This window comes from Myxine glutinosa, chromosome 1, assembly GCF_964187855.1.
Source record: "Myxine glutinosa chromosome 1, kmMyxGlut1.1, whole genome shotgun sequence".
Taxonomy (NCBI): Eukaryota; Metazoa; Chordata; class Myxini; order Myxiniformes; family Myxinidae; genus Myxine; species Myxine glutinosa.
This window is the reverse complement of record NC_136261.1, coordinates 397,681,482-397,803,377: the sequence shown is the minus strand read 5'-3', so window position 1 is coordinate 397,803,377 and position 121,896 is coordinate 397,681,482. Positions and strand designations below refer to the sequence as shown.

The 121,896-nt window shown below is 43.3% G+C and overlaps 1 pseudogene; it reads right to left on the bottom strand.

The window, feature by feature from the left end:
• Positions 1 to 288: 288 nt before the first annotated feature.
• Positions 289 to 113,637, bottom strand: LOC144893980 (uncharacterized; annotated as a pseudogene).
• Positions 113,638 to 121,896: the final 8,259 nt, after the last annotated feature.

Genomic DNA, 121,896 nt, shown 5'->3' with positions numbered 1-121,896 from the left:
CAGATCCACCTTGTTTGAAATTCCAACTTCTTTCCTGGAAATCCTGGCAGTGTCCATATGTTTATACCTCTCCCACCCCCCCCCCTTTCACATGCCTCCGCCCCAAAGCCCTCTCCCTCCCACAGATCTCTCGATGTCTCCATGTCTCTCGGTCCCTGCTCTCAAATGTTGTTTGTGTCCTTCCCCCTCTCTCCCCATCTTGTCTACCGCTCCCGATGTTATTTGTTTTATGTGTCTGTTTGTCTTTGTGTGATTAATGTTCGCTCTTTCACGAGCCTCAATCTTGTATACAAAAAAAATAATAATAATAAATAAATAAAAATAATAATAATAATTAAAACTCTTTAAAACTTCAACAAAGGAAAAGTTTTCCTGCACTTGTTAACAGCAGCATTTCTGTGAGTTCAGTAATCCCAGTTTAAGAGGTGCAAGTTGTAATGCAGAAAACAAAGTTTCTGTGCACTTTCTCCAGTCAGCCTGTTCCTCTTCTTCTGACAAATGGCTCCAACCTCACGAAAAGCTCTCTCGCTTAGAATGGAGGAGGGTGGGTTTGAACCGTGTGAACTCAGCAGTAATGATCCAGGTGTTGAATTATGCTTCAATTGGGAATTACTTGCTGTACACCTAGAGTCCTTGCCATTAAGCACTTGCGCCACTTCTCAGAGGGATGAGCGACTGCAGACGTGGGAGATGGAGCAATAACAGGTTTGTGATGCTTTTCGATGTCTGGATTCACTCACCAGCTACACTGGACGGGTCTTCGTGTAAACTTAATTTCATTTTCACCCATCCCCTACCATGCGTGTACTTCCTACAACGAGTGGGTCAGATGGTTGCGGTTTGAAGAAAGATTTGGCTCTGAAACTGAATTTCTCGGACATCTTTTCTTCCGCACTAAATTCCTCTTTGGCATCACCAGTGCTCCCAGCAAGATCTCACGAACATTCCCCAGTGGCCACATTGACACAAGGGCAAGCTTGAGCTTCCTCACACCACGAGAAGGATTTTTTTCCCCCGTTTTTAAAATATCAGAAATATCGACGCCATCATCAGCCAATGCCGATAACCTCAAAATGCCAGATATCGGCCGGCCGATACATCCGTCTGCCATGAATCTGAATACGGTTCCAGATCCGTCCTCTCAATGGGATACAAAACAAAATGTTCAGCCTGGCGGAGGTATGTGCTCTACCGAGTGCCATTGTAGTTTTTTTTTCTTTTGACGAGACTGGGATATTGACTTTTTTGTAGATACTAGGCCTGGCATTTAATGGACATATTAAAATAAGGATTTTTAATTTACCACCCCCAGAGGAATTATAGATAGATGCCAGTGCAGGCATTGTTGTCTTCATGTGTACAGGTGTTCTGAGAGGAGGGTTTTACATACTGACAGAAGGTGGTTTATACTTTCTGTTTCTTCCTTGCAGAATCTACATCTGTCTGACTGACTCAATCCCGCCACCTTCTTAAAGCCATCGGTATCGTGTTCATGGTAATGGACGTTTATTTTGACTCATTCTCCATCTCAGTTAAGCTGATCTCGTAGCCAATCCAATGAGCCTCCTTTGTGTATCTCCAATCTGTCCATGTCTTTTCCATCTTCCTGTTACTTTGTCGTTCTCCCATTTGCCTGTGTGAATTTGTTCAAAAAATTTTTTTTTTTTTGGAATCGTGAGGGCTTTATTCGCTGATGTTTCCATTTCATGTGGATCACCTTCTATTCGCGCATGTTCTTGGAAATATTGTAACAAGTTCAGTTTTGTATTCTTTGGTGTTGAGATAAATTTGATGAACGACGAAACGCCTTGCTGCACACAGCACACGTGTCGGGCTTCTCTCTCATATGCAATCTTTGAGGTTGAGACAAATGTGATGAATGACTAAACGCTTTATTACACACCATGCACTTGTCGGGCTTTTCTCCTGTATGCAATATTTGATGTTCATGTAAATGTGCTGACTGCTTGAACATCTTTCACCACGGAACACTTGAAGGGCCTCTCGCCCGTGTGAATTCTTTGATGTTAGGACAAATGTGACGAATGACGAAATGCCTTGTTACACACCAAGCACTGTTAGGGCTTCTCTCCCGTGTGCTATATTTGATGTTCATGTAAATGTGCTGACTGCTTGAACATCTTGCACCATGGAACACTTGAAGGGCCTCTCGCCCATGTGAATTCTTTGATGTTGAGACAAAGGTGACGAATGACTAAAGGCTTTATTACACATCAAGCACTTGTAGGGCTTCTCGCCTGTGTGAATTCTTTGATGTTGAGACAAATTTGATATACGATTAAACACCTTGTCGCACACAGCACACTTGTAGGGTTTCTCCCCGGTGTGTATTTTTTGATGTCGAGGTAAACTTGATGAATGAGAAAAGGCCATGTTACACACCAAGCAATTGTAGGGCTTCTCCCCAGTGTGCAATCTTTGATGTTCATGTAAATGTGATGCCTGCTTGAACATCTTTGGGCACACGGAACACTTGAAGGGTTTCTCACCAGTATGTATCTTTTGATGTCGAAATAAATTTGATGATTGACTAAATGCCTTGGTGCATTGTGAACACTTGTGGGGTTTCTCACCGGTATGTATCATTTTATGTTGAGATAAACATGAAGAGTAAGTAAATCCCTTCTGACACACAGTGCACCTGTGTGGCTTCTCACCTGTGTGTATTTTTACACATTCTTTCAAACATGATGAAGAGGTGAAGTCTTTGTTGGAAAGAGAAAACCTGTGTGGCTTCTCACTTCTTTGGATCTGATGTTGCAGGATCGTTATACACCCGTCACCATTGTTGTTGTTGTTGTTCTTGTTGTTCTTGATGCTGCTTTTACACTCACCATTAAATTTATCAACATCCTGCCAAAAAGTCCGTGTCATGTGATGACTGAGAGAAACTTCTGTGTCGACCAACGGGGGAAACTTTCCCAAATGTTTATCTGGAAAAACAATTCACCAAGTGTCAATAATTTACTTTTGCAATGAAACAAACATAAAAAACGAGTTCATAGAACGTGGTGTGTGTGTGTTTATAGAATGTGTCACGTATTATATGTGTGGATATAATATACAGCACAAGTAGAGCAATATTCAAAGTACATCACTCCCACGCAAAATAAATAACATTCTGCAGTGTGCGACATTGCGGGGGCACATTGGCCGCCCGGCGATGCCGCCATGCAGCACATGGAGGGAGCAGTGCACAGTAATTGCGTCATTAAAATAAATAAATAATACTCGTAAAATAATTAATTTATTAATCAACTAGCGAATAGCATACCTAAACCACCACCGTTTCATCCGAATCTGTAAATATTTAGAAAAGTAATCAATTTAAAAGTTAAATAATCAATCGATCGATTGATTAATCAAGAAATCAAAAATACCCATTGCAGCCAAATTACATATTCACTGTCGTGTCCAAATATCAGCTTCGAAGCTCAAAATGTAACTGAAATATTGCCCAGATGAGAATGAAAATAAATAAGCACTTAATACATGATCATCATCATCATCATTTTACGGTCGTTTCCATGCTTTCATGTGTAATCCGTGATTCACCTCATGGCTGCTTTCCAGGCTGCACGATCCGTTCCTAAATCATACATCAATTAATACATCGATAACCATTAAGTAACATGAAGGGTGGGACTTCCGGTTCCTCGGGCGAGTGAGGCGTGCTTCAAGCTCTCCACGGCATCGAAGTTTGAGTGTTTTCCCATTCTTGTCTTTGTCAAATTTCCACTGGTTATTTTGCTGTGTACGTGTTATTGTGTGTTTCTGGTTGGTATTGGTTTGTGGTTCGTGCAAACTTGTGTGTAGTTAATCGTTTTCTGAGTCGTACCTCGTGCGCGGCCTGGTAACTTGGGGCTTCCCTCCCCTCGTCGGTGTTTTGTCGGTTTGGGTTATTTCCTTCGCTGTATTGCTTGTTTCTTTTATTTTGTTTTCTCCCCCTCACCTCACCTCCCTAGACAAAGAATTCTATATTGATTCTTTCTCTCCTCCCGGACACGTGCTTGTTCGCTCTCCTCCTCATCTCGGCTTGTGCCCCGCCCCCTGTATCTCGTTTTCTTCCGCCTTTGCTCCTTCCTTCTCAAATCCACGTTCTTGCTTGGAGACTTTTCCCAGATTGTTTTTTTTTTTTCATGGTTCTGTTTGGATATTGTTGGAACATGTTTAAACCGCAGCCGTGATGCTGATGCCCCCCCCCCCCAGAATTTACATGTTTTAAGCGTTTCCCAGTGTGTACCCTGGTCAGAATAGGTACACCGTATCCCTGCGTGTCGTAAGAGACGACTAAGAGGGTTGGCGTCAGGAAGGGCATCCGGCCATAAAAACGTTACCTCAAAAAGAGAACCATGACAATCACAAGTACATATGGGCAGGGTACAGCCCGAAGTAGAGATCGGTTTCTGAGGTTTGGGACATGGAATGTAAGGACAATGACAGGGAGATCAGGAGAAGTGGTGGAAGTATTGGTCAGAAGAAGAGTGGACATATGTTGTGTGCAAGAGACTAGATGGAAGGGAAGTGGTGTGAGAATGGTGAAGGGTAGGCAGGGACAGAAATACAAGTTTGTGTGGCAAGGGTGCCCGGAGGGCATGAATGGTGTTGGTGTCCTGTTTTCTGAGGAGTTTGTAGACAGTGTGGTGAGTGACTAGAGCGAGTGATAGGTTGATGATGGTGAAAATGATGATTGGAAAGCTCTTGGTGGACGTCATCTCGGGATATGCTCCGCAGGTTGGTCGAAGCGATGAAGAGAAGGACAAGTTCTGGTGTGCGATAGAGAAGCTGATGGAAAACGTGAAAGATGAGGAAGTTGTTGTGGTGGGCGGAGACCTAAATGGACATGTGGGAAGGAGTATGGACGGTTTTGAGGGAGTTCATGGGGGTTACGGATATGGTGTGAGAAATGGAGAAGGTGAAAGGATTTTGGAGTTTGCTGATGGAGCTGATTTGTTGATTTGTAATACTCAGTTCCAGAAAGAGGACAATAAGCTTGTTACATACACGTCAGGTGGGTCGACGACAACCGTTGACTACCTGATGGTGCGTAGGCGAGATAGGGGGCACCTCCGGGACACAAAGGTGATCCCGGGGGAGGAGGCTGTTTCACAGCACCACTTGGTTGTCTGCGACATAAGGGTGAAAGGTGCGAGGAGAGCTCGGCGGGTGAAGTACCAACCGAGAATGAAGGTGTGGAGGTTGAAAGAGGTGACAGTAAGGGAGGCATTAAAAGAGAGGCTGAGTAGGGTAGAGGATGATGTGGTTGAGCTTGAAAGTGGTTGGATGTCAATGAAAGCTAGTCTGTTGGGAGCCGTTGGTGAGGTATGTGGATGGACAAAAGGACCACCGAGGCACTCGGAAACATGGTGGTGGGATGATGAAGTTGGAAAGAGGATTGACGAGAAGAGGAAGAAGTTCAAAGAGTGGCAGAAGGCGAAGGGTACGGGAGCAGAAACAGCAGAGCATGAAAGTTATAAGGCAGCCAGGAAGGCTGCAAAGAAAGAGGTAGCAAAGGCGCAGGAGGCATGTAGGAAAATGTTCGGAGAACGCTTGGATTCGGAAGAGGGTCAGAAAGCAGTATTCAGGATTGCAAAGCACATAGCAAAAGAGGTGTGATGTGATGGGGGTGAGTTGCTTGAAGGATGAAGTGGGACAAATCGTTGTCGACCCAGATGGAATTAAAGGAAGATGGAAAAGATATATGGAAATGCTGTTGAATACAGAGAATGAATGGGATGGCAACATAGAGAGTAACCCAGTTTTAGGACCGGCAGAGAAGATAACTGAGAAGGAAGTTGAGGAAGCGATAAAAGCAATGAAGAGTGGAAAAGCGGGAGGGCCGACGGGAGTTGTGGGAGATATGTTGAAGGCAGCAGGAAGTTGGGGTGTGAAGAGAATGACAGAGATCTGTAATCTGGTGGTGAAAGAAGGCCGCATTCCAGTGGGTTGGGAACTGAGTACCCTCGTCCCTCTATACAAGGGGAAAGGTGACCCTCTGGAGTGTGGCTCGTACCGAGCGATAAAGTTATTGGAGCATGGAATGAAGGTATTGGAAAGGGTGTTGGAAAGGAGGATAAGGAAGAAAGTGAAGATCGACGAAATGCAGTTTGGATTTATGCCAGGAAGAGGAACGACAGATGCACTTTTCATTGTGAGGCAGTTGCAGGAGAAGTACATGGATAAGAGGAAGAAGTTGTTTTTTGGGTTTGTTGAGCTGGAGAAAGCATTCGATAGGGTTCCACGCAAAGTATTGACATGGGCATTGAGGAAGTTAGGAGTGGAGGAATGGTTGATCAGAGTAGTGATGGCAATGTACAAAAGAGCACGCACAGCTGTAAGGACGAAGGACGGGAACAGTGGTGAGTTTGAGGTGAAGGTGGGAGTGCATCAGGGGTCGGTACTAAGTCCACTACTATTTGTAGCTGTGATGGAGGTGCTGGCTCAGAACGTAAAGGAGGGTTTACCGTGGGAGTTGTTGTATGCAGATGATCTGGTGTTGATTGCGGAAAGTATGGATGGACTGAAGGAAAAGATGAACAAGTGGAAGGAATGTATGGAGACAAAAGGTCTGAAGGTGAATATCGGAAAGACAAAGGTGATGGCAAGTGGTAAAGCATGTGGTGAGGTGGAAAGAACTGGGAAGTGGCCGTGTGCTGTGTGCAGGAAGGGTGTCGGAGTGAACTCCATTCAGTGTACAATGTGCGCTGAGTGGGTTCATCAAAAATGTAGTGGTCTGAGAGGGTCATTAACCAGTGTGGCAGCTACATTCAAATGTAAGGTGTGCGCAGAGGGAGCTGCAGATGGAGGAAATGTTGAGTTGGATCTTGGAGATGGCGTGAGGCTGGAAGGTGTGAAAACATTTTGCTACCTCGGAGACATGCTGAATGGAGAAGGTGGATCAGACTCGGCAACGGTTGCTCGAGAGATGTGCATGGAAGAAGTTTCGGGAACTGAGTGGCGTGCTGATGAGGAGGAGAGTGTCACTGAAGCTGAAGGGAAAGGTGTATGCTGCTGCATGTGTGAGAAGTGTTATGATTTATGGGAGCGAGACATGGGTAATGAACGTAGAGCAGCAACGAAGGCTGGAAAGGGTGGAAATGCGAATGGTTCGATGGATGTGCGGAGTATCGTTGAGAGAGAGGAGGACAAATGATGAATTGCGAAAGATGATGGGAATACTTGCCTGTGATTGATGCTGTGAAGAGGAACAGGTTGAGATGGTTTGGTCATGTATTGAGGAAGTATGAAAGTGACTGGTTGAGAAGAGTGATGGAAGTTAATGTAGAAGGAAGTAGAGGACGGGGAAGACCGAGAAAGACTTGGCTAAAGATGGTGGAAGAAGAAATGCGGGCAAGAGGTTTAACAAGGAGAGGGGGGTTAACAAGGGGGTTAACATTGAAAAACGTCATGACATTGCATTGATGAATGGGCTTACCATTATGCTTCTCCTTTCTGGATAGGTAAGTAGCAAGCTCTGCTGTAGCTACAAAAAAGCACAACAGTTCATATTCTTTGTTGTGTTGCCGTCTCTTTTTGAGCCCAAAAATAAAGGATCGAAAAGTAAATCTGAAATTCATTTTGAACGACACAAAGTCTAACCATTCAAATAAAGGGAAAAGTCTTTTACAACCAATAAAAAAATGAAAAACATCCTCATTTACAGAACAAAAGGGGCAACATGCAGATATTGGGGCAAAAATCCATACATATGTATTGCATGGGATGATCCAGTGGGCAAGGCACCACTGAAGATCACCTGTTCTTTTGTTAATCAGCTTACAGTACATCGATTCCCATACAGGTTCATTGGGGGGCCCGGCAGGGAGTAGCCTCTTCCAACGTGCTACCCCATTTAGCGGAGAAATACCAAGAACTTGAGATAAACACCACCTATACAGGCTCTTGCTGCTCTCAGCATGCAGTTCACTTGTCCCTGTGCTAACAGGTGGAAGTTCCTTGGGAAAGCAGTCAAAAATCAGTTTCGGGAAAGGGGACTCGTTGGGGTATCCAAAAGTATTCCGAGTCCAAAGTTTCTGTAGCTGATAACGTTTTTGAACAACTTTCCTCAAAATCATCCCAATTGTCCTCTTGGATCGAATCGCCGTCATGGTTGAAATTTCCTCCACATTCCTCCACCCGACACCGGGGTTTGGCCGAAGGTGCCATACTTTGTTTATGCCTGCCTCAATAAAGCGTTGGCACAAATGACGACTCTTGAGAACATCAGGGAAGAGAGGATTGAAGAACAGGGGTTCGAACTCGAACATCCCTGGGGAGTAAGTGTCCGCTTTACGGCTCACGGAAAGTCTTTCCCAGGCACTGAGAAGGCTCCGGTAAAATATGGGGAGCATTGATGTATTCACATACTTAAGGTGAGTCAGGAATACTTCGAGACCATAGCCGAGTCTACCCGCCTGCTGTAAAATATGGCAAGCCAAGGCATGGTTTGGCAGGTTTTCACCAAATAGGAGGCATTGAATGGAGCACAGGCGAAAGGCCATGAGCCGGGATCTCACGTGAACAAGGCTCTGACCACCTTCAGATGAAGTATGGCATATTACGTTTGGCCGCAGCCAATGATGGCCTCCCCAAAAAAAGTCCACAAGTTTGGCCTGTATCCTGTCCAGCAGCACTTCTGGTGGTTGCAGGCAAATAAAGCGATGCCACAACGTTGCAGCAACCAAGTTGTTTGCCACTAAGACTCGGCCCTTAAATGAGGTGCGGTAGGGTTCTTTTCCACAGGTTGAGCCTCCGAGTCAGGTTCACTATGTCAATAAATTATATTTCGTTCAAAATCATGGTAGATTAGCAAACCTATACATTTTTGGAAAGGTTATAGCATAAGGAAACTAAAAATCAATGTTTACATTTGGAGAGATACCTGTATGGCGGCCATTTTGGATTTTCAAAATGGCCACTGTAAAATACATATTTTGTTCTATTTCTGCCTCTAATTACCCTAAAAACTTTTTAAAATATACTAAACCTATATTTTCAGGGACAAGGAATCCAATGAAAGTATCAAATTAGTGCTATGGGGAATGGTAAGACACGAATCAAAGGTTTTGAATTGCAAAATACTGTCTTTATATTCGCGATAAGTTGCATAATCAAATACATGTTATCATTTTGTACAGGCAGTTATTAACATCAAAATGTGTCACAATAATTCATATCACCAAACATACACAGTCAGTCAGCAAAATCATATATACACATGCAGTCAGTCAGCAAAATCATATATACACATGCAGTCAGTATAACTTCACATCTACACAGGCAGTCAATGACAAAATATACACAGGCAGTCAATGGCATCAAACATACACGATTACAGAATATGCCATTTAGAGTTCGTCATCACTGTCCTGTGTGTCGTATCCGACAATATAGTCCGCATCGTTTTCACAGTCCGTTCCACACAAGCAAAGGTCGGTCAAATTGATTGGCAAATCGAATTGGTCGAATGGTCGATCGAATAGAATTCGATGAATCGAATCGAATCGAATTGGTCGAATGGAATTGGTCGATTGGTCGAATTGGTCGAATCGAATTGGTCGGAATTGGCAAATGTAAACATTGATTTTCAGATTTTCCATGTAATTACGTTTCCAAAAATGTATAGGTTTGCTAATCCACCATGATTTTGAACGAAAAAATAGTGAACCTGACTATCCTGTCTATTTCTCCAGTCACACCTTCCCAATTCCTTTTCTCAAATTGTGTAGAGCCCAGGGACACACCAAGGTAATCAACACCATCTGCTTTCCACTCTAAGTTTTCTGGAAGAGCAGGCAGATGTGTTGAGACAGGTAGGCAACTATTAAGGTATGGCACCCAAAGAGCTTTGCTTTTCGTCCAATTAACCTTCAGAGATGAAGCCATGAAAAAGGTTATTAAGGACTTTACAAGAGCAACAATGTCTTGGTGGTTTTTTATAATGAAGCAAACATCATCTGCATAGGCCGATATAGTCATGGTGGGCTTCCAGGAAAACAGGTCAGGCCAGAGATATTCTTTCTCAGTGTGCAAAGTAATGGCTCCATTGCTATCGCAAAAAGCAAACCTGAGACTGGGCAACCCTGCCGTACCCCCCTCTGAACCTTTATGGGGGGAACCAGTTCATTGTTCACCTTAATTACACTGGAGATGTCAGTGTACAATAGAGTTATAAAGGCCCTGAAAATTACCCCAAACCCGCATGCTTCAAGAACATGACACAAGAAAACATGGTCAATGCTGTCAAAGGCTTTTTCAAAGTCTAAAAAAAATATTCCAAAATCATTTTGGTCATGGCGAGCATACATTAAATCCCGCAAGAAAAAAATGTTGTCGTAAATCGAACGACTGGGGATGCAGAACGTCTGATCAGGTAAAGTCAGATCACCAATGACTTTTTTCAAACGATTTGCCGCCATTGCTTTCGAAAACAATTTATAGTCGGTGCACATTATTGAAACCGGTCTCCAATTCTCCATCCGCCAGTGATCTCCTGACTTTGGGAGAAGACTCACCACTGCTCTCCTTAGACTTAATGGCATTACACCTTTTCGCAAGGATTCTTGGAATACAATCAATAGTTCCGGGCCCAAAATTCCATGTAAAACTCAGCTGGCAGGCCATCAATTCCTGGAGCCTTTCCAGATTCCATTCCAACCAGGGCACGCTGTAACTCATCAAGGCTTAAAGGCACATCCAGCTCCAGGTGTTGTCTCATTTAGGGTTGGGAGATGGGAGGTAAAACATTTTATTTTATCCTCATATATATATCTTTTTTTGCAAATAGTTCAGAATAGTACTTTCTAATAGTGGTTTTTACCCCCATCAGAATTTGTAATTTCATTCCCACTGGGGTCCTTAACTGATAAAATAAGCCGAGGAGGCTTCGTTTCAGCTTCTAAGTGAAAGAAGGCTTTGCTAGGACTATCTGATACTTTAATGCTTTTTACTCTCAGTCTAACTAGTAGTCTTGCAGCCTTCTCCTGTAATAGTTCCTGGAGTTGGGTCCTTTTTTCAAGGAGCAATTTATAATTTGTCTCATTTTCTTGTTCTGCCATTTTGCTTTGCAGTTTTAGAATTTCGGTTTCCAGCTGAGCCAATGTGATTTGACTTTCATGAGTGATGTGGGAATTAAACTGTTGACAAAACAGTCGTATATGAGTTTTCATATTATCCCACCAAAGGTTAGTGGAAGCAAAGAGGGGCTTTTTTCCAACTATAGCTCTCCATAGAATGCGAAAGGCTTCCTTAAACAGGGTATCATCCAAAAGACTTGTATTGAATTTCCAATAGGCGCTCCTCCGTTTGAATTGAGGGAAAGATAGGCCCATCGTGACCATGTGGTGGTCAGAGAAGATGGAGGGGGTAATAGTTGAGGAGGTTACAATATTCCTTAATTGTGGGGTGATGTACCATCGGTCAAGCCTCGCTAAAGATACTTGGCCATTTGAGCATCGACACCATGTAAACTGCCGGTCATTTGGGTGCATCAATCGCCATACATCAAAAAAAGCCCCACCTGAAAGAAACTGGGAGAAGTCACCATGGGCCTCGGGATGTGGTTCCGGTGAATTTCTGTCTATTTTGGGCTCTAGCGTACAATTGAAATCTCCCCCCATGCATATGCACTGATTGGGGTCAAACAAATTTAAATGGTTTATCACTTCAGTAAAGAAGGCTTTATGGTCAGTACTCTCACTTGGTGCATATACATTTAAAATAATAAGCTTCAGGCTATTGATCACCAATTCTAGGGAGGCAAAACGTCCCCAAATCACCTCCTGAAAGAGGCAAGATTCAGGTGCAAGCCCTGGTTTTAACAAAAAACCAACTCCAGCAGATACAGATGACATATTACTGAAGAAACATTTACCTTTGAACATGCTGCACCAGTCATGTTCAACCTTCTCAATAATATGAGTTTCTTGCAGTAATATTACATCAACTTGTTTCCGTTTGAATAAACTATTCACTTGGATCTGGCGGACGTGAATAGCCCCACCTCCATTTATATTGAGTGTTGCAAGCGACGTCAATTAAGCGTCTTCATCACTCATGAGTAAATTTTGTCTGACGCTGTGAGTACTCACTCTTTGCCTTTGTTTTGATTTTCTTTAGTCGATGAAACTGCGATTTTGTTAGGTTTAGTTCCTCAGATTTTTTTTATGACTAGTTTTGCAGCCTGAATAAAGGGAGCCAAATCAGGGAAATGATCCCCAATGATGACATTTTGCTGTCTATATGTTTCATTGAGGAATGAGAGAACAATATGGGGAGGGGTTGGGGGTTGATCTGCCATTAATTGTGATAACGCTGTTACCTCCACCTCTTCCGATTCTGATAAATCAGAAAGTGGTCCAATGGGGTCTGGGTCAATACCGTTTTCTTCTCCTGCTATGCAACTTAGCCTTCCCTTGTCTGGGGGGTCCGCACAGTGTTGGGTTTGGGAAACATCAGCACATTGATTACTGATTTCCTCAATTGGCATGAAATCATTATTCGCACATTCCTGTGGATTTATGTTTCCACCCTTATCTGCTATATTGGCAGATTTATTATGGATGTCAGCCTGTTCGACGACATTCGTTTGGATCAATGATGCACCATTCACAGCCTCATGGCCTGATTTATTTACACCATTAACGTCGTCTGTGTGAGTAATGGAAGCACGTTGTTTTAGAGGCTGAACCCTGATACTCTTTTCTGGGTTTTCCTCTTTATTTATTTGGTCCACGCTTTGTAGAGAGAATCCAGGTGCCTCCTGAAGAGTTTTTCCACCAACAGCCTGCAAATCGAGCACGACCTTTTTACCTGCTCCAGATGAGTCATTATCATCCGGAGCCCTTCGTTTACTCGTCCCCAATTTAATATCAGTGTCCATTTCAACATTTTGCTGAGGAATAAATACGTTCGTGCTTGGAACACATGATTCAGCCTCATTAGGAATTTTAAGCGGTGGAAATGCGTTAACCTCCCCCCCTCTGGGAATCTCAATTAGTGGAGCAACATTAACCTCCCCCCCCCCACTGGGAGTATTAATTAGTGGAGCAGCGTTAACCTCCCTCCCACTGGGAGTATTAATTAGCGGAGCAACCTCCTCCTTACAAACGATGATGGTGTGACCCGTCTTGCCGCACCTGACACACGAGGCTTTGGGACAAGAACGTTTTAAATATCCATACGCTCCACACTGAAAGCATGTTAAGGTGGTGGACGATGCGTATAGCTGGAAATTTGCCTCTTCAAAATTAATTTTGAAAGTGATGTTGAGGCCTGTGTCGTCCCCACGGTCTGGAAGGACCATATACACCTGTCTGCGGAAGCTCATTACATGCTTAACACGTTCATTCCGACACCCAAGAGGGATTGTTGAAATCCTCGATACTATTTTACCGTACCGTGATAGCACGGTCATTAACTTGTCATTTGGGATAAATGGTGGTACGTTGGAAATAACCACTCTCGTCGCGGGAGTTAATAGCGGCGACGCCATCATAAAGTGACCGCTTTCCGTGGTTATTCCCGCACTTAACACGTCATGGACGAGTTCCTCGTCCGAAACGAACACCACCACTTTCTGGTTCATACGCGAAGCTGCACGTATATTTTCATCCCCAACAATGCTCCCTACTGCGAGGATGATGTCCTCGACAGGGACTCCATCCGGAGGCACGCACACAAACGCATGCTTCCTGGTTAAGCCTTCAAAGTCATCGCGACGAGAGCGTGCATTCGCCATACCGGCGAAAATACCCGCCCCCCTCCCCCGCTTGTCCGAACCGGACAAGAGGGTATCAAACCTAAATAATCGAACTAAAGTAAATAATAAAGATGCATTATAAGCACAGAAATGGCTTACAACGCGCCGTCAACGCCAGTAGGCCGCACCCAAAATGGGCCCGCTCTGAATCCTCTCTCTCTCGAAGACAAAGGTGCAGAACGGATGAAAACAAATGCCAAAGCACACAGGATGGAAAAGGGGAGGGAGGGAGGTGGCAGGGGAGGGGAGGGGCAGGGGAGGGGAGGGGGCAGGGGAGGGGAGGGGGCAGGGGAGGGGGGAAAACTCACGACGGACTCACCAAAACACAGAGCAGTTGCTCACAGCCACCATGACGCTACACCCAACGCACCGGCAGCCGATATGTGGCGACAGAGAGAGAGATAGATCGAGATAGAGAGAGAGATAGATAGAGAGATAGATAGATAGAGAGATATATAGAGAGATAGACAGAGAGATAGAGAGATAGATAGAGAGAGATAGAGATCGAGATAGAGAGATAGAGAGATAGATAGATAGAGAGATAGATAGATCAAGAGATAGATAGATAGAGAGATAGATCGAGATATAGATAGAGAGAGAGAGAGAGAGAGATAGATAGATAGAGAGATAGATAGAAAGATATATAGAGAGATAGATAGAGAGATAGATAGAGAGACAGATAGAGATACAGATAGAGATACAGATAGAGAGATAGATAGAGATAAAGAGATAGAGAGATAGATAGAAAGATATATAGAGAGATAGATAGAGAGATAGACAGATAGATAGATCAGGAGATAGATAGATAGAGAAATAGATAGAGATAGCTAGAGAGATGTATATAGATAGATAGATAGATAGAGAGAGAGATAGAGAGAGAGATAGATTGAGAGATAGATTGAGAGATAGATAGATAGAGAGATAGAGAGATATAGAGATAGATAGATAGATAGAGAGATAGATAAATAGAGAGATCGATAGATAGAAATAGAGAGATAGAGATATCGAGATATAGATGGAGAGATAGAGATGGACATAGAGAGATGGAGAGATAGAGAGATAGAGATATGGAGACATGGAGATATAGAGATATCGAGATATAGATAGAGAGATAGAGACATGGACATAGAGAGATAGAGATATTGAGAGATAGAGATAGAGATAGCGATAGAGATAGCGAGACGGATTCTTCCTCTTTATGGAGAAGAGTCGGTAGAAGACAGAAAGACCACCAACCTGCCTGCGGTGAGCGAGTGAAAGGCCCTCAGAATCAGCTTCATCGTGGGAGATTCCAATGATTCTGAATGCTTTGGTTTCAACTGCGTGAAGCCGAGCTAGGTGTGAGGCAGCACCACCAGCCCAGAGGGGAGAGCAGTATTCCATCAAGCTGCAATATGAAAGCTTTGTATGTGGTGAGAAGCTCAGTCGTGCCAAGAAAGGACTTCAAACGATGGAGGATGCCCAGTCAGAGACTGGCTTTGGAGGTCAGCTTGGAAATGTCGTTTTCCCAGAAAAGATCATGGCAGGTAGAAATTGAGTCTGAACACGTTATGATAAAACTGGATGGTATTCATAGAATACTTACCCTGCACAGTCAACTTGTTGTGACCCAACTCTTCTGTTTTTGAACATTTTTTTTTCTTTGATACAATATGGCTGCCAGACCACGTGAGCGATGACATCATAAATTTATATTTTCCAATATAATCGTTCCATAGATCACGCCCATTAGATTTCAAACTGATCAGACTAAGCGTTGTCCCTATCGAATTATGACATCATAATTATGGCACCAATGAGGTCATCGTTAACAACACCTATTCCCCATATGGAGTTCTTTACAATGAGACATGTGTCAATTTTTTCCATGCAGCGGTTTTGGTGATATCGAGGTGCAACATTTTTAGGTTTTTCCAAGATGGCGCCTGTACTACATGACCAATGACGTCGTGATTATCATTAAAATATTCTACATGAGGAGGCGCTCTTATGGTGAAAATTTCGTGCCCATCAGACCAACAGTTTCTGAGAAAAAAAATTCACAATGATCGGATACGTGTTGTACTTGTCGAATTATAACGTCATAGCGAAGGCACAGATGACATCACAAACAAATCTTATTCCCCAAGGGGAGTAATTGACAATAAGCTATGTTTCAATTTTTTCCATGGAGCGGTTTCAGATATAGAGGTGCAACCTTTTTCGATTTTTTCCAAGATGGCGTCTGTACCACGTGACCTATGACGTTATAATTATCATTTAAAAATTCTGCAGGAGCCGCACATATTCTGAAAAATTATTGTCCATCGGACTAAGAGTTGCAGAGTAATTACTCCCGCTAGGGAGTAATGCATTCGATCGTGTCCGTCCGTGTGTGTGTTTTTTTTGTGTTTGTGAACAAGATATCTGGAAAAGTTCTGAACGGATTTGGATGAAAGTTGGTGGGATGATTGCCCTTGGGAGAAGGAAGAATTGATTAGTTTTTGGTGAAGCTCAGGATATTATTCCGGATCCAGGAATTTTTTGAAGGATATTTTTTACCATTGGAAGATAGGGCTCATTTTTTTTTTACATTATCTTCTATATATTCTATATTTAACATTGTGATATGAAAATAGTTTTCATATTTGTTGTAAATGTAGTTTAAACTCGTGGTTATGTGTTAGAGCGGTGCATTTTATTAGCAGCATCGTCTTCAATGTTCATTTTTCTTTCTTTCTAATAAAGACATATTCTGTCATTTTAAAACCACCAAAGTGTGTATTAGGTTTCCCTGTTTCATAAAATGTATCGTTTGATACGTATAATGCTTTAAAACCTTCTTTTTTTTTAAACCTCAGAAGAGATATCAACATTCACCTCAGCAAATGTCAATGGCGGTGTCAGTATTTGATGAACTTATAAAGACTTAGGTGACTTATGTGTGACAAGCATGTGCACTGGATTCTTCCCAGAAGAATGAGTGGTCGCATTAGCTTGTGCGACTTAAAATGAGCGAGTTTTGTTTTCACGTTTGGGCCAGTTTTACATGTTTTATCCCTAACGAATGAAACGAACGTTTTTCCTGGCTTACAATATTTTATTTTAAGTCACATGCCTCAAAATACTCACCTATATGGAATTGAACGCTGAATCCGAAAATGTAAGTGAAATTACATTGTTTTTTTTTTTTACATTTTCTATATTTTCTATATATATATATATATATATATATATATATATATATATATATATATATATATATATATATATATATATATATATATATATATATATCTGTGCAGTGTCTGTCTTGTGTTGTCTTGTCTTGTGTTGTCACTGAACTACTCCCTCAAACTTTTGTGAAATCGTACTATTCCAACTTGACCCACGGCGGGAGTATGCGCTCTACTGAGTGGCGTTCTAGTTTTTGTTTTATTCATACTGATCAGATCAAGCGTTGTACTTGTCGAATTATGACGTCATAATTAAGGCACCGATGACATCACCATCAACATATCTTATTCCCCATGGTGAGTACTTGACAATGAGCCATGTTTAAATTTTTTCCATTGTGCAGTTTGGGAAATATAGAGGTGTAACGTTTTCCCAAATGGCACCTGTACCACGTGACCTATGACATCATAATAATCATGAAAATATTGTTGCAGTTTTGTGTTTTTACAATAAAAGGTTAATTTCCCCTCCTAGTTTAGTTACACTACAACACGTAGCCTCGTTTAAAGCTCAGTTATTTCATAGTAAATGTAAGCGTAGACCTTTCCTGTGTTTAGTTTTGCGTTGAGTAGAACAATGAGAGTTAGGTCCTATACGATGCTCATGACGCCTCGATGCTTTGGGTTTTGGCGCAAAATACCACGAGGCCGGCCTGAACAAGTCGATCAAGGCCGAAGGAAGGCGGGGCAGAAGGAGTGGGAGTGACCGGTAAGCACGAGCCGCCAATCAGGGCTCGAGGGGAGTGACTTACCACTGTGGCAAAAGGCGGGGTTTGGAACATTCGATGCGGGCTAGGGTGGGGCCAATATAACCCTGTGCCCGGAGCCACCACCTCAGTTATGAGGAGGACATGCGCTGAGTTATGAGCTCGAGTTATGAGATGTGCGCAGTGCAAGCCAGCGAGTTATGAGTTCGGAGCGCTTAGATGTGAGTTGAGCTGGAGGCAGATCCCCGCCTAAGTTGAGTTCTCAGTTGAGCTGGAGTCAGATCCCCGAGAAGTTGGAGGGCAAGTTGCGCTGAGTTCAGTTACGAGAGTGAAAGCGCGCAATTGTATTAATCGCGCTGTGAAGGACAGCCATGCCAGGACAGAGACGCGCATATTTTCCTGCCTGCTTGCTTTTGCTGAGATACGCGCCGTGAGGATTCTCCCGCCTGCCTGCCTGCCTTCGTCGGGATACGTGCGGTGACCGCCAGAGGGCCATGCCAGGTGAGCTGTTCTTGGACGACCAAAGCCGGCGCGTTCAGTGCATGAACAATTCTTCCTTCATCCCCCTGTGAGTGTGAGTGGGCCCATTGTCTGGGAAATAAGTTAGGACTGTTTAAGACTGCCCTGTGTCTCTGCTTCTTCGACCACTGTACATTGTGTAAATAATAATTATATCTGTTTTTCCTTTGATTCGACTGTTTCGTCCCTTCCATCATTGACTTAGCGTGGTACGAATTATATCGCTCTGATCGGATTCCAATAGCAAGGTAACAGCATGGACCACGTGGTACGCCATCCGCTCGGGTGTACTCAATTACGCGTGGTTCGTGCGAGACTCGATCCCCGCTTCCGCGGCGGCGTGGGTACTTAGGTACGTGCGAAAATCGTCCCGAAACCCTTTTCCACGTCTGACTGGAAGTGGCGACTCAGTCTCGTGGTTCGAAGACCCAAGGAGAACAAGGGGCTTAATCTCCCCTTGGTAAGGCTGGTTAAAAAAATTTCCTGTTTATCATCGCCGCCCGCCCCATAAAAGTAATTCGCCCATAAAAAAAAAAATTTGTTTTTATTCTTGCTCGCGAAGTCCCCGCTCAGTGGAAAACAGGTTCGAATTTTGTATGTGCTCGCGTACAAAGCCAAGTCATTGTGTATGTGCTCACGTACAAAGCCAAGTCTGTGTATGTGCTCGCATACAAAGCCAAGTCTGTGTATGTGCTCGCATACAAAGCCAAGTCTTTGTGTATGTGCTCGCGTACAAAGCCAAGTCTTTGTGTATGTGTTCGTGTACAAAGCCAAGTCTGAGCTAAGTTACATGTGCGCGACAGTTTGAAAGAAAATAGCGTTCGTTGTTTGCCAAATTCGGCGAACGTGCAGTGTTCTAAAGGCCTGGGTTGGTGTCAAAGTGCCAGAAAATATCACTCTGGACGAACTGTATTATGAGCTCGTGTCAGGAACGCTTGATGGTAAGAAATGTAACCGTTTTAATGTACGTTGTTGTTGTTGTTGTTGAATATTTTAGTGTGCGGGTTTTCCCCCTCGCTCACCATTTACATGGACCGCTATGAAGACCGCTATGCTGGCTATGAAGATGTGTGCTATTTCTGTGGCTGTGTTGAGGAGCTGAGTACCACAGATGAGTCATATCCGATATGCAGTACCTGCGGTAAGAGTCCTACTGCCGAGAAGAGGCCCACTCGGAAGTTCAAGAAGTAGTTGCAGTTGGTATTCTGAAGGAGAAGCCAAATATCATCGGCAAACGGGAGAGCCTTACATGATAATTATTGCTGTGGATTTCTAGTCAGAAATGAAACGAGCGCTACACTACATGTAGTAGTAGGTGATGATAGATACATGAATAAACGGCAACCAACATTCTCTTGGTGTTGAACTCTACTCAACATGTATGAGTGCTATAATAGCAGTAGCTGTTGATTGATAGGTGTATAAACACGAATGTGGAACGCTGGTCAGTAGCTGCTGATAGATACATCTTTGATTGCTATAATATCAGTAGCTGCTGATAGACATATAAACGCGAATCAGACATTCTTTTGATGTGGTTTATGTCCTCTTCCATGTCTACCAAACTGCTCAATATGCATGTACCGGTACCATGAAGTGATATTTCGTGGCGAGGAATTCTAGTCAAATATGTATGAATGCGATGGCAAGAGCTGCTGATAGATACATGTATGGCAACCGGACGTTATTCTTAAAAGCCGAAGTTTTGGTCTACCATTGTGTTGTATCAGCAAATATTAAAAGTAAACAGAACTCAATGTGACATAGGTTTCTTTATTTGAATCGTATCAGTGCGTACATACGAAGGTTTACTAGTTTAGAAATCATAACATGATTCATCATATATGTCCAATCAAGTATATTTAAGAAAAAAACATATTGTGCGTTGAACAATCCATTAAAATTTCACTCTGGGAAAAAAAAAACAAAAAAAAAAACCCCTCCCTCCCTACCCACGTTTTTGAAAAAAAGTGATGATAAACAGGAATTTTTTTAAAACCAGCCTAAGGGAACGGGCTTCCCCAAAACCTCCAATATTCTTCAGGCAGAGGAGCTCCTATGATAAAAATGTCATGTCAATCGAACCAACGGTTGCCGAGAAAACTAATTTTTTTAATGCAGACACGTACGGCACACGTATATGCACACCTGAATGTTTAACCCCACTTTTTGCTTCGCGAGCGCAGGGTAAATAGGTGGATGAGTTGGTGTAATGTAATGCTGTTCCCACACGTGTTTGGTTCCATGTTTTGGGAAATACTATATCGAGTGGGACCGTGAGATGTCGCGAGAGAATGTCATGCAGCGATGGACTAATTAATAAAGCAGTAGATCTTGCAGTTGGTTACATTTTGTTCAAGGTCCGATTCCAGATCCGGCCCATCAGTGGAGACAAAACTTAAACTGTTCATCCTGGCGGAGGTTTGTGCTCGACCACGTGTCCTTATCAACTCGATTACATCACAAGAGAGTAAACTAGAACAAAACACTTCGATATCGTGACGTCGACCGATACGTTATTACATCATTATACATATCGTTACCAAGTTTGATTTGAATATCTTCAACTGTTCTCAAGAACCACATTTTTACCTCTGACCATGCCTCTGACCTCTGACCTTTGACCCCAAAATGTAATCATTTCATCATAATATAAACTTGTACCAAGTGTGCTCAGAATCCCATCACTTGTTCACATGTTAGCGCATGACAGAATTTCAACCTCAACAAGGGACCTTTGACCCCGTTATGTAATCTATTTATCTTTACATCATTATACATATTTGTACCGAGTTTGAGTTTGATCCCTTCAGCCGTTATTAAGTTATTGCGGCAACGAAAACCTTTCACGGACGGATGGATAACACTAACAGTATTATGCAAAATGGCTTCAACGACATCATCGGCAGAGATATAAAATTTACCTCCGAGTTCCCACGACTCACCATTCCCCAGGTTGTTTTCCTCATTTTCAGCTGAATCCTCCATCTTGATCTGCAGGACTCCACCAGGTCCTCCGGTCTCGTCACCACATCCGAGCACGAAGATCCGTTCCGATCCTCGCCCCGCACGGCATGACTCCATGTACCGACATAGCTCGACGTACATGGTGAAGGTGAACTTCCGTGCGGCTAAAGAACACAGTCGACCCCTCACCGGAGCGGGCTCGGCTCGGGCACAGAGAGCTCCGAAGATCTCGATCCCCAGACCAGTGATGGCGGCTCTGAGAGACTCCTCCGGAAGACCCTGGATCTTTAGCCAGGTCGGGCCAAGACCGAGGCCGCACCGAGCGCTCGGAGAATCCATTGTCGCCCAAGAACACGCGCCTCGAGATTAAAAATAAATGAATCACCTGTTGTTGTTGTTGTTGTTTTTTGGTCTTTCGCTCGAAGTGGATGACAAACAGCAGTGTAGACGACAGAGTACTGTGCTGGCTTTGTCGTTTAATCACTGAAGCGAGCATTCCTGAAACGAAACGATTGGTGTGGTGATCCTACGTAAATATTCATGATAAATGTATTAATACTAATTTATACGGTCCAATAGGTGAACGCTTGTGAGGATTACTTCCGGGTATCAATGACCGTTGCCATGTTAACGTGGTGAAAACAACTCCCTTGCAACGATTTGAACGTCATTCCCTTATTTGAAACATTTCCGAATATAACTATAATTCACCAAATGTCCGTCTGTTCCCAGGTACCGCAAATAAGGCTGAACCGATCGCAAAAAATTTTTGGGTGGGTAATCCGAGGACCCCCTGGAGTAAATATATATAAAACAGATACATTCAAAGTACACCACCCCCATGCCAAATAATTAAATGTCCTACAGCGCGTCTCGTAGAGGCTGCATCAGGAGGGAGAGGTGTACGCTAATTTATAGATTAATTGTATAATTAAAATCAATAAAAGATTATCACAAAATATTTTCTTAAACAATTGGCTAAGAGCATAACTAAATCACTAGTGCTTCATCCGAAGATGTATCTTTGAGAAATTTAATTAAATAAGTCATTAATAAAAAATTAAATAATTCATTGATTAATCAATAAATAATTAATCAATTAATTAATAAATAATTAATCGATTAAATGTTTAATCAATAAATCAAAAATATCCTTGATAGCCACATCACTTGGTCACTGTCATGTCCAAATATTAGCTTCCCAGCTCAAAAGGTGCCTGAGATATTGGCCAAATGAGAAAGAAAATAAATAAATGATTAATCATGAAAATAAATAAATAATAATCATTAAAAAATTAAATTATTAATCAATTCGGTCACAGAACACAAACGACCATTTCATCAGAATATGTAACTGATTTTTATTTATTTATGAGTAATTAATCGAATAATTAAATAATTAATCGATAAATTGATCAATTGATTAATCAATAAATCAAAAATATCCTTGATAGCCACATCCCTTGGTCACTCATGTCCAAATATTAGCTTCCGAGCTCAAAATGTGCCTGAGATATTGGCCAAATGAGAAAGAAAATCCATAAATGATTAATAATGAAAATAAATAAATAATAATCGTAAAAAAAAATAATAATTAATCAATTCGGCCAGAGAACAGATAAACCACCACCATTTCATCAGAATCTGTAACTTAAAATTTTTTTTTAGTCATCAATCAAATAATTAAATAATTAATCGATTAATTGATTAAATGATTAATTAATAAATAAATCAAAAATAGCCTTTGCAGCCAAATCACCTGGTCATTGACATGTCCAAATATCAGCTTCCTAACTCAAAAGGTGCCTGAGTTAATGGTCAGAAGAGAAAGGAAATTTGATTAATTAAATAAGTACTTAATTAATCGCTAATAATTAAATAACTCCACAATTAATGGATTATTCAAAAAACCAAAAATTCGGTTTTTACAAAAAGGACTTGCTCACTATTCTGCCGAAATTTCAGCTTCCTAACTCAAAGGATGGCTGAGATATCGTCCGGACAAACAAACAAGAAACAAAACAAGAAAACAACCAGAGTGAAACTGAGTACTCTCTTTCAGCATGCGTCACTGCCGAGCTCCCTTCGGTGCCCAGCAATGACGATTTGCAATGCCTGGAGATGGCATAGGAAAGGTGTGGTGTACAACAACCTGTATGACCTTTCTCTTCTTCATGTATATTGTTGTGGATATAAGGATTGTGTTTTTTTTATTGTGTTTTTTATTATTAGTGCTTTATTCTCGACCCTCCTTACTCCAGTTATATATAAAGGTCAAAGGGCGTCCCATAATTAGGTCATAAACAATCACGTCAGCCAATCATAGATTTCCCCCTTGTTGATAGTTATATCTTTATTATGTGTATTAGGGTAAGGCCTTGTCTTCCATTAGGATGACACTCCATTGCACCAAGTGAAACAAGATAGATTCCCTTTCATTCCCATTCCCAAAATCTCCATTTCCAGCTACATCCTGGCACCAAGCAACCCGCATTCATTGCTCGGCTTTACGAAGCCGAGCTTTAGAAGTGAATTGGCGCACCGAGAGTCACTAGTGAGAAGACTGATGACGAGGATAGTGTTTTGGCCTCGAAATTAGAAAAACAAAATTTGATGATTGGCAAATAATTGGCAAATTTTTGATTTGTTGAATTTGGACGAGCAAAATTGGTAGTGGAAGATACCCGATGTGGGAGGATGGCAACTCTGCCATCTCTCACAACGGGGGCAAAGGAGCACTAGTCTTATGGGGTTTGGCAGTGAAAACTAGCCCGGGAGGGTTAGGATAAAATGATAGGGACCTAGAAGATGACCTTAGGTAATGTTAAGATGAGGTAGTGACAATGATACCTGTAGTGGGGACGCAGGTAGATTAGAGTGGATGATAATGACGTGGTATGTGCTTAGTTTAAAGGGAAGACGGGGAGCATTAAGTTAGCCGGGCAACAGGTAGATTAGATGATGCCGTGTGAGTGTTGGAGGTGTATTCAGAAGTGTATTGTGAAAAGTGTGTGGTTAAAAGGTGTGATTGCACAGGTGTGCAACTGGACAGGTGGATGGAGCAGTGTATGAGGGAGTGATGGTGATGTGTGTTGTGTTGACAAAATGGTCCAGGAAGGAAGGAGGGTGCAGGTGGCACCAGGTGTGATTGCACAGGTGTGCAACAACAGGTGTATGGAGAATGGTTGTGTGAAATACATGGAGTGTGGAATATATGGAGTATTGGAATGGATGGTCGTGGAGTGAGTATGGGAGAAACTGTGGAGTGGAGTGGATGGTGCGAAGGTGTGAATGGGGGAAGGATGGACCCCCATCACGAATAACCGGGGAGGGTAGTGCAAGTGTTAGGTAGAGGGTATAGGTAAATTGTGGTTGGATATTGGCATCTGTGGTGCAGGTGAATGAATGGTATTTGGATGGGTGCATTAGTGTTGTGGAAATGGCTGGGCGTGTAGCCTGTTATTGTGTGTGGTTGGTTTGGGCACTCCACCACTGTGAGGATGCTGGCCAGGTGAGGCCCCAGGTGGACTCTGGGAGCCGGTAGAGTTGTTGTGGATGGGGCCCGAGGATCCGGAGGACGGACCCGGGTAGCCCAGTGCCAGAGGGCACCGAGGGGTGACAGAGCCAGGAGGGGCCTTCCCCAATTAGATAGGTTAGGGTGAGGAGCTAGGTAAGCTCGGGTGGCAACTGCAGTGGTGGAGGTGTGCAGGTGGGTAGACCTGCTGGGAGAGCTACACGCCCCAGTCCTGAAATTGTGCAAGGGCACAGGGAGATGAATCGGGGGAGTGAGACCCCAAATTGAGAAGCACCACAGTTTGGTCAATGGGAATTGGTTTTTAGAACCCAGAGTGAAATTGGCCAATGGATTGGCAGGGAAAGACCCCGGGTAGTGTAAAGTGCGTTAATGTCATTTAGAGGATAGTTAGGATTAGGAATCTCCTCGCACCATCTACATCCACTCACCTGGGATGACGTACCTCCACACCATGCCATGTTTTATTCTTTTTATGATGCAAATGTTTGGAATGTGAGATGCATCATGACGTGGGTGTGACATTGTGCTTGTTGTTCCATCTCTCCCTCCTTATGAGGATTGATGATGAATTGGGTGATGGCAAATTTTGGTTAGAGGGATGGTGGGAACGAATTTGGAAAAGAAGAAATATGGGGAAGACGTGACAGTAGTGATGGATTTGTAAAGGTGTAGATGTTGTATATATGGGGTAAGGGCAAGGGTGACAGGGGGGGTGACGTACGGTAGGGACGAGCTTTCTCACTTCGCTCTCCGTACGCACTTCACCTTGCATTGCCTGATTGATTGATGTGTACCCTTGTGACCTTACCCCTCGCTCATCTGTCTTTCCCCCCTTTGTCTCCCACATGAGGACCTGTGTGCCACTGGGCGCTGAGGGGAGCGTGCGTGAGTCCGCCATTGTGCGCCCGGAACTCGCAGAACCAGCTGTCTGCATCGATGCACCACATTATGGACCACATGTCTGTGGCCGAGCACCACTTATGGACCCCATGGGTTGGGGCATGGCCCCTCTGCTGGAACCGGCCATGAAGGCCCGAAATCTTGCTGGCGGACCTTGGCCACAGGGCACCGATGCCCCACAGGTGAACCACACTAGTCGGCCCTGTGGGCCATAAATAAAATAAAAATGGACACGTTTTGTGCAAGTTTTATTGCAAACAGGCCGCCAGCAAAGGAAGATGACAACACCAGGAAGAAAGCAAATAGCCAGCAGAGGGAGCCGAAGAGCAAGAGACCACCAGCAGGGTTAGGGGTTGTTGTTTTTATTTTTATTCATGAACTATGATGACTGTGCACCGATTGGTGCTTGAGGGTGTGTTGGTGCGTTTTGGGTGCTTACATGGTGCGTCGATGCAGAGCAGACTGTCTCTCCGCCCCAAAAGAACAATCACAGGTCCTGGGTTGCGTTTTGTAAATAAAGTAGAGCCATTGTAAATAATGCGCCCCCACCGTCAATGTATAGTTTGAAGACAATTCCGCAATTCGGTTAGTTGTGGGCATGCATCTGTTAGGCAGGGTGCAATGGAGCAGCGGGACATATTTATTTATGTTTTAAAACTGTCGCACTCAGGGTCAGGTTAAATGTAGAGGGAACTACACCTACGTGTCACACTAAGTTAAAGTTATAGGCCCGGGACACGTGCCTAAGAGGAGGAGGGTGCAGTGTTGTGGATATGAGGATTGTGTTTTTTTTATTGTGTTTTTTATTATTAGTGCTTTATTCTGGACCCTCCTTACTCCAGTTATGTATGAAGGTCAAAGGTCGTCCCATAATTAGGTCATAAACAATCACGTCAGCCAATCATAGATTTCCCCCTTGTTGATAGTTATATCTTTATTATGTGTATTAGGGTAAGGCCTTGTCTTCCATTAAGATGACACTCCATTGCACCAAGTGAAACAAGATAGATTCCCTTTCATTCCCATTCCCAAAATCTCCATTTCCAGCTACATCCCCTCCAAGTCTCCATTGCCAACCGCACTGGGCAGTTTGCCAGGTTTGTTACAGCGGTGGGTTGCTGATTTCACCCCAAAGCCGCCATTAAGCATGTTCTCAGCTCGGGGAAGAAAGGCGTGCCCGCCCATCGTCATCAAGGGCGGAGCCAGAGGGCCGTGCCGACCAATCAGGGCCGAGGCGAGCTGACCGATGGGCGTGTCCTGAAGGCCGGCGGCTTGATCGCCTGAGGCGCTATAAAAGCGCGTGCGCAAGCAAAGGAGTAGTGTGGTTGTTGAGTTGTTGCGTTGTTGAGTTGTGTGGTTGGACCAGATGAGCTTTGACAAGACGAGAGAGACGAGTCCTAAAAAGAGCACGCGACGTCCACACAGCCGCAGCAGCACCAGCAGCCACAGCAGCAACAACAGCCGCTTGGGGCCTGGACGGCAGTTTTGAGCAGGGCCGCGAAGGAACGGCGGCTGCGAAACGCGCCGATCATGCTGCAGGACCCGTTGGACCTTCCTCTCCCTCCAGCCATCCACCTCCTGCCTTTCCATCCTTTTGTGTACGTGAGTTTGTTCTGTGTGTCTTGTCCCTGGGTTAATTAAGACTGTAGGTAAGCTAGCGATTTTCACTGTCTCTAATATCTTCTGTACATTATTTTATTATCTTTCCTTCTTCCTTGGTTACTTTGAGCGTGTATATAATAGGAATAAATTTAGTAGTATTGCCAACCTTTTTGTCTTCTTCTTCTTCTTCACTCCATGTCGCCTTTGTCTTTTCCCGATTGAATATCTGTGGCGCGATCCGGCCAACGTTCGGGAATTGGGTTAGTCGGGGTAACTGTTTGGCCTCGGTGCCATCCGCTCGGCAAATCAACATCCTTATCCGCGGTGCGTAACAATATCTTCTACCTGAACTCATCTCAGCAAATTTAAAAACCAATATCTTCGGAAGAGTTATTAATTCTTCATTTTCCTCTTCGGTGCGTTGAGATTTATTTATTTGCCATAATACCTTCAATCTTTCATTAATCTCAGGAATGGTCATATTTTTATATTTTTCCTCCCTCTCTCTTTCCTCCTTCTCCTTTTTCTCTCTTTCCTCCCTCTCCTCCTTCTCCTTTTTCTCCCTTTCCTCCCTCTTGTCCTTCTCATTTTTCTCCCTTTCCTCCCTCTCCTTTTTCTCCTTTTTTCCCTCTTCCTTCTCCCTCTCCCCTTTCTCCTATTTCTCCCTTTCCTCCTTCTCCTTTTTCTCCCTTTCCTCCTTCTCCTTTTTCTCTCTTTCCTCCTTCTCTTCTTCAACTCCTTCCTCCTTCTCCTCAACTCCTTCCTCATCCCTTGCTACCCTTGAGTTTGAGCCCCAAATAATATAATATATATACTCATCTGGATTTTGAGATATTCTTGAATCTATAATTATTTTTCTCATAATAAGATACCAATAAGATTTGTTGATGATTTCTAAAAGAGTTTTATATTTCATAACTTTGAGAAGTTCATTTTTATTTCATATTTTAATCAAGTCTCTATTTGTGGGTTTAACAATATCAGTATAAGGCAAGTTTTTTATGACAAAATTTCCATGTATATGCTCCAAATCATAAGGTATGTAATACCGAGCACCCTTTTCTTGTAGGTATCCCTGAATACAAAAATTATAATTCTCTTGTAGTCTTCTTCCTGTCATTTATGTGTCAGAAATATATGTGAGATTAATATTATGACAGGTAATACCACCCCATCTTCCCACTACCAAATTGGTTTGTATTCCTCTGCTTTCTATCCTTATCTCATTACCTTTCTTCTTTGTCATGCTAACAATCGCTATACTATCATATATTTTTTTAATCTTAAAATCATGTATTTGTTGTTTACTAATTGTACTTCCACATAACTCCTTATCCTCACCAAGCAGATAATATTCTTCTTTACGAGACTGATTAAAATCATGTAGGCCTTCTAAGTTAATTGAAAAAAAACTAATTACACCCTAAATCAGGCATATCATACCCCCATTTATTAATTCACATATTAACTACATGTCCTTCTTTATAAAATTCAATTTTAAGCAGATAGTTAAATTGAATGAGGAAAGGTGTATGGTCAGTATAACCAGGTGTTGTGGTTGTAAATTTTACTTGTTTAACAAAGCGTGCTGTTTTATTTAAAGATATATATCGTGATAAATCACTGAATCTAATCAAGTCATTCGCATCTGTAGGGTTTGGATAATTGATTAATTTATAAGTATTTTTCATATTAATATTTTTTGTTATATTATATTTTTGTCGTTCAGCCTGTGCCTTTGTATAATAATTTGATAAATCAATATCCTGAGAGGATTCTCCAAAGATAGAACCATCTTTTCCAACAAAAGTCATTTATATTAGATTAAAAATGACATCAAAAAATTTTCATTATTGTTGAGTTGAAATAATACATATAAGCATAATTGACCACAACATTTAGAATTTATTTCTTGAACTTGAAACGTTTGATAAACACCATTCTGGAAGAATTGTATTACTTCAACAGGTGGTGGCATACCATAACTATCAAAATAATATTTATCCTGACTATTATGAATACAAACCCAATGAGAACCATTCTGTGTGTCTAAATTCATTATAATATTATTTGTATTCTTGGAAAACTTTGTTAATTCATCTCTCATACAAATAACCACATCATCAATTTTTAGTTTTTTACAATGTTTAGCAAGTTCTACGTTTGACGTTGTATTCTTTCCAAATTGTTTAAACCATTTATCCATTTATTTATGAGAAAGATATAACCCATTACCCCTTTTAGTTAGTTTAACACCCGCATGAGCGATAGAGGAAGAGCATATCTCCAACCAACAATCTAGCTTTATCAGGTAGACTTTCAAGTTTTTGAGCAAAATCCACAATTACACCACTTCCACTAATTTGTTTCTCCAGCTCCTTATGTCTTTCCAATTCTTTTTGAGCTTTTAGTTGTGCCTTCCTTTCGTTAGCAGTTTTTACCGCTGCTGAAATACCACCAGTCAATGCTCCCGCCGCACTTATACCAGCAAATAAAGGAATTAGAAACGGGAGAGATCCTCCACTCGTTTCCCTTGTTGAATATTTCTTCAACATAGGTTTTGCCATTTTAATTTTAAGTGATCCAGCATCATTGTGTTTTTACCTGCTCTCTTGTGAGTAAAACATCAATTCTTACTGCTCCTTTTCTTAGAATTGTATTAACATTAACAATACAAGGCTTTTGATTTTGAATACAAGATGTTAATTTCTTAAGATTGATTTGATTAACATATACCGGTTCTTTCCGACTCATTTATTTATGAGAAAAAACCTATGTGATATTAATCATAACACCATTATCTGTATTAATCTGCAATTCTGTTTCTTCCAAAAGCAAACAATATGTATTAACCTCTTCACTCTCCCCTCTTTCAATGTATAGATAAGTATCCACTCTATTAGACTTTATAGTTTATTTTTGAGAACTCAGGTCAATTGCGTAGATCGTACAAAGTTTTTGAAACGCAACCATATCCAAAATGGGATCATTATTACCGTTGCTTTCACACACCTTTTGGTAAGACTTGTAGGCTTCCGCACAATCATTTTTTTCCCAATCAATTTCCAATCTATCTCGCGGATAAAATGTGCCATCAAGAGAAACCCGAAGTTGTTTCACCTTCGCATTATCACTCAGTGCATTATTCTTATCAGTACCGTCCTCTCCATCTGTTTTTTTTTTTTAATGAACCACAGGTATTGTGGCTTTCCTTGAAGAACACCCAAATTCCAAGTGTAGGTAGTGTGTTCCAGTTTAACGTGTTGACATCTTCTTTTAAGGTATGATACATTTAGCGGGGTCTTTGAGTTAAGTCTTCTATTCAACATCTCTTCTGTTTTAAGATTAGGAGTATATTCACTGATATACCAACACAAATCATTAATAACAAATTTATTATCGTCTCCAACAGCATTTTCAGCCCCAAAAAGCAACCTATTTACATTATCATTCCTTTGGAGTTGAAATCTAATTTTAAGCCCATACAAAACTTTGTCATAATCGTAAAATCCAAATATACCTTTCAGAGGTACTGCTACGGTAAAACTATTCTCTGTTTTTGTATCATCATTATACATTGACTTCCTTTGACTATAACCAGGGTCTGCGTTTGTACCCGTTGACATATCAGGAATAAAACCTTCAACAGCTCCCTTACCCATTCTATCACTAAACGAATATCGTGTAAATTTCATCATTTCAGATGTAGCAAAGACATAATCAACCGCTTCAACCTCTTGTGTTCCAATATACAGGCAGACACCATCAAACATTTTCCAGAAGAAATCATTTACGAGTGTAGCATTAGTATTATTCGCAGCCTTAGTGAATTTAAATTTACACAGCAAGAAACTATCAGCTAGATTCAAGTAAGTTTGTTGATTATTTATTTCAAAACTTTTTGTTCCGTTTGAATTCCAGTCTGTTCCTGTTATAGCATTTACCTTAAAATAGTCTTCCTTTTTAGTGGAGTTTGAAATGATAATCGTATCATCCAAATCATAGATACTACCAATTGCTTCCATACTTGTATTTATTTAGTAAAAAAAAAAAAGGTGATAAAACTTTTGAATCCCAGACCCAAGTATTTGAATGATTTTTTGTCGTTCTTGTGAAGATAGTTGAGTTTTGCCTTTTTTAATTTCTTTTATTGCTTGTAATTTATGAGACTCCTTTTGAGCATCTTTTATACTCTTTATAGCACCCGCTACATTTCCCATGGCAGAAGCAGTTGAACCAATTAGGTCTTTATGTTTAAGAATGGTTGAACCAATACCCATTAGAGTATCAATTATCCCAACTCCTTTATTTCTAAATTGATGTCCCACACCCCGTTGTCTCTTTGTTTTATCGTATCCTCTACCAAGAAACATACCTTCACCCTTATAGTATGGTGAAAGGAACATACCATCCCCTGTAATTATTTTATATTTTCCCAACTCATGTTTTCTCACAATAACCATTATTTATTTATTGAAAAACTTCATGTAGGTGAATTCTGATGGATATAATATCTTCATTAAAGGAGGTCAAATGATTATCTTGATCGGTTATCCTAAAATTTACTCTGTATATGGTTTTTCCTGACACAGGTAAATAGACAAGATTTTTTGGTTCCATATTAAATTTATAACCAATCGGGGTTGAGTATGCGCTGAATGAAAATATTGTATTTGTTCTTATTCCATCGTTATAAGCACCATCAATCAAATCACAATGAATTAAAAACGAATTTATACCGGAGGATATTTGAATGACATTATCACTGTAAAACGTCCCGTTAGTTTCAATCTTTTTTGAAAAGAAACCCAATCGCTCTCTGAACGATTTTTCAATCGTGAAATCAACTTTATAATTATTTTAAAGTTTAATAGTTGATTTTGAAGTGTGTTTTTGAATATCTATTGCAATATTTTTTGGTTCATCACCTTGTTCTTTCATAAGGCGAGAGACTTCAGAAGATATTTGAGAAATCTCGTAAGCTTCGGGTGAAACGGTTATAGTTTTATATCCACTTCCTGGATTATAACTCAACTTGTTGTTTTTCTCTGTGATATTAAACAAGGTATGATAAGTTTCCATCGACAATAAAGATGCCTCATATTCTTTTGTGGGGTCAAGTTGTAGTGGGTAAGGGAATGAAGCTGTGTAATCACTCGTTGTGAAATTAAAACGAAGAATTGTGCTTCTCATCTTATTTAATATCTAATAAAATATCTTTGTATTGACATTTATTAATTATTTTCATATTCATCAACTGATCTAAAATGGCGGATGTTTCATTAAAACAATTGTTGTTTCCAGCCTTCTTACTACCTGACAACAATAATAGCCGATTAACTAATTGTGATGGGTCATTTGGAAGAAAACTAGCACCCGAACCAAGCTTACTTAAAGCATCAATAATATGTTTCTCCTTCTCATTCTTCTTACTTTTACCAGCAACAGAAACTCCATAATTAAGTGCATTTAGCAACTCGATATACTCTCTATCTTCCTCTCTTTCCATATCAAGTGGTTCATCAAAATATTTTGAACCGCTGAATCCAGAGTTTGTTCGAAGAAACATTAATCTTGGAGTTAATTCAACATTTGGTTGAGCAGAACTTAAGAACACCAATTTATCATTAAATATCAATACCTTTTCTTTCACAAGATAGAACTGTGCTGGTTCTTCTGTTGGAATGAGACCTGCTCTGGTTTTTGAATCCGCCGAATATTCATTGTTTTGAAGAGCTTCCACAATATAATTAGAGGGTTGATTTACCTCCTCAAGTTTCCGAAATAATCCTTCATCATCATATTCTAATTCTCCAAGTTCTTGCTCTGTCATTTGACTAAAATCTTTGAGCATTTGAAGTTTTTTCGGAGTATATTCTACCATGGGAACTGTAGGTGAAATCATTTGTTGAGTTTTTAAAAGTGGTTTAAAAATTTTCTCTTGTTTTCTTTGAAACGCTTCTTCACCCATCAGTTTCTGTCTCATTTTCTTCTTTACGTCTTCCTGTTGCTTTACAACTTTTGACACCAACTCTTGATGTTCCTTAAACTTTCTTGCTCTTTCTTCGGTATTCATCTTCTGTATTTATTTATTGAAAAATATCATTTAATGAATTGTAAAGGTCAATGGGAAAATTTTCCTTTTCTTCGTCATTATAGTAAATGTGTTGAAATAAATCCTTTTCTTTAAATATTTCATCAAATTCTTTGTTGGTATTAATACGAGTTGTTATTTCTTCTTCACTAATACTTGTATCTCTTCTTTTCATACGTTTGCGTTGAGTCTCCTTATCGATATCAAAACCGAATGATAAAATCTTAACTCCATCACCACGCAAATGTTTAATAATTTGTCTCATTCCTTCAGGATTAGTTTCTAAAATCCCAAGACCATTATATTTTACTTTATTTAACTCACTCTTACAATGTGAATATTTTGTAGAACCAAGAGAGACCTCCTCAAATATTTGACCTTCATTCCTCAATCGCATATGTTCCTCCATTGAAATGTAGTAATAATCTTTCCCTTCTACTTCTCCTGGTCGCATTGCTCTGGTTGTAGTACCTACAAAACGAATCATAGGGTGTTTTCAAAAAAAAACTTACAATCTTTTCATTTTTACTATTCAAGAGTTTAGATTTATGAAAGTTCTTTCCTGAAGCAGATTGACCCACAAGATTAATAATAATAGTTGTCATTTTTGGGTGTAAAATATCAGTTAGTATCTCATCTTGTTTCACAACAATATATTTATATTTTCCAATCGTGTGTTTCATATAATTTTCAAATTCCTTCTTACTACATAATAGTTGTGTATATATTGTCACGCAACCGCGATTAATACCACAGTTGCGGATGGCCAATTGCGAGGCTTTAACTCCCGAGGCGAGAACTCAATAGCGGATTCCAAATCAAACACTTAAAGTTAAACGCGCAGAATGGCGGACACAGCGAAGCTCCCCGCCCCCCCCCCCCCCCACCACCTTATCTATTAAAATCAAACACCCAGGAAACTGCGTTCAGATATATACAGAAAATAATACAAGGATTTATTAATGAAAAGTAAAGACAGTGAAAAAGCCCGCGCCGGTAATAACTCTAATCAGAAGCCTAAATTGGGATCCCATACACAACAGATATCAAACACGATACGAGGGAGATTATGAATTACTAAAGAAACACGTCACATCGTGTACAGTGTACGCGGAGCCCGGGCTTATCTGTCTCTGTCGTCTTCTTGTAACACGGCCGCGCTCAGCCGCCACCAGGCCTTCTCCAAGCTCCGAGCCTCTCGCCGCCCACGAGGTCGGTACACCAATCTCCAAGGCACCCAACGCAGGCCAGCGGCTCCACCCAAGATCGATCCCCACACGAAGCATGAAAAGACAGGAACGGGGAGAACGCAGATGTGACTGCACGTCTCGTCCTTCCAACTCGCTCCGGGACTGGTCTCAACTCAACTCCTCCGGCTCAACTGAAGTGAACTCTCTGCGGGAGTGCTGGCAGCCAACTCTTCTGCAGAACTCTTCTTAACTGCTGCGCAACTAAGAGCATAAACCACAAGAGACCAAAAGCTGCACTGCCAGATGCCAGAGAGGCAAGAGAACAAGACCCAAGAGAGCGTTCGGCGTTCCCTTAAATAACCTCGCTGGTGACGTCACGTCCCTTGGTGCGCCACCCAATCAGTGCCCTCCACCGAATCACAGGCCTGTAGTGTTGTGATAGTGCGTGGCACTCGAGGCCCAGCGGAGGTGTAGCTGGCTGCGGCCATCATCGGCAGTGTCCTAGCCTGGTTTCCTGTCCGTTTGTTCCGAAGTCATTGTCAGGGAAAGGAATTATTTAATGTTGCGCTAGTGACCTATCTCATGTCTATGTGGTTTGCAGTGCCATAATGGACAAAGGTTTGACTACTAGGTGAGACTCACAGGGGCGTTACCTTTAATCCCTCACTACTTAACACTCGAATCTCCAGGTAGATCCACAATCATACATCTTACCCCGACAAACGCCTCAACATCAAGAACTTATTACATGTAGAGTCCCTGTCATGACAGTCGAATACCTACCTATACAGATCTACCTAGGTCTAGATGTTGCTCTACCAAATTCATTACAATATGTTGCTTCTGGGACACTCTCATTTTCCCATTGACTCACATGTTAATTTTCCTCTTAACCTCATTGCCCATTAACACCTCTATTTCTCCCACCCTAATCTTTATGAACCTTTTGTCTATAGTACCTATCCTTAATGTTGTTCATTAGACCACTCAAACACTACAAATATTTGTTTTCCCTTCTAGACCTATAATCCTTCTTCTACATATCATCTGGCAGATTATCTTTGACCCACTCAAACATCGACCCATTCACTTACATGTTAATTTTCCTCTCACCTCTCTACGAACCTTTTAGCCTTTTGACACCTATCCTTAATGTTGTGCATTAGACCACTCAAACAATGATTCTACGAATATTTGCTCCCTCTCACTCTCTTAATATAAATGATCCCGAGTAGACCACTCAAACAATGGTCCTTCTAGACTTGTGGACCTATAATCCTTCTCCCCCTATGAACCTATAATCCTTCTCCCCCTATGAACCTATCTATAATCCTTCTCACCTTATGAACCTATGATTTTTCTTCCTTTATGAATCTATAATCCTTCTCACCTTATGAACCTATGATTTTTCTTCCTTAATGAATCTATGATCCTTCTAGCCTTATGAACCTATGATTTTTCTTCCTTAATGAATCTATGATCCTTCTAGCCTTATGAACCTATGAACCTTCTACTACTATTAAGTAGAATAACCTCTACTACTACTTCTACTCTTTTTTACCCAACTCACCAGTATTTAAATTAATTCTCTTATTTGTTTTGTGAACTTTTTTACCAGTTGCCTTTTCAATAAGTCTTATTTGATATTTTTCACATTCATTAAGGATGCCATACTTAAACCTCGAACTTTTTTTTAATTAATGAAAGAAATGACATGTTGCTTAACTTTACAAGAAATGACGCGTTGGGAATTTCTCATTGTTCTCTTTCCTGCTTTGGACACACATGCCTTGAGATTCCTCGAAATGCTGTCAGCCAGTTCTCTTCCCTGAATACATTTTACATTATAAAAAGCCGTATTCAGTTCAATTTTAAACATTGTGAATCGACGAAGATGAACGACAACTTGTCTTATTCCAGTGATGAAGAATACTCACCAGGGTAAGTTTCATTCAGAATTAAACTGTTAATGAGAGCTTTGTATGTGATTAATTATAGAAATACATTTTTTTTCTTCACTTTATTACAGTTATTCAAATATTGTGAATATCCTGGCTGAATATCAAGTTATTCCTCAAGAGGTGTACAACAAATTGAACACGGGTTGGAACAACCTGCCTGTTACACCATTCTTAGAGGATTCATGTGAAAGGTATGAAACTAAATAAAATACGTTGGTGTTAAATGACGCTGCCTTAGTGTGTGTGTGTGTGTGTGTATGTGTGTATGTGTGTGTGTTCGTGTGTGTGTGTGTGTGTGTGTTCATGTGTGTATGTGTGTGTGACTGTGTGTGTGTGTGTGTGTGTGTGTGTGTGTATGTGTGTATGTATCTGTGAATGTGTGTGTGTGTGTATGTGTATGTGTGTGTGTATGTGTGTATGTGTGTTCGTGTGTGTATGTGTGTGTGTGTGTGTGTGTGTGTGTGTGTGTGTGTGTGTGTGTGTGTGTGTGTGTGTATGTGTGTGTATGTGTATGTGTGTATGTATCTGTGAATGTGTGTGTGTGTGTATGTGTGTGTATGTGTATGTGTGTATATATCTGTGAATGTGTATGTGTGTGTGTGTGTGTGTGTTCGTGTGTGTATGTGTGTGTGTGTGTATGTGTGTGTGTGTGTGTATGTGTGTATGTATCTGTGAATGTGTATGTGTGTGTATGTGTGATGTTTTGTCAGGCTTTCTTCAGTGCAGTAATTTCTCTTTATTTGTTTGCAGTATTAACCTCGAAGACCAAAACTTTGAGTGGTTTGATTTTGATATCCCAAGGAGTGGTTATTTCCTACCAACCTGTGATACTCTACATATTCAACTCAACGATCTTGATGCTAAGCTTGATTTTTTAGAAGTAAGCATGTGTGTGTATGTATTGTATGTGTGTATGTGTGTGTGTCAATGTGTGTGTACACCGTTTCGAATAGGTACACCATATCCCTGCGCATCGTAAGAGGTGATTCAGGGTATATCATTCATATATTTCTCTCCTTGCTTCACCCCCTCTTGTATTTAATAGAAAGAGATTCAAAACCTGAAGACATCTGCTGAACCAACCTTTGACCTATGCTGGGGAGAAGTTGAATGTGTACCTCAAGAAAAATGTTTTAATAATATAAAGATTTTAATGTTTTCAATATTTATATATATATTTGTTTTGTTTACAATTATTTAATTCTTAATTACAAAAAGAGAATAAAGGAAAAAGGACGGGAGGCTGCATTCCCCACCCTCGATCCCCCCCCATCCCACACCTCCCCTCCCCTTGTGTGTGTGGGGAAGGTGGGGGTGGGATGAGGGGGGATCAAGGGTGGGGGATGCACAGTGGGTGGGGGATGATGGGCGGGGTCTGTGTGGGTGTGGTCTGTGTGGGTGTGGTCTGTGTGGGCGTGGTCTGTGTGGGCGTGGCTTATGATTTTTATTTACTTAATTTTTTTTTTATTACCACTAATTAAATTAGCTAATCTGGGTGGGGTGAATATAAATGTTGTTTAATGAATTATTAGCTTTGTTTTTTGTAATTCTTGTGAATAAAATGCCCCTAATATTTCTTCCCCATTCATATCATATAATTTGCAAGTCCAAAGGACTGTATCCATTATATCAACAATTTTAAATAATTCATTAGTCCACCTCTTTGTATAACCTTTTTCAAAATGGCTTTTCCATTTGTATATTCTTACCATATCACCAACTTTGAACTTGGGTTTTCTCAAATTAATCTGCTTTTCATATTCTAATTTTGTAAATGTTTCCGATGGTTTTGATTTTGCTGATGAATGAACTGTATTATTGTAATTATCTACAATATCCTGAATTAAATACACCCATTTTTGAGAACCGAGTTGTATGAATTTTTTATATAGTCTCTCTTTCAAAGTACGATTAAAACGCTCAATAACAACTGCTTTTCCTTCATTAAAGGTGCTGTATAATTTAATACCCTCCCCCTTTAGAAATTTCATAAATATTTTGTTATAGAACTCTGTTCCCTCGTCAGTCCATAACTTCTTTGGTTTTCTATGACTTTTATAAAATATTTGTTAGAAGGCTAACATTAAAGTATCACCCTTTTTATTTTTTAAAGGAACAACCCAAGCAAATCTACTCCTCAAATCAATAACAGTTAAAGCATACCTGTATCCCTTATCATTATTTAGTTCGATTAAATCAGCAGACCATATGTGGTCAGTGTCTTTGGAATAAACCTTCCTTCTTTTAAACTTGGTGATTATAGGTTTGTGTAATTCTTTCGCCAAAAGCTCCTCAGTCTTGATGACATCATTAGAGCCTCATAGTTTTTTGAGGAATAACCAAGACCAAGTTTCAATTTAGCACTTATCATTTTTTTTACAATAAACCTATCAACTTTCTCTCTCAACGTAGGATTTCGTATCAAAGACAAATTATACAACATTTCTCTGTCTGCTTCATGTTTTTCATCCAATGTAGTGGTATTCCCATAAGCAATATCATCCTTCATACACACTTCATACACACTTCATACACACTTCATCAACCCTATCAAGCAAGCCTAGCAAGCCTACCCATCAAGCCTATCAAGCTTTAGACCAAGGTTTAGGATTGTCGGCCTCATCTAATCTTTTATCCAGGTTTGTTCCAGGACCACAGAAAGAATATCCAGGTCGATATCGTTCCCCAGGAATTCCAGTTGTTGTAAATTTACTTCCTGAGAGAAATTTTGTATGTCTCCTCCACTTTTAGGAGAGATGAATTGGCACTTTTTAGAGCCACACACTTGACATATTCCTTTTTGATAAACTCTCTTCTTTTTAGCTTTAACATGAGATATTTTTAGATTTTGTTTTCTTTTTACATTTGAGACAATAACTCATATTTATTTATCAGAAAAAGTCCGACAGAGTATCAAAACCTTTTTGGTTTTCAACATATACATTTCTATCTTAATTTTTAAAACATAAAGAATCCTTAGGAATGCCTTCACTCTCTCCTCCATTTATTTACAAATAAAAACCAACTAAAGTCAATAACACCAACATCATCAACTATATGACCTTTGTCTTCTTCATGTAAATCTCCTCGCTGAACTCATCTCAACCATTTTAAAAATCATTATCTTAGTAAGAGTCGTTAATTCTTTATTTTCCTCTTCGGTGCGTTGAGATTGATTTATTTGCTGTAATACACTCAATCTTTTACGAATCTCACTGATTTCCATCTTTTTATATTTTTCCTCCCTCTCTCTTTGCTCCCTTTCCTCCCTCTCCTCCTTCTCCTTTTTCTCCCTCTCCTCCTTCTCTCTTTCCTCCTTCTCCCTTTTCTCTCTTTCCTCCTTCTCCTTTTTCTCCCTTTCCTCCTTCTCCTTTTTCTCCCTTTCCTCCTTCTCCTTTTTCTCCCTTTCCTCCTTCTCCTTTTTCTCTCTATCCTCCTTCTCTTCTTCAACTCCTTCCTCATCCCTTGCTACCCTTGAGTTTGAGCCCCAAAGAAAATTATACATATACTCATCTGGATTTTGAGATATTCTTGTATCTATAATTATTTTTCTCAAAATAGGATACCAATAAGATTTGTTGATGATTTCTAAAAGAGTTTTACATTTCATAACTTTGAGAAGTTCATTTTTATTTAATATTTTAAACAAGTCTCTATTTGTGGGTTTAGCAATATCAGTATAAGGCCAGTTTTTTATGACAAAATTCCCATGTATATGCTCCAAATCATAAGGTATTGTTATGAATTTGGTAGAGCAACATCTAGAGCTAGGTAGATCTGAATAGGTAGGTATTCGGCTGTCGTGACAGGGACTCTACATGTAATAAGTTATCGATGTTTAGGCGTTTGTCGGGGTAAGATGTATGATTGTGGATCTACCTGGAGATTCGAGTGTTAAATAGTGAGGGGTTAAAGGTAACGCCCCTGTGAGTCTCACCTAGTAGTCAAACCTTTGTCCATTATGGCACTGCAAACCACATAAACATTAGTTAGGTCCTTAGCGCAACATTAAATAATTCCTTTCCCTGACAATGACTTCGTAATAAATGGACACCACCAGGCCAAAAACACCGCCACCGTTTACACCTCCAAGGCCTACAAACCTCGCCTGGCACGTGTTACACAAGGACCGCGGGGGTCGGTGAGCGAGAGTGGAGCATGCCGCAGAGGGCGTGGCCGGGGCGAGCCGGCGAGTTGGGAGGCTGTGATTGGCTGAGGAGTGCGCCAATGTGACGTCATCGGCCACCAATATTAGCGACGGTCGGACGCCATTTCGGGCAGTTGGTGGAGAGTTCGTTCGCACACCGAGCACACAGAGTTGGGAGTTGAGGCAGTTCGTGGAACAGTGGCAGTTCGCAGAGAGAGAGTTCGGTAGCACACAGAGCACACGGGAGTTCGCAACAGTTCGTGAGCAGTTCGAGGTTCGTTGGTCGCAGTTCGTTGGCAGTTGGCACTTGGCTGCCAGCACTCCCAAAAGAGAGTCGAGCCAAGTGGAGTTCGCTTGCTTTGTGCAGCTTACGTCGAACCTTTGGTGCACGGACCTTGTGGAGATCGGCCTCGTGTGGAGCCGCTGGCCTGCGTCGGACGCGTGGTGCTTGGAGGAGGCCTTGTGGAACTTGGAGCGAGGGACCTCGTGGTGTGCGATCGGGCCGAAAGGAGTGGTGTTGGACGGCCGCCACAAAGACGACGAAAGACCGACAAGATAAGCCCGCTCCGCGTTACACTTTACCTGACGAGACGTGTTATTTTCGTATTCATAATCTCCCTCGTATCGTGTTTGGTATCTGTTGTGTGTGGGATCCCAATTTAGGCTTATTCGATTAATTAGTATTACCGGCGCGGGCTTTTTCACTGGCTTTACTTTTCCATAATAAATCCTTATATTATTTTCTGTATATATCTGAACGCAGTTTCCTGGGTGTTTGATTTTAATAGATAAGGCGGCGGAGGGGGAGCTTCGCCGTGCGCCATTCCGCGCGCTTAACTTTGTGTTGAGCTTGAATCCGCCATTGAGTTTTCGCCTCGGGAGTTAAAGTCTCGCAATCGGCCATCCGTAACTGTGGTGTTAATCACAGTTGCGTAACAGTATGTAATATCGAGCACCCTTTTCGTGTAGGTATCCTTGAATACAAAAATTATAATTCTCTTGTAGTCTTCTCCCTGCCATTTATGTATCAGAAATATATGTGAGATTAATATTACTAGGGCGTGCCCGTACTATATATATATCTAAAATTATATCCCCCCCCTCTATTTACATGAAATGGTTTGGTCCATTCGCAAAGCCAAAGCGAACGGCTTGCGAGTACGGTGACAATCCCCCCCCCCCCTCTATTTACATGGAATGGTTTGGTCCAAAGCGAACGGCTTGCGAGTACGGTGACAATCCCCCCCCCCCCCTCTATTTACATGAAATGGTTTGGTCCAAAGCGAACGGCTTGCGAGTACGGTGACAATCCCCCCCCCCCTCTATTTACATGAAATGGTTTGGTCCAAAGCGAACGGCTTGCGGAGTTTGGTAAAGAAATCGCCATAGCGTGCACAAACGCGCAGGAAAGCGAAAGAATCGCAAATTAGTTTTAATTAGTTTTAAAACATAGTTTAACGCCAACATAGCGGCAACATAGTTTGCCAACGTGAAATAAATGAATACGCTCTCAAATGTGCCGTCCGAGGCAGAGTCTGTTCGCCACGTTCGGCACACTTGATAACTCGCTGCTCTCTGATTGGTTGAATCGTTTTTTGGACATAGCTCGGTAACTACTTGTCCGATTAATATGAAACCTTGAAAAGGCACATCGTCAGGTCCCCAGCAATATACCTGGCAAGTTTCAAGTATATCGGACCCGTGGTTGTCGAGAAACAGCGGTCACAGACACACAGACATACAGAGATTACTGGAATTATAGATAGATGACAAGTAATACCACCCCATATTCCCACTACCAAATCGGTTTGTATTCCTCGGCTTTTTATCCTTATCTCATTACCTTCCTTCTTTGTCATGCTAACCATCGCTATACTATCATATATTTTTCTTTTCTTAAAATCACGTATTTGTTGTTTACTAATTGTACTTCCACATAAATCCTTATCCTCGCCAAGCAGATAATATTCTTCTTTACGAGACTGATTCAAATCATGTAGGTCTTCGAAGTTTATTGAAAAATACCAATTATACCCTAAATCAGGCATATCATACCCCCATTTATTAATTCGCATATTAACTATATGTCCTTCTTTATAAAATTCAATTGTAAGCAGGTAGTTCAATTCAATGAGGAAAGGTGTATGGTCAGTATAACCATGTGTTGTGGTTGTAAATTTTACTTGTTTAACAAAACGTGCTGTTTTCTTTAAAAATATATATTGTGATAAATCACTGAATCTAATTAAGTCTCGGCCTGGTGGTGGGGTGGCTATCTTTATCAAAAACTCTCTTCCTCACTCTCCTTGCACTGCCCTCTCTCCTCCTCACCCCCAGGAGTACCTCTGGCTACGGCTTCCTCTCCGCTCCCACCTTTTGTTCATATGTGTTCTGTACCGTCCCCCAAACAGTGATGACTCCATCTACATTTCACTGTCTGACAACATGGACCAACTTCTATCCACTCATCCCAATTCTCTCTTCCTCATATGTGGTGACTTCAATTGTCATCATGCCACCTGGTTGGGTGTGGGTTCCTCTCTCACCAGTCATGGCACCTCAGAAAAGGACTTCTGTGACTCACTGGGATTGACACAATCTGTCAATTTCCCGACCCGGATCTCAGCCAATGGAGTATCTTCTCTTCTAGACTTGGTTATGACTAACTTCCCTGCTAATGTCTGCTGCTCTTCTTCTGCTCCAATCGGTTCTTCTGATCATGTGCTTGTCAAAGTGGACATCTCCCTGGCCATTCTCAGAGAGCCTCCTCAGCATCGACGAGTCTGGCATTTCACTCAGGCCGACTGGGACGGTCTTCAAGCAGCCATCAATCGTCTGGATTGGTCTCCCATCTCCACTGCCTCTGACATCAATTCTTCCTGGGAATTCTTCCAAAGCAAACTGATCTCTCTCATGCACAGATTTATCCCATCTCGCCTTCAGTTGTCTTACCCTTCCTCCCGTCCATGGTACACTGAATCTTGTGGTGAGGCAGTTGCCCTGAAACAACTTGCCTTTGCCTCTTGGAAGGCTAATCCAACTGAAGGAAATCTCAGTTCCTTCCACCAAGTTCGGAACAAGTGTGTGTCTACCCTCAGGAGTGCCAGGAAGCACTATCTCTCCTCACTCAAGAATGAACTCTCAAACCTGTCTCCTTCCTCCAAATCCTGGTGGTGTCTGGTCAAATCCGTTTCTGGTGTTTGTTCCCCCTCCATCCCCTCCCTTACCTCAAATGGCCACACAGTTGACATCGCACGTGACAAAGCCAAATGCCTCAACTCTGTGTTTGCCTCAAAATCCTTAGTCCCAAATCCATCTCTCTCTGTTCCCACCTTTCCCAGTCGAACCAAACTGCTCCTGGACTCTGTGACCTTCTCTCCTGACAAGGTGGAGGAGTTTTTGTCAAACCTCGACTCTGATTCTGCAACTGGACCAGATGGCATCAGCCCACGGGTCCTAAAATCCTGCTCTGCCGCTCTATCTCACCCTCTCTCTGTTCTTTTCACCCTATCCTTTGCTCAAGGTCATCTGCCAGCATCCTGGAAATCAGCAAACATTACCGCTTTACACAAAAAAGGTGCAAAAACAGATCCTTGCAACTACAGACCAATCAGCCTGCTCCTAATTATCAGCAAAGTCATGGAATCCATCATTGCTTCGGATATGAAATCTTTCCTCTTCTCCAATGGCTTGATCTCTGATCATCAATTTGGTTTCAGACCAGGTCACTCTACTCTGGACATGCTGCTTCTGCTGTCTCAACAATGGATGGAGGTCCTCAATGCCAAACAGGAAATCAGAGCTGTCTCTCTTGACATATCACGTGCCTTCAATACGGTCTGGCACCCAGCTCTGCTCACCAAACTCTCCTCCTATGGTATCCATGGAAATCTCCATGCATGGCTTGCGGACTTCCTCTCAGGTCGTAGTCAACGTGTGGCCCTGAATGGATTTCTCTCATCTCCCCTTCCCGTTCAGGCTGGAGTTCCCCAAGACAGTGTGCTGGGCCCTGTGCTTTTTCTGGTCTTTATCAATGATCTCTCCGACTCTCTGGAAAATCCTCTGTATCTCTTTGCTGATGACTCCACTCTCTGCCGCTCCATTCCTCTTCCCTCAGATCGGCAGTCTGCAGCCTCCTCACTCTCTGAAGACCTGGACAAAATCACCGACAGGTCAAACATGTGGAACATGTCTTTCAATCCTGACAAATCTCACACTCTTACTATGTCTCTCCGAAAAGATCGACTGGACAACCCTCCCATCTACTTTCTCAACGATCCTCTCCAAGAAGTTCTGTCGCTCAAGCTTTTGGGTCTCACCATCTGCCATGATCTTTCTTGGGAAAACCACATTTCCAAGCTGGCCTCCAAAGCCAGTCGCCGACTGGGCATCCTCCGTCATGCGAAGTCCTTCCTAGGCACACCTGAGCTCCTCACCACATACAAGGCTTTCATCCACAGCTCAATGGAATACTGTTCTCCCCTATGGGCTGGTGCTCCTGCCTCACACCTGGCTCGGCTTCACGCTGTTGAATCCAAAGCTTTCAGAATCATTGGAATCTCCCGCGATGAAGCTATCTCTGAGGGCCTTTCACTCACTCACCGCAGGCAGGTAGGTGGTCTTTCTGTCTTCTACCGACTCCTCTCCGGCCTTGCTCCCCCAGCTCTCTCTGTGCTCTGTCCCCCAAATATTCCTACAGGTCGCACAAGATCTGCCAGCCACCCTCTGATGGTTAAACTGCCGAAATCTCGGCTCTCTGCTCACCTTCACTCTTTCATTCCTCTTTTCTCCCGCCTCTGGAACAAACTCCCACACTCCCTTCAATCCCACTCCTCCCTCCAGGTCTTTAAAACAGCTGTTCACCACCATCTCTTATCTTCCCCCATCCAAAACCTTGATCTTTTCTACCCCCACTAATTCACCCCAGATCCACCTTGTTTGAAATTCCAACTTCTTTCCTGGAAGTCTTGGCAGTGTCCATATGTTTTATACCTCTCCCACCCCCCCCCCCCTTCCCATGCCTCCGCCCCAAAGCCCTCTCCCTCCCACAGTTCTCTCGATGTCTCCATGTCTCTCGGTCCCTGCTCTCAAATGTTGTGTTTGTGTCCTTCCCCCTCTCTCCCCATCTTGTCTACCGCTCCCGATGTTATTTGTTTTGTGTGTCTGTTTGTCTTTCTGTGTGATTAATGTTCGCTCTTTCACGAGCCTCGATCTTGTATACAAAAAAAAAAAAAAAAAAAAAAAAGGTCATTCGCATCTGTAGGGTTTGGATAATTGATTAATTTATAAGTATTCTTGATATTAATATTTTTACTTATACTATATTTTTGTCGTTCAGCCTGTGCCTTTATATAATAATTTGATAAATCAATATCCTGAGAGGATTCTCCAAAGATAGAATCATCTTTTACAACATGTCATTTATATTAGATTAAAAATGATATCATAAAAATTTTCATTATTGTTGAGTTGAAATAATACATATAAACATAATTGACCACAACATTTAGAATTAATTTCTTGAACTTGAATTGTTTGATAAACACCATTCTGTAAGAATTGTATTACTTCAACAGGTGGTGGCATACCATAACTATCAAAATAATATTTATCCTGACTATTATAATAATAATAATAATAATAATTCATTTATTTTGTATAGCGCTTTTCCAGAAGCCCAAAGGCGCTTTGACAGAGTGGCAAACATAATGCATAACAATACATAAAAACATAATGCATGCATGATGCATAATGCAAACATAATGCATAACAATACATGAAAACAACAATTGCAAAAAGACAAGAATCAATAGGGAAATATTTAAAGCAAAAGGAGGGAGAAGGAGAAGAGATAGTCAGGGGTTAAATGCTGTGGGTTGAATGTTGAATGCAGTGTTGAACAGGTGGGTCTTTAGTGATGTTTTGAATGTGGTGAGTGAGGAGGAGTCTCTGATGGTGTGAGGTAGTGAGTTCCAGAGGGTGGGAGCAGCGATGGAGAAGGCCCTGTCCCCCCAGGATCTGAATTTGGTCCGGATGGAGGGGGTCAGGAGGTTGGTACCAGCAGAGCGGAGGTTGCGGGTGGGAGTGTGTCTGGAGAGGAGGTCAGCCAGGTAGGATGGGGCCAGGTTATAGAGGGCTTTGTATGTCAAGAGGAGGATTTTGTACTGGATTCTCTGGGGGATGGGGAGCCAGTGAAGCTTATAAAGGATGGGGATGATGTGGTCACAGGTCCGGGAATGGGTGAGTAGACGGGCAGCGGAGTTCTGAATGTATTGGAGTTTATTGGTGATTTTTGAGGGTGAACCATAGAGGAGGCTATTGCAGTAGTCCAGACGGGAGGTGATGAAGGCGTGGATGAGGGTTTCTGCAGCCGTGGAGGAGAGGGATGAGCGGAGACGGGCAATGTTTTTCAGGTGAAAGAAGGCTGACTTTGTGATCTGTTTAGTGTATTTGTCGAAGGAAAGGGTTTGGTCAAAGATGACGCCAAGATTCCGGATGTGAGGGGAGGTGGATACTGGGATACCGTCGATGTTGAGGGCAAAGTTATGGGTGGATTTTGTGAGCGTTTTTGGGCCAATGATGATTATTTCAGATTTATCACAGTTAAGCTTGAGGAAGTTGATTTGAAGCCAGGATTTTATTTCAGTGATGCAGTTTGTCAGGATAGAGTGGGTGTCGGTGGAGATGGACTTGGTGGAGATGAAAAGCTGGATGTCATCGGCGAAGCAGTGGAATTGGAGACCATGACGGCGGATTAAGTGACCGAGCGGGGACAGGTAAAGGATGAAGAGGAGGGGGCCAAGAACTGAACCTTGGGGGACACCTTGGGGGAGGGGAGCAGTGGGGGATTTGCAGTTATTGATGGAGATGAACTGGCATCTGTCAGAGATGTATGATTTAATCCAAGAGAGGGCAGTGCCGGTAACGTTAAAGGTGGATTCAAGTCGGGTGAGGAGGATAGTGTGATCGATGGTGTCAAAGGCAGCGCTGAGGTCGAGGAGGACGAGAATGTTGAGGTTGCCAGCGTCAGAGGAGAGGAGAAGGTCATTGGTGATTTTGAGGAGAGCAGTTTCAGTACTGTGGTTGGACCGGAATCCGGATTGGAATGTTTCATACAGGTTATTGGCAGAGAGATGATGTTTGAGTTGAGTGGCTACAGCGCGTTCCAAAACTTTTGACAGAAAGGGTAGGTTGGAGATGGGTCTGAAGTTGTTTAGGGTGTCAGGGTTTAGACCAGGTTTTTTTAGAATGGGGGTAACAGCAGCAATTTTGAGGGAAGGTGGGACGATGCCTGTAGACAGGGAGGAGTTTATTGTTGCAATGATAAGTGGAGGGAGAGCAGGGAGGGAGGCTTTGACAAAGCTGGAGGGGATGGGGTCAAGAGTGCAGGTGGCAGTTTTCATTCCTATGAGGAGTTCAGAGAGGTCAGTAGGGGAGATTGGGGAGAACCGAGACAGGGGATGGCAGGACAAGGGGGGGCAGGTGGTTGGAGGGGGAGCGGGTGCGGCAGTGGTCAAGCTGTTGTAGATGTTGTCAATTTTGCGTTGGAAGAAAGAGAGGAAGGAGATGCAGTTGTCTACTGTGAATGACTGGGTGGTGGGGTTCAGGGGGCGGAGGAGTTTGTTTATTGTCGAGAAGAGTGCTTTTGGGTTTCCGGAGCCAGAGTGGATAATTTGAGAGTAGTAGGCAGAGCGGGCGCGGGAGAGGGCATCTTTGTAGTGTTGTAGGTGGTCCTTGTAGGCTTGGGAGTGAACTGTGAGACCCGTTTTATTGCGGAGTCTTTCAAGTTGGCGAGCACGAGCTTTCATCAGGTGGAGTTCAGGGGTAAACCAGGGAGCAGAATGGGTGAAAGAAACTGTTTTGGTTTTTACAGGCGCAAGCTGGTCAAGGCAGGAGGAGAGAGTGTGGTTGTAGTAGTCAGTGAGGTCGGAAGGGGTGTGGAGGTCAATGAAGGGAGAAGTGGACATTTTTTCAGAGAGGGTGGATGAGAATGAGGTAGGTGAAAGAGCGTTTAGCTTCCGGAAGTTGATTGTGCGATAATGCCTTGGTGTTGGGGCGGGGATGTTGATGGTCAGAGTGATGGCTAAGTGGTCAGAGAGGGTGAGGTCGGAGCCATAGAGATGGTGCAAATTTAATCCAGTGGAGCAGACAAGGTCCAAAATGTGACCACGGATATGGGTAGGAAAGTCGACATGTTGAGTGAGGTTAAAGCAGGTGAGTAAATCAGTGAAGTCAGTGGTTATTGTGGAGTCAGTGGAGTCCATGTGGATATTGAAATCACCAAGGAGGAGGATTGAGGGGGAGAGGGAACATAGCTGGGTCAGAAAGTAGGAGAAGTCAGACAGGAATGATGGGTGTGGTTTGGGAGGGCGGTAGACGACAGCCATGACTGACTGCGTGCGACCATAGAGTTTTAAAGCCAGGTGTTCAAATGGATACAAACCCAATGAGAACCATTCTGTGTGTCTAAATTCATAATAATATTCTTTGTATTCTCATTTATATGTATTAATTCATCTCTCATACAAATAACCACATTATCAATTTTTAGTGTTTTACAATACTGAGCTAGTTCTGTATATGACATTGTATTCTTTCCAAATTGTTTAAACCATTTATCCATTTATTTATGAGAAAGATACAATCCATTACCCCGTTTAGTTAGATTAACACCCGCTTGAGCGATAGAGGAAAGCATATCTCCAACCAACAATCTAGCTTTATCAGGTAGACTTTCAAGTTTTTGAGCAAAATCTACAATTACACCACTTCCACTAATTTGTTTCTCCAACTCCTTGTTATGTCTTTCCAATTCTTTTTGAGCTTTTAGTTGTGTCTTCCTTTCGTTAGCAGTTTTTACCGCTGCTGAAATACCACCAGTCAATGCTCCCGCCGCACTTAAACCAGCAAATAAAGGAATTAGAAACGGGAGAAATCCTCCTCTTGACTCGTCTATTGAATATTTCTTTAACATAGGTTTTGTCATTTTAATTTTAAGTGAACCAGTATCATTCGGTGTTTTTACTTGTGTGTGTGTGTGAGTAAAACATCAATTCTTACAGCTCCTTTTCTAAGAATTGTATAAACATTAATAATACAAGGCTTTTGATTTTAAATACAAGATGTTAATTTATTAAGATTGATTTGATTAACATATACCCCTACCATTTATTTATGAGAAAAAACCGATGTGATATTAATCATAACACCATTATCTGTATTAATCTGTTATTCTGTTTCTTCCAAAAGCAAACAATATGTATTAACCTCTTCACTCTCTCCTCTTTCAATGTATAGAGAAGTGTCCACTCTATTAGACTTTATAGTTTCTTTTTGAGAACTTAGGTCAATTGTGTAGATTGTATAAAGTTTTTGAAACGCAACCATATCCAAAATAGGGTTATTATTACCATTACTTTCACACACCTTTTGGTAAGACTTGTAGGCTTCCGCATCATCATTTTTTTCCCAATCAATTTCCAATCTATCTCGTGGATAAAATGTTCCATCAAGAAAAACCCGAAGTTGTTTCACCTTGGCATTATCACACAGCGCATTATTCTTATTAGTACCGTCCTCTCCATCTGGTTTTTAAAAAATGAGCCAGAGGTATCGTGGCTTTCCTTGACGAACACCTAAATTCCAAGTGTAGGTAGTGTGTTCCAGTTTAACGTGTTGACATCTTCTTTTAAGGTATGATACATTTAGCGGGGTCTTTGAGTTAAGTCTTTTATTTAACATCTCTTCCGTTTTAAGATTAGGAGTATATTCACTGATATACCAACACAAATCATTAATAACAAATTTATTATTGTCGCCAAAAGCATTTTCAGCCCCAAAAAGCAACCTATTTACATTATCATTCCTTTGTAGTTGAAATCTAATTTTAAGACCATACAAAACTTTATCATAATCACAAAATCCAAATATACCTTACAGAGGTACCGCTATGCTAAAACTATTCTCTACTTTTGTTTCATCATTATACATTGACTTCCTTTGATTATAACCAGGGTCAGCATTTGTTCCCGTTGACACATCAGGAATAAAACCTTCAACAGCTCCCTTACCCATTCTATCACTAAACGAATATAGTGTAAATGTCATCATTTCAGATGTAGCAGAGACATAATCAACCGCTTCAACCTCTTGTGTTCCAATATACAGGCGAACACTATCAAACATTTTCCAGAAGAAATCATTTATGAGTGTAGCATTAGTGTTATTCGCAGCCTTAGTGAATTTAAATTTACACAGCAAGAAACTATCAGCGAGATTCAAGTAAGTTTGTTGATTATTTATTTCAAAACTTTTTGTTCCATTTGAATTCCAGTCTGTACCTGTTATAGCATTTACCTTAAAATAGTCTTCCTTTTTCGTGGAGTTTGAAATGATAATTGTATCATCCAAATCATAGATACTATCAATCACTTCCATACTTGATTTATATAGCATTAAAATCGTTGAAACCCTGACCCAAGTATTTTCATGATTTTTTGTCGTTCTTGTGAAGACAGTTGAGTTTTGCCTTTTTTAATTTCTTTGATTGCTTGTAATTTATGAGACTCCTTTTGAGCATCTTTTATACTCTTTATAGCACCCGCTACATTTCCCACAGCAGAAGCAGTTGAACCAATTAGGTCTTTATGTTTAAGAATGGTTGAACCAATACCCATAAGAGTATCAATTATCCCATCTCCTTTATTTCTAAATTGATGTCCCACACCCCGTTGTCTCTTTGGTTTATAGTATCCTTCTACCAAGAAACATACTTTATATATGTACTTATAGAACTTATAGTACTTACCCTTATAGTATGGTGAAAGGAACATCCCATCCCCTGTAATTATTTTATATTTTCCCAACTCGTGTTTTCTCACAATAACCATTATTTATTTATCAAAAAAAACTTCACGAAGGTGAATTCTGATGGATATAATTTCTTCATTAAAGGAGATCATACGATTATCTTGATCGGTTATCCTAAAATTTACTCTGTATATGGTTTTTCCTGACACAGGTAAATAGACAAGATTTTTTGGTTCCATATTGAATTTATAACCAATCGGTGTTGAGTATGCGCTGAATGAAAATATTGTATTCATTCTTATTCCATTGTTATAAGCACCATCAATCAAATCACAATGAATTAATACTGAATTTATACCTGAGGATATTTGAATGACATTATCACTGTAAAACGTCCCGTTACTTTCAATCTTTTTTGAAGAGAAACCCAATAGCTCTCTAAACGATTTTTCAATTGTGAAATCAACTTTATAATTATTTTTAAGTTTAATAGTTGATTTTGAAGTGTGTTTTTGAATATCTATTACAATATTTTTTGGTTCATCACCTTGTTATTTCATAAGGTGAGAGACTTCAGAAGATATTTGAGAAATCTCGTAAGCTCCGGATGAAACGGTTATAGTTTTATATCCACTTCCTGGATTATAACTAAACTTGTTGTTTTTCTCTGTGATATTAAACAAGGTATTATAAGTTTCCATCGACAATAAAGATGCCTCGTATTCTTTTGTGGGGTCAAGTTGTAGTGGGTAAGGGAATGAAGCTGTGTAATCACTCGTTGTGAAATTAAAACTAAGAATTGTGCTTCTCATCTTATTTAATATCTCATAAAATATCTTTGTATTGACATTTATTAATTATTTTCATATTCATCAACTGATCTAAAATGGCGGATGCTTCATTAAAACAATTGTTGTTTCCAGCCTTCTTACTACCTAACAACAATAATAACCTATTAACTAATTGTGATGGGTCATTTGGAAGAAAACTAACACCCGAACCAAGCTTACTTAAAGCATCAATAATATGTTTCTCCTTCTCATTCTTCTTCCTTTTACCAGCAACAGAAACTCCATAATCAAGTGCGTTTAGCAACTCAATATACTCTTTATCTTCCTCTCTTTCCATATCAAGCGGTTCATCAAAATAAGGTGAATTAGCATGTCCATCTTTTGTTAGAAGAAACATTAATCTTGGGGTTAATTCAACATTTGGTTGGTCAGAACTTAAGAACACCAATTTATCATTAAATATCAATAACTTTTCTTTCACAAGATGGAACTGTGCTGGTTCTTCTGTTGGAATGAGACCTGCTCTGGTTTTTGAACCCTTCAAATATTCATTGTTTTGAAGAGCTTCTACAATATAATTGGAAAGTTTATTTACCTTCTCCAGATGCCGAAATAATCCTTCATCATCATATTCTAATTCTCCAAGTTCTTGCTCTGTCATTTGACTAAAATCTTTGAGCATTTGAAGTTTTTTCGGAGTAAATTCTACCATGGGAACTGTAGGTGAAATCGTTTGTTGAATTTTTTTAAGTGGTTTAAAATTTTTCTCTTCTTTTCTTTCAAAGGCTTCTTCACCAGTTAGTTTCTGTCTCCGTTTCTTCTTTATCTCTTCCTGTTGCTTTACAACTTTTGAAACCAACTCTTGATGTTCTTTAAACTTTCTCGCTCTTTCTTTGACATTCATTTTCTGTATTTATTTATTGAAAAATATCAGTTAGTATCTCATCTTGTTTCACAACAATATATTTATATTTTTCAATCGTGTGTTTCATATAATTTTCAAATTCCTTTTTACTACATAACGTAGAGCAATTATCTCTCCAAAAATTATTTACATCTATTGAATTTAACTTAAATAAAATAAAAGTATTAGCATTGTTTCTTATTGAGCGTCGAGGGAGTTGAAAATATGACTGACTAAGATAAATACAATTACAAGAAGAATGTCTCCCTCGTGTATAGTAGCTATCCATTACTGTTTGGTTTCTCTCATTAATACAATCATCAAAGATGACGAGGTTCTTTTTTGATTTATCTAAATCTTGAGGTGAAGATATATCATCCATATTATCACTGAGAATACAAGTTATGGGTTTTGGTTTAGGTTTCTGTGTATCACAAAATAGTTGTATTATATCCTCAATGTTGTAATCATTTAGTTTGTTTTGAAGTTTAAATAAACCGATAATGTCTTCCTTTTTAAGACCCGCATTAAAACCTTGTGATAGTAGTTGATACTCGGGTTGAAAACTTGACTTCGTAAAAATTATTAAATTATCATAATCTAAAAAGTTGGGGGTAAGGAGCATCTTTAAAAGCAAACAGGTTTTTCCACATCCGCTTGATCCGACTATTAGACATCTTAATGAATTTGGAAGATTTTTATGGTTGTTAAATTTTATCTTGTTTTCCCAAACGGGTAAAAAATCATTCATTTATATATTTGGAAAACAAGTCATCTAACTTTTTTTGAGCTATTTTAGAAACTATATTTTATCCTGAGTTCAGGTTTAATTTCAAAATAATTCATTATTTTATTTATATCGTATCTTGTATTAACATTTCCATTAAAATTATTTTGAATAATAAATATCATTAAATAAACCCTTATACATTTCCTCAATACAAAGAGTCTCTTCCCTTGAAAGAAATGGTGTATTATCATCATAATACTTAACATTCATCTCTCTTATTAATCTTGTAAAGTAATTCATTTTTGGTTCTAATTTAAATGAGTTATATATCTTTATATTTTTTTTATTATCATTAATTAGAAGATAATCACAGAAAATACATTGTTTATATGAACCCTCATTATTAAGCCCTATTCTATCACAAGCCGGACAATTCTCTAATTTATCATATGGAGAGTCTGGAAATTCTAAATATCCTTCTATCATATTTATATAGTAAATTTTTACTTAAACTAAACGCAAGTTTCTTAGCTAATAAATACAATGTTTCAAAGCACAAATGACAAATTTCAATCAATCTCTACTTCGGTGGAAGATATAGAAAAATATGTCAAAGATGTTAAATTGAACAAAGATAAATATGGAAATGTTTGGGTAAAACCAGTTATGGAAAATAACATGAGCCCCTCTATTTCATTTAAAGGAAGAGCTTTAACTATACCTGGAAAGACATCCATTAAAGTAAATCCAACAAAAGTTTCTCCTCTACTCCTGGCAATTTATTCAAAGCTTGAAAAAGTGATCGATCGTGATACTTTGAAAAAGAATGATAAGACCATTAATAATTCTAGAGGAGACATTTGTATTTTCTTTAATAATCCAAAGGGTGTAGATCTAAGTAAAATGAATGATGTTAATATTTCTGGTGAAATGTCATTTCGTTCTATAATAGTTAGAGATTATTTAAAGATAACTTTTGATATTAAAAATGTAGAGATTGAATCTGTTAATGAAAGAAAGTATATAGATATTGATGGGAATATTTTTCCTGCTAATTAAATATGAGTCAATACAGCAGTGAAGATTTTACTATTTTATTGAACTCGGACAATAGTGATGATAGTATTTCATTAAACTCGGACGATGGTGATGATAGTATTTCATTGAACTCAGATGATAGTTATGATGCTAATAGTTTGTGCTCAAATGATAGTTATGAGAGTAGCTTTATTGATGACTGATACTTTATATAGTTTCATATATAAAAAGCCTGTAAAAAGGCACTTTCTTCTATAAGTGTTTTACTTTAAGCACAGTTTCATCTTTTAAAAAGCCTCTAAAAAGGTGTTTTACTTTAAGTATAATTTTGCAAAAAAATATGATCAAAGCAACGTATTGCGATGTTTGTGAACAATAATATAAACAATACAAAAGACACCTTAAAACTAACAAACACACATTTAATCTACTTCACCTAATATCTCCTATTCAGAAGGAAACAAAACACTGTTCTGCCTGTAATAAAAAATATCCTCAAGAAAGGCTTCGAAATACATCATAAAACAAATCAACATTTATCAAATTTTATCACAACTAAAAACTCTGATGGCGCATTCAAAGGACAGATTAAAATAAGAGTCTTTAACTTCAAACCTCCTGAACCAGAGTCTATAGTTGATGCTGTAGAAATAGTTAAACCTGCTGTTCAAACGTTGATTGAAAAAACACTAAAAGAAATGAAACCACTTAAATTTTATATGGGAGTAAAATTAGAAATGACAAAGGACGAAGGAGTTATAGATACACCATACATGAGAACTGAGCCACACTTTATATCTTCATATCAAGATTTTAAAACATCAGGAGTCTATGATGAACTTATTAAACAAGAGCAAGATGTGGATAATTCAATCCTAGGAAGTGGATTCAATATAGGAAAAATTATTTACATAGACATTCATATTCTTAAATCAGTTCCTCTAAAAGCTTCTTCTTACATTGATTTACCCAGTGTTATCAAAAATAGAAAAGCAGTTATCAATATCAAAAATAAAGACAATAAATGTTTTCTCTGGTCTATTCTAGCACACTTACATCCTCCACATTTTCATGATGAAAGAGTATCTCATTATAAAAAATATGAGAATAAATTAAATACGAAAGATCTAAAGTTTCCGATGACTTTAAATGATATTCCTAAATTTGAAAAGTTGAATAATTTATCAGTTAATGTTTATGGTCAAACAGAAACAAACAACATTCAGGTTTTAAAGCTTTCTGACAATTGTAAACAAACTCATATTAATCTTCTATATTTTATTTTAGACGAAAATTCACATTATACATACATCAAAGATATTACAAAATTAATAAAACAACAAGTATGTAAAAGAACAAATAAAATATATATTTGTATGCGTTGTCTTAACTTCTTCCATACACAAGAAAGATTAGATAAATATTCAAATTATTGTGGTGAACATAAATCAACGGTAATCAACATGCCTAAAAAAGGCTCAAAGATCACATTCAAAGATGAAAAGAAAACAATAAAACATCCATTTGTTATATATGCTGATTTTGAAAGTATTTTAGAAAAAATTGATACTGCTTCTCCAGATCCAAAAGAATCATACACAAATAAATATTAAAAACATACTCCTTGTGGTTTTTGTTATTATATCAAATCATCCGTTGGGTGATGAATATAACAAGCTAGAGGTGTATAGAGGCTCAAATACCCCAGAGGAGTTTGTGAAACGACTAGAAAAACACTGTGTCCGATTAACCAAGATAATGAGAGAAACCAATAAACCAATGTCCTTAACAAGTAAAGAAAAAAGAGAATTTAGACAGCCAAAGGTTGCCTGTCATATTTGTGAGAAGAAAATTGGTAAAGGTCTAAAGGTTAGAGACCATTGTCATCTCACTGGTAAATATAGAGGTCCGGCTCATCAAAATTGTAATATTAATTATCAACTCCCCTCTTTCATTCCTGTTTTTCTTCATAACAACGCTCATTATGATACGCATCTATTTATCAAGGAACTCTCAAAGACTTCTGGAAGTATCTCAGCAATTCCAAACACGGATCAGAAATATATTTCATTCACAAAAACAATTCACACATCTCCAATTACTCATATCAGATTTCTTGATACATTTAAATTCATGGCAAGTCCATTGGCTAACTTGGTTCAAAATCTAAAAGAGTTTCCATGTCTTTCAGAGTATTTTTTAGATAAAGATTTTTTAACACAAAAGGGTATTTACCCCTATGACTATATGGACTCATTTGAGAGATTCAATGAAACACAACTTCCTTCAAAAGAAAATTTCTATAACAAATTAAACAACAGTCATATATCTGATAAAGATTATGTACACACACAAAATGTTTGGGAAAAATATAACATCAAGAATCTTGGCGAGTATCACGATTTGTATCTCAAAACTGATGTGCTTTTATTGGCCAATGTATTTGGATCTCCCATAAGATCTCCCATTTGCTTGTGAAAAGGAAAGTCCAAAGAAGGAGTGGTTAAGTGATTATCAACAATCATTTAATATAGGTGAATCAACAGAAAAATTACTTACTACATTATATAACAAGAAAAATTCTGTTCTACACCAAATAAATTTGCGACAATATTTATCAAAAGGTCTAAGAGTAGAGAAGATCCATAGGGTTCTAAAGTTCAATCAAAGTCATTGGCTAAAGGAGTACATTGATTTTAATACACAAAGAAGAACAGAGTCAAAAACTGATTTTGAGAAAGACTTTTATAAATTGATGAATAATGCGGTCTTTGGTAAGACCATGGAAAATGTGAGGAAAAGACAAAATATCAGACCATCAACATCTTGGAAACAAGCATCAAAATTAATTAATAGACCGAGTTTTACTAGAGCTGAGGTCTTTACTGAGAACTTTTGTGCGATCCATTTGATTAAAGAGAGTATTGAAATGGACAAACCTATTTATATTGGAACATCAATTCTTGATTTATCAAAGTCATTAATGTATGATTACTTTTATAATAACTTGAGGAAGAAATATCAAAATGATGTTAATCTACTTTATATGGATACAGATTGTTTTATTTTGCAAATTAATACTGATGATGTTTATTCAGACATGAAAAAGGACATTAATATCTATGACACTAGTAATTACAGTCCAGTTCTCTTGTTCTCTTGTTCTTGTTTTTGAACAGTCTTGTTTGTTTGTTTGTTTGTTTGAACAAGAACAGTCTTGTTCTCTTCTAAAAATAAAAAGGTGATTGGAAAGTTTAAGGATGAATTAGGAGGAAATGTCATGAGTGAATTTGTGGGATTGAGGTCTAAGGCTTATGCTTATAAATCCATTGTGAATAACGTTGAAAAGACTGATAAGAAGTTAAAAGGTGTAAATAAAAATGTTATTAAAGAAACAATAAACTTTAAGGATTATTATAACTGTTTAACAACAAAGAAAGAAGAGTTTAGAAAGATTAATGGAATAAGAAGTTATAAACAGAAATTATATTCAGAAGAGGTGAATAAGAAAGCATTGGGGGCTTTTGATGATAAGAGGTTAATTTTAGAAAATGGAATTGATAGTCTCCCTTATGGTTATATAAGTATATAAATGATAAGTTAAAAAGGGGGTTAGGGATTTTAACGGGCTACCGCCGCCTTTTTTTACTATTATATAAATGATAGAACCAAGTACCAACCAGACTAAAGAGTGGAGGTGTAATCAACCTTGGTATATAAATGGTAAACATAACGAATGTGAAAAATATCAAATAGGTATAATTGAAAAGACAACTGGTAAAAAAATTTACAAAACAAATAAGAGAATTAATTTAAATACCGGTGAATTGGGTAAAAAAGATGGAAATATTTTTGAGTGGACAGAAAACTTTGATGGTTGTCAGGAAAATATATACTTTAATTTAAAAATGGTATGTGGCACTGGAGGCGCTCAAACAAGAACATTGAGGGAGGTTTATCATTTTATCTCAGCTCAGTTAAAATATCTTAATAAAGAACCAAACTCAAACATCTTTTTTGTTAATATATTACATGGTGAAGGGAGTGGCAAGATAATTAAATTATTTCCCACACATAAACAAATATTTGTAGGATCGATGTTTGAGTGGTCTACTCGGGATCATTGATAGTAAGAGTACCATAAGACCAAGGGGGAATCATTGTTTGAGTGGTCTAATGCACAACATTAAGGATAGGTGTCAAAAGGCTAAAAGGTTCGTAAAGAGGTGAGAGGAAAATTAACATGTAAGTGAATGGGTCGATGTTTGAGTGGGTCAAAGATAATTATCTGCCAGATGATATGTAGAAGAAGGATTATAGGTCTATAAGGGAAAACAAATATTTGTAGTGTTTGAGTGGTCTAATACACAACATTAAGGATAGGTACATAGACAAAAGGTTCATAAAGATTAGGGTGGGAGAAATAGAGGTGTTAATGGGCAGTGAGGTTAAGAGGAAAATTAACATGTAAGTCAATGGGAAAATGAGAGTGTCCCAGAGGCAACATATATACACTACTCATAATGTAGAACAATTATCTCTCCAAAAATTATTTGTATCTATTGAATTCAACTTAAATAATATAAAAGTATTAGCATTGTTTCTTATTGAGCGCCGAGGGAGTTGAAAATATGACTGACTAAGATAAATACAATTACAAGAAGAATGTCTCCCTCTTGTATAGTAGCTATCCATTACTGTTTGGTTTCTCTCATTAACACAATCATCAAAGATAACGAGGTTCCTTTTTGATTTATCTAAATCTTGGGGTGAAGGTATATCATCCGTATTATCACTGAGGATACAAGTTATGGGTTTTGGTTTCGATTTTCATTTCTGTGTATCACAAAATAATTGTATTATATCTTCAACATTATTATCATTTCGTTTGTTTTGAAGTTTAAATAAACCGATAATGTCTTCCTTTTTAAGACCCGCATTAAAACCCTGTGAGAGTCGTTGATACTCGGGTTGAAAACTTGACTTCGTAAAAATTATTTAATTATCATAATCTAAAAAATTAGGACTGAGGAGCATCTTTAAAAGCAAACAGGTTTTTCCACATCCGCTTGAACCAACTATTAGACATCTCAATGAATTTGGAAGATTTTTATGGTTATTAAATTTTATCTTATTTTCCCAAACGGGTAAAAAATCATTCATTTATATATTTGGAAAACAAGTTATCTAGCTTTTTTTTGAGCTATTTTAGAAACTCTATATTTTATCCTGAGTTCGGGTTTAATTTCAAAATAATTCATTATTTTATTTATATAGTATCTTGTATCAACATTTCCATTAAAATTATTTTGAATAATAAATATCATTGAACCCTTATACATTTCCCCAATACAAATAGTCTCTTCCCTTGAAATAAATGGTGTATTATCATCATAATGCTTAACATTCATCTCTCTTATTAATCTTGTAAAGTAATTCATTTTTGGTTCTAATTTAAAAGAGTTATATATATTTATATATTTTTTATTATCATTAATTAAAATTAAATCACAGAAAATACATTGTTTATATGAACCCTCATTATTAAGCCCTATTCTACCACAACGGCGGCAGATTTCTAAATTATCATATGGAGAGTCTGGAAATTCTAAATCTCATTCAGAATTTATCATATTTAAACAGTAAATTTTTACTTAAACTAAACGCAAGTTTATTAGTTAATAAATACAATGTTTCAAAGCACAAAAGACAAATTTCAATCAATCTCTACTTCGGTGGAAGATATAGAAAAATATGTCAAAGATGTTAAATTGAACAAAGATAAATATGGAAATTTTTGGGTAAAACCAGTTATGGAAAATAACATGAGCCCCTCTATTTCATTTAAAGGAAGAGCTCTAACTATACCTGGAAAGACATCCATTAAAGTAAATCTAACAAAAGTTTCTCCTCTACTCCTGGCAATTTATTCAAAGCTTGAAAAAGTGATCGGACGCGATATGAGTGGGGTTTTTAAAATGAATGATAAGACCATCAACAATACACGTGGAGAAATTTGTATTTTCTTTAATAATCCAAAGGGTGTAGATCTAAGTAAAATGAATGATGTTAATATTGCTGGTGAAATGTCATTTTGTTCTATGATAATTAGAGATTATTTTAAGATAACTTTCGATATTAAAAATGTAGTGATTGAATCTGTTAATGAAAGAAAGTATATTGGTATAGATGGAAAGGTTTTTTCTGCTAATTAAATATGAGTCATTACAGCAGTGAAGACTTTACTATTTCATTGAACTCGGACGATAGTGATGATAGTATTTCATTGAACTCGGATGATGGTAATGATAGTATTTCATTGAACTCAGATGATAGTTATGATACTAATAGTTTGTGCTCAAATGATAGTTGGGCTATTTTCACAAAAAGGGACAAATAACGGAAAAGACACAATCTACTTCTGTTTATGTTTTAAAAGTAAGAAATCAAGTTAAGATGATTTTATAAGTGTGTGATATTGGTTGTTTTGGGGCTTCACTATAAAATAAACCACAACTTAGATAATAGGCCTCCTTTATGTCAGAGTTATCGATTAAATTTACATCATTTGTCTTTACCGTTATCATGGAAAAGTAGAGATGGCTAATCTTCACATCAATTTTATTGTATGACTGAAAGAATATATAGAAGTAACAACCATGTATTTATTTTAACAAACTATAAATCAATTAAAAACTAATATCCGTTTACATAGTTAAATTCTAAATGACAAATTTTCGATGTCTAATGCGATGTCCAACATTAGAAATTGGACATTGTCTTTACCATTATCAACTACCTTTGAATTAAAAGTATAGTTAATTTAATATGGGATAGAGGGAGTTTCTATTGTTTTAAAAAGTCCCAGGATGTAAAGCATCCATTTAGAAAAAGTAGCAGACAGGAAGATCAGCAGATGGTCACAGAAATAGGCAAAGTCTGTTGATGTCACACAAATTGCTTGTCTTTACCGTTGTTAATGAAACTCTAAATAGGGGTAAGTAAATATTAAAAAGAAGAATTTAAACAAATAAACAACCTTATATGAAGATTATGAACAAATTATATTATGCATTTCAGCTATACAGGATCTTGTAGAGGATTTTTTTTTTTTTTTTTTTTTTTTTTTTTTTTGTATACAAGATCGAGGCTCGTGAAAGAGCGAACATTAATCACACAGAAAGACAAACCGACACATAAAACATATAACATCGGGAGCGGTAGACAAGATGGGGAGAGAGGGGGAAGGACACAAACACAACATTTGAGAGCAGGGACCGAGAGACATGGAGACATCGAGAGATCTGAGAGAGGGCGAGGGCTTTGGGGGGGGGGGCATGGGAAGGGGGCGGTGGGAGAGGTATAAAACATATGGACACTGCCAGGACTTCCAGGAAAGAAGTTGGAATTTCAAACAAGGTGGATCTGGGGTGAATTAGCGGGGGTAGAAAAGATCAAGGTTTTGGATGGGGGAAGATAAGAGATGGTGGTGAACAGCTGTTTTAAAGACCTGGAGGGAGGAGTGGGATTGAAGGGAGTGAGGGAGTTTGTTCCAGAGGCGGGAGAAAAGAGGAATGAAAGAGTGAAGGTGAGCAGAGAGCCGAGATTTCGGCAGTTTAACCATCAGAGGGTTGCTGGCAGATCTTGTGCGACCTGTAGGAATATTTGGGGGACAGAGCACAGAGAGAGCTGGGGGTGCAAGGCCGGAGAGGAGTCGGTAGAAGACAGAAAGACCACCTACCTGCCTGCGGTGAGTGAGTGAAAGGCCCTCAGAGATAGCTTCATCGCGGGAGATTCCAATAATTCTGAAAGCTTTGGTTTCAACAGCGTGAAGCCGAGCTAGGTGTGAGGCAGGAGCACCGGCCCATAGGGGAGAACAGTATTCCACTTTGGAACAGTATTCCAAAGACATACTCAATGTAAAGACATTGAGTATGTCTTTACCGTTATCAGAATATGTCTTTGCCGTTATAGAACTGTTATAACGGTAAAGACAAAAATGTAACGGTAAAGACATCAGACACATTTTTCCAATGATTTTACATAAAATAATTTGTTTAACTGTTGTTGAAAGCTGGTCTGGCCTGATGGCATCTAGCTAACAATGGCTGCATGTCTTAATTTCACTCATGAGACCTAACTTTATGTGGTTTTGCCTAAAATGAAATATTTTGCCAAAGGAAAAATTTTGTTTCACTACAGTAGACTCGTACTTCCAATCTAGGAAACTGCATGTTTTAATCTTTTCATATGCAGAATTTCAGACTTTTTTCTTCATTTGCGTGATCAGCCCATAATATATATGGTATACACTATCACCACTAGGCACCTCACGCACCTGTGTTAACATAAAATACAATTCAATCAATATGTTGGATTGTTGGTTCAGCTCATATATAGATGGTTTAATTGTGCTGTTCACAGTAAAATTGTAACAGTTTGATTGAATCTTCTATTCACTTTTTCTAAAACTATTATTTATTTTCTTTTTCAGTAACCTGTGAACTGTAAGAAAACAATATGCCGCCAAAGAAAAAGTCAAATGCTGAAGCCATGAAGCGCATTCGGGCACGCATCAAGGCTGATCCCGTTGCTCACGAAGCATACAAACAACGGGAGCGAGAGCGTTACCAGAGAAGAAAGGAAGCAAAAACATATCCTACCATTAGGGATAAGAGCCCAAGAGTGCAGCGAGCTATGAGAAAAAAGTGGAAACTTGAAAAGCAGGCGCAACGAAAGAAGGGGAATGATTCTGCTGAACAGGAGCTAAATGACATCATGCCTCATCCAAGTCCTTTACCTGAAGCGAGAGATGAATCGCTGCCTCTTTTTGAACCCCGTTCCTCTCATCAGAAACGAGCAGGTCGAAAGAAAGTAAAACGAAAAAACAGACAAGCTTACAGGACAATTGCGAAAAATAAGGCGACAATTGATCGGCTTGAAAAACAGGTTTGCAGTCTCGAGAAGAAACTAACGTGGGCTCAGAAGAAAGAAGAAATAGTCCCAAAAGAACCGATGGACACCCATATGTTTGCTGAGTCTTCTCCAGCCACAAAAGCAAATACCCTTCTTGAGTCTGGTAATGTAAGGAATGTAAGGAAACAGTTAACCTATGGGTTTGCCTTGTCAGCTGAGGTAAGGGAAAAGTTGAAAGCAAGCAAAAAGAGACATAAACCCAAACAGGTAGTGCATAGAATAACATATGGCAAAATCATGAAGAAATATAGGCTGATTGAAAAGGCCAAAAAAGAAATGAATTTATCAGGGAAAAGTATAAGAAAGGTGAATGAAACAGCTTTTGGTTCCTTTCTGGATTTCAAATGAAAAACAAAGGAAAATAAAGAAGTTGCTGAACGCGTGAAGTCATTCTACCTGCAAGATATTAACAGTGCCCCGGCATCTGGCAAGCGAGAAACTATCACACGGAACAAAGATAAGAAGCAAAAGAGATACTTATGTGACAGCCTTCTAACACTTCATGATAAATTCGAGGCAGACCATGATGTGAGGGTTTCCTACACAACATTTACAAGACTTAGGCCTTTTTATGTTGTTGCTCCATCAATCCATGAAAGAGATACTGTGAAGTGCAGGATTCATAGCAATTGTGAATTGAAGTCAAACAAGTTGCATTCTATGGGGCTTTTGGTACATAAGGACCCATATCAACTAATCAAGGGCATTGTATGCTCTGTTCACAATAAGGCATGCATGTACCTGGAATGCAATCAATGCAAAGGTAAATGGGGGGATATGTACACAGGAAAAGAAAAGTCATCAACTGAAAAGACATCTTATTTTGAATGGGAGAATGAAAATGAAGAGCGACAAAGTGCTAAAGGAGAAACTATCATCGTCAAAGTTGTAAACAAAAATGAGAAAAACAACACAATTTCTAACCTTTGTCAATTGTTTGAAAACGATTTGAAAATATTTATGCCACACCAGTTCAGGATTAATCACCAATTCTGAGCCATCAAAAACCTCAAAGCAAATTTGTCCGAAAATGAATGTGTATTGCAAATAGATTTCAGTGAGAACTATGCATGTAAGGCCACAACAGAAGTGCAGTCCATGCACTTTGGTGGAAGTAGAAAACAAATAACATTGCATACCTGCCATGCCACTATGAAAGATAGCATTCAATGCTACTGCACTCTAAGTGAAGATCCATGACACTCAGCAATTTCAATCTGGGCCCACCTCGATCCAGTATTAAATGACCTTTCACAGAAGGGAATAAAGGTTGTTCATTTTGTGTCTGATGGGCCTACTACCCAATACCGAAATAAAAGCAATTTTTATTTATTTTCTACCCTTCCATTTCAGAAGTATAATTTCAAATACATCACTCACAATTTCCTGGAGGCTGGGCATGGAAAAGGCCCAGCTGACGGGATTGGTGCTGCCATAAAATGTACTGCAGACAGAATAGTCACACATGGCCAAGATGTGTTGAACATAAAACAGCTGATGGATTCTTTAGACCTTAAAGTCAAAGTAAAGCTCTATGTGGTGAAAAGTGAAGAAATAAATTTTGTTGAAAAAAACATTCAGAAAGTGGCACTTGCTCCAATCCCAGGAACAATGCAAATCCACCAACTAATTTCATCTAAAGAAGGAACAATTTCCCATCGGAAACTTTCCTGTTTCTGTGGAATTTCCCAAGCAACTGGTTTCCCCACTTGCAGCTGCTATTCTCCTGTTCAAGTAACATTGAAAAAAAAGCCAAACTCTACTGCCTCAAAAATAGAATGTCAACTAAGTGAAAAACAAATAGAAAAGTTTAAAAAACGCCTTGAAGAAGGATATGATGTAACTTTGGAGGATCTTGATGCCTTAGATGTGGAACACAAGCAGGAGTATCTGTTCTGGAAAGTTTGGAAATCTGTGAAATTACAAGAAAGCCCCATGGTGACAGGTGATCAAAGCACTGATGAGGATGAAAATGTGGAAACCTTGGATACATCAGATAATGTCAGTGGTGATGGGGATTTGGATTGGAAACCACCTAAAAATGAAACAAAGTCTAAAAGAGATTCCAAAGAGACCAATGCACAATTTACGGAGACTCTTCCACAAAATATGCTTGAACCTCACGCTTACTACGCTGTCTTTTTTCATCTTCGCAGACAGAAGAAAGGAACATTTTATGTAGGGCGCTTGATACAAACGGATGGAATGAGGGCAGAGTTGAAATTTTTGGAGAAAAAGTGTGGGAGTGATAAACATGAATATGATTGGCCCCGCAGAGATGATGTGTGCACGGTTAAAAACAGCTACATTCTACAAAAAGTTGCATTTTGTGACCCACCACCTTTTATTTTGGACAAGGGTCAATACAAAATAATACAAGAAATTGTTCAGAATTTTGAGGTTCTGTAGATGACTTTCATTAATTCTGAGGGGTTATAGTGTGATGATGGGTTATAGAGTGGTGATGGGTTAAAGTATGGTGATGAGTTAAAGACAAGAGTATCCTAGAATACTTGTACATTAAACCTTAAAAAGCTTTTATCTTTACTGTTTAATAAAAACCATTCATTATGCATTACTGTAACCATCAGTGCTAATTACTGTTTGAATGAGAACATGAATAATAATTCTAATCTATTGATTCCAGATAGCATTAAGCTCTGTAAACACTTATTTTGTGACTTTCCTGAAGGAAAATTATATTGCACAAGCCAGTAAAGTTGAAAGAGGCAATTATGCCCAATTTTATTTTGTGACTTTCTGATTATTCATGTTCTCTGATTATTCATGTTTGATTCTGATTCATGTTTGATTCATTCAATTCTGATTATTCATGTTTGTTTTGTGATTTGATTAAAATTCATTACCGTTTCATCCTTACTATGTAGTGTTTTCTTTTCCATTATGCCAGTGTCTTTACCGTTTCATGGTTAACGGCAAAGACAAATGATAGTGTCTTTACCGTTACATGGTTACAGGTAAAGACAAATTACATTTTTATGAAATCATTTATTTTTGAAACCATCAGTCATCTAGCGTGGCTGCTTGGTCAAATGTGTTATTAACCATGATACTTTAGAATAAATGTACTACAATTGCAATAAAAAAAAAAATTGATACCTTGTCTTTCCCGTTATTTGTCCCTTTTTGTGAAAATAGCCCAGTTATGAGAGTAGCTTTATTGATGACTCTGAATATGATTCTGAGTATTCATGTGATAGTTATGACAGATGATTCTGAGTGAAAAAGTGTTTTAGTTTAAGCACAGTGATATATATAAAACGGAGCTGTAAAGCTCAAAAGTGTTTTATTTTAAGCATAGCGATATATATCAAACACCACGTTTTCTCACGCCATAAATATGGTTTATTGTGATACTTGCGAGAAGGAAGTAAAATATTATAAACAACATATTCTCACCACAAAACATACATACAACATTCTGAACAAACTTTCCCCTCTTCCACCTAAAACAAAATATTGTAAGGTCTGTAAAACAACCATCCTCAAGAAGGGGTGTAAAGCCCATCTTAAAACAAACAAACACTTGTCAAAATTGTTTACTATTAAGAATACTGATGGTGCTTTCAAAAATCATATCAAAATACACATATTTGACTTTCATTCTCCTGGCCCCAACTCAATTGTTGAGGCTGTGGATATCATCAAACCCTCTGTGAAAGATTTTATTGAAAAGACTCTAATCGAGTTGAAATCAATCAAGTTCTATATGGGTATTAAAATGAAAATCTCAAAAGAAGATCCATTCACTGGTGATGTTTTCACTGATACAGCTTACATGAGAACAGACACACACTTTATAACAACATACAATCAGGTCAATCCCATTTATGATCAACTGATCAAGCAAGAACAAGAACTTGAGCATACTATTACTGGAAGTGGTTTCAATATAGATGGGATACTATTTATTGACATTCATATTCTTAAATCAGATCCTCTAAAATCTAAATGCTTCTTCTTACATTGATTTACCAAGTGTTATCAAATATAGAAAAGCAGTTATCAAAATCAAAAATAAAGACAATAAATGTTTTCTCTGGTCTATTCTAGCACATCTACATCCACAAGATAGTCATGTTGAAAGAGTATCTCATTATAAAAAATATGAGAATACGTTGAATACAAAAGATCTAAATTTTCCAATGACTTTAAATGATATTCCTAAATTTGAAAAGATAAATAATTTATCAGTTAATGTTTATGGTCTGATGGAAACAAACAACATTCAGATTTTAAAGCTTTCTGAAAATTATAATCAAACTCATATTAATCTTCTATATTTTAATTCAGAGGAAAATTCACATTATACATACATCAAAGATATTACAAAATTAATAAAACCACAAGTATGTAAAAGAACAAATAAAATATATATTTGTATGTGTTGTCTTAACTTCTTCCATAGACAAGAAAGATTAGATAAACATTCAAATTATTGTGGTGATCATAAATCAACGGTAATCAATATGCCTAAAGAAGGCTCAAAGATCTCATTCAAAGATGAAAAGAAAACAATAAAACATCCATTTGTTATATATGCTGATTTTGAAAGTATTCTAGAAAAAATTGATACTGCTTCTCCAGATCCAAAAGAATCATACACAAATAAATATCAAAAACATACTCCTTGTGGTTTTTGTTATTATATCAAATCATCCGTTGGGTGATGAATATAACAAGTTAGAGGAGTATAGAGGCTCAAATACCCCAGAGGAGTTTGTGAAACGACTAGAAAAAGACTGTGTTCGATTAACCAAGATAATGAGAGAAACCAATAAACCAATGTCCTTGACGAGTGAAGAGAAAGGGGAATTTAGAAAAAACAATGTCTGCCATATTTGTGAGGAGAAAATTGGTGAAGGCCTAAAGGTTAGAGATCATTGTCATCTCACTGGTAAATATAGAGGTCCGGCTCATCAAAGTTGTAATATTAATTATAAACTCCCCTCTTTCATTCCTGTCTTTCTTCATAACAACGCTCATTATGATACACATCTATTTATCAAGGAACTCTCAAAGACCTCTCGAAGTATCTCAGCAATTCCAAAAACACAGATCAGAAATACATTTCATTCACAAAAACAATTCATACATCATCTATAACTCAGATCAGATTTCTTGATACATTTAAATTCATGACAAGTCCATTGGCTAACTTGGTTCAAAATCTAAAAGAGTTTCCATGTCTTTCAGAGTATTTTTCAGACAAAGACTTACTAACACAAAAGGGAATTTATCCCTATGACTATATGGGCTCATTTGAGAGATTCAATGAAACACAACTTCCTTCAAAAGAAAATTTCTATAATAAATTAAATAATAGTCATATATTTGATAAAGATTATGTACACACACAAAATGTTTGGGAAAAATATAACATCAAGAATCTTGGTGAGTATCACGATTTGTATCTCAAAACTGATGTGCTTTTGTTGGCTGATGTGTTTGAGGCTTTCAGAACAATCTGTCATTCTGGATATGGATTGGATCCTGCTCACCATTACACTGCTCCTGGATTGGCTTGGAGTGCTATGTTAAAGATGACTAAGCAAGAGTTGGATCTTATAACAGATGTTGATATGCTCTTGATGATTGAGAAGGCAAAGAGTGGAGGAATTTCACAAGTCTGTTCAAAGAGACATGCTAAAGCAAATAACAAGTACATTCCAAATTATGATCCATCGGTAGAGAGCTCCTACTTTATGTATTATGATGCGAATAACTTGTATGGGTGGGCAATGTCTCAAGCACTTTCTTATGGTGGTTTGAAATGGGTTAAAGAGAAATATCATAAGAAAGTTCTACAAAATCTCTGTATATCAACACAAAAAGAATTGGATGAAACAAAGAAGGGATATTATTTTGAGGTTGATTTGAAATATCCAGAGGAACTCCATAACCTCCACAAAGATCTCCCATTTGCTTGTGAAAAGGAAAGTCCAAAGAAGGAGTGGTTAAGAGATTATCAACTATCATTTAATGTAAAGGGGAAAGCGTCAGAGAAGCTTCTAACAACACTATACAACAAGAAAAATTATGTGCTCCATCAAAGAAATTTGAGACAATGTCTTTCAAAGGGTCTCCGTGTTGAAAAGATACATAGGATTCTCACGTTTAATCAGTCATTGGTTGAGAGTACATTGATTTTAACACACAACGCAGGATTGAATCAAAGAATGATTTTGAGAAAGACTTTTATAAGTTGATGAATAATGCTGTATTTGGAAAAACGATGGAGAATGTTAGAAAGAGGCAAAACATTCGTCTATCAACATCATGGAAACAAGCATCAAAATTGATCAACAGACCAAGCTTCTCGAGAGTAGAAGTTTTTACGGAAAACTTTTGTGCGATACATTTGATGAGAGAAAGCGTTGAGATGGACAAACCTATTTACATTGGTACCTCAATACTTGATTTATCAAAGTCCTTGATGAATGATTACTTTTACAATAACTTGAGGAAGAAATATCAAAATGATGTTAATCTACTTTATATGGACACAGATAGTATTATTTTGAAAATTAATACTGATGATGTTTATTCAGACATGAAAAAGGACATTAATATCTATGATACTAGTAATTACAGTCCAGAGAGTGAGTTGTTCTCTTCTAAAAATAAAAAGGTGATTGGAAAGTTCAAGGATGAATTAGGAGGATATGTTATAAGTGAATTTGTGGGATTGAGGTCAAAGGCCTATGCTTATAAATACATTGTGAATAACGTTGAAAAGACCGATAAGAAGTTAAAAGGTGTAAAGAAAAATGTTATTAAAGAAACAATAAACTTTGAAAATTATTATAATTGTTTAACAACAAAGAAAGAAGAGTTTAGAAAGATTAATTCAATAAGAAGTTATAAACATCAATTACAGACTTGGCATTTAAGATGGAATATTTTTTTCTCTTGACTTGGGTTTACTTTCTGAACTCAGTATATCAATCTGGTGAGTTTCTTTTGCCCTTCGGTGATGTCTTTGCTGAAAGAACCATGTCACTGATTGTCTTTCGCAGCAAGAAGTCAATAACAGGATTATATCACAGGTGGCGTGACAAAATGTAAGGACAGGTACATTTGACGATTGGCTTCACAATCGGGTATATAAGGGTTGTTGCGTTCTGTATGAGTGGAAAACAACTGCTGCACGTCTACAAAAGTTATTGCCGCTTCCTCTGGAGATGGTCCGTGAACTCGACAATGCTGTTTGTCATGGAGTTGTGGCTTTACGAAATTCCGGCATGAAACAGTGTGCTATTGCTCGGCAGTATGGCATCACTCAAGGTCAGGTGTCAAAGATCCTGAAACGAAATGCTCAGAGGGGTGTCCCTCCTCCAATATCGAGGCCCGGACGTCCGCGCAGAACCACAAGGAGGGATGATCGCCAGCTGGACCGGTTAGTCCGCAATGGCCGTACCAAGTCAGCTAATCGGCTTCGGGCTGAGTGGCAGCAACTGACAAATGTGCCTGTGTCCAGAAAGCTAGTCAACCAACGACTGGTTCAAGCAGCCTATCGTGCCAGGCATCCCCTGAGAAAGCCACGCCTGACAAGACAACACCGCCAGCACCGATTGCAGTGGGCCAGAGAGCACCGTCAATGGCAGCCAGGACACTGGAATCACGTGACCTTCAGTGACAAGTCTAGAGTTCTGGTCTATCGTCAAGATGGCCGCGTCTAAGTGCGCAGACAAGTGCATGAAGCCCACAACGAAGATTGTATAGTGCTAAGAGTCCAAGCTGGAGGTGGTGGGGTGACCGTTTTGGCTGCTTTTCATGCAGGGGGCAAAACTGACCTGGTTGTTCTGAATGGAAACCTGAACCAGTTCAAGTACAGGGTCATTCTGGAAGAAACATTGCTTCCATTTGCTCGTGCAGCCTTTCCAGGAAACTTTGTCTTCCAAGATGACAATGCACGGCCTCATCGTGCTCGCATGATACAACACTTTCTTGCTGACCACGATGGAGAGCATATGGAGTGGCCTGCCATGTCCCCGGATATGAATCCGATAGAGAACTTGTGGGCATAATTAACGCGTCAAATCGACAACTTGGACCAGCAGCCTACCTCTGTGCGTGAATTGCAGCAGACTATTGTCACTGCATGGCAAGCGATTCCTGTCCAAACCTTGGCAAATCTCATGAACAGCATGCCTCGACGTGTACGTGCTCTCCTGAATGCTCGTGGGGGTTAAACGAAGTACTGAACTGTCATTTTACTGTCCTAATCCCAGTCATGATTTAGCTTTTGTTTTTGTTGAAATTTTTTTTGGCTAATATGCAAAATAAAGAGATACTTCTGGAAAACGTACAGAAGTTTAACACAGTACTGTCCGTGAATTGAATTCGATATCAGTTTACATCACTTTCAAGGATCAATTTATTTGCTTCAAAATGTCAAATGTGGTTTTTGTTTCTTTTAAAGGCCACATTAACAAAATCTCGAATAATTTCAACATAATTCCAATGAACTTTTGGTTCTAAGTCATCTTGAAAAGTAAGTTCACCCCCACAAAAAAAATATGCCATATTAAATGCCAAGTCTGTATATTCAGAAGAGGTGAATAAGAAAGCATTAGGGGCTTTTGATGATAAGAGGTTTATTTTAGAAAATGGAATTGATCGTCTCCCTTATGGTTATAAGTGTTAAAATATATATAAGTGATAAGATATATAAGTGATAAGATATTGTTACAGACACGACTTTGATGTTAAGGTGGGCCGAGCGGAATGGCCGTCGTGTCCGCACAAATTGGTGTCGAGGAGTTGGATTCGGACCCGGGACTAAATTAGTTAGGCCCAAATTTTGGGAGGGAAAATCGATTCGGAGCGCGTACTGCGCTCGACGAAATTATAACGAAAAAAAAAAAAAATTTGGATTTGTTTTACGAAACTCGAATTTTGCAAGTCGCGCTATGGCGGATCAAGACGGCTGGGGTCCGGTAGGGGAGAGTGAAGCAGGGTCGGTCCAGGACCAAATTGAGGGACGCGAGGAGAGCGAAGCAGTGAGGGCGGCAGGGTCGCAAAATAGCGTTGTCACGCACGAGGTGGCCACGGCGTCCACGCCCGCGGCAGCGCCCCTGGTGGATTCGAACCTTTTCCTCCTGCAAATGAGGGCCCTTATGGAACAAATGGTGGGAATGAGGGCTGATAGTGAGCGGTTGGGAAACCAAATGGGGGTAATGAGGGACGAAGCGAGGGGTACCAGTGAGAAGTTAGACAATAATTTTGAGGAGTTAGACAAGAAAATTGAGAAGTTAGACAATAATTTTGAGGAGTTAGACAACGGGATAAAAGAAGTAAAGAATGGGTTAACGGGGGTAGAAAACAGAATGGCCGCTCAAGAGAATCAGATAGAGGGAGTGAAACATGGGTTAACGGGGGTAGAAAACAGAATGGCCGCTCAAGAGAATCAAATGGAAGGGATGCAAAAAGGGTTAGAGGGGTTAGAAAACAGTATGGAAGGCAAATTGAGGGACATGAGGGACCAAGCGGAAAGGGAAGTTAAACAAATGGAGCAGCAGATAGAGGGGGTCAGAATGGGGGTAGAAACCAAACTGGATGCTCACAGGGAGGAAATGGAGCAGATGAGGGTGGCATCTGGGCAGGAGATGCAAGTGATGGGAGAGGAGATCAGAAGAGGAGTGAGTGAGGAGGTCGGAGGAGTGCGCGAGGAGGTGAGGCACTGTAAGGAGCACATGGAGAAGGAGGTGAGAAAGGGGACTGTAAAGTTACAAGGGGGCATAGAGGACCTGACGCAGGAGGTGGAACAGCTGACGGAGGGACAAAAAGGACTAACGGAGCAGGTTCAAAGGAACACTGCAGTATTAGGAGGTTTAAAAGCGACACAAAACGACATAAAAAACGACTTAATAGCGACAAAGAGGGAATGTCAGATAGTACGTGAGGGACTGACAACGAGGTTGGACGAGGTGATAGAGGTAATGGAGACGAGGGACCGGCAGGTGAGGACGCACATGGAAACGGTCAAGGTAGCCTTGGAGGACGAGCTTGAGGAGACGTACCGGGGAATAAAAGAGGTGAGGCACAAATTAGAAGAAGTGGAAGAAGGGGTGAGCGAAATTAAGAAGCGACGGAGAGAGGATAAGAAAGAGATAAAGGAGGAAGTAAAAGAATAGGTCCAAAGTCTGTGTTCGGATCGTGATGATGTGCTCATTAACCGGATGAGGGATTCGCAGGTGATGGAGGAGAAGCGAAGAGGAAGAGGACCCGGTGTAAGTGGTGACCAATATGGTCGTGCGTATGATGCGCCAGGTGATTTAAGAGGCTTGGGGGTCGAGATAGACCCGGGTGTTCGTGAGAGGCCGTTGGTGAAGTGTGCGACAGGTCTGGTGTGCGAAAATGGAGGTGTGCAAGAAAGTCCGACTCTGGGGTGTGTGAGGAAAAAGTGCGTGCCAAGGAGTGAGTGTGCTGGCGAGAGTGAGTCGGTCGTAGCGCGTGTGCGAGGGGGCACATGGAAGCGCGGGGTGGTGAGTGTTACAGAGGGTGTGACGGGAGAGTGTGCGCAAGAGTGTGCGCGAGAAAGGTGTGTGACGGACAGGTGCACGAGGAAAGAGTGCGCTGTCAGAAGTAAGGAAGAGTGTCCACCTGTGGTGAGTGTTACAGAGGGTGTAACGGGAGAGTGTGCGCGAGAAAGGTGTGTGACGGACAGGTGCATGAGGAAAGAGTGCGCTGTCAGAAGTAAGGAAGAGTGTCCACCTGTGGTGAGTGTTACAGAGGGTGTAACGGGAGAGTGTGCGCGAGAAAGGTGTGTGACGGACAGGTGCACGAGGAAAGAGTGCGCTGTCAAGAGTAAGGGTGAGTGCGCTGTCAAGAATGGAGGTGAGAGTAGTGAGAGTGACATGGAGCGTGAGTTAGTTGTGACAGGTGAGAGAGGATGTACACCTGGGATGGAAGGATGCACACCTGGAATGGTAGAGCGTGAGTGGGAATGCACGCTGGAGTTGGTGGTGAGGCACGTGGTTGGGTGTGCGAATGAGAGCACACCTGTGATTGTCACAGAGGAGGTGACCGAGGAGGGGGCGCGAAGCGGTGTATTGGTGAGGTGTGCGAGCAACGAATGTGTGCCAAAGTGTTCGGTGGTCAGGTGTGTGACCAAGGCTGTGAGTGGAATGAGAGTACCTGGGTGTGTAAGGAAAGGTACGAGGAGCATGGGCACAGCTGGATGTGTGAGCAAGGAACGGGCTGCGGGGTGTAAGCATGCAGGTGAAGCATCGACATTAAACGGGTTAGAGGTTAGGTCGACTTTTAGCCGAATCGGGCCCTCGGTGCGTGCTGGGCCTCGCTTTGAACGGCCGCGTCCGTGCTCCACTAGGCGGAGCGGGCGGCCCGATAGAAAGGGTCGTCATGGCGACCACTTTTTGTTGAGGCATTCCGGCAGGTCGAGATCGGGACATTGGATGGCTCCACGCCGAGGTGATGCGTGGGATCTCGGCCCGGGTAAGCCCCCGTCCCTGCACCGAGTGCCGGACGCATCCAGCCGCTGGCACAAAACAACCAGCATCCATTGCTTGGCTTTACGAAGCCGGGCTTTGGACAGGGATTGGCGCACCGAGAGGTATTAGTGAGTAGACTGGGTGATGAGGTTAGTGTTTTGGACCCAAAATTGGAGAAAAACAAAATTTGATGATTGGCAAGGGATTGGCAGTAGTGATTGGCAGATGATGGGCAGTGATTGGCAAATTTTTGATTTATTGAAATTTGATGTGCAAAATTGGTAGTGAGAGACCCCCGATGTGGTGGGATGGCAAATTCACCACCCTTCCCATGGGGGGCAAAGGAGCAATAGCTTATGGGGTGTATGGCAGTGAAAACTAGCCCGGGTGGGTTAGGATATTGTGTGTAGGGATCTAGCGAAGATGACAGTAGGTAACGTTAAGGTTAGTTAGTGACTGATACCTGTAGTGGGGACGCAGGTAGATTAGTGTGGATTATAATGACGAGGGAGCGCAATAGTTAAAGGGACGACTGGGAAGCGCAAGTTTCAGAAGGGAGTAGTTAGCTGAGATGATGCCGTGTGTGTGAGAATTGAACAGGTGTGATTGCACAGGTGTGCAACTGGACAGGTGTGTGGAGCCGTGTATGAGTAGTGAGTGTGTGGATCAGCGCGAATGCGCTTGGGGAGAGAAGGGTGCAGGTGGCACCAGGTGTGAGAGCACAGGGTGCAAGTACAGGTGTGTGGAGAGAGTTGGAGTAAGTGGTATGGAGTGGTGTGCGTGGTGCGAAGGTGTGGATGGGGGAAGAGTGGACCCCTTTCACGAGTACCCGGGGCGGGTAGTGTAAGTGTTAGGTAGAGGGTACAGGTAAATTGTGGTTGGATATTGGCATTTGTGGTGCGGTTGCAGAATGGTGTTGTGAATGGGTGCATTAGTGTTGTGGAAATGGCTGGGCGTGTAGCCTGTTAGTGTGTGTAGTTGGTTGGGCACTCCACCACTGTGAGGATGTCGGCCAGGTGAGGCCGCAGGTGGGCTCTGGGAGCCGGTAGTTGTGAGTGGGTGCCTGAGGATCCCGGGTGTGGATCGGGCAGCCCAGTGCCAGAGAGGGCACGGAGTGGGGAGAGAGCCAGAGGGCCTTCCCCTGGTAGTTAGGTTAGGGTAAGGAGCAGGTAAGCTCGGAGGCAACTGCAGTGGTGGAGGTGTGCAGGTGGGTAGACCCACTGGGAGAGGTACACGTCGCAGCCCAGAAATTGTACGAGGGCACCGGGAGATGAATCGGGGGAGTGAGACCCCAAATTGAAGAGCACCACAGTTTGGCCAATGGGAATTGGTTTTTAGAACCCATAGTGTAAGAGGGCCAATGGTTTGGCCGGAGAAAGACCCCGGGTAGTGTAAAGTTGTTAAAGTCATTTAGGAGATAGTTAGGATTGATGAACCTGTCGCACCATACGCAGCCACTTACCTGTGGTGATGATGATGACTCCACACCTGTGTTTTCTTTGTTTTGTTGCAGGAGATGAATCGCTGTGTGGATTTGTGAGACGCATCACGACGTGGATGAGACATTGGGGTGATTCCATCTCTCCCTCCCTAGGAGGGACTGATGATGAATTGGTAATGGCAAATTATGATGTTGAGTTGGAGATGGCAAATTTTGATGAGAGTTGAAAATGGCAAATTTGATTGGTTAGGAGGGAGAGAAGACGAATTTGGTTTATGGGAGGAACGGGGAAGACAGTAGGGATGTTTGTTGATTTGTAAAGTAGATGTTTATGGGTAGTGTTGTGTTTTGTGGATACAGTAAGGGGTAAGGGAGGGGCCATGTAGGTTACCTGGTGGGGGGGGGGGGGGGCGTACGATAGGAACGTACCTGTCTCACCTGGTTCCCATGTGCCCCCAGTGTGCATCACCTTACATTGCGTGCACTTTTGCGCCCTTACCACCTTACTCACTTGTTTCTTCTTTTGTCTCCCACCTCCGAGGATCTGGCTTTGGGGTAGAGAGAGAGGAGAGAGAGGTGCTGGCTGCGCAGTTGTGGGCCTGCACTTTCGCTGTTTGCTGCCGGGATCGATACACCATATGGACCGCAATGTTTGTGGCCACCCACAATGGACCGCAGTTCGTTTGCGGCCAAGCACCACCCGGGGATGGACCTATGGGTCAACGTGGCACCTATGCCATACAGGTGAACCACTTTTAGTTGACACCAAGTGCACCACAAGAAGAGCAAGAGACACCTGCAGGGTTAGGGGTTGTCGAATTTATTTTTATACCAATGAACAATGGTGACTGCACCGGATGGTGCTGACTGTGTGGTGGGGTGGTGCTTTTGATGCTGGGAAAGGGTGCTCTGCACGTTATTAAAGGCCGTCGGCCACAGAGCACTCGTGGGTTGGTGTATCGATGTTGGCAAGCGCGCTCTCTCTATGCATAACATCTGCATGTGTTCCTCCAAAGACAGGTCCTGGATCGTAGTGTAAATAGCAGCGTAGTCTTGTAAATAATGCTCCCTACCGGCTGTATGTTTAGTTTGAGAATTCTTTCCGGATTCGGTTATCCTGTGGGTGTGTTTCTGTGAGGAGAAGGGTGCATCGTCGCAGGGGGACATATTTACTCATTTGTGAATATCTGTAAAACTGTCGCACTCAGGGTAGAGTTAATAGTAGAGGGAACTACATTGCGTGCCACACTAAAGTAGGTAAAAATTTATCGGGTCGGGACGCCCCGAGGGTAGAGAAGGGTGCAATGTTGCGAATATGGAATTTGGCCTCCATATCCGCTTGTAAATATTCCCCTATTTTCTCCAATACTCCCCAACTTTCCCCAGTCCCCCATTCCCTAGTCCCATTGCATGTAAATAACAATCAGTAGAGCCGACCTTCCCCTTATTCCCCCATTAAATGTCGTGCCCAGGTCCACCGCACCACACGTAGACAACTTTCGGACATCTTCCTAGTTATTCTTAATCTATGTCAGTTAAGGCCTCGTTTCCATTAATTATGACTCTTCGTTGCACCAGAATGTGATTATATGGCATCAGTAGTGAGTTTAGGACCTTTCCCATACCTCCTTCCATCTTCTTCCCCAACAATTACAACAACAACAGAGGAGATGGTGGCGGAGCGGGGGAGGATGCGTCCTCACACCGGCTCGATTAGCTCCAGACCATGCGCTCCACGGGGTTACCACGAAGGGGCTCCTTGTCAGCTCCTCGTCAAGGGCGGAGCCTGGTAAACCCCCCGCACGCACCCAATGAGAAGCAACGTGCCGATTCCATCTGGGGCGGAGCTAACGAGCCGAGGGCGTGTCACTCCCCGCCGGATATACGCGGCCCCGCGCCGGATGTGACGTAAGATGCGCCCCCAGCTTGAGACGACAAGACGCCACCTCGAGCGCTGAGAGACCTCCTGCATCTTTTGGGCCGCGCCATCCTGTCCCTGAGCACAAGGTGCACCTTGTGCTGGCCATCGAATACCCGCTTTCCTTGCCATCAATCCCCGTGTGAGTCAGTTTTTGTCCTGTTTCTCTGTGGTCTGTCGGGAATAATATAAGGTTGTGTCTAAGTGCCTGTCTTCCTATGATGTACCTCTTGTAGTTGTAATCTAACCTTCCGCCTTAATATAACCTCCTCCGGAGGTCTTGAGAACTGAACCCCTGGTGTCGTATTGTGTCATTATAACCCAGCCGGGTGTCTTCTCTTTCCTATTGAGCCAGCGTAGCGCGGCTTCGTCGACGTTCGAGTACAATCGGGTAATTTGTGCGGACACGACGGCCATTCCGCTCGGCCCACCTTAACATCAAAGTCGTGTCTGTAACAATATATATAAGTGATAAGATATATAAGTGATAAGATATTGTTACGGACACGACTTAAAGATGTTGCTTGACCGAGCGGAATGGCCGCCGTGTTCGCACAGTTTACCCGATTCTTCCCCAACTCACCTGATTCCACTCGAACGTTGGCCGAATCGCGCTATGCTAAATCAATGAAGGAAAGGACACAACGGCTGGGATAAATGCAACGACACAAGGGGTACAGTTCTCAAGACCTCCGGAGGAGGATATAATTGGTGATGCAGAAATGGGTAGATTACACGGTAAGAGGTAAAGCACAGAAAAGATGGGCACTTAGACACAGTCTTATCTTATTCCGACAGACCACAGACAAACGGGACAAGACTGACTTACCCAGGGATTGGTGGCAGGGAAGGACAGGCAGTCGATAGCACAAGGTGCACCTTGGCTCAGGGACAGGATACAGCACGGTCCAGTAGATGCAGGGAGGTGGCACAGCGCTCGGTTGGTGGCGTCTCTCTTCCTTCAAGTCCAGCACGCATCTGACGTCACCTCCCTCTTCCTGCGCATGCTCAGCGGGGAGTGACACGCCCTCGGCTCGTTGGCTCCGCCCCAGATGGAATCGGTCCGCCGCTTCTATTGGGTGCGGGGGGTTACGGGGCTCCGCCCTTGACGAGGAGCTGACAGCGAGCCCCTGCGTGGTAACCCCGTCGGAGCACATGTTCAATGGCGGCTAACCAAGCCGGAGTGAGGACGCACACTTCCCGCGCCGCCGCCGCTGTTGTTGTTGTTGTTGTTGTACCATGAGGAAGAGCTACGGGGAGGTATTGGGAGGTCCTAAACTTTCTAACGGAGCCATACAATCACATTCTGGTGCAACGAAGAGTCAGAATTAATGGAAACGAGTCCTTAACTGACATAGACTAAGAATAACTAGCAAGATGTCCTATAGTTTTCTTACATGAGATGCGGTGAACCTGGGCACGACATTTAAGGGGGAAATAGGGGAAGGTCGGGGCTACAGAGTGTTGTTTACAGAAAATGGGACTAGGGAATGGGGGATTGGGGATAGTTGGGAAGTATTGGGGAAATAGGGGAATATTTACAAGCGGATATGGATGGATCCAGATCCCATATCCGCAACATTGCACCCTTCTCTACCTCGGGGCGACCCGACCCGATACATTTTTACCTACGTTAGTGTGGCACTCAGATGTAGTTCCCTCTACTATTAACTCAACCCTGAGTGCGACAGTTTTACAGATGTTCACAAATGAGTAAATATGTCCCCCTGCGACGTTGCACCCTTCTCCTCACAGAAACACACCCACAGGATAACCGAATCGCGGAAAGAATCCTCAAACTAAACATACAGCCGGTAGGGAGCATCATTTATACAAGACTACACTGATATTTACACTACGATCCAGGACCTGTTCTTTGAGGAACACATGCAGATGTTATGCATAGAGAGAGAGCACGCATGCCAGCATCGATACACCAACCCACGGGTGCCCTGTGGCCCTACGGCCTTTAATAATGTGCAGAGCACCCCATCCAAGCACCAAAAGCACCACCCCATCATGTACAGTCAGCACCATCCGGTGCACCAATAAAGTGTTCATAGTCACCGGTGGTGTCGCAGCCGGCCGATGTTCTGCCGCTGGTCTTGCCTTCTTGAAGTGCACTTGGCCTTCTGGCTTCCCTAGAAATAAAGAAAGGTGCCAACCGCGTCCATTTCTAAATTGTGGCCGTCAGGGGGCCAACTATAGTGGTTCACCTCTAGGGCATAGGTGCCACGTTGACCCAGAGGTCCATCAACGGGTGGTGCTTGCCCGCAAAAGAACTGCGGTCCATTGTGGGCGGCCACCAAAATTGCGGTCCATATGGTGTATCGATCCAGGCAGCAAGCAGCGAAAGTGCAGGCCCACAACTGCAGAGCCAGCACCTCTCTCTCCTCTCTCTCTGCCCCAAAGCCAGATCCTCGGAGGTGGGAGACAAAAATAAGACAAGTGAGTAAGGTGGTAAGGGCACAAAAGTGCACGCAATACAAGGTAATGCACACTGGGGGCACATGGGAACCAGGTGAGACAGGTACGTTCCTACCGTACGCCCCCCCACCCCCCACCAGGTAACCTACATTGCCCCTCCCTTACCCCTTACTGTATCCACAAAACACAACACTACCCATAAACATCGACTTTACAAATCAACAAACGTCCCTACTGTCTTCCCCGTTCCTCCCATAAACCAAATTCGTCTTCTCTCCCTCCTAACCAATCAAATTTGCCATTTCCAACTCTCATCAAAATTTGCCATCTCCAACTCAACATCAAAATTTGCCATCACCAATTCATCATCAGTCCCTCCTAAGGAGGGAGAGATGGAATCACCCCAATGTCTCATCCACGTCGTGATGCGTCTCACAAATCCAACAGCAATTCTCCTTTCCTGCAACACAAAACAAAGAAACACAGGTGTGGAGTCATCATCATCACCTCAGGTAAGTGGCTGCGTATGGTGCGACAGGTTCATCAATCCTAACTATTTCCTAAATGACTTTAACAACTTTACATTACCCGGGGTCTTTCCCTGCCAATCCATTGGCCAACTTACACTATGGGTTCTAAAAACCAATTCCCATTGACCAAACTGTGGTGCTTCTCAATTTGGGGTCTCACTCCCCCGATTCAACACTCGGTGCTCTCGCACAATTTCTGGGCTGTGACGTGTAGCTCTCCCAGCAGGTCTACCCACCTGCACACCTCCACCACTGTAGTTGCCACCCGAGCTTACCTGCTCCTCACCCTAACCTAACTAACTGGGGAAGGCCCTCTCGCACTCTCACCCCCTCAGTGCCCTCTCTGGCACGGGCTGACCGATCCACACCCGGGATCCTCAGGCACCCACTGACACTAACGGCTCCCAGAGCCCACCTGCGGCCTCACCTGGCCGACATCCTCACAGTGGTGGAGTGCCCAAACCAACTACACACACTAACAGGCTACACGCCCAGCCATTTCCACAACACTAATGCACCCATCCACAATACCATTCTGCAACCGCACCACAAATGCCAATATCCAACCACAATTTACCTATACCCTCTACCTAACACTTACACTACCCGCCCCGGGTACTCGTGAAAGGGGTCCACTCTTCCCCCATCCACACCTTCGCACCATGCACACCACTCCGTACCACTTACTCCAACTCTCTCCACACCACCCATTCCAATACTCCATGTATTCCACACACCTGTACTTGCACACCTGTGCTCTCACACCTGGTGCCACCTGCACCCTTCTCTCCCCAAGCGCATTCGCGCTGATCCACAACACTCACTACTCATACACTGCTCCACACACCTGTCCAGTTCTCACACAGCATCATCTCATCTAACTACTCCCTTCTGAAACTTGCGCTTCCCAGTCGTCCCTTTAAACTATTGCGCTCCCACGTCATTATCATCCACACTAAACTACCTGCGTCCCCACTACAGGTATCAGTCCCTAACTAAACTTAACGTTACCTAATGTCATCTTCGCTAGATCCCTACACACAATATAACCTAACCCACCCGGGCTAGTTTTCACTGCCATACACCCCATAAACTATAGCTCCTTTGCCCAACCATGGGAAGGGTGGCAGGGATGCCACCCTTACCCACCGGGCCCATCGCTCATCAATCCCCCCAGTCCTCTGGCACTAATAAGCCCCCCTTATTCAGAGGTACTGGGTCCCGCCTCGGCATCTAAAGCCGAGGCAATCCACGGGGGCGCCTGCTCGCCGGTGTAAGGCCTTCTAGTTTCCCGGGGTCTGGCGGGGGGGGGGGGGGGGGTGTCTGGGGTCGGCTAACCCGCTCCCCCCTGGGCGGAGTTGAGGACCTCAACCGCCGGGGATCATCCCGGCGCGTGGCTCGACAGTGCCGCGCCAGGTGACCCAGACGGTTGCAAGTATAGCACCTCACCTGATAAGGCGCTTGTCTCCGGAATTCCAAATCCCCCCCCCCCCATAGGTCCGAATTGGATTACCCGCTCGTGGTCCACCGCAGGCCACCTCCGGGGCCGCCTGCCATGGTCCAGGTCCCGCCAGGCGCTGGTCCACCAGGTCAGGACACACGTCGGGGGCGGGCCCCCTAAGGGGTCCGACCTCCATCGGGGGTCCCACCTGGCGGACCGCCATTGCATGACGCTCGCTCCCCCGGGCCAGGGGCCTCACTGCTTCCCAACGGGCCGCAGCGTCAGCGGCCTGGCTCAGAGTCTGCGGGCGCCACATGGCGAGCTGTTGCTGGAGCTCAATATCCGGGAGGGCCTGGATAAAATGGTCCAGCGCCAGGCTTTCCCGGGAATCCGCTGCCATGCTAGCATGTGCGATCCCCACTGCGCGGCGAATGTCGTGGGCAAGTTCCCCGATGGCTTCCTGGGGCTTGCGTTTTCGCAGCGCGAGCTGAGCTTTAACAAGCTCGCTCTGCTGTTCAATGCCGAATCGATTAATTAGGGCGTCGCGGAGGGCTGGCAGGGTGAGAGCACCCGGTGGTAATGCCGTCAGCACCTCCGCCGCCGTGCCGCGCAATGCGGCCACCAGGTGTCCTCCACCTTCGTCCTCACCCCAACCGTTGCCCTTACACACACAGTCAAACTGCACCAGGTACGCGCGTATATCACTCTTGCCGTCATACGGCTCGAGTGGGACCTTGTGGGACCACCTCGTATGTGAGTCGTTGCCCGCCTGCCGGACCCCGTGCGTCGCCCCTTGCGGGGTCAGCGCGGGGCCGAACCGGCCGGGCCCCCACAGTACATTACCCCCAAGGGGCTCTCGTGCCTCCCCTGTCCCTCTAACAACTACCCCTGTTGGTGTCGATGCATGGGTCACACTTCCGCAACCCGCTACCCATTCCATACCACCACCACCTTGCTCACCCACACCTCGCACCTCTCCCATCACTGGACCCTCTCGCTCGCACCCTCGTTCCATACCCTCCGGACCAGCCATACACCTCACTCTTGGCCTCTCACGAACATCCGGGTCCATCTCGACCCCCAAGCTTATTAAATCACCTGGCGCATCATACGCACGACCATATTGGTCACCACTTACACCGGGTCCTCTTTCTCTTCGCTTCTCCTCCATCACCTGCGAATCCCTCATCCAGTTAATGAGCACATCATCACGATCCGAATACAGACTTTGGACCAATTCTTTTATCTCCTCTTTTATCTCTTTCTTATCCTCTCTCCGTCGCTTCTTAATTTCGCTCACCCCTTCTTCCACTTCTTCTAATTTCTGCTTCACCTCCTTCATCTCCTCGTGCGCCCCCTTAAGTTCTTCCTCTAACTCCACCTTATTTTTTTCTATGTGCTCCCGCACCTCCCGCTCTTTAACCTCCATCACCTCTACCACCTTGTTCATTTTCCTCGTCAGGTCCTCATGTACCGTCTGACACTCTTTTTTAATTACCCCTACGTCCTTTTTCATCTCCTTCTGTGTCGATTTTAAACCCTCTATTACCGCTGTGTTCTTCTTTACCTGGTCCCCCAACTCCTTTTGTCCCACTGTCAGTTGTTCTACTCCCAGCGTCAACTCCTCTATACCACCTTGCAATTTTACAGTCCCCTTTCTCACCTCCTTCTCCATGCGCTCCTTACAGTGCCTCACCTCCTCGTGCACTCCTCCGACCTCCTCACTCACACCTGTTCTGATCTCTTCTCCCATCACTTGCATCTCCTGCCCAGATGCCACCCTCATCTGCTCCATTTCCTCCCTGTGAGCATCAAATTTAGTTTCTACACCCATTCTGACCCCCTCTATCTGCTGCCCCATTTTTTTAACTTCCCTTTCCGCTTGGTCCCTCATGTCCCTCAATTTGCCTTCCATACTGTTTTCTAACCCCTCTAACCCCTTTTGCATCCCTTCCATTTGATTCTCTTGAGCGGCCATTCTGTTTTCTACCCCCGTTAACCCATTCTTTACCTCTTTTATCCCATTGTCTAACCCCTCACCGGTACCCCTCGCTTCGTCCCTCATTACCCCCATTTGGCCGTCTAATCGCTCACTATCAGCCCTCAATTCGTCCCTCATTCGCTCACTATCAGCCCTCATACTGTTTTTCAAACCTCCAATTTGGTCTCCCATTTGTCCCATAAGGGCCCCCATCATTCTGTTTTCCATTTCTTCGTTATTCTTGTCCATAAGGGCCTTCATTTGTATAAAAAAAGGTTCAAATCCACCGGTGGCGCTACTACGGTCGCGGGCGCGGTCGCCGTGGCCATGTGCGAGGCGCCATTTTGCGAACCTGCCACCCTCACTGCTTCGCTCTCCTCATGTCCCTCAATTTGGTCCTGGATCGACCCTCACTCACTCTCCTCTACCGGAACCCAGCCGTCTTGATCTGCCATAGCGCGACTTTCAAAATTCGGGTTTTTATTTTTGTAAAACAAAATCAAATTTCGCCGTTAATAATTTCAAGCGCGTGAAGCGCGCTTCGGGTCCGATATCACTCCTCGACACCAATTGTTACTTAATAACACAATTGGTGTTCCAAAATTTGGGCCTAACAAATTTAGTCCCAGGTCCGAATCCAACTCCTGACAACCAATTGTTACGGACACGACTTAAGATGTTGCTTGACCGAGCGGAATGGCCACCGTGTTCGCACAGTTTACCCGATTCTTCCCCAACTCACCCGATTCCACTCGAACGTTGGCCGAATCGCGCTATGCTAAATCAATGAAGGAAAGGACACAACGGCTGGGATAAATGCAACGACACAAGGGGTACAGTTCTCAAGACCTCCGGAGGAGGATATAATTGGTGATGCAGAAATGGGTAGATTACACGGTAAGAGGTAAAGCACAGAAAAGATGGGCACTTAGACACAGTCTTATCTTATCCCCGACAGACCACAGACAAACGGGACAAGACTGACTTACACAGGGATTGGTGGCAGGGAAGGACAGGCAGTCGATAGCACAAGGTGCACCTTGGCTCAGGGACAGGATACAGCACGGTCCAGTAGATGCAGGGAGGTGGCACAGTGCTCGGTTGGTGGCGTCTCTCTTCCTTCAAGTCCAGCGCGCATCTGACGTCACCTCCCTCTTCCTGCGCATGCTCAGCGGGGAGTGACACGCCCTCGGCTCGTTGGCTCCGCCCCAGATGGAATCGGTCCGCCGCTTCTATTGGGTGCGGGGGGTTACCGGGCTCCGCCCTTGACGAGGAGCTGACAGCGAGCCCCTGCGTGGTAACCCCGTCGGAGCACATGTTCAATGGCGGCTAACCAAGCCGGAGTGAGGACGCACACTCCCCGTGCCGCCGCCGCTGTTGTTGTTGTTGTACCATGAGGAAGAGCTACGGGGAGGTATTGGGAGGTCCTAAACTTTCTAACGGTGCCATACAATCACATTCTGGTGCAACGAAGAGTCAGAATTAATGGAAACGAGTCCTTAACTGACATAGACTAAGAATAACTAGCAAGATGTCCTATAGTTGTCTTACATGAGATGCGGTGAACCTGGGCACGACATTTAAGGGGGGAAATAGGGGAAGGTCGGGGCTACAGAGTGTTGTTTACAGAAAATGGGACTAGGGAATGGGGGATTGGGGATAGTTGGGAAGTATTGGGGAAATAGGGGAATATTTACAAGCGGATATGGATGGATCCAAATCCCATATCCGCAACAATATATATGTGATAAGATAACGGGGTTAGGGATTTTAAGGGGCTACCGCCACCTTTTTCATGAATATATAAATTATAGAACCAAGTATCAACCAGACTAAAGAGTGGAGGTGTAATGAACCTTGGTATATAAATGAAAAACAAAATGAATGTGAAAAATATCAAATAAGTCTTATTGAAAAGGCAACTGGTAAAAAAGTTCACAAAACAAATAAGAGAATTAATTTAAATACCGGTGAGTTGGATGAGCTGGTGAAGAGAGTGGTAAGAGAATTAAATTATTTCCCACACAAAAACAAATATTTGTAGGATCATTGTTTGAGTGGTCTAAAAGATGATCTGCCAGTGTATAAGGACCTGTGCTCAGTGTCAATAGTATAAGAGCCAGAAGGATCATAGGTTCATAAGGCTAGAAGGATCATAGGTTCATAAGGCTAGAAGGATCATAGGTCAATAAGGGTAGAAGAATCATAGGTTCATAAGGGTAAATGTTAGGAGGTTCATAAGGGTAGAAGGATCATAGGTTCATAAGGCTAGAAGGATCATAGGTCCATAAGGGTAAATGTTAGGAGGTTCATAAGGGGGTGAGAGGGAGCAAATATTCATCGGATCATTGTTTGAGTGGTCTAATGAACAACATTGAACAACATGTAAGTTAATGGAGAAATGAGGGTGGTCCAGGAACAACATTTATTCCCTACTGATGTGTTATTCTGTGTCAAAGATCAATGGTGAAACCACACCAATTGTTACCAACAAACAAATATTGTATTCAGGTCACACAAGAATAACAACACAAAAACAATAGTAATCAATTGTACAACAAATAGTATATCATTCCTATGATGGTACCACCAGGTTCGTACAATATAACTCACTGTGCTCTAAGTGAGCGAAAATAAGAACATCCCCAATGTCTCTATTCCCGGCTTCAAGCCAAAGTCGATCCACTCCAGTGATCGTCCGTACGATGTCGTATCGAGACGAGAATCCCGTTGGGTTGGCAGTTACAGTCCTGCTGCCAAAGCTGCGCAAAGGCGCCCTCAAGGCGACTGGGAAATCACACCCTCTGGTATGGACGTTCCACGGCTCCAAATCGGCGAACAGCAGATTTCACACTCAAAAGCCACGTTATACACGCACACCAGATTAACGTCTGAATGTGGTGAAAATGGGTGAAGCGAAGTGAAAAACCTTGAGCGAAGCGCAAAGCGCACGAGTCAAAATGGCCGACGACCCGTTCTCGAGGCGTAACGGCACTACGATGACTCTCCTCAGAATCAACCGCAAAACCTGACACACAGGTTGATCTGTCACAGCGATAACAACTCTGTCGCAGGAATCCCTTTCCTGGGAAACCCTAAAGTTCACTCGTAAACCTCGTTCGCCAATCGTTCGGTCCAGACCTCGAAGCAGCTAGGCTTCTTGTCCGACTCACTCGCTCCGCATTCTCCTCCTCCTCCTGTACCTCTTCATTGTCGTCCGGTTCCGGTTTCATTTAAAACATTAACTTTTTTACCTTTTGAAAATAGTAATCTCATTTTCCCTCAAACGACAACAATAATAGTACATGGAATCAAAAATGTTTACAGTGGATGAAAACCACAACAACGGAAGTGACGAATCCGAAACACTTCCCCCCCCCCTCAAGAAAGAAAGTTTGAACATGGTGAGAACGTTCTTTGCAGGCAAAAACTCTTTTAACAAACAAAAGTAAAACTCACACCCAAATTATCAATTCACGTGAGCAGAAATAATTAATATTCCCCAAAATAAATCAACAACACTTCCAAACAACCTACAGAAATTTCCAAAGTTAGTTCACTCTGGACAAAGCATCAGCAACGACATTGTCCCTGCCCTTTACATGCTCAATTTCCAAGTTGAACTCCTGCAAAGCCAAACTCCATCTCATCAACCTCTGATTTTTATTTTTCATTTTTTGAATGAAGGTTAAGGGGTTATGATCAAAAATCCAAAGCAAAGCAAATCGATAGCACTTTTTGAAGGAGGCCGAGCTGAGAGCCAGGTTTCATGGTGGTTGGGTGGTGAGACCGGGAAGTATTCACTGCATGGACACATTTAGGAACGCGGAGTTCACATGTTAATCTATGTAGGAATCTTGGCTCGGCTGCTCCTGAGCACTCAGTGCTTCCAACTCTTCTCTTGATCATAAAAATCATAATCACAGTTGTAGAGTTGGGTGCTGTAGTCACGTGAGTAGCGGTCCCCATCTCGGCTACCACCGTAATAGTCATCCTGTCGAGTGTTGCCAAAACTGCACTGCTGCTGCCTCCGTCGTAATCATGGCTGCGGCCGCCACCAAAACTACTACTCCCACCCCGGGAACCATAGCCACCCCTGAAACAGGTGATGGACTGGTCTCCCATCTCTACTGCCTCTGACATCAACTCATCCTGGGAATTTTTCCAAAGTAAATTGCTCTCTCTCATGCACAGTTTTATCCCTTCTCGTCTTCAGTTGTCATACCCTTCCTCCCGTCCATGGTACACAGAATCTTGTGGTGAGGCTATTGCCCAGAAACAACTTGCTTTCGTCTCCTGGAAAGCAAATCCAACGGAAGGAAATCTCATTTCCTTTCACAAAGCCCGAAACAAGTGTGTGTCCACCCTCAGGAGAGCTAGGAAACAATATCTCTCCGTCCTCAGGACCGAACTCTCTTATCTGTCTCCCTCTTCCAAATCCCGGTGGCGTCTGGTAAAATCTGTTTCTGGTGTTTGTTCCCCCTCCATCCCCTCCCTTACCTTAAATGGCCACACGGCTGACTCCGCACGTGAAAAAGCCGAATGCCTCAACTCTGTGTTTGCCTCTAAATCTTGTGTCCCAAACCCATCCCTCTCTGTACCCACCGTACCCAGTCGTACCCAGCTGCTCCTGGACTCTGTGTCCTTTCCTCCTGACAAGGTGGAAAAGTGTCTGTCAACCCTCGACTCTGATTCTGCAACTGGACCTGACGGCATCAGCCCACGGGTCCTAAAATCATGTTCTTCCGCTCTTTCACTCCCTTTCTCTGTTCTCTTCACCCTCTCTTTTGCTCAAGGTCATCTTCCATCTGCTTGGAAATCTGCCAACATCACCGCTTTGCACAAAAAAGGTGCAAAAACAGATCCCAGCAACTACAGACCAATCAGCCTTCTCCCAATTATCAGCAAGGTCATGGAATCCATCATTGCTTCAGATATGAAATCTTTCCTCTTCTCCAATGGCTTGATCTCTGGTCATCAATTTGGTTTCAGACCTGGACACTCCACTCTGGACATGCTGCTTCTGCTTTCTCAACAATGGATGGAGGTCCTCAATACCAAACAGGAAATTAGAGCAGTCTCCCTTGACATATCACGTGCCTTCGATACAGTCTGGCACCCCGCTCTGCTCACCAAACTCTCCTCTTTTGGTATCCATGGAAATCTCCACGCATGGCTGGCGGACTTCCTCTCTAGTCGTAGTCAACGTGTGGCCCTGAATGGGTTTCTCTCATCTCCTCTTCCTGTTCAGGCTGGAGTTCCCCAAGGCAGTGTTCTGGGCCCTGTGCTTTTTCTGGTCTTCATCAATGATATCTCTGACTCTCTTGAAAATCCTCTCTATCTCTTTGCTGACGACTCTACTCTCTGTCGCTCCATTCTTCATCCCTCAGATCGGCAGTCTGCAGCCTCCTCACTCTCTGCAGACCTTGACAAAATCACAGACTGGGCAAACAAGTGGAACATGTCTTTCAATCCTGACAAATCTCACACTCTTACGATGTCTCTCCGAAAAGACCGACTGGACAACCCTCCCATCCACTTTCTGAATAATCCTCTCCAAGAAGTTCTGTCACTCAAGCTTTTGGGTCTCACTATCTGCCATGATCTTTCCTGGAAAAACCACATTTCAAATCTGGCCTCCAAAGCCAGTCGCTGACTGGGCATCCTCCGTCTTGCGAAGTCCTTCCTTGGCACACCTGAGCTCCTCACCACATACAAGGCTTTCATCCGCAGCTCAATGGAATACTGCTCTCCCCTCTGGGCTGGTGCTCCTGCCTCACACCTAGCTCGCCTTCGCGCTGTTGAAACCAAAGCATTCAGAATCATTGGAATCTCCCGCGATGAAGCTAACTCCAAGGGCCTCTCACTCACTCACCGCAGGCAGGTTTGGTGGTCTTTCCGTCTTCTACCGACTCCTCTCTGGCCTTGCCCCCCCAGCTCTCGCTGGGCTCTGTCCCGCAAATATTCCTACAGGTCGCACAAGATCTGCCTGCAACCCTCTTTTGGTTAAACTGCCAAAATCAAGACTCTCTGCTCACCTTCACTCCTTCATTCCTCTTTTCTCCCGCCTCTGGAACAAACTCCCTCACTCTCTTCAATCCCACTCCACCCTCCAAATCTTTAAAACAGCTGTTCACCACCATCTCTTATCTTCCCCCATCCAAAACCTTGATCTTTTCTACCCCTGCTAATTTCACCCCAATTCCCCTTTTTGAAATACCAACTTCTGTCCTGGAAGTCCTTGGTGTCCTTGTGCTTTATACTTCAACCCCCCTTCCCATGCCTCCGCCCCCCGGGCCCTCTCCCTTCCACACATCTCCCTGCTCTCGGATGTTGTGTTTGTGTGCTTCCCCTTTTCTCCCCATCTTGTCTTCCGCTCCCTCTTTTTGTGTATTTTGTTTGTCTGGTCGATTTGTTTGTGAAGTAAATGTTAGCTCTTTCACGAGCCTCGATTCAGTATGCAAAAAAAAAAAAAAAAAAAACGACGTCCATGTTTTCCTCCTCTGTAGCCCCCTCGACGCCCATGGCCTGCCTTCTCTACTGTTATGGTCCGACCATCCAAATCCTTGCCATTCAAATCCTTTTCTGCATCTTTGGCGACCTTTGTGTTTTCAAACGTGACAAAGCTGTAACCGTAACCTCTCGTGACCGAACTGTGCCATAACCTCTCGACTTTTGCGTCTCCCTGTGTTTTATCAGCAGCACTTCCAAGAGTGGTCCATATTTGCCAAAGATAGAGTCCAGAACATCTTCACTTGTGTCAAAGTTCAGTACACCTACAAAGAGCTTGCCAACATTACCTCCATCCATGACTTGTGTGTGCTGACACTTAGTTTCAGGGTACTCGACAAGAAGTGCCTGTGCAAAGCATGACGTCAGTACCTTCTTCTTCTCTTCAGAGCACTTCCTACCCATAGCACGAGTCGCGGCACAGGATGGAAAGATACCCGGAATCTCCTGCTCTAACTGTGCGGTGCTATTTTCCATATTAGGCTTTTCAACAAACATCGGATTACCAGAAACTCGACCACCGGCCAAATCATTCCCGATAACAAAAGAGATTCCCTTTACAGGAAGAGTGGCTTGTAAACCTACGGTGACCAGTCCTGACACCAAATCAGCCTTTTTTTTCTTTTCTTTTTTTTGTATTGTTTTTTTTTTTGTATTTTTTTTTTTTGTATTTTTTTTTTGTTTGTTTTGTTTACAAGATCGAGGCTCGTGAAAGAGCTAACATTAATCACACAGAAAGACAAACCAACACATAAAACATATAACATGGGGAGCGGTAGACAAGATGGGGAGAGAGGGGGAAGGAAACAAACAACATTTGAGAGCAGGGACATCGAGAGATCTGTCGGAGGGACAGGGTTTTGGTGGGGTTTGGGGGGGGCATGGGAAAGGGGGGTGGGAGAGGTAGAAAACATATGCACACTGCAAGGACTTCCAGGAAAGAAGTTGGAATTTCAAACAAAGTGGATCTGGGGTGAATTAGCGGGGGTAGAAAAGATCAAGGTTTTGGATGGGGGAAGATAAGAGATGGTGGTGAACAGCTGCTTTAAAGACCTGGAGGGAGGAGTGGGATTGAAGGGAGTGTGGGAGTTTGTTCCAGAGGCGGGAGAAAAGAGGAATGAAAGAGTGAAGGTGAGCAAACAGCCCAGATTTCGGCAGTTTAACCATCAGAGGGTTGCTGGCAGATCTTGTGCGACCTGTAGGAATATTTGGGGGACAAACCACAGAGAGCTTGTGGAGCAAGGCCGGAGAGGAGTCGGTAGAAGACAGAAAGACCACCTACCTGCCTGCGGTGAGTGAGTCAAAGGTCCTCGGAGATAGCTTCATCGCGGGAGATTCCAATCATTCTGAAAGCCTTGGTTTCAACAGCGTGAGGCCGAGCGAGGTGTGAGGCAGGAGCACCGGCCCCTAGGGGAGAACAGTATTCCATTGAGCTGTGGATGAAAGCCTTGTATGTGGTGAGGAGCTCAGGTGTGCCAAGGAAAGACTTCGCACGACGGAGGATGCCCAGTCGGTGACTAGCTTTGAAGGCCAGCTTGGAAATGTGGTTTTCCCAAGAAAGATCATGGCAGATAGTGAGACCCAAAAGCTTGAGCGACAGAACTTCTTGGAGAGGATTGTTGAGAAAGTAGATGGGAGGGTTGTCCAGTCGGTCTTTACGGAGAGACATAGTAAGAGTGTGAGATTTGTCAGGATTGAATGGATGGAGCTGTCAGGATTGAATGACTTCAAATGGATGACATGAAGTGGAGCTTTAACATAGCCACCAACCCCCTGTAAATGAACACCAACACCAGTTGCCGTCTTCTCTGACAAGGGCAAAATGCCCTCAAGCATCAAAGATTGATGTGCTCCTGTGTCCCTCAATACCCTAACAGGTCTCTGGTTAGTCAAGTGTCCATCCAGTGACACAAACCCCTCTGAAATAAAAGGTTTGTAACCCTCTTGAACAAGGTCGTTCTGTGATGCCGTAACTTTGGCATGGGAACCTTCACAAGGCACTGTTCTCCAAGGACGATTTCTCGCATTTGCCAATGCATTCGGAGTTGTACTAGTCTGACTCCGCTCCTGATTTTTCCTCTTCAGGGCATAACATTGGGACATCAAATGTCCAGGTTTCTTGTAAAAAGAGCAAGTAGGCCCGGAGGAAAAAGTCGTGGTCTGCTTCGGGCCCCCCGGAAGATAAGTCTGTCTTGGAACTGTAGTCTTCTGATCCCTAAAAGTCGCGGTATCAGATTTGTCCCCATAGTCATCTCCAGGCTGCCTCCATGAATATTTGTTCTCCACCCCTGATTTACCATAACTCCCCTGGCTAACTCTAGGCGGGAAGTTCAGTTTGTGGAACCCCATCCTGTGTGTCAAGGCATAGTCATCTGCCATGGTTGCTGCCTCATACAACTCTGGTACTTTCTTTTCATCCAGACATACTTTAATGTCCGCGTGGACACACTGTTTGAATTCCTCCACCAAGATCAATTGTCGCAACAGGTTGAAGTCTTTCCCAATCTCCTTTGAGTCACACCATCTATCAAACATGGTTTCCTTCATTCTGGCAAACTCCACATGGGTCTCCTCTTCCTGGCATTCCAGAATTTTTGCCGATAAGCCTCAGGGACCAATTCATAGGCTTTGAGAATGGTTTTCTTCACTATCTCATAATCTGCACATTGGTCAATCGGTAAAGCCGAATAGATATCTTGAGCTTTACCCACCAAAACACTTTGCACTAACATAGTCCAGGACCCGACCGGCGATTTTAGCATTTGAGCCACTTTCTCAAAGTGTAAAAAAAAACTTGGCTACCTCCTTTTCATTGAAGGGTGGAACCAGCCTCACATGCCTACCAACATCCCAAGTGTTCTGACTAGTTGTCAAACTAGCCGGCATGGATACTACTTCTCTCCGTTCTCCCATTAATTCCAGCTCCTTGAGTTTAACTTCCTTCTGATACACCATGTCACGTTCCTTTAACTCCCTTTCGGCTCTCCTTTCCTCTGCTCTTCTTTCTTCTTCAGCTCTCCTTTCCTCTGCTCTTCTCTCCTCGAGTTCACGGTCCTGTTCTGCTCTTCTTTCCTCGAGTTCTCGTTCCTGTTGTGCTTTCCTTTCCTCTGCTTTTAACCTTTCCTGGCTCTGCAGTTGCATCTCCATTTTCCGGAGCTCACATTTTCTTTTTCCTCGGGTAACCAATCCAAGGCTACTTCTTTCCATGTTCCTTGTCCCACCAGAGATTCTACCACCAATGTCTGCATCTCTGCTTTCTTCATATTAACTCGGACCTCCAAGTTGAAATATTTGGCCAATATCAAGAGTTCCGATCTTTTTAACGCTTGGAACTGTGCCTCATTAGGGGACGCCGCAAACTTTTCTGTGTCAAGCACCATGGTGACTATCAGTTAACACATGTTAACCTTCACACAAAAAATTTCAAATTTTTTTTTTTGAAAAATTTGGAAATGTCAGAAAAATTCCACATTTGGGAATTTTGGGAATGTTAGGGAATTCTATCCCGGACGAGGATGTTAGGGAATTTAATCCCGGACGAGTGTTCAATTTCTGTTAGCAAAGACGAGCCCCCAATTTCAATTTGGGCCAACTTTGGACGAGTCCCCAATTTCTGTTACGTGCTCCTCCCCAAACCCCCTGGTCACGATGTACCTCCGAGCCCCGGGAGGACTCAAGGCAGAAAGATGTGTTATTCTGTGTCAAAGATCAATGGTGAAACCACACCAATTGTTACCAACAAACAAATATTGTATTCAGGTCACACAAATAACAACACAAAAACAATAGTAATCAATTGTACAACAAATATTACATCATTCCTATGATGGTACCATCAGGTTCGTAGAATATAACTCACTGTGCTCCAAGTGAGCAAAAAGAAGAACATCCCCAATGTCTCTATTCCCGGCTTCAAGCCAAAGTCGACCCACTCCAGTGATCGTCCGTACGATGTCGTATCGAGACCAGAATCCCATTGGGTTGGCAGTTACAGTCCTGCTGCCCAGGCTGCGCAAAGGCGCCCTCAAGGCGACTGGGAAATCACACCCTCCGGTATGGACGTTCCACGGCTCCAAATCGGCGAACCGCAGATTTCACACTCAAAAGCCACGTTATACACGCACACAAGATTAATGTCTGAATGTGGTGAAAATGGGTGAAGCGAAGTGAAAAACCTTGAGCGAAGCGCAAAGCGCGTGAGTCAAAATGGCCGACTGCCCATTCGAGGCATAACGGCAGTACGATGATTCTCTTCGGAATCAACCGCAAAACCTGACACGCAGGTTGATCTGTCACAGCGATAAAAACTCTGTCGCAGGAATCCCTTTCCTGGGAAACCCTAAAGTTCACTCGTGACCCTCGTTCGCCAATCGTTCGCTCCAGACCTCAAAGCAGCTAGGCTTCTTGTCCGACTCACTCGCCCCGCATTCTCCTCCTCCTCCTCTTCCTCTTCGTCCAGTTCCAGTTTCATTTAAAACATTAACTTTTTTAACTTTTGAAAATAGTAACCTCATTTTCCCTCAAACGACAATAATAGTAAATGGAATCAAAAATGTTTACAGTGGATGAAAACCACAACAACGGAAGTGATGAATCCGTAACACAACGGAGGATGCCCAGTCGGCGACTGGCTTTGGAGGCCAGCTTGGAAATAGGGTTTTCCCAGGAAAGATCATGGCAGATAGTGAGACCCAAAAGTTTGAGTGACAGAACTTCTTCAAGAGGATTGTTCAGAAAGTAGATGTGAGGGCTGTCCAGATGGTCTTTTCGGAGAGACGAAGTAAGAGTGTGAGATTTGTCAGGATTGAAAGACATGTTCCACTTGTTTGACCAGTCTGTGATATTGTCCAGGTCTTTAGAGAGTGAAGAGGCTGCTGTCTGCTGATCTGAGGGTTGAGATACGGAGCGGCAGAGAGTGGAGTCATCAGCAAAGAGATAGAGAGGATTTACATAGAGGCGGGGAGATCATTGATGAAGACCAGAAAAGGCACAAAGCCCAGAACACTGCCTCAAGGAACTCCAGCCTGAACAGGAAGGGGAGATGAGAGAATTCCATTCAGGGCCACACGTTGACTGCAACCGGTGAGGAAGTCCACAAGTCATGCGTGGAGGTTTCCATGGACACCATAATAGGAGAGCTTGGTGAGCATGGTGGGATGCCAGACCGTATCGAAGGCACGTGATAAGTCAAGGGAGACAGCTCTGATTTCCGGTTTGGCATTGAGGACCTCCATCCATTGTTGAGACAGCAGAAGCAGCATGTCCAGAGTAGAATGACCTGGTCTGAATCCACATTGATAATACGAGATCAAGCCATTGGAGAAGAGGAAGGATTTTATGTCAAAAGCGACAATCGATTCCATGACCTTGCTGATTAATTGGAAGCAGGCTGATTGGTCTGTAGTTGCGAGGATCTGTTTGAGCAACGTTTTTGTGTAAAGCGGTAATGTTTGCTGATTTCCAAGCTGATGGCAGATGACCTTGAGCAAAAGAGGTCATTTCCCTGGTATTTTGACATTTTTCTGATTTCTGCGGTATTTACAAAGTGGTCAAGTACGTACACCTCAATTAGCATTGCCATGTTTCTACCTCCACCTCCGAAAATGGGCAGAGGTTGTGTTTTCACCCCTATCTCAGTCTGTTTGTGAACAGACTGAGATCAGGGTGAAATTTGGACAATGATTGGTGGAGAAATGGGGTATGTGACACAGAAGAATTGGCTCAATTTAGGTGAAGATTTGAATCTGGGTCAGATAATTTTTAAAATTATACTTCACCATTGAGAGATAGGGCAAAAAAGATATTTCGAATGACATCTCAAAAAGTTGTGTGCTGTGCTGTTTTGAGTGATTTTTTCTCCCAATTGCATTTTCTCTCCGTACGTACGACTGAAAGAAACAATCCAGTGATTATAAACGTCTTGTCATCCTTCCTTAGAGGAGAGACCCCGACATGAAAATTAAACTAGGTGAATGAGTTGATTCAGTGACAATAACAAACTCATGCAATTTTGGTTCATGTCTGAATCCAGATCCGGTCTATCAGTGGGATACAAAAGGTAAACTGTTCAGCTTGGCGGAGGTGGGTTTGGCCGTTCTAGTCCTTCTTGTATCTGGTCGCAATGATTTGTCTTCTATATTCACGCTTGATGGAATAGACAGGGAGGGAGTACATGAGTATTACATCCTTGTTTTTCAATTATCGCTTTTGGGTTTTGATTACATGATTACCTCAGGCACCGAAGGTGGGGGAGGTTGTGTTTTCACCCCTGTGTGTTTGTCTGTGAACAGGATATCACAAAGACTTATGGATGGGTTCAGACGAAATTTGTTGGACAAGTTGGCTGTTTGACAAGGACGAATCAATTTGATTATGGTGCAGATTTGTATTCGAGATTGGCTGATATGGGTTTTTCAAGGGCCGATGCCAATATTTAGAGAGCGTGGGGGCCGATGACCGATATAATGCCGATGTATGCATCTGATTGAAGAATTAAAAAAAACAAAAAATTATAATGACACAAAATTGTTGAACTTAAATGAACAAATATATTTAACACAATAAAGCGCGGCGTTACGCGCGCTGCTTGTGAGCAAGGAGGAAGCGGACAAGCGGTAACATATAAACGTCTTTATTGTAAGACTACACTGTAACACTGAAATGTTCCGGGCTGGTCGCCCGGTGTATATCATGAGGCCACGCCTACCCCTCGGGCGTGGCCACCGCCCACTTGGTGCGTGGAATGATGTCACCACGCCAGTGGGCTTTTGTGTCCGCCACACGCGCCCCCCCAGAATTCCCGCGCACCTGGAGGGCCAGTTTGCGGGGCAGACGAATGACCCGGCCGAAGCGCCCCCTGGCGATCGGCGGCGTCCGGGGTGCAGGGATGCCAGGTGGGATGCCCCTGGCTGCCCCTGGGATGGGTGCAGGACCGGGGGGCGGCGTGGCGGCGGGGCTGGTCGGTGCCGGGGGTCCGCCCGCAGGAGGGCGGCCCCGACATGGGGGTCGGGCCACTGGCGGTGGATGGTCCACATCGAGGTGGGCCGGCTTGAGGCGGTCTACCAAAACGCGGTCAGGAGTACCGCCGATGTCCAGGGTGAAGTGCTTCGCCCCGGTCTCCAGCACGCGGAAAGGCCCGTCGTACGGGGGCCGCAGTGGTGTCCGATGGGCATCGTGGCGGACGAAGACGTACTCCGCCGTGCGAAGCTCCGGGGCGACGTGCATCGGTGGGTGCCCGTGGCATGCCGTTGGCACCGGGGCGAACCTCTGGGCGGTCTCTTGCAGAGCGGAGCGCTGCTGTGCCGCGGACCATGGTGCCGTGGAGTCGGGGAGGAACTCGCCCGGCACCCGCAGCGGTTGCCCGAAGACCAACTCCGCCGCGGATGCACGCAGGTCCTCCTTGGGCGCCGTCTGGAGGCCCAGCAGGACCCAGGGGAGCCTGTCGACCCAGCCGCCGTCGCGGAGGGTGGCCCGGAGCGCGGCCTTCAATGAGCGGTGAAATCGCTCACACAGGCCGTTAGCCTGGGGGTGGTAGGCCGTGGTTCGGTGCAGCCGGACCCCGAGCCCCTGCGCAACCGCCCCCCAGAGCTCCGAGGTGAACTGGGGGCCGCGGTCGGATGAGATGACTGAGGGGGCGCCGAACCGGGCGACCCAGGTGGCGATGAAAGCCTGCGCGACATCGGCCGCCGTTGTCGACGCCAAGGGCACGGCATCCGGCCACCGGGTGGTGCGGTCCACCATGGTGAGGACGTAGGTGAAACCCCGCGAGGGGAGCAGAGGTCCCACCAGGTCCACGTGGACGTGGTCAAACCGGCGTTCCGGCACCGTGAACGGGGCCAACGGAGCCTGGGTGTGCCGGTGCACCTTGGCGCGCTGGCACGCGAGGCACGTCCTGGCCCAGCCGCGGACGGCCTTCCGGAGGCCATGCCAGACGAACTTGTCGGCGATCAGCCTTTGGGAGGCCCTCGCGCCCGGGTGGGACAGGCCGTGGATGGCGTCAAACACCTGGCGCTGCCAGCCCGCGGGCACAATGGGGCGAGGACGCCCGAGGGAGACGTCGCACAAGAGGGCCGTGCCCGCGCCGTCGAACGGCACCTCAGTGACGCGAAGGCCCGTGACGGCGGTCCGCAAGGCCTGGACGTCGGGGTCAGCGGCCTGGTCCGCTGCCATCCGGGCATAGTCGATGCCGAGGTGGACTGCGTGGGCGACGGCCCGGGAAAGGCAATCCGCCACCGGGTTGTCCTTCCCCGCGACGTGCTGGATGTCCGTCGTGTACTCGGACACGGCCGAGAGGTGACGCTGCTGCCAGGCCGACCACGGCTCGGTGACCTTGCCCATCGCGAAGATCAGCGGCTTGTGGTCGACGAAGGCAGTGAACGCCCGGCCCTCGAGCAGATGGCGGAAGTGCCTGACCGCCAAGTGAAGTCCGAGCAACTCGCGGTCGAAGGTACTGTAACGGCGTTCGGGCGGGCGAAGCTGCCGGCTAAAGAACGCCAGCGGTTGCCAAGCTCCACGCACCCATTGCTCGTGCACCGCGCCCACCGCGTAGTCCGAGGCATCGGTGGTGAGGGCGATCGGTGCATCGGGCGCCGGGTGCGCGAGCATGGTGGCGTTAGCCAAGGCGAGCTTCGCGCCCGTGAACGCCGTGTCCATCTGCTCGGTCCAGGTAACGTCGCCTTTGCCCGGCTTACCTTGGAGAGCTTCGTGCAGGGGGCGCAGGAGCTGGGCGATACGGGGCAGGAACCGATGGTAAAAGTTCACCATGCCCAGGAACTCCTGCAGCCCTCTGATCGTGCGGGGGCGCGGAAACCCCTTCACCGCCTCCACCTTGGCCGGCAGGGGGACGGCTCCGTGCCTGGTGACACGGTGCCCCAGAAAATCGATTGTGGCGGTGCCGAACCGGCACTTTGCGGGGTTCACAATCAGGCCATGCTGGCCCAGGCGTTCGAAGAGCGTGCGGAGGTGGCGTAGGTGCTCTTCACGGGACGCGCTGGCGACGAGGATATCGTCCAGGTAGACGTAGACAAAATCCAAGTCGCGCAGGACGCTGTCCATCAGTCGCTGGAACGCCTGAGCCGCATTCTTCAGACCGAAGGGCATGCGCAGGAACTCGAAGAGTCCGAATGGCGTGATGACCGCCGTCTTCGGGACATCCTCCGGCCTGATGCGGACCTGATGGTAGCCGCGTATGAGGTCCACCTTCGAGAAGAAGGACCTGCCCGCCAAACGGGCGGAAAAGTCCTGAATGTGGGGGACGGGGTAGCGGTCGGGAGTCGTGGCGTCACTGAGACGGCGATAGTCCCCGCACGGTCGCCATCCCCCGCCGGGCTTCGGCACGATGTGCAGCGGCGACACCCAAGCGCTCTCTGAGCGCCGAACGATGCCGAGTCGCTCCAGGGTAGCGAACTCCGCTTTTGCCACCGCCAGCTTCGTCGGCTCGAGGCGGCGTGCCCGGGCGTAGACCGGTGGCCCGACGGTGGGGATGTGATGGGCCACCCCGTGCTTGACGGCCCCCGCCGAGAAGGTGGGCCGCGTGAGGGCCGGGAAACCGGTGAGGAGGCGTGTGAATGCGTCCGCTGCCGGAAGCGTACAGACCAACGTGGCCGGAACCGAATCGTTCGGCAAGCCGCTTGGCAAGCCGCTCGTTGAGTTGGGCAACGCACAAGCGAGCGAGCTGAACGTCTCGGCCTGGACAAGCCGTCTGCGCTTGACGTCGACCAGGAGCCCATTAGCGCACAGGAAGTCCGCGCCAAGCAGTGCCATGGGCACGTCGGCGGTGACGAACGTCCATCGGAAAACCTGCCCTCCAAACCGCAGAGAGAGGCAGCGTTTTCCGTACGTACGGATGGGCGTCCCGTTCGCGGCAAGCAGCGCGGGGCCCCCACCCGCGGCGTGCTTGTCTGACATGCCGGCGGGAATGACACTCACCTGCGCTCCCGTGTCGCACAGGTAACGGCGCCCAGAGAAGGTGTCCGTTATGAACAGCAAGCTGCTCGAACGGCCGGCGCTCATCGCCAATATTGAGCGCCGGCCCGGGCGTTTCCCGACCCGTTGAAGGAGCACGGCGGATGACACCGCCGAGCTTCGTGGCCGAACTTGGCGTGGAACCAGCACCAGGTGGTGGAGCTGGAGGAGCGCGGCTGGCTCCGCCAGGCCGGTGGAGTCGACGGGTTTCCCCGCGGTGGCGGTTTTCGCCACGGCGGTGGGTGGGGCGTGGCGGCGTTCACGAGGTGCGTATCAGCATGCTGCTGAACATCAGCGTGCTGCTGAACATCAGCGCGCTGCTGAACATCAGCGCGCTGCTGAACATCAGCGTCGAATGCCGTGACGGCCACGCCGACGCTCGCCCGCGTGTCCGAAGCGGCGAAGTACTTGTCCGCCTCGGCCGCCAATGCTCGGGGTTCCGTTAGCCCGGTCCCGGCCAACGCGAGGCGAACCTGCGCTGGAAGTTGGCGACGGAAAAGTGCCCGGAATAGCGAACCGGGGGCTTCGTCGCCCAACAGTGACAGCATATGGTCCATTCGGACCGACGGGCGCGTCTCACCGAGCTCGGGGAGATCCAGGAGGCGGTCGGCCCGTGCGTCGTCCGTGAGGCTGAACGTGGCTAGGAGTAGCCGCTTGAGTGCCTCGTACTTGTGGCCTTTCGGTGGGTGGCGAAGGACGGACACAACTCGAGCGGCCGTGCCGGGCCCGAGGGAGGCGACGACGTGGCAATAGCGCGTGTCATCGCCGGTGAGGTGCCGAAGCTGAAATTGGGCTTCGGCCTGGGTGAACCAGACTTCGGCCTGAGCCTCCCAAAATTCCGGAAGTTTGACGAAGTCGGCCATGGCGATGGCGTCGCGTGTGGAAGGATCGCTCCGGCAGATCCAACGTCGAGGGTCACCAGTAAAGCGCGGCGTTACGCGCGCTGCTTGTGAGCAAGGAGGAAGCGGACAAGCGGTAACATATAAACGTCTTTATTGTAAGACTACACTGTAACACTGAAATGTTCCGGGCTGGTCGCCCGGTGTATATCATGAGGCCACGCCTACCCCTCGGGCGTGGCCACCGCCCACTTGGTGCGTGGAATGATGTCACCACGCCAGTGGGCTTTTGTGTCCGCCACAACAATATATTATTCACTCAAAAACAGAAAAGTACATTGCACTTGTTAACAGCAGCATTTATTTCCAGTTAGTCTGCCACTCATGTTTTAAAATAAGAAAACGTATAAAACCAAAGCAAAAAGTTGTGAAAGATGTTTCAGAACAATTCAAAATAAAAAGTTTTTGGGCATTTCTGTGAACAGCAGCATTTTCTTCAGTTGGTCGGCACTCTACACCTTGTTCTTTTAATTCAGTAAATTTATCATCATCAAAATTAATTGTCCACACAAAAACAAATAATTAAAACTCTTTAAAACCTCAATAAAGGAAAAGTTTTTGTGCACTTGTTAACAGCAGCATTTCTGTGAGTTCAGTAATCCCAGTTTAAGAGCTGCAAGTTGAAATGCAGAAAACAAAGTTTCTGTGCACTTTCTCCAGTCAGCCTGCTCCTCTTCTTCTCACAAATGGCTCCAACCTCACCAAAAACTATCTCGCTTGGAATGGAGGAGGGTGGGTTTTAACCGTGTGAACTAAGTAGTAATGATCCAGGTGTTGAATTACGCTTCCATCGGGAATTACTTGCTGTACAACTTGCGTCCTTGCCATTAAGCACTTGCGCCACTTCTCAGAGGGACGAGCGACTGCAGGCATGTCAGATGGAGCAATAACAGGTTTGTGATGCCCTTCGATGTCTGGACCCACTCACCAGCTGCACTGGGCGGGTCTTCATGGAAACTTCATTTCATTTTCACCCGTCCTCTACCCTGCGTGTAAACTTCCTACAACAACGAGTGGGTCAGATGGTTGCTGTTTGAAGAAAGATTTGGCTCTGAACATGAATTTCTCAGGCATCTTTTCTTCCATACTGAATTCCTCCTTGGCATTTCCAGTGTTCCCAACAAGCTCTCACGAACGTTCCCCATTAGCCATATTGACACAAGGAGAAGCTCCAGCATCCTCGCACCACGAGAAGGATTTTTTTTAGGTGTTTTTTAAAATATCAGCCATATCGGCGCCATCATCAGCTGGTGCCGATAATCTCAAAATCCCAGATATCGGCCGGTCGATATATCCATCTACCACGAATCTGAATACGGATCCAGATACGAGAATGTCAAAGTGATTCTTCACCATTGAGATATGGAGGCAAAAACGATATAAAGCATGATATTTCAAAAAATTGTCGACGACTTCAATGACAAAACGAGGAAAATGAGTTGTTAAGATGACAAGAACAAGCAATTAGATTTTGGTTCAGGTCTGGATCCAGATCCATCCTCTCAATGGGATACAAAACATACGGTTCAGACTGGCGGACGTATGCGCTCTTCCGAATGCCATTGTAGTTGATTTTTAATGAGACCAGGATATTTAAGTTTTTGCAGATATGCCAGCGCATGCATTGTTGTTCATACTCTGTTTCTTCCTTGCAGAATATCCATCTGTCCGATTGACTCAGCCCCACCATCTTCTTAAAGCCATCGGTATAGTGTTCATGGTAATGGACGTTTATTTTGACTCGTTCTCCATTACAGTTAAGCTGACCTCTTTGCCAATTCAATGAGCCTCCTTTTTGTGTCTCTAATCTGTCCAAGTCTTTTCCATCTTCCTGCTATTTTGTCGTTCTCCCATTTGTCTGTGTGAATTTGTTCATATTTATTTTTGTTTGTTTGGAATCATGAAGGCTGTGTTTACTGATGTTTCCATTTCACGAGGAGCATCTTCTATTCACACATGCTCTTGGTAATATTTTTACAAGTTTAGTTCTGTATTCTTTGATGTTTTGATAAAGTTGATGAACGATTAAACAACTTGCTGCACACAGAACACTTGTAGGGTTTCTCTCCCGTGTGTATCATTTGATGTTGAGACAAAGTTGATGAACGATTAAACACCTTATTGCACACAGAACACTTGTAGGGTTTCTCTTTCGTGTGTATCATTTGATGTTCAGATAAATTTGTTGAACGATTAAACGCCTTGTTGCACATAGAACACTTGGAAGGTTTCTCTCCCGTGTGTATCATTTGATGTTGAGACAAAGTTGATGAACGATTAAACACCATGTTGCACACAGAACACTTGTAGGGTTTCTCTCCCGTGTGTATCATTTGATGTTGAGACAAAGTTGATGGACGATTAAACACCTTATTGCACACAGAACACTTGTAGGGTTTCTCTCCCGTGTGTACCATTTGATGTTGATGTAAATGTGACAAACGATTAAACACCTTGCTGCACACAGAACACTTGTAGGGCTTCTCCCCGGTGTGTATCATTTGATGTTGATATAAACTTGATGAATGAGAAAAGGCCTTGGTGCATTGTGAACACTTGTAGGGTTTCTCACTGTGATATGTCCTTTGATGGTGAGATATACTTGATGAATGAATAAAGGTCTTGGTGCATTGTGAACATTTGTAGGGTTTCTCTCCCGTGTGTACCATTTGATGTTGATGTAAATGTGACAAACGATTAAACACCTTGCTGCACACAGAACACTTGTAGGGCTTCTCCCCGGTGTGTATCATTTGATGTTGATATAAACTTGATGAATGAGAAAAGGCCTTGGTGCATTGTGAACACTTGTAGGGTTTCTCACCGTGATATGTCCTTTGATGGTGAGATATACTTGATGAATGAATAAAGGTCTTGGTGCATTGTGAACACGTGTAGGGTTTCTCACCGGTGTGTATCCTTTGATGTTTCGATAAACTTGATGAATGAGTTAAGGCCTTGGTGCATTGTGAACACTTGTGTGGTTTCTCACCGGTGTGTATCATTTGATGTCGAAGTAAACTTGATGAATGAAAAAAGGTCTTGGTGCATTGTGAACACTTGTAGGGTTTCTTCCCGGTATGTATCCTTTGATGTTGAGACAATCTTGATGAAAGACTAAAGGCCTTGTTGCATTGTGAACACTTGTAGGGTTTCTCACCAGTATGCATCATTTGATGTTGAGATAAATTTGGAAGAGTAAGTAAATCCCTTTTGACACACAGTGCACCTGTAGGGCTTCTCACCTGTGTGTATTTTTACACATTCTTTCAAACATGTTGAAGAGGTGAAGTCTTTGTTGGAAAGAGAAAACCTGCGTGGCTTCTCACTTCTTTGGATCTGATGTTGCAGGATCGTTATACACCTGTCACCGTTGTTGTTGTTGTTGTTGTTGCTTTTAGACTTGCCGTTAAATTTATCAACATCCTGCCAAAAAGTCCATGTCATATGATGACTGAAAGGATCTTCTGTGTCGACCAATGGGGGAAACTTTCCCAATTGTTTATCTGGAAAAACAATTCACCAACAGTGTCAATAATTTACTTTTGCAATGAAACAGAAACATAAAAACGAGTTCATAGAACATGATGTGTGTATGTGTATGTGTATATAATAGTTAGGTTTGTTGGGGCTAAGACAATGATTACCTTAGAACCAGGTAGAATGTACAGATTAGTGTGCTCCGACTGTCATGAAGAAGAAGAACCACCTCAATGTCCTATAAGTAGGGATCCGGTCGACCGTGTGTCGTGTAAGTGTACCCTCGTCCCCATTACGAGTGGGGTATGTTAATTAGCTCAGGGATTATGGATAATTTATCCCCTGTATGTCGTTACCTCTGTACTTTATTTTTCTGTCCCTTTTGGCACCACACCATAGACACTAGCCAAAATTGCCCATTAAACATCCCTAATTAACAAGATGGTATTCATCGAATACTTTCCCTGCAGTCAACTTGGTGTGAGCCAACTCTTCTGTTTTTGAATGTTCATTTTTTTCTTTGATCCAATATGGCTGCCAGACCACGTAAGCGATGACTTCATAAATTTATATTCTCTAATATTATTGTTGCATAGATCATGCTCAATAAATTTCAAACTGATCAGACTAAGCGTTGTCCCTGTCACGTTATAGTTATCGTTAACAATCGGTCTCGCGAGATCACGGCGAGGTCACGTCTTTTCGAAGCTGCTCCATGCGCTCACGCTTTCGAAGCTAAGTGATATTTCTCAATTGTGTTTTTGTCGAGACGGTATCTATCTTTCGGTGTATGTACCTATAGCGTATCTTTTGGAAAATTTTCGGTGCTAATTTTTCGTACATGTATACACAATCGTCGGTTAATGGTATCGAGTATTCTGCGGCCTAGTACTCGTAGGCTTAGACTACCGTACCGTCTCCGACCTTGTGGTTTGTTTTACTCTCAGCGATTCGTCGAATGCGCTGAAATTATTTTCGTTCTCTGTTTCGTACCAGTCGTTCACCCCGTACCTCCTTGTTTAATATCTGTACTCACAACAACAAAAAAAAAAACCCCAAAAAATTATTTCCTTCCCAGGTCTTATTCGTTTATTTGTTGTTCTTTTTGTTCGTTCGTTCTTCGTTCGCGATCACACGGTTAGAAATGTATAATCTCTCCCCTGAACAACTATTTTCTCTCATATATTATAACACCCTTTTCTTCTTTTCCTACAAAAGGATGCTTTCGTCTTGCTCACCAAATCTATTCATTCCAAAAAATATATATAATACCATCTCTTACAGTTCCTCCTTTCTACATTCCCTAAACTATCCAGAACTCCATCCCTCCTCCAGTGTCCTCAAACGTATTTTTGACTCGAAGGTCTCAAACTCATTTTGCAAAAAATGTTCGTTTCCCATGAATCATACACTTTTCAAAATCCAATCTCACCCCTCCCCTCCAAATCCTCCCCATCACCCATCCCTTTCAAACCTCCCCCCTTGTCCCTTCCCTCCCCTCCCTCCTAAACTCCTCCCACACCCCTCCCCTCCGAGACTCTCCCTCGCTCCTCCCCTCCTAGACTCCCCTCTCACCCCTCCTCCTCAAAGTATCCTCCCTGCTTCTTCCTCCTTCCAACTTTCACCTTCATCTCCCCAAACAACACCTCACTGTGCCTCACCCAATCTCCATCAAACCTTTTGTCCGCCCCATTCTTCCCTTTCTCCAAGCTATTCTGAAATCTCTGAAATCTCTGACACACCTTCAACAGCTCTCCCTACCTCTTCCACCTCTTCCACATCTTACCCTACCCCTCCCTCCCCCTGTTCTGGACCCGATGCTCCCCCTTCCTCTTCATTAACGGTATGGACCTCAAACATCCGGGGCCTTCGCTCAAACTTGACTGACCTCTCCATACAGGTTGCTTCTGACAAACCAGATGTGATCTGCTTAACAGAAACTTTCCTCCTTCATGATGTCTCTGATGCCTTGGTATCTCTCCCAGGTTACTCCCTCCTCCGGTATGATAGACCTGAGCCTCGTCCTGGAGGTGGGGTTGCTATCTTTATAAAAAACTCTCTTCCTCACTCGCCCTCCACTGCCCTCTCTCCACCTCACCCCCAGGAATACCTTTGGCTACGGCTTCCCCTTCGCTCCCACCTTTTGTTCATATGTGTGTTGTACCGTCCACCAATCAGCGATGACTCCATCTACATCTCACTGTCTGATAATATGGACCAACTTCTATCTACCCATCCCAACTCTCTCTTCCTCATATGTGGTGATTTCAATTGTCACCATGCCAGTTGGCTGGGTGTGGGTACCTCTCTCACCAGCCATGGCTCTTCAGCAAAGGACTTCTGCGACTCACTGGGACTGACACAATCTGTCAATTTCCCGACCCGGATCTCAGTCAACGGAGCATCTTCTCTTCTGGATTTGTTTATGACAAACTTCCCTGAAAATGTCTGCTGCTCTTCTTCTGCTCCAATCGGCTCATCTGATCATGTGCTTGTCAAAGTGGACATCTCTCTGACCATTCTCAGAGAGCCTCCTCAGCGTCGACGAGTCTGGCATTTCACTCAGGCCAACTGGCACGGTCTTCAAGCAGCCATCAATCATCTGGACTGGTCTCCCATCTCTACCGCCTCTGACATCAACTCATCCTGGGAATTCTTTCAAAGTAAACTGCTCTCTCTCATGCACAGATTTAGACCATCTCGTCTTCAGTTGTCATACCCTTCCTCCCGTCCATGGTACACGGAATCTTGTGGTGAGGCTGTTGCCCTGAAACAACTTGCTTTCGTCTCCTGGAAAGCAAATCCAACGGAAGGAAATCTCATTTCCTTTCACAAAGCCCGAAACAAGTGTGTGTCCACCCTCAGGAGAGCCAGGAAACAATATCTCACCATTCTCAAGACCGAACTCTCTTATCCGTCTCCCTCTTCCAAATCCTGGTGGCATCTGGTCAAATCTGTTTCTGGTGTTTGTTCCCCCTCCATCCCCTCCCTCACCTCAAACGGCTTAACGGCTGACTCCGCACGTGAAAAAGCTGAATGCCTCAACTCTGTGTTTGCCTCTAAATCTTGTGTCCCAAACCCATCCCTCTCTGTACCCACCGTACCCAGTCGTACCCAGCTGCTCCTGGACTCTGTGTCCTTTCCTCCTGACAAGGTGGAAAAGTTTCTGTCAACCCTCGACTCTGATTCTGCAACTGGTCCTGACGGCATCAGCCCACGGGTCCTAAAATCATGTTCTTCTGCTCTTTCACTCCCTCTTTCTGTTCTCTTCACCCTCTCTTTTGCTCAAGGTCATCTGCCATCTGCTTGGAAATCAGCCAACATCACCGCTTTGCACAAAAAAGGTGCAAAAACAGATCCCAGCAACTACAGACCAATCAGCCTTCTCCCAATTATCAGCAAAGTCATGGAATCCATCATTGCTTCAGATATTAAATCTTTCCTCTCCTCCAATGGCTTGATCTCTGATCATCAATTTGGTTTCAGACCTGGTCACTCTACTCTGGACATGCTGCTTCTGCTTTCTCAACAATGGATGGAGGTCCTCAACGCCAAACAGGAAATTAGAGCTGTCTCCCTTGACATTTCACGTGCCTTCGATACGGTCTGGCACCCTGCTCTGCTCTCCAAACTCTCCTCCTTTGGTATCCATGGAAATCTCCACGCATGGCTGGCGGACTTCCTCTCTGGTCGTAGTCAACGTGTGGCCCTGAATGGGTTTCTCTCATCTCCTCTTCCTGTTCAGGCTGGAGTTCCCCAAGGTAGTGTTCTGGGCCCTGTGCTTTTTCTGGTCTTCATCAATGATCTCTCTGACTCTCTTGAAAATCCTCTCTATCTCTTTGCTGACGACTCTACTCTCTGTCGCTCCATTCCTCATCCCGCAGATCGGCAGTGTGCAGCCTCCTCACTCTCTGCAGACCTGGACAAAATCACAGACTGGTCAAACAAGTGGAACATGTCTTTCAATCCTGACAAATCTCACACTCTTACAATGTCTCTCCGAAAGGACCGACTGGACAACCCTCCCATCTACTTTCTCAACAATCCTCTCCAAGAAGTTCTGTCGCTCAAGCTTTTGAGTCTCACTATCTGCCATGATCTTTCTTGGGAAAACCACATTTCCAAGCTGGCCTCCAAAGCCAGTCGCCGACTGGGCATCCTCCGTCGTGCGAAGTCCTTCCTTGGCACACCTGAGCTCCTCACCACATACAAGGCTTTCATCCGCAGCTCAATGGAATACTGTTCCCCCATCTGGGCTGGTGCTCCTGCCTCACACCATGCTCGGCTTCACGCTGTTGAGGCCAAAGCTTTCAGAATCATTGGAATCTCCTGCGATGTAGTCAACGCCGAGGGCCTTTCACTCACTCACCGCAGGCAGGTTGGTGGTCTTTCTGTCTTCTACCGACTCCTCTCCGGCCTTGCTCCCCCAGCTCTCTCTGTGCTCTGTCCCCCCAATATTCCTTCAGGTCGCACAAGATCTGCCTGCAACCCTCTTATGGTTAAACTGCCAAAGTCTAGGCTCTCTGCTCACCTTCACTCTTTCATTCCCCTTTTCTCCCGCCTCTGGAACAAACTCCCCCACTCCCTTCAATCCCACTCCTCCCTCCAGGTCTTTAAAACAGCTGTTCACCACCATCTCTTATCGTCCCCCATCGAAAACCTTGATCTTTTCTACCCCCGGTAATTCACCCCAGAGTCCTTGCGGTGTTCATATGTTTTAATGCTCTCCCACCTCCCCCCAAGTCCTCCCGATGTCCCTGCTCTCAAATGTTGTGTTTGTGTCCTTCCCCCTCTTCCCCCTCTCTTTTGTGTCCTTCCCCCTCTCTCCCCATCTTGTCTGCCGCTCCCCTTGTTTTTTGTGTTTTGTGTGTCGGTTTGTCTTTTTGTGTGATTAATGTTAGCTCTTTCACGAGCCTCGATCTTGTATCCAAAAAAAAAAAAAAAACAAAAAAACAACAACACCTATTCCCCATATGGAGTTATTTGCAATGAGCCACATTTCTATTTTTTCCATAGAACTGTTTTGGAGATATAGAGGTACAATGTTTTTTGTTTTTTTTTCCAAGATGGTGCCTGAAACACATGACCTATGATGTCATGATTATCATTAAAATATTCTAAAGGAGGAGGCGCTCCTATGGTGAAAATTGTGTCCATCAGACCAACAGTTGCTGAAAAAACAAAACAAAGATCAGATGGATCAGTGTTGTATTTGTTGAATTATGACATCATAACAAAGGCACCGATGACATCATCATTGACATATCTTATTCCCCATGGGGAGTAGTTGACAATGAGCCAGGTCTCAATTTTTTCCATGGAGTGGTTTCAGAGATACAGAGGTGTTCGGTTTTTCCAAGATGGCGCCTGTACCACGTGACCTATGATGTCATAATAATCATTAAAATATTCTACAGGAGGAGGCCCTCCTATGGTGAAAATTTAGTGTAAATTGGACCAAGAATTGCAGAGAAAAAAATATTAATACTGATCGAATCAAGTGTTGCACCTGTCGAATTATGACGTCATAATTAAGGTGCCGATATCTTCATTAACATATCTTATTCCCCAAGCGGAGTACTTGACAATGAGCCATGTTTCAATTTTTTTCCATGGAGCGATTTCGGAGAGAGAAGTGCAACTTTTTTTTCGATTTTTCCAAGATGGCGCCTGTACCACGTGACCTATGACGTCATCATTATCATTTTTAAAATTCCACAGGAGAAGCCGCTCATATTCTGAAAATTCCGTGCCAAACGGAATAAGTTGCAGAGGATTTTTTTTTCATACTGATCAGATCAAGCGTTGTACTTGTCGAATTATGACGTCATAAATAAGGCAATGATGACATCTTCATCAACATATCTTATTCCCCATGGAGAGTACTTGTCAATGAGCCATGTTTCCATTGAGTGGTTTGGGAGATGGAGGTGTAACGTTTTTCCAAGATGGCGTCCATACCACGTGACCCATGACGGCATAATTATGAATAAAAAATTTATACAGGTGGAGGCGCCCATATGGTAAAATCTCGTGTCAATCGGACCAACGGTTGTCGAGAAAATGAATTTTTAAAATGCAGACACAGCACATGGCACACATACGGCACACGTACGTACGTACGTACGTGCGCACACGAGAACAACACATATTTAACTGAATGCTGAACCCCTCTTTTCGCTTCATGAGCACAGGGTAAAAACTCTCTATCAGTAAATCGGAATTCTCCGACACCGGCGAACTCTCCGACACCGGCTAACTCTCCGACACCGGCTAACTCTCCGACACCGGCTAACTCTCCGACACCGGCTAACTCTCCGACACCGGCTAACTCTCCGACACCGGCTAACTCTCCGACACCGGCTAACTCTCCGACACCGGCTAACTCTCCGAGACCGGCGAAGTCTCTGATAATGGCGAACTCTCCGATAATGGCGAACTCTCTGGTACTGGCGAACTCTCCGACACCGGCGTACTCTCCGAGACCGGCGTACTCTCTGGTACTGGCGAACTCTCTGATAATAGCGAACTCTCTGATAATAGCGAACTCTCTGATAATAGCGAACTCTCTGATAATAGCGAACTCTCTGATAATGGCGAACTCTCTGATAATGGCGAACTCTCTGATAATGGCGAACTCTCTGATAATGGCGAACTCGCTGATAATGGCGAACTCGCTGATAATGGCGAACTCTCTGATAATGGCGAACTCTCTGATAATGGCGAACTCTCTGGTACCGGCGTACTCTCTGGTACCGGCGTACTCTCTGGTACCGGCGTACTCTCTGAGACCGGCGTACTCTCTGAGACCGGCGTACTCTCTGAGACCGGCGTACTCTCTGAGACCGGCGTACTCTCTGAGACTGGCGTACTCTCTGAGACTGGCGAACTCTCTGAGACTGGCGAACTCTCTGATAATGGCGAACTCTCTGGTACTGGTGAACTCTCTGGTACTGGCGAACTCTCTGGTACTGGCGAACTCTCTGGTACTGGCGAACTCTCTGGTACTGGTGAACTCTCTGGTAGTGGCGTACTCTCTGATATACTTACACTGCACCACGTTTGGCCAAAATCCCATCACTGGTTCAGTCAGCTCTGTAACAAAATTTTTACTTGACATTACCTCCGACCTTTGACCCCAAAATTTAACCAGTTAATCTTTACATCATTATACATACCTGTACCATGTTTGACTTGTATCACTTCAGACGTTCTCAGGTTATCACGGTAACGAAAACCTATCACGGACGGACGGACGGACAACACGAATACAAAATGGCTTCAGCGACATCATCGGTGGAGATATAAAATTTATCATGAAATTCCGCAGTTCCCACGACTCACCATTCCCCGGGTTGTTTTCCTCGTTTTCAGCTGAATCCTCCATCTTGATCTGCAGGACTCCATCAAGTCCTCCGATCTCCTCACCACATCCGAGCACAAAGGTCCGTTCCGATCCTCGCCCCGCACGGCACGCCTCCATGTACCGACATAGCTCGACGTACATGGTGAAGGTGAACTTCCGTGCGGCTAAAGAAAACAGTAGATCCCTCACCGGAGCGGGTTCGGCTCGGGCACAGAGAGCTCCGAAGATCTCGATCCCCACACCAGTGATGGCGGCTCTGAGAGACTCCTCCGATAGACCCTGGATCTTCAGCCATGTCGGGACAAGACCGAGGCCGCACCGAGCGCTCGGAGAAGCCATTATCGTCCAAGAACACGCGCCGAGAGAATCAAAACAAATAAATAACGTTGTTGTTGTTGTTGTTTTTTGGTCCTTCGCTCAAAGTGGATGATACACACTCAGCTGGAGATTCTCAACCGGTGGGCCGTGACCAATCAGTGTGCCCAAGACGCAACCTATTGGTCCGTGGACATCATTCCAACCTTCGAAGGCAGGTATATTTGTTTACTTCACGAGTGTTCGTTAAATTTACCTCACGAAAAACAAGTTATATTAATGCTATTGTATTAATTTGTGATTGGAATGATGCTGTTTAGAATGAAAATATAGAGATTGAGTTTAAAGGAAAATGACGAAAAATGAAAATTAACGCCATGGGAAAATTAATCATGGGAAAATTAACGTTAATTAATGAAAAATGAACGAAATAGGTGTGTGTGTGTGTGTGTGTGTGTGTGTGTGTGTGTGTGTGTGTGTGTGTGTGTGTGTGTGTGTGTGTGTGTGTGTGTGTGTGTACACACCGCCATTCGCGGATTCGGTATTTCAGTTTCGCCATTGACCGTATTTTGGTTGATCGAAGGTGCATGCCCGTGATGTACCAAACTTTAGTATATGACGTGTGATGAAGGTTGTGGTCAAGTACCATCGGAATTATACGAGTAGTTTCTGAGAAAAAAGCAAATACCTATTTTGGTGGAATCACACCTGGACCCACATTGATCTCCCATAGACCCTTTCAGACCCAGATTTTAGTCATGCCGTAAACAAACTTTAGTACACCACAGGTGATGAAGGTTGTGGTCAAGTTACATGAAAATAGTGTGGGGTGTCAGAGGAAAAAGCAAATTCTTATTTTGGGGGGCAATACTCCTTCCATCCCCTCCCCGTTAACCGGAATAGACCCTGACTTTCTTAATGCCGTGAACAAACTTTGACAAGCCATGGGTGATGAAGGTTGTGGTCAAATTTCATTGAAATTGTGTGTGTAGCTTCTGCGAAAACAGGAAATACCTATTATTATTATTTTGGGGGGGGGGGGCGAGGGGGGATCAAATCACCCCATAGACCTCCGAAGACCACGATTTTTAAAATGCCGGGAACAAACTTGGGTACATCATGGTTGATTAATGGAACGTTGTGGTCAAGTTTCATTGGAATTGAAGGTGTAGTTTCTGAGAAGAAAGCAAACACCTATTTTGGGGGGGGGGGGGGGGGGGAGGGGGGTGGTACCCCCAGTAGACCCCACAGGGCCAATTAAGATGTACATTTATTGTCTTAAAATGTCACAAAATGCACTTAATATGTAATATACTTTTGGTGGAGTTGAACACACAAGGGATATTTTTTGTACACAAAATCGAGGCTCGGGAAAGAGCTAACACATTAAACACAAAAATATAAACGGACACATAAAACGTAAAATAAAGGGAGCGGCACACGAGAGGGGGAGAGAGAGGGAAGCACAACACCAGTACAGAACATGGACATTGGGAGATCTGTGGAAGGGAGAGGGCTGGGAGGGGGTGGGGGAAGATTTTTCAAGGTGTGCCTTACTCAAAGTGGAAGAGAGGTAAAAATGATCCCGTCGCATTGTTTTGAGTTGTCGCAGTCAATCATGGGTTTGAGATTGGTTGTTTTGTTGTTTCATATGCAACATATGGCTACTGGTTGCATCATTTCTGGAAGCATAGCTATTTTGCTGATGCAGTGCCCCCATTACAAGTAAGCTCGTACTCATGTTTCCGACGTCGGAAAGGTGACAGGCTGGTCAACCCACCTGGTGTTATTTTAACGGCACGACAGGGGCTCAATCTCAACACCTTAATATCTCAAGCCAACTTCAAGATTGGACACACAACTTTATGTGTAAAATATTTAATGTCGGTCGAAACCATTTTTAAACATTCAATGAAAAAAAGTAAAAGCCAAAACGACCAATGCTGCCACTGATGCACTGCTTCAGTGATGGCCATCTTTTATACCAGAAGAGAGCCATTTGTCTGTGTCTGGTATGTGTGTGTGTGTTATTGGTTGTTATCTCCTTATGAAGGTTTCAGAACGTGGAACAGAGCCCTCCCAAGACCCAAAGTACCCACCTTCATGTGTGTGTCTGTGTGTGTGTAGGTGTGTGTGTGTGTGTGTGTGTGTGTGTGTGTGTGTGTGTGTGTGTGTGTGTGTGTGTGTGTGTGTGTGTGTGTGTGTGTGTGTGTGTGTACACGTCGCCACCACCGGTCGTCATCGCAATTCGCGAGTCTCTAAGACTGAACGAAGACTTCCCTGGTCCTGAAGCATCCATCTTCACCCTATCAAGGAAACACGACTCATGGACCATGCCTCTCTTTATCCATGCCCCATCCCCGAAGTGGTGACGATATAGATCCGCGCGACCCCCTATGTGGCCCCTGGGGTATTCCGAGGAGTGTGTAGCCTATGTGATGATGTATGAGTAAGTATCCATCTCCGTTTTAGTAACGGTGTTCCGAGAGTTATTTACAGGATCTTCCCTGAATAAATTAATCCAAGAGACCCTCCAATTTTAGTCATTTGTAGTAATATTGCACACGACATGATTTTTAAGACCTCAGTGAGGTTCTTCTTCATCACTTATTGCGCCAACTGTCGCTTGCCCAATGTCAGCGATCTTCAGCTTCCAGTTTCTCGAGACTTCATTTTTCAGATCCTGTTATTTGGTCTTTTTCCTGATTTCGGCATTATTTACAAAGACGCTGAGTACTAACACCTCAATTTAAGTGATTCTTTACCATTGACAAATATGGCCAAAAACTATACGTATCACGATATCTCAAAAGGTTCTTGAAGGATTCCGACAAAAAAACCAAAAAAAAACCTGGTGGACAGGGTGGGTGGAAGAATTTTTTTTGTAAGATTCGAATCTGGATCTGGATCAGATATATATTTTAAATGATTCCTCACCATTGAGAGATCGGGCAAAAAAAAAACGATACAAAGCACGGGATATCTCAAAAAGTTGGAGCCAAGTGATGATAAAACTTGGTGAATGAGTTTGATCAGTGACAAAAACAAACTCATTAGCTTTTGGTTCATGCCCAAATCCACATCAGGCCTATCAGTGGGATACAAAACGTAAACCGTTCAGCTTGGTGGAGGTAGGTTTGGCCGTTCTAGTCCTTGTATCTGTGGAACTATATCTGGTCACAATGATTTGTCTTCTATATTCACGCTTGATGGGACAGACGGAGGGAGTACATGAGAATCACATCCTTGTTTTCAATTATCGCTTTTCGGTTGTGATTAAGCGATTATCTCATGCACCGAAGGTGGGCGAGGTTGTGTTTTCACCTCTGTGTGTTGTGTGTTGTGTGTTGTTGTGTTGTGTTGTCTGGCGAGGTTGTGTTGTGGCTGTGAACAGGATATCTCAAACATTTGTGGACGGATACGGACGAAATTTGTTGGACAAGTTGCCTGTTTGACAAGGACGAATCAATTCGATTATGGTGTAGATCTGGATTGGAGATTGACCAATGCAAATATTGACCGATGCCATCCAATATGATGAGCATTGGGGCCGATGACCGATATAATGCCGATATAAGCATCTGATTGAATAATTTAATTACAAAAAAAAAAGATAATTGCACAAAATTGTTGAACTTAAATTGACAAATTTATTTAACACAATATATTATTCACTCAAAAACAGAAAAGTACATTGCAATTACAAACAGCAGCATTTTTTTTTTTGGTATACAAGATCGAGGCTCATGTAAGAGCTAACATTAATCACAATAAAAATAAATAGCACCGCAAAGCGGGCGAAACCCCTCAGCCCATGCATGCTGGAAACCAATTTCAAGATGGCTGCCGTGGCGGCCATATTGAAAATCGCAGTATGCACATTTTCGAAAGGAACCTTCCTCCACTCAACCCCAACACACACTGCAAAAATGGATTTAATCGAACAAGCCATTCTGCTTGAAATTGACAGAAACCAATTTCAAGATGGCTGCCGTGTCGGCCATATTGAAAATCGCAGTGTGCCCATTTTCGAAAGGAACATTCCTCTACTCAACCCCAACACAAACTGCAAAAATGGATTTAATCGGACAAGCCGTTCTGCTCAAAGTTGACGGAAACCAAAAGTTGACGGATGCCCGGATGGCTGCCGTGGCAGCCATAGTGAAAATCGCAGCGTGCCCATTTTCGAAAGGAACCTTCCTCCACTCAACCCCAACACACATTGCAAAAAATGGATTAAATCAGAAAACGGACATATAAAACATACAATAAAGGGAGCGGGAGACAAGATGGGGGGCGAGAGGGAAGCACAGAAGTACAACAGCAGAGAACAGGGGCATCGGAAGATCTGTGGGAGGGAGAGGGCTTGGGGGGAGGAGGCATGGGAAGGCGGGAGTGGGGCATGGGGGGGGATGGGAGAGGTATAAAACACATGGACACTGCAAGAACTTCCAGGAAAGAAAGAGGTCAGTATTTCAAAAAAAGTGGATCTGGGGCGAATTAACGGGGATAGAAGAGATCAATGTTTTGGATGGGGGAAGATAACACACGGTGGTGAACAGCTGTTTTAAGGACCTGGAGGGAGGAGTGGAATTGAAGGGAGTGAGGGAGTTTGTTCCAAAGGTGGGAGTAAAGAGGAATGAAGGAGAGCAGAGGCTTGATTTTGACAATTGCTCCAGAAGAGGGTTGCTGGCAGATCTTGTGTGACCAGTATAAATATTTGGAGGACAGAGCACAGACAGAGCTGGGGGAGCTCGGCCGGATAGGAGTCGGTAGAACACAGAAAGACCACCAACCTGCCTGTGGTGAGTGAGTGAGTGAAAGGCCCTTGGAGTTAGCGTCATCGCGGGAGATTCCAATGCTTCTGAAAGCTTTGGTTTAAACAGCGTGAAGACCAGCTAGGAGTGAGGCAGGAGCACCAGCCCAGAGGGGAGAACAGTATTCCATTGAGCTGCGGATGAAAGCCTTGTATGTGATGAGGAGCTCAGGTGTGCCAAGGAAGGAATTCGCACGACGGAGGATACCCAGTCGGCGACAGGCTTTGGAGGCCAGCATGGAAATGTGGTTTTCCGAGGAAAGATCATGGCAGATAGTGAGACCCAAAAGCTTCACTGACAGAACTTCTTGGAGAGGATTGTTCATAAAGTAGATGGGAGGGTTGTCCAGTCGGTCTTTTCAGAGAGACATAGTTTGAGTGCGAGATTTGTCAGGATTGAAAGACATGTTCCACTTGTTTGACCAGTCTGTGATTTTGTCCAGGTCTGCAGAGAGAGAGGAGGCTGCAGACTGCCAATCTGAGGGATGAGGAATGGAGCGGCAGAGAGTGCAGTCAGCAGTAAAGCTATAGAGAGGATTTTCAAGAGAGTCAGAGAGAACATTGATGAATACCAGAAAAAGAACAGGGCCCAGAGCACTGCCTTAGGGAACTCTAGCCTGAACAGGAAGGGGAGATGAGAGAAACCAATTCAGGGCCACACATTGACGATGACCAGAGAGGAAGTCTGCAAGCCATGCGTGGACATTTCCATGGATACCATAGGAGGAGAGTTTGGTGAGCAGAGCTGGGTGCCAGACTGTACCGAAGGCACGCAATGTGTCAAGGGGAGACAGCTCTAATTTCCTGTTTGGCATTGAGGACCTCCATTGTTGAGACAGCAGAAGCAGCATGTCCAGAGCAGAGTGACCTGGTCTGAAACCAAATTGATGATCAGCAGCAGCTCGGTACCATTGGGTAAGGTTGGAGCAGAAGAAGAAGGGGCAGACATTTGCAGGGAAGTTAGTCATAACCAAATCTAAAGGAGAAGATTCTCCGTTGACTGAGATCCGGGTCGGGAAATTGACAGATTGTGTCAGTCACAATGAGTCGCAGAAGTCCTTTGCTGAGGAGCCATGGCTGGTGAAAGAGGTACCCATATCCAGCCAGCTGGCATAATGACAATTTAAATCACCACATATGAGGAAGAGAAAGTTGGGATGAGAAGATAGAAGTTGGTTCATCTTATCAGACAGCGAGAGGTAGATGGAGGCATCACTGTTTGGTGGACGGTACAACAGACATATGAACAAAAGGTGGGAGCGAAGGGGAAGCTGTAGCCAGAGGTACTGCTGGGGGTGAGGTGGAGAGAGGGGAGTGCAGGGAGAGTGCGAAGAGAGTTTTTGATAAAGATAGCAACAACAACTCCAGGATGAGGCTCAGGTCTATCATACAGGAGGAGGGAGTAAACAGGGAGAGACAAATGAATCAGAGACATCATGAAGGAGGAAAGTTTCTGTCAAGCAGATCAAGTCTGGTTTGTCAGAAGAAACTTGTATGGAGAGATCAGTCAAGTTTGAGCGAAGGCCCCGGATGTTTGAGGTACATACCGTTAATGAAGTTGAAGGCAGAGCATCGGATACAGAACGGGGGTTGGGGGATAGGGGTAGCGTAAGATGTGGAAGAGGAGGAGGATGTAGGTAGAACTGTTGATGGCGTGTCAGAGATTTCAGAATAGCTAGGAGAAAGGGAAGGATGAGAGGGACAAAAGGTTTGATGGTGATTGGGTGAGGCACAGTGAGATGTTGTTTGAGTGGGGGCAGAGCAAAGTAGAAGGTTGGAAGAGGTGGAGGCATGAAATAGAAGGGAGAGGAAGTGGGGAAGTTTGGGAGGGGAGGGGTGAGGGGGAGTTTAGGAGGGGAGGAGAGAGGGGCGAGTTTAGGAGGGGAGATGCGAGGGGAGAGTTTAAGACGGGAGGGGTGAGGAGGAGTTTAGGAGGGGAGGGGCGAGTTTAGGAGAGTTTTTAAAGGGATGGAGGATGGGGGAGAGGTGAGTTTGGATTTTAGAAAGTGTTGGACGTTTAATGGAAAACGAACATTTATTGCAAAATGAGTTTCTTGTGATTTTCGAGTCAGAGATCCGTTTGAAAACGTTGGAGGAGGGGTGGAATGCAGCTGAGTTTAGAGAATGCAGGAAGGAAGAATTGTAAGAGATGGAATTTTTATTTGAAATGAAGAGGTTTGGTGAGGAAGTCAAAAGCACCCTTTTAAAGAAGAAGAAGAAGAAAAATGCGTTATAATATACGACAGAATACAGCACTTCAGGGGAAAGTTAAAACTTTTTAAAACTAAACCGTGAAAACTATCTCAGGAAATGGGGGTGAAACACGTGGTCGAAGAACGAACGAACGAACGAACGAACCAGAACAAAGAAGGTAATTTTGTATTAAGATTTTAAACAAAGGGTAAGATGTTCGGGGAAGTATGGGGTGAAAAGAAGACTGGGAAAAACAGAGAGAACGAAAGTAAATGGACCACAAACGACCGCTGAGAGAAGAAAACAAGGCCTCAAGGCAGGAAACTTAAAATACCAGGCCTCAAAAACACGTCAGGAAATAACCAACAATTTTATACAGGTATAAACGATTTACAACGAGACCTTCCGAGACACACACACACAAGGAAAACACACACTGTAAAATAAAAATACAGTTTTGACAAAAATACAAACGGGAACAATTAAAATTTCTTTCCAGTTCGTCTGCTGTTCATCATTTAAAAAAATAAAACATATAAAACAAAAGCAAAAACGTTGGGGAAGACTTTGCAGAATAATTGAGAATAAAAAGTTTTTGGGCACTTGTGTGAACAGCAGCATTTTCTTCAGTCGGTCTGCACTCTACATCTTGATCTTTTAAATCAGTAAATTCATCATCTATAAAAAAAATTGTCCACTAAAAAACAAATAATTAAAACTCTTAAAAACCTCAATAAAGGAGAAGTTTTAGTGCACTTGTTAACAGCAGCATTTCTGTTTAGTTTGAGTTCAGTAATCCCAGTTTAAGAACTGCAAGTTGTAATGCAAAAAACAAAGTTTCTGTGCACTTTCTCCAGTCAGCCTGTTCCCCTTCTTCTCACAAATGGCTCCAACCTCACCAACAATCCTCTCGCTTGGAATGGAGGAGGGTGGGTTTGAACCGTGTCAACTCAGCAGTAATGTTCCAGGTGTCGAATTACGCTTCAATCGGGAATTACTTGCTGCACACATTGCGTCCTCATCCTCTACCCTGCGTGTAAACTTCCTTCAACAACGAGTGGGTCAGATGGTTGCTGTTTGAATGAAGATTTGGATCTGAATCTGAATTTGTCAGACATCTTTTCTTCCATACTGAATTCCTCTTTGCCATTTCCAGCGCTCCCAGCAAGCTCTCACAAAACGTTACCCAGTAGACACATTGACACAAGGAGAAGCTCGAGCTTCCTCGCACCACGAGAAGGAAAGTTTTCTTTTTTTTTGCGTTTTAAAAATAT